Raw genomic sequence first — 109,787 nt, forward strand, 5'->3', positions numbered from 1 at the left:
CAACGACAGTACGAGGTAAAACAAAACGTAGATGGCGGCGGCGGCGACGGTCCGTTCCAATGGGCAGCAGCGTCAGAGGCTATGTTGTAAATCATCCACTCACTCCCTCTCCACTACATCATGTAGACGATGTAGTGAACAACGGGAGGAGAATTCAGACACTAGACGGTAATTTTCTGGACGTGGTTGTGTCAGCTGATGCTACAGCTGTTAGCGTGTTAGCGTGTTAGCCTACTGCTGCTAACATAGCAGACGCACCGAGAATCATGTAAACAAACCATGGACGTATGAAACAAACCGGACACATAAAAATAAAATAATAAAAACCGGACACTTGCAGGAACATTAGAGGATGTGATTCTGTGTGGTTGTGTTTCTCTACAATAAACTGTTGAAATATCAGAAGTTTGGTTTGGTCGACTACTGTTGCTCTGTGGCTATTAGCCCCTTGTCACACCGACGGCCCGCCGGCGGGCCCCCGGGGGGGTTTTAATCAGGGAGGTGTCATAGAGGATGTCACCAGTCACTTGAAATAGTCATGCCACATATCGTTGGAAAGCTAAAACTCTTGTGATTAAAGATATGCCGACCATTCCTAAATATAATCATCACAGCAACACTCGAATCAGACTATAAACATGCTAACAAAGTTCGTAAAAAGCCGATATAACTCACGATTTGTGTCAGGGCAGGCTCAGGATCACAGGGTTTCCCCACAAACTTGGTGTCGTTACATTCAGAAAAGTCCAGTAAATCCAATCCAGTAAAGTATTTAGTCCAAAACACACGGTTGTACCGGTAGATAACCTCATCCCGCTGCTGCATTTTATGAAATTACGCATTGTATATCCAGTAAATCCGTTAATTTCTCCTCATAAGTCCGGCGTTTACATGAAAACAATGTTTATTTCACTTTACAAAATGGCGCTGCCCTCTGACCTTTCGATTGACAGCTCACTCGACCAATCACAAGCTCCCTGTCCCCGGCTGCCGCCTGCAATAGCGAATGAGTGGCTGTGTCTCATGAGGAACATCCCCTCCGACAGCGCTGAATGGCTTCAGCCAATAGGAACCGATCCCGATGGAAACTGTAGCATTGAATAGCCAATGAGATTACGAAACGAACGATGTGCTGCATTCACGGTCCCTGGGAAAAGGCAGCACTGCCATCTTCATGCGTAACTTTGCAAAAGCTGCACTTTGGCGCATGTATTGTTTCTCAATGGCAACTTTAGGAAAACGCCTAGATATACACTTAGAAAAACATGTGTAAAATACTCATTTTTAGCAGGATTGTAATCAAATTTGAACTGGGGCCAGGTAAGGCTTCATGCTGTAGTCCCATTGTGTTTTCCAGCTAAAATTCTCAGCCACACTCATCTTCAGGCATCTGATTGCAACAAAAAAATTCAGGCGAGAATAAAAACATTCTAATTCAGTGTGCTCCCACTTAGATATCTCTATGATAGTAGCACTTATAGTGATTATTTCAGTTTGGGGAAAAACTTCAGAGTGATACCTTTCAAAAGAGACCAAGCCCATCCATATTCTCCAAACAGTTCAAGAACAGCATTCAATTTACTTTGGGTACGCCTTGGATAGGCGAATATTACAGAATTTATAGGAGTGGTAAGAGGTTAGCTTAGCTCGTTAGCTGTGGCTATTAGCTTAGCTCGTTAGCTGGTATTTCCTCCATATTCTACTACAGTTTCTTTATCAGATTGATTTAATGCTGCCTGTTGTTGTTGGGATGCTGCTGCCCAACTCCTGCTGCTCAGGCAAACGGAGCGAAGAGTTTACTGCTAAATAACCTAAAGAAATCCTAGCTAACATGCTAATTAGCTTGCTGCTCGTCTTCTCTGGCAAAACACGACCGCATTGCATTGTGGGATACGGGAGTAGAAAGTAGTGTACATCGCCTGTTCACTCAGTTTTGCGGTGCGGTGCATTGTGGGTGTTTTGTCGTCCACTACATAGTGTATGAAATTAATGGCGGAGAATTCAAACAACACTACAACATGTTGAACACACTGTAGAGTTAGTTAGGGGGAGATTTACTACACGGCCTGTGTGTAGATGTAACAACTCACCACGGTGGCTTTCAGCTTCTCAAAGCGGTTGCTATGGGAACCAGACCACTGGATGAGTTCCTGTAGGAGAAGAGAGAGACAGGTTCAGATCCTGTCTCACCTCTCTCCACCCGTCTCACCTCTCTCCACCCTGTCTCACCTCTCTCCACCTGTCTCACCTCTCTCCACCCTGTCTCACCTCTCTCCACCCGTCTCACCTCCCTGTCTCACCTCTCTCCACCCTGTCTCACCTCTCTCCACCCGTCTCACCTCCCTGTCTCACCTCTCTCCACCCTGTCTCACCTCTCTCCACCCGTCTCACCTCCCTGTCTCACCTCTCTCCACCCGTCTCACCTCTCTCCACCCTGTCTCACCTCTCTCCACCTGTCTCACCTCTCACCTCCCTGTCTCACCTCTCTCCACCCGTCTCACCTCCCTGTCTCACCTCTCTCCACCCGTCTCACCTCCCTGTCTCACCTCTCTCCACCCTGTCTCACCTCTCTCCACCCGTCTCACCTCCCTGTCTCACCTCTCTCCACCCGTCTCACTTCTCTCCACCTGTCTCACCTCTCTCCACCCGTCTCACCTCTCTCCACCCGTCTCACCTCTCTCCACCCGTCTCACCCCTCTCCACCCGTCTCACCCCTCTCCACCTGTCTCACCTCTCTCCACCCGTCTCACCCCTCTCCACCTGTCTCACCCCCCTCCACCCGTCTCACCCCTCTCCACCCGTCTCACCTCTCCCAGGTCCAGGATGAAGCTGTCGCCGTGGTTGAAACTCTCCCAGGCGACGGGAACCTCCGTTGCCCTGACGACGCGGCGACCTTTGACCTGCAGCAGCCTCTGAACATCCACGTCATTGGTCACCACGTGGTTGAACCCCGAGGCCACGCCCCCTTTCTGAGGACAAACAGGAAGTGATGTCACCATCAGTGCCGAACATAGATATATATACTGACTGGATGCTGCTTCTGCTTCTCAGCGGACGTCAACACGGCGGCCATCTTGATACGGGGCTGTTTTTATGTTTCATGTTTGTTTTGTTGATGTTGTCCAAGTGTGTACTTGATGTGGATGTTCTGTGCTGCTCCGTTGCAAAAGAGATTCTGAATCTCAGTGGGATTATTCCTGGTTAAATAAAGGTTAAATAAAAAAATAAAAAACCATAGACATATAAACGTGTGACCAGCAGTCAGACCAGTCAGACCCTGTACAACACATTTCACTGTATTTATGCATGTGGGTGTGTGTCTGAGTATGGAAGTGTATGTTTAATACATTAAAAAAACAGTTATAAAAATTTTTCAAAAAATGTTTTTTTGTTGTATCATAAATATATGCCTGACATTTATAATAAACCAAACAGCTTGAGAACTGGTTTAATATTCAGTGAGTTGTGGTGATGTTAATGGTTGATAGACCTCTGATGCAGGAAGTAGACACGGCTTCCCCCTCACCAAGATGGCCGCCGCGTTGACGTATTCCACTCAGTAGAGCTGCAGCATCTAGTCAGTAAAGTGTCAAAGACAGCTCCTGTGTGGTTGCTATGGGAACCAGACCAGTGGGACAGTGGTAGTACCATGTACTTGAGGCCGGTCTTGAAGTATCCGGTGAAGGTACTGGACTCGTGGCCCTGGACCTCGCGGTACTGGACCGGCGCCCCCTGCAGGAACTCGTCCATCTGGACCGCAAAGATGGCCGCCGCTCCGCGCTCGTCCTGAGAGCAGTCGGAACCTAGAGACACACGGGCCAATCAGAGAGCAGAACCAGAGAGCAACGGGCCAATCAGAGAGCAGCGAATCAGAGCAACGAGCCAATCAGAGAGCAGAACCAGAGCAACGAGCCAATCAGAGAGCAGAACCAGAGCAACGAGCCAATCAGAGAGCAGAACCAGAGCAACGAGCCAATCAGAGAGCAGAACCAGAGCAACGAGCCAATCAGAGAGCAGAACCAGAGCAACGGGCCAATCAGAGAGCAGAACCAGAGCTGAGTCTAGTCAGTATAGTCAGTGTAGTAGTAGTAGTACATGCAGTAGCCTACTACCCTTACAGAAAAATGAACTTCACATGTGATTTTTCACACGGCAACTTGAGGTGGTTACCACGGCGATAGGGGCCCCCCAGGCTGAGACAGACAGAAACGTGGAGAAAAAGAGCCATTTTCTGCCTCTGCACCGGTCTCACATTTAGGCTTAGCATGACAAAACGGTAACTCCTATCAGAACAAAACACAGATCAATGTTGCTCTAAGGACTTACTGAAAAATGTGGTACGATTTGGTGTTTCTACAGTAAATATTTTGGCAACGCTGGCAGTTTTAAAACATCAGGCCGTTCTGCTTCTCTCAGAAAATATTTGTATTGGACTCAATAGCCATGTTTCCATCCAAAGTGATTCGAATTACTGGGAAATGCGCATTAAAAGAAATTCGAATCGTGTGTGTTTCCATCTATGGACTTTGCACCCCCGCCCCCGGCCGGACGGACGGACTGACGGTCTGATTTGAACACATAGCGCGATTTAGCTCATGTTTATTACCGTCATAACGCGACCCGTGTGTGTGTGTGTGGGAGAGAGAGAGAGAGAGAGTTGCGCCGCCCCAGACTTTATTAATGAACGCTGGACGCGCTGATTGATAAGTTTGGTTTTTACTGAGGAGGAACTATGAAGAACTGTGCAGTAATCACATATGAAGGTGTGTGGGGGCTTTTTTTTGCAGTGGCGATGCGCCACAATTAATTAATTGTTGTGTGACAGCGGAAACCCTGATGTTGTCTTGTGAGTGAACTGTAACACGGGAGCAGATGGGGTGAAAGTGCGCTACGTCACACTTGATTCGCATACAGCTGTTTCCATCCCATTCGAATCAACCAAAACCCGGCCATAGCGAGCGTATTTCAGTTTGTGCGAATCAGGGGATTTTAATGCGAATCACGGCGTTTCCATCATCATTTTCCGATGCGATACATCTCGATGCATCTAAACAGCTGATGGAAACGCACCTAATGAGGAGCAGAGACAGACGTGGCCGCACTTAGAGGCTCAGAGTTCAAATTCTGTAAGTCTCTCTGATATTTTGAGCAGATGATGAGAAACAGAACAAGTTTGTCTACAAATTTTAGAAAAAATTATGTGTGTAGAGTGTAAATTGTGGCCGTTTGGAGTTTGGAAAGAGAAAAAATCTGTAGTTTTTCTGGCATCTCTCCCACTCTAACCGATGATGTCACGCACTCTGACACGAACATTCCGTGCAATACACACCCATTATATTCTCATAATTTCTCCAAAAATGATCATGGTCATTGATCAGGGATTGATCAAAAACTATATGACCTATCAAAACGTGGAGTAATACGACAATACACAAGACTTGTGTCTACTGTTTAAAGTTTAAATGGAGTCTCTAGGTGAAAGTATGCCTGAGCAGTAGACGTTTGTTAAACTCCAATGATTGGTCTTTTTCGCTCTTTTTTTTCCGCCCGTCCCATTGACTTCAATCCAAAATTTTGCGCACAATTCGTAAACTGTTGAGAAAAGAAATAGCACACCGATCCCGATCGAACCGCACGTTTTGATATAGCCTATAATTCGACTAGTAGCGGGACGAAATTGTGTGCAGGGACGCAATTTCGTCCCTACAGCAGTGTCCGGTGCGATGGCCCGTGGCCCTAACTAGTAGTAGTAGTAGTAGTAGTAGGCCTATATTACCTATCCAGTAGTGCAGGTCGTACTGCAGTCTTCCTCCTCTGGTCTCGGTGCTGTGTAGGACCAGGTAGGCGTCGCCGCTGTAAAACCCTCCGTACTGACTGACAGGAACAGGAACCAGTTCCATGCTCTCCACCCGCCACACCTGAAGCCCCGCCCCCTGGCCGGCCGCCGCAAACTCCGGGTGGAACACCATGATGTCACCTGGAGGGGAAAAAAGGAAAAAAAAGTCTAAATTCTCTGATTCCAGCTTCTTAAAGGGATAGTATCATTTTTTTAAAGTAGGGTTGTATGATCTCCAAATAGCCCCTAAGTACTTTAATTGCAGTAGAAGACTCTCTGCACTCCTCTCGTTAGCAACGCCAGCCCATAATAGCCCTGCCCAGAAATTTACAACATACAGTGTTGTGAACAGACGCAAAGAAACGGCCTATTTTCACGGCCAAAAAGAGGTTTTACATGAAAAAAAATACACAGTTCCATTGTTCACTATAATATAATTTTTTCCAGCCCTTCAAAGTGCAGGAAAAACACAGTTTTTATTTGGACCTAACCAACTCACGTATCCCTCCGCCCAGGGTTAGCGCCTAACACTGTATGTTGTAAATCTCTGGGCAGGGCTATTATGGGCTGGCGTTGCTATTGCTATTTGGAGATCATACAACCACACTTGATAAAAATGATACTATCCCTTTAAATGTGAATATTTCTGGTTTCTTTGTTCCTTTACGATGATAAACTGAGTCTCTCTTTGGTTTGTGGACAAAACGAGACATTTGAGGACGATGTCGTCTGGTGGTTTGAGAAACATTTAACATTTTAAACTAATCGTTTACATACAGTAATCGATTCGACAGTCACACGATCAGCTGACAGGTTTGTGTCTCTTCCTGTCTGAACAACACTCACACACCTAACAACGGTGATGTCATTCTGCCTGACAGCTGATTGGTCAGGAGGCGGAGCTTGGAACATAAGCTGCTCCTGACCAGGTGAGACGTTCAGCATCTGTTACCATGGAGACGTGTCCAGGTAAGAAGTGAGTTCACCTGAAGACTCTTAGAGACCGGATCAGACCAGATCTATCCAGACCAGGTCTGAGACTCAGAGAGGAACAGGAAGTAGCTCCTGCCCCTCCCTCACAGACAGACAGGTAGAGACAGACAGTTGTGGTGCAAGTATTGTGTAAAATGCTTTGGCAAAAACAAATCTCTGTTCATGCCAATAAAGCTATATTGAATTGAATGGGCTTTATGCAGCTCCACTACTTCCTGAATTAAACCAGCTCCTTTATTTCCTGTTTTACATAATTGGACCAACTGATGAATCCAGGTGAGTCTGACCTCACAACAACAGACACACTCAGACTCACCTGGAGTCATCAGTTGGTCCAATTATGTAAAACAGGAAATAAAGGAGCTGGTTTAATTCAGGAAGTAGTGGAGCTGCATAAAGCCCATTGCATTGAGACAGACAGGTAGAGACAGAGAGACAGGTATAGACAGACAGGTAGAGACAAGTAGAGACAGACAGGTAGAGACAGACAGGTAGAGACAGGGTGAGACAGGGTGAGACAGGGTGAGACAGGGTGAGGCTGGTTCAGGATTAAACCGTTTTAAGTCGAACCAGCAGCAGCGTCATCGACGGTGAAAAAGCCCACGTTCAGTAAACGTCTCATCAGAAACAGAGAGAAACTGAGGACGAACACAGACCCCAACACCCCTGACCCAGTCTGGACTGGACCAGGTCCTGAACTAAACCTGGACCTGACCTGGACTAGACCAGGTCCTGGTCCTGGTCCTGGTCCAGGACCTGGTCCAGGACCAGGTCCTGGACTAGACCAGGTCCTGAACTAAACCTGGACCTGACCTGGACTAGACCAGGTCCTGGTCCTGGTCCTGGTCCTGGACCTGGTGAAACCCAGACTGAGGATGAACAGATGAAACTCACCGTGAGCGTTGGTTTAGAAGCTGAAGAAGCTGAAGCTGCTGGAACAGAAGAGGACTGAGACTGAGACTGAGACTCTGAGACTCTGAGACTCTGGTCTGAGCTTCAGCTGAGAGTCTGGAGCTGCAGCTGTGTGTGTGTTGGTGTGTTGGTGTGTGTGTTGGTGTGGGGGAGGGGAGAGGAGGGGCTGCTGCAGGTAACTCTACCTGTCCTCCCCCTTCACTTCCTGCTGCTGAGGCCACACCCGACCTCAGCAGCTGCACTATGTGTCTGTGTGTGTGTGTGTGTTACGCCCAAGCTGCTGTTTCATCACAGTCTCATTATTTATTTATTTATTTATATAATATCATGTGACGTGTCTGGTCACGTGCTGCTGCTCCAGCTGCTCCAGCTCCTTTCTTCCTGCAGCAGTCACATGTTTTAACCACAAATAGCTGTTGTCTGTTGTTGTTGTTGTTTTTATCCTTGCCTATATTAATATGAATTTAAATGACTTGCTCTGAGCAGCCGTATTGTGACGGTTTCAGTAGGAGTTTTAGTGGGGGGGGGGGGGGGGGGGGGGGGGGGTTTGGGGAGTTTGGGGGGGTTTGGGGTGCCAACCATCTCTCCTGGTACGTAAGATATGTTTTTTTTTAGTCAGTTTTTGTTTTGTCGTTTTACCCACTGTTAATATCATACACAAAAAACCACACAAAGGAAATATATTTATATAAATATATAAATGTATATAAATATATATTCCCTAAACCCAGAAAAACCAGTAAATCAATAACAACAAGCACTCAATGCAACACAAAATGTAACCCAAAACAGCTGTATTCACACAACATAAACCACAGTAGCAGACAGCAATAAGCTAAAGTTCAGTTCAACTCTGCACTTTATTTTGAAGGTGAAAAAAAACTCTTCGTGAGAGGGAAAAAAACCCACCGTTTCCGGGGAAACAAAAAACACAGTAGGAACGAAAAAAACCTTGTTACGGAGGAGGGAAAAAAACCACAACTCGGTACCTGGGAGCGACAGTCAGTCAGTCAGTCAGTCGTCTGTGGATCTCCTGGAGGAGATCGAGCCAGGAGGGAAATCCAGGGGACAGCGTGGACACGGAAGGAGAGGAGAGGAGAGGAGAGGAGAGGAGAGGAGAGGAGTGCGTTCAGGGTCCGGTTCACAGAGGAGCGAGAGGCTGCGTGAAACGAGCAGGACCAGTGGTGTGCACAGGGGGGGGGACCGGGGGGGGGGGGCCCAATTGTTGAAAAACGCGTGCTAAAGTGTCCTCATGGGAGCCAAAAATGCACGCTTAATGGTGCCTTCATGTGCTATGGTAATTATGGTAAATACCAAAAGACGACTTGAAAAGTGCACATGAACACCCTCTCATGTGGTATTTATTTCGACTGGGCAACTCGTAGAATTTTTTGATGCCCGAGCTGCCGAGATGAGAATAACCTTTGACCTTTTCAACATGGCGGCGAGCATCGCAAGATTGGTTAATGGTAAGCAAGGCAAGCCTTTAGAAAACAGTTAGCAGCTGTTCACTTTATGTATGCGTGCATGTAGAGTAAAAACAACGCTTTTAAAAAGCTAGCCAAATAGCCAGTGCTAAATCTCCATGAATATTAATATTTACCGTTTGAGTTTTGATGATTCATCTTCTTGCTGTAAGAGATGAACTAGAGAATCCAAGATTGTTTTACCCCATAGATATAGCTACTATATACACGTAGATGCCGCACGTGTCATATATCTATGGTTTTACCCAAGTAACAAGTCTGAATCTGTGTGTCCACCATCTTTATTTTCTCTGTACAACAACAAAAGCACATGAACACAACGCACTGGTAAATACCAGGTCACAAGTGGAAAATACCATCTGTACCAGAGGACCTGAAGGCAGCATAAGTGTCCTCTAGGAGCCAAAACATGTGTTAAAACAGGCCAAATCGGCGTCTTAAGGTATTGATATTATAAAACAGGCCAAATCGACGTTAAAAAAGACCCACTTTTTTTCGCCGCCAACCTGTGGTCGCGGGCCAAACACACCATGTCACTACAGTCTCACTTTTGTCATTTTCTGAAACTTGGCAGCCCTGAAAGTGCCCTCTAGGAGCCAAAACGCGTGCTAATGTGCCCTCTTCAGTGGCGAGGACGCGCTATTATGTGCCCTTTTTTTTCCTTTTCGCCCCTGCCCTTCAAAAGGTCTGTGCACGCCACTGAGCAGGACGCTTTAGCTACGGACGAGGACGATGCGGCTCACTGTAGCAATTAGCACGAGCATGAGCATGAGAGCTCCGACGCTGCTGCGACACACTCTGGGGACCCGAACGCCAGGTGAGGCGGATACATTTGTTTTGGGCACCATGACACCGAGGCGCAGCGGCAAATCAGCGCCGGACAGCGCGCAGCGAGGGGCGGCTACGAGGGCGTGGACAGGCTGGCTGTCACAGTATGAAGTATCCAATCATGTTGATACGTTTTGTGCAATGGTATGGAAATACATGTATTGTTTGTTTACTGGATGTTTGTGTTTTTATAGTGTGGCAAAGCAGTTTCCCCTTGGGGATCAATAAAGTTTTCTAATCTAATCTGCTCCAGCTGCTTGGGTCTTTTAAAAAAAAACTTTCTTAACAATTATATACATAACAAAACTGTTGAGCCAGGGGAAGAAAAAAATATAAAAGTACGGTATAAATATACAAAGAGTATAGAAGTATCATGTATAAAAAAATGCATCCATGTAAAAAAAATCTAAATAAAGTTTGTTTTTAAAGCCTTTGGCGTTTGATGTCTGTGTTGTATTGATAAAGTTCCTTCAAAAAAAGTGTAAAATTTGGTTTTCTGTGTCGGTCCATTTCTTTTTGTGGATATGAAATTTACCTAAAGATAAAACTAGTTGTATGAAAAAAAATGTAATCATTTTCCATTTGGTTGTTTTCAAAATAAGTATAAATGTCCTTTTCATGCAGTTGTAGGCTACTGAATGTCCAGTTTTCTTTTCAATAAAGTTTTGTGCATTCAACCAAAACATTTAACAATATAAACAGTGAAAAAATAAAATGCTACTCAGCTCCCTGTTTGTTAGATAGAAACTCTTATTTTGACTTCAAAGAAAAGAAACTATGTACTATAGTAAACCTTTATATTTTATTGGGGAAGTTTCATATCCATATGCAAATTTCAGAATTCTTCACCATCATTTAAGTTGTTTTTGATTTAAGTTGATTATTATTTTAAGTCTCTTAATAGGCTACGAGGTCTGTCACCAAATCTATTTTCCTTTATTGCTAACTTGATTGTTTTCTTCTCTTTTATTTAACTTTTGTCATAAAATTGTGACTTTTACTTACTGTTGTAACGAAATGTGAGCTGGAAAGACTGAAATGTTGTTGTTGCTACAACTTTAAATAAAGTTGGAAAAAAAATAGAAACTCTTATTTTAAAAAAGAAAAGAAAAAAGAAACTCTTATTTTGAAAACCCCCTCCCTCCCTCCCTCCCCCCGGGCTGTGTTTTACTCTGAAAAGCCGCTCCCCGGAAGTGTGTGTCTGTTGACAGTGGGTCAGCTGAGAGTGAACTAGTTGTCAACATGTCCCAGTGAACCGATCAGCTGATCACTGATCACTGTTCGATTCCTCTGCGGGTCTGAGCCGGTGGCGCGAGGCCGGTGGCGCGAGGCCGGATGGAGACGTTCAACAAGCTCACGAGCCTGCTGCTGCACGCGCTGGAGACGGTGGGTTAGCATGTAGCATGTAGCATGGTAGCTTCTGTTAGCATGTTAGCTCCGTGAGTAGCAGCATAGAGATAGAAAAAGTTGTTTAGGAACAAGTCGCTCCGGTCTCCGTGTGACGTGGCTCTCTCCTGACTCCGCCCCTTCCGGTGACCAGCAGCTGCAGCGTCATTAAAGGACAGTTCCACTCAAATCCAACCTTATTTCAGCTTTAAAGCAGAAGTAAGGTGAATATTTGTGTTAATCTAAGTCTTAAATAGTTCTATCTTCCGACAGCAATCACTTACATAGAGTGTTTGGTCTGAAACACGGGTCTGTCAGTCACTCTGCTCTGCTCTGAGCCCAGGAGAAAACTTTCCTTGTATCCTACAACCTTTATCCAATGAGGAGAGAGAACGGCATAAAGGGGCGGTCCTCTCTGTGTGTGCAGCCAAGGGATGCGCGTGAATGTGGTGACGTAGGGAATGAATGAAAGTTAAGATTGTCTTGTTAGTCTGTCCTGCAGTAGTTAGGGCCACGGGGCCATTGCACCGAGCACTGCTAGCCCTACAGCTGTGAAATAGCTTATTGTGTGGGTTTTTTCCTACTTATTATTATGTTTCTTCATCTTCCGGACTATTTTCGATTCGCTACTTCAAATTATAGTATATCAAAACAGGATCGGTGTGCTATTACTTTTCTCAACAGAATACAATTTTTTGCGATTTACGTTGTGAAAAACTGCTAAAAACTTTGCGAACAATCATTGGACAAAAACCAAACAAAAAGACCAATCATTGGAGTTTTACAAACGTCTACTGCTCAGGCATACTTTCACCTAGAGACTCCATTTAAACTTTAAACAGTAGACACAAGTCTTGTGTATTGGCGTGTTACTCCACGTTTTGATAGGTCATATAGTTTTTGATCAATCCCTGTTCAATGACCATGATCATTTTTGGAGAAATTATGAGATTATAATGGTTGTGTATTGCACGGAATGTTCGTGTCAGAGCACGTGAGATCATCGGTTAGAGTGGGAGAAGTTGTCTGAAATCGTCAGAAACTTTTCTCGTTCCACGCTCCTCCCGGACACAATTTACACTCTACACACATGATTTTTTCCAAATTTGTAGACAAACTTGTTCTGTTTCCCATCATGTGCTCAAAATATCAGAGAGACTTACAGAATTTACAGAATCAGCCTCTGAGTGCGGCCACGTCTGTCTCTGCTCCTCATTGACTCCAATACAAATATTTTCTGAGAGAAGCAGAACGGACTGATGTTTTAAACTTGCAAGTGTTTCCAAAATGTTTACTGTAGAAACACCAAAATCACACCAAATCGTTCAGCAAGTCCTTGTGACGCTCACGGTCTGTGTTTTGTTCTGATAGGAGTTACCGTTCTGTCAGAATAAGCCTAAATGCGAGACCAGTGCAGAGGCAGAAAATCGCTCTTTTTCTCCATGTTTCTGTCTGCCTCAGCCTGGGGGGGGCCCTATCGCCGTGGTAACCACCTCAAGTTGCCATGGTAACCTCTGATTCTCAGGCCAGAGCTCGTTAACTTCATAAACAATCCACCTGGAGCCACACACATAACGCCATGACGTTACTGACTGACCGATGTGTCCTTATTTGTCTGTCTCTACCTGTCTGTCTCTACCTGTCTGTCTCTACCTGTCTGTCTCTACCTGTCTGTCTCTACCTGTCTGTCTCTACCTGTCTGTCTCTACCTGTCTGTCTCTACCTGTCTGTCTCTACCTGTCTGTCTTCACCTGTGTGTCTCTACCTGTCTGTCTCTACCTGTCTGTCTCTCAGAGGGAGCCCACCGTCCAGCTGTTGGATTCCTTCATTGATCACTGGAAATCGATCACAAACTACTACATTGAGACGACAGGTGAGGAGGAGGGAGAGGGACAGGGGGGGGGGGGGGTGATGTCAGAGAGTGTCCTTCTCATGTGTGTGTGTGTGTGTGTGTGTGTGTGTGTGTGTGTGTGTGTGTGTGTGTGTGTGTAGATGACAGCCGTCCAGTCAAACAGACAGAGATCCCCTGGCGTCTCAGACAGATGTTGGACATCCTGGTGTACGAGGAGAAACAACAGGTAACAGCTGCTCGATGTGTATAAAGAGCTGAAGCGGAAGCAAGAAAGTAACGGTCGCCATGGGAACTCAGTTCAGAAAAAGTCTCCATGTGAGTGAACGGGAGTCAAAGTTTTATTTCTGATGTGAGTGAATAGTGTGATGATAAAACTCTCTGAGCTCTACCTGTTTAAAACACCACGGTTCATGAAGAGAAACCAGCAGTTTGTTGTAAAACTATTGTAGAATAAAACTCTCTGTAGTCCGTAGAGCGTCTTCACACTAAATACATTCTTCTGTTGCCGTGACAACAAACTGCTGGTTTCTCTTCATGAACCGTGGTGTTTTAAACAGGTAGAGCTCAGAGAGTTTTATCATCACACTGTTCAACCAGATTAGAAATAAAACTTTGACTCCCGTTCATTTGCATGGAGACTTTTTCAGAGTTGAGTTCCCATGGCGACGTTACTTCCTGCTTCCGCTTCGGCTCTCTATTGATCCAGGCTGTGTGTATTGATCAGTGATGAGTTGATTGGTGTGTATTGATCCAGGCTGTGTGTATTGATCAGTGATGTATTGATACTGTGTATTGATCCAGGCAGTGTGTATTGATCAGTGATGTATTGATACTGTGTATTGATCCAGGCTGTGTGTATTGATCAGTGATGTGTTGATTGATGTGTATTGATCCAGGTGGAGGACACAGGAGTGTGTATGGAGTATCTGCTGCAGCACAAACTGCTGGAGACTCTGGTCACGCTGGGAAAAGCTCAGGTAACTTCACCTGGACCTGAGGTCAAAGGTCAGACAGGTTAGAGGAGGAGGAGGATGATGTCGTCACTAACTACCCCCCCCCCCCCCCCCCCCCCCCCCCCCCCCCCCCCCCCCCCCCCTTCCCCCTTCCCTCCAGTACCCCCCGGGGATGTCTCAGCAGGTGCTGCTGTTCTTCTCCAAGCTGCTGTCTCAGGTGCAGAAACCGGTGCTGCACCTGGTCAACGTCTACAGACCTGTACAGGTAAACACCAGCTCACACACACACACACACACACACACACACACACACATACACACACACACACACACACACACACACACACACACACACACACACACACACACACACACACGCTCACACACTCACTGGTTGTGTGCTAAATCCCTCCCTCATTCCCTCCTCCCTACTCACTATATAATGAATTCAATATAGTGACTCATTGGTCAAATAAAAAAACACTTTTGGACACTACTCCGCCGCACAGTTAATGACGTATTACGTTGCGTAATTAAAACGTTCCGACTGCGATCGTAACGGCCGGTGTAGTTACCATGGATACAACCATGGTAACGGCAGGTGTAGCATAGCCCTACAGTGTATAGGTACCAACATAAAAAGAGGAGTAAAGCAATATATTAAGCGGTGATATATATATATTTAAGCATCAAATATGTTCAATCAAACCCACATAGTTTGAAACAACGTTCAAAACACACACAGCCAGTGTCACAACTAAGCATAAAGTCTGCTAGCTTAATGCTAACATTAATGTAAAACACCATAGATGGGCTAAAAGAAATTAGCCTCGCTATCCAGAGTCTGTGGTCAGTTTATAACACTTGTTAGGAAATTTGCTCTGATGTTTGTTGTGGGAGTCTGTGGAAGCCGCGACCGGACAACTCTGGCAGCTGGACACATTTATTGAGGCTGCTGCACTACTGCATTTATTTGGTAGCTACACCGGTCACTACTTCATTTATTTGGTAGCTACACCAGTCACTACTTCATTTATTTGGTAGCTACACCGGTCGCTACTGCATTTATTTGGTAGCTACACCGGTCACTACTGCATTTATTTGGTAGCTACACCGGTCACTACTGCATTTATTTGGTAGCTACACCGGTCACTACTGCATTTATTTGGTAGCTACACCGGTCACTACTGCATTTATTTGGTAGCTACACCGGTCACTACTGCATTTATTTGGTAGCTACACCGGTCACTACTGCATTTATTTGGTAGCTACACCGGTCACTACTTCATTTATTTGGTAGCTACGCCGGTCACTACTTCATTTATTTGGTAGCTACACCGGTCACTACTTCATTTATTTGGCAGCTACACCGGTCACTACTTCATTTATTTGGTAGCTACGCCGGTCACTACTTCATTTATTTGGTAGCTACACCGGTCACTACTTCATTTATTTGGTAGCTACACCGGTCACTACTTCATTTATTTGGTAGCTACACCGGTCACTACTGCATTTATTTGGTAGCTACACCGGTCACTACTACATTTATTTGGTAGCTACACTGGTCACTACTGCATTTATTTGGTAGCTACTATATAGTGAGTAGGGGGGATTTCGGACACAGCCACTACTGACTCTCATTTTCACTTGAACTGACACATGAATGATGATGTCACTGTGACATCACCTCTGCTCCGCCCCTCTCAGAAGCTGATTCGTCTCTGTGCACTTCCTGGATCCCAGACAGAGAAGGAAGAAGCTCAGTTCCTATTGGTCGTCTGCTCCAGAGTCAAACAGGACCCACAAGTGCTCAGATGTGTCTTAGAGGTAACCGACAGTTAACCAGCAGTTAACTAGCAGATAACCAGCTGTTATACAGCAGTTAACCAGCAATTAACCAGCAGTTAACCAGCAGTTATACAGCAGTTAACCAACAGTCAACCAGCAGTTAACCAGCAGTTAACCAGCAGTTAACCAACAGTTAACCAGCAGTTAACCAACAGTTAACCAGCAGTTAACCAGCTGTTATACAGCAGTTAACCAGCAGTTAACCAGCTGTTATACAGCAGTTAACCAGCAGTTAACCAACAGTTAACCAACAGTTAACCAGCAGTTAACCAGCTGTTATACAGCAGTTAACCAGCTGTTATACAGCAGTTAACCAGCAGTTAACCAACAGTTAACCAGCTGTTAACCAGCAGTTAACCAACAGTTAACCAGCTGTTAACCAGCAGTTAACCAGCTGTTAACCAGCAGTTAACCAGCAGTTAACCAGCTGTTAACCAGCAGTTAACCAACAGTTATACAGCAGTTAACCAGCAGTTAACCAACAGTTAACCAGCTGTTAACCAGCAGTTAACCAGCTGTTAACCAGCAGTCAACCAGCAGTTAACCAGCTGTTATACAGCAGTTAACCAGCAGTTAACCAGTAGTTAACCTACAATTAACCAACAGTTAACCAGCAGTTAACCAGTAGTTAACCAGAAGTTAACTAACATTTAACCAACAGTTAACCAGCAGTTAACCAGTAGTTAACCAACAGTTAACTGGTAGTTAACCAACAGTTAACCAGCAGTAAACCAGTAGTTAACCAACAGTTAACTAGTAGTTAACCAACAGTTAACCAACAGTAAAACAGTAGTTAACCAACAGTTAACTAGTAGTTAAAGGTAAAGAATGTATTTTTGATTTCAAGACTGTTACAGTTTCTAAAGTTGAGTTATTATTAATGAATTGTAAGAATAAGTCACCTGGGGTTGATTTTCTTGATGGAAGGTTATTGAAACCTATTGTTGGTATTGTGGCCCCAGTGGTAACACATATAATTAATTTATGTTTGACTAAAAATATATGGCTACAAGGATGGAAAATTGCAAAAATAATACCAATTCCCAAAAACAAAAAGTTGCAGTTTTCTGAGTCAAATAGTCGACCTATCAGTTTATTGCCAATTTTGAGTAAAATCATGGAAAAAATTGTGTATGAGCAAATTCAGTCATATTTTTCTAATAATTATTTATTTACAGATTTTCAGCATGCTTACAGGGAAAAATATTCTACAACAACAGCTATGACACAAATGTTAGATGACTGGTGCAATGAAATCTCGCAGAAGAAAATGATAGGAGCTGTCTTCCTGGACTTTTCGGCAGCGTTTGATATTCTAGATCATGAATTATTATTGGCAAAACTGAAACATTATGGGTTTTCATCATCAGCTTTGTTAATTATTAAAAGTTATTTGAGTGAGAGATGGCAAATGGTTTATTTTAATGGAAGTGAGTCAGATTTAAAACAAGTAAAACAGGGAGTACCCCAAGGAAGTTGCCTTGGACCTCTTTTGTACTCAATCTTCACCAATGATTTTCCCTTGGCATTAAAAACAGCTCGCATGACAATGTATGCCGATGATACGACAATTTACATAGCTGAAAGAACTATTGATGGATTAAATAGACATTTAAATGAAGAAATGAAGTTGGTTTCTGAGTGGGTTAACTGTAATGGATTAATTTTGAATGTGTCAAAAACAACTAGTATGGTTATTGGATCAAACTATTCACTGCGTTCAAACCCAGAGCTTAATGTGAGGATCAATAACAAATTAATTAAACATGTGAAAGAGGTAAAATTATTAGGAATCATCATAGATCGTACATTATCATGGGACATGCATATAAAGAGGATAATAACCAAAATTGGAAACATTCTTTCAATGATTAGGAGATGCTCTAAATATTTAACAACACAAATTACTAAACAAGTCATTCAAGCACTGGTTTTGTCGCATATGGATTATTGTACAGTTGTTTGGTCCAATACCTCACTAGCCAACATCAGAAAACTGCAACTTATACAAAATAAAGCAGCACGTGTTGCACTTATGTGTGGAATAAGGTCGAATATTTGTCAAATGCATGCCAGTCTTGGTTGGCTGGATGTTAAGCACAGATTGTCATATTTGTTGATGGTTTTTCTTAAAAATATAATAACAACTAAAATGCCATACATTTTGTATAGAAAATTGTCTTTTAGTTCAAACACACATAATTATTCAACTCGACATGCTGCTGGAGGTTATTTTATTTTACCCAGGGCACTCTCTCAAGGCACAGTATTATATCGAGCTATGAAGGAGTGGAATGCCCTTCCGAATTATGTTATACAACAAAGAAACATGGTTAGTTTTAAAATGAAATTAAGAGATTATTATTTTGATCGCAATTTTGACCATTAGTAGCCTATTTGTAAAACTGGGTCCTGGTATCCTTGTTGTGTAGTGATTCAATGTAGGAGCGGGTAACATATGTTAAGTGTTTGTCTTGGATGTTTTTTTTTTTGTTTGTTTGTTTGTTTTCTTGTATTGAGTATGTGTTTTCTGTATGTATTTTTTTTTTTTTTTTTTTTTATGTATTAATGTATTTTATGTGTTAATGGTTTGTATTTGTCATTTATTATGATGAAAAGACCCCAGGAAGAATAGCTGCTGCGTGGCAAAAGCTAATGGGGATCTAAATAAACTAAACTAAACTAAACCAACAGTTAACCAACAGTTAACCAGCAGTTAACCAGCAGTTAACCAGTAGTTAACCAGCAGTTAACCAGCAGTTAACCAGTAGTTAACCAGCAGTTAACCAACAGTTAGCCAACAGTTAACCAACAGTTAACCAGCAGTTAACCAACAGTTAACCAGCAGTTAACCAGCAGTTAACCAACAGTTAACCAGAAGTTAACCAGCAGTTAACCAGCAGTTAACCAACAGTTAACCAACATTTAACCAGTAGTTAACCAGCAGTTAACCAACAGTTAACCAGTAGTTAACCAACAGTTAACCAGTAGTTGACCAGCAGTTAACCAACATTTAACCAGTAGTTAACCAGCAGTTAACCAACATTTAACCAGTAGTTAACCAGCAGTTAACCAACATTTAACCAGTAGTTAACCAGCAGTTAACCAACATTTAACCAGTAGTTAACCAGCAGTTAACCAACATTTAACCAGTAGTTAACCAGCAGTTAACCAACAGTTAACCAGTAGTTAACCAGCAGTTAACCAACAGTTAACCAACATTTAACCAGTAGTTAACCAACATTTAACCAGTAGTTAACCAACATTTAACCAGTAGTTAACCAACATTTAACCAGTAGTTAACCAACATTTAACCAGTAGTTAACCAGCAGTTAACCAACATTTAACCAGTAGTTAACCAGCAGTTAACCAACATTTAACCAGTAGTTAACCAACAGTTAACCAGCAGTTAACCAGCAGCTACCATGTGATATGATCAAACAGTTGTTGTGTCATCAGGTTGTAGACCAACCAGCAGCCAGGACTCCAGCCTCCAGCCAATCACAGCCCAGCTCCTCCAACCACACTGCAGAGACTCCTCCCTCTGACCAATCACAGCCCTGCTCCTCCAGCCAATCACAGCCCTGCTCCTCCAACCAATCACAGCCCTGCTCCTCCAACCACACTGCAGAGACCCCTCCCTCCTCCAGCCAATCACAGCCCTGCTCCTCCAGCCAATCACAGCCCTGCTCCTCCAGCCAATCACAGCCCTGCTCCTCCAACCACACAGCAGAGACTCCTCCCTCCTCCAGCCAATCAGCTTCCTCTGACCGCGGTGCTGTCCAATCAGAGAGCAGCAGCCTGCTGACGGCTCTGCTGCAGCTCACCAAGAGTCAGGTCAGTTCACCAGCCACTGCTTATTGATTATTGATTATCAGTGGATGTGTCAGTGGTTATTGATTATCAGTGATCATCTCTCCCCATAGAGATCCTCCGTCAGCCTGAAGGCCTATGAGAGCCTCCTGCTGCTCTCGGGGCTGCAGTCGGAGCTCCAGTCTGAGCTCCAGTCTGGACCAGGGGAGCTGCTCTCCCTTCAGGCCCAGCTGGGGCAGCTGCTGGCTGGGCGGCTGACGGAGCTCTACTCCCTGCTGCCTCTGGAGAGTCTGGATGCTGGAGAGACTCAGAGCTGGCCACACACACCATGGAGGTACACACACACACACACACACACACACACACACACACACACACACACACACACACTGGACAGCAGTTAGTCAGTGTAACCGTGGTAACTGCCTCAGTTTGATGTCAGAGCCTCTGAGTTGTGTGTCTGCCACCAGGGGGCAGAGTGCTGCTGCCTGTGGCCCTCGAGTATTGCTGTAGTCTTACTGCAGTATTAGTAGTATTACTGTAGTATTACTGCAGTATTAGTAGTATTACAGCAGTATTAGTAGTATTACTGCAGTATCTGTCTCTCTCTGTGCAGCTCTCAGTTCTCTCGCTGCAGCTCTGAGTCTCCGGCTGCTGATCACATGACCAACTTCTTCTCCTGGTTCGACTTCCTGGATCACCTGATGAGAGAGTCTCCACAGGTAAACACGCCGTGATGTCACACTGTGATGTCACACTCTGCTCACTGTGGCCAGGTACGGCCCATGGTTACCATAGTAACCCCTGTGTGTGTGTGTTTGAGAGAACAGGTGGTGTCGGTGCAGTTGGCTCAGTGTGTTCACCAGGTGTGGTTGGTCGAGGTTCTTCAGCCTCAGCTGCTGAACATGTAAGTCTATCCTTATCTTCATCTTCATCTTCTTCATCATCATCATCATCATCATCGTATCCAGGTGTGATTCAGGTGTGATCCAGGTGTGATACAGGTATCCTCTCTGGTGTCCAGGTGTGAGCAGCTGGTCCTGACCTCCACCTCCGTGCTGTGTGCCGTGGTCAGACTGGTGCAGTCGTCCTCTCTGCTGGACCGGCTGGTCCACTTCCTGTTGAGGACACGCTCCCTGACTCACCTGCTGCTGCAGCGCTGTGACCACATCTCCGACCAGGTGAGTCCACCTGAGCTTCCTGTGGCGTGACCGTGCTCGTCTGTCCTTGTAGCGTGGTGCAGAGTGAATAGAATAGAATAGAATAGAATAGAATAGAATAGGATAAACTTTAATGTCCCACAGGGGAAATTTGTTGTGAAGCTGCCCTCCACTACACATTTAATTTGAAAGTCTTTTATTTTGTTCTGCAAAGAGCAAAAATATGTGCTTTTATCATCACAGTTCGCCACACACATAGAAACTTCAGACTCAAGTGTGTGTTCTCATTCTCTGAACGTATTCGATATTCTAACACAGAAAAATCATAACATCTGTACCAACATTAAAACAATAGATCATGTGACTGTTGTATCACTATTCCTGGCCAGTTTCATCATGTACATTCAATATATCAACTTATTTAGCAAACACACAGTATTAATCATGTCTCTGGAGCGGCCTGGCCAAATAATTTCCTTCGGGATGAATAAAGTTTTTATCTAATCTAATCTAACATTGTCAAATTAATCAAATCAATCATGTATATCTATTTTAACCTATTTATTTATTTATCTATGAACTACACCAGAAGTCCGGGCTCTTTAGACCGGCTCATAGTTTTCCTGTTGCTCGCGGTAACTAGGCAACCAGTGCTAACTACTAGCTAGCCGTTTTCAGTACGTGACATTTGCTGACTAAGTAACGCTCATAACAATCCCACATAAAACAGAACCGGGCTCATAAACTACGACATAACATATTCACCCTTTCATTACACGATTCTAACTCTCCCCTCTTACCTGCAAAGAGCAAAAATATGTATTTTATCATCACAGTTCGCCACACACATACGGAAACTTCACACTCAAGTGTGTGTTCTCATTCTCTGAACGTATTCACGCGAGACTTCCTTTGTTCCTGAACACACACCGTGTAGCGAACGCGCCCTCTGCTGGTCGGAGTTAGACACTGCATACTGCTAGATAACTACATTTTTCAAACAATAAGTCACCCTTTTTCACCATAAAACACAGACTATAATAATATATATATATATATATATATATATATATATATATATATATATATATATATATAATAATGTACTACTGATGGCTCTGTATGCCACATCCTCAGATCAGCATGGCGTCTCTGTCTCTGGTGGAGGAGCTGCTACAGAAGCCTCACAGGGACATTCTGGACGTGCTGGTGCTGCGTCACCTGCGGGGGCGGAGTTACCTGTCTCCACCCGCTGCAGGCGCGGACGACAGACACACCGAGGCCAACGACGACAGCGAGTGAGTCGACTGCACCTGTGTTCACCTGGTTGAGTCTCTGCTGCTTCCTGTCGGTTCTCTCTGATGCTCGTGATTCATTTACGGTTATTTCTCTCATTTAAGTCCCCCGTTATTGACAACTAACCTTTGACCCGCTCTGAAAGGTCAGAGGGATCTGAAATTTTGCACGGCAGACGGCCTCGGCCCCCCGATGAAAATATCGAAGTTTCAGCCTCCCACCTCAAAGCGTGTGGGAGTTATTAGACCAAAGGCTTCTAAATCCAGGCTTCGAAGGCCGAGAAAGGAGCCTGGACTGTCAGCTGCAAACCTTCCGACGGTCCGAGAGGTCTGAAACTTTGCACAGTGATCGCGACCCTCTTCCTGATGCTCATACTCGAATTTCAGCCCCCTTGCTTAAAGCCTTGATGTTTTTCCCCAGGAAATGAGGCCTAAAAACCTCAGATTTAACACTGACCAGTGACCTCTGACCCTTCTGAAGGTGCCACAGCTCTGAAACGTTGCGCAGTTGATGGCCCTAGCCCCCCGAGTACCATAGTAAAATTTCAGCCCCGTAGCTAAAGGCTTCCACGAGTTATCCACCTTAATTGAAAGGAATGTCACCAGAGCCCATCCCCCCACTCGCTGGCTGTGGCTGCAGCTCAGATTTGGGGGAAAATGGACCAGTGGTCATGATTCATTTACAGTTACTTATCTCTTTGGAAAAGTTTCCCAAGGATCCCGACTGACCTTTGGCAAGTTGAGAGGTGTAGACTTGGGTTACTTTTCCCGAGGAAGAAGTCACCCAATCAACATCTACCGGGGTCGAGGTATTGCATAGTTTTTGGGAACACCTTCGGCATGATATGATAAACCCCGCCCACCTCCGCGAGGGAAAAGGACCAGGAACTTCGCTGGGCATTCCCAGGAACTTCGCTGGGCATTCCCTTTGCCTCTCTCCCCGTCTGGGGACCCCAGAGAGCGGGCTAGGTGCGTGCCTATGACCGCCAATATGGAAGCGATGCCTTGGCCGAACGCGGTGCCCATACCCGTGGATCGTTAAGCGGGGAAAGGGGTACTATGAACTGTTGAAAAGTCCCCCAACTTGAAAAAACTCTGCCCAGAGAAGGATGAGTTGGAAGTGGGTGTCTTTAGTTTACGAGCGACAGCGACAAAAATAAAAGGTCCGGTGTGAACGCAGCTTAAGGTTTTACGACATTCCCTGAGGTTCCCTCAGCAAATGTCATAAAACTTCTGAGAATTTGGCCGAGTGTCGGAGAAGCTCAGACAGTTGACCCTTGTCCATGTTTCCTCATGTTGGACACTTCCTGTTTCTGTGTTCCCGTTCAGGGACCTGGAGGAAGATCCGTTCTTCTCCGACAGTTTGTTGTTCTCCGACGCTCAGCTCCTCCCTCCCCCTCGGCCCCCGGCCCCTCCCCCCTCTGGACTGGGATCAGCTGCTGATGTCATCAACAGGTGACCACGCCCACCACACACACGTGAGGTAGAGCACTGTAAAAGAGAGTAAGGACAGCATTGGTCCAATGGCAGCGCCTCCTGGTGGAGGAATATGGGTTTTACAAAAGAACTGACATCTCTGCATTGTTGGTGAATGAGCAGTGTGGTGTTTTCAATCATTTAAGGACATTTATAGATCACCCACGTTAATAGCATCATTGAGGATCCTTTACAGATAAACATTAACACATAGGAGAGTAAAAAAAAACAGTTTTCTACATTAATGTTTCAATCTACATTTTGTAATAAACAAATTATAAGTATAATCTGATATGACCAAGACACATAAAAACAAAAACACGGCCGTTTTCATCAATTTACCAGCAAGTGGGCAACACACATACATTGGAGTGAATGGGTTTTCTGGGCGCTGTTGCAATACCCACATCCTGCCACTAGGGGGCAAAACCCTTAAACCCTTAAACCCTTAAACCCTTAAACCCTTAAACCCTTAAACCCTTAAACCCTTAAACCCTTACCACGGGAGTCAATGGTGGTGTCCTTACTCTCTTTTACAGCGCTCTAGAGTGAGGTAGTGACATCATCATCATCGTCCTTACCTGAGCCTGTAACAACATTGTGTGTGTGTGTGTGTGTGTGTGTGTGTGTGTGTGTGTGTGTGTGTGTGTGTGTGTGTGTGTGTGTGTGTGTGTGTGTGTGTGTGTGTGTGTGTGTGTGTCTGTAGTTTCTTGTGTCTGGTTCCTGTTCAGGTGCGATCAGCTCAGCTGCTGCAGGAGGGAGGATACGAGTCGTATGTTCACGACGCTCACACCCTGGTCAGCACACACACACACACACACACACACACCATTTATTTAGGGGGAAGTGGTCTGGCTATCAGGACCTTCAAACTGAGATTTTTCAGAGGCACACTTCAAGCCGAGGGCTATGACAAGTTTCCCAGAATGCATCTCGCGGCAAACGGCAGCTGTTTTATTTCTGGCTGTAGCGCTGTTATTACGTCACTTTGTTAAGTTTTAATATTTTTTCATGTGAGAAAGTAGCTGTTTAGATCCCAATGTGCGGTCGGTTTATCTCTCATTGATGAAATCTAACAGCTGTATCAGTAGCATTAGTTAGTGTGAATGTAAAGTGAAGGTTCATATGTGTATTGGACAGAGGAGCAGCGCTGCCTCGGGGCTCTGGAGCCTACGGACAGAAATCACCACAATTACATTAAAGGGATATTCCGGCGTAAGTTTAACCCATGGTCCAACGCACCGTAACACCGAGTTAGACCCCCCCTCGAGAGATGAAGTCTGCTAACCGCTAGCTTCTCTAGTTGTAGCAACTTTAGCAATGACTGCACCATAACAAACAGCGCAGTATACGGATCCACGCGCAACCGATCAAAAACCAATTTATAGCCACAAATAATGCTCAGAACAGCACCAAACGTCATCAACAGTACAAACAGGGTCCCATCCCATAATACGAGGCATCAAACATCTGTTAGCTTAGCCTGGTTTCTATTGAAAAGAGACGAAAACAACTCACCCACTCTGCTCCAGTTGTACGCTATGCAGCAACTTTCCGTGTCCAGCACAGAGTCCAGGCACTGACAACACACACCGAGGCCGACTGGCAGCACAAACATCTGGTTTCAGCACAAACATCTGGTTTCAGCACAAACATCTGGTTTCTGCACAAACATCTGGTTTCAGCACAGACATCTGGTTTCTGCACAAACATCTGGTTTCAGCACAAACATCTGGTTTCAGCACAAACATCTGGTTTCAGCACAAACATCTGGTTTCTGCACAAACATCTGGTTTCAGCACAGACATCTGGTTTCTGCACAGACATCTGGTTTCAGCACAAACATCTGGTTTCACCGCAGCTCCCCCTCTTTCACTTTTCTCCTCCATTTCCTTCAGCTCGTCTTCAGTAAACTCGGTCTCAAACTGATAGTGGCGCCCATCGAAATGAAACCCTGAACCCTGTTTGTACTGTTGATGACGTTTGGTGCTGTTCTGAGCATCATTTGTGGCTGTAAGTGGCTTTTTGATCGGTGGATAGTGGATCAATAGACTGCGCTGTTTGTTATGGTGCGGTCATTGCTGAAGTTGCTACAACTAGAGAAGCTAGCGGTTAGCAGACTTCATCTCTCCAGGGGGGGTCTAACTCGGTGTTACGGTGCGTTGGACCATGGCTTAAACTTACGCTGGAATATCCCTTTAAGTTAACATGGTTTTAAATACAGGATTTGTAGCAAAAGCTTGGTTGACTTTCAACCTCTACGAATCGTAGCTCCGTTTCAAGGGGCTAGGGCTAGGAGTAGGGAGGGAAACTAGAATTGGAACTGGGCCTTAGAAAGTAAACTTCCTTAGACCCGTCGTCGTCTGAACATCAGTTGTCAGTGACTGTGATCCAGGTGTCTAACAGGCTCCGCCCCCGTCTCCTAGGTGACCGACTGTCAGTCTCTGTCTCAGTCGTGGGATTGGCCGCTCACTCTCCCTCCCCCCTCCCCCTCCCCCTCCTCAGGTGAGGGGGCGGAGTTCTTTGAAGGTCACCTGTTCAAAGTCCTGTTTGACCGACTGGGAAGAATCCTGGAGCAGGTAGACAGCTGTCTGTCTGTCTGTCTGTCTGTCTGTCTGACTGTCTGTCTGTCTGTCTGTCTGTCTGTCTGTCTGTCTGTGTGTGTCTGTGTGTCTGTCTGTCTGACTCACCTGTCTGTCTCTCTACCTGTCTGTCTGTCTGTCTGTCTGTCTGTCTGTCTGTCTGTCTGTCTGTCTGTCTGTCTGTCTGTCTGTCTGTCTGTCTGTCTGTCTCTCTACCTGTCTGTCTGTCTGTCTGTCTCTCTACCTGTCTGTCTGTCTGTCTGTCTGTCTGTCTGTCTGTCTGTCTGTCTGTCTGACTGACTCTACCTGTCTCTCTCTCTACCTGTCTGTCTCTCTCTCTACCTGTCTGTCTCTCTACCTGTCTGTCTCTCCAGCCCTATGAGGTCAACCTGCAGCTGACCTCGGTGCTGTCCAGACTCTCGTCCTTCAGTCATCCTCTGCTGCACGAGTACCTGCTGAACCCCTACATCCACCTGTCTGTCTGCTGCAGGTCGCTCTTCTCCGTCCTCATCAGGGTAAGACACCTGTCGGCCTGTCTGTCTGTCTCACCTGTCTGTCTCACCTGTCTGTCTCACCTGTCTCACCTGTCTGTCTCTCAGGTGATGGGCGACCTGATGCAGAGGATCCAGCAGATTCCTGCTCTGACTGAACGACTGTTGAACACCAGGAGAACTCTGCTGGGCCTGAGCCCCGCCCACGGGTAACTACCTGTCTGTCTCTCTACCTGTCTGTCTGTCTGTCTCTCCACCTGTCTGTCTCTAACCTGTCTCTACCTGTCTGTCTACCTGTCTGTCTCTAACCTGTCTGTCTGTCTACCTGTCTGTCTGTCTCTCCAACTGTCTGTCTGTCTACCTGTCTGTCTCTAACCTGTCTGTCTGTCTACCTGTCTGTCTCTAACCTGTCTGTCTGTCTACCTGTCTGTCTGTCTCTCCAACTGTCTGTCTGTCTACCTGTCTGTCTCTCTACCTGTCTATCTCACTACCTGTCTGTCTCTAACCTGTCTGTCTCTCTAACCTGTCTGTCTCTAACCTGTCTGTCTCTCTAACCTGTCTGTCTCTCTAACCTGTCTGTCTCTCTACCTGTCTGTCTCTAACCTGTCTGTCTCTCTAACCTGTCTGTCTCTCTACCTGTCTGTCTCTAACCTGTCTGTCTCTCTAACCTGTCTGTCTCTCTAACCTGTCTGTCTCTCTAACCTGTCTGTCTCTCTACCTGTCTGTCTCTAACCTGTCTGTCTCTCTAACCTGTCTGTCTCTAACCTGTCTGTCTCTCTAACCTGTCTGTCTCTAACCTGTCTGTCTCTAACCTGTCTGTCTCTCTAACCTGTCTGTCTCTCTACCTGTCTGTCTCTAACCTGTCTGTCTCTCTAACCTGTCTGTCTCTCTACCTGTCTGTCTCTAACCTGTCTGTCTCTCTAACCTGTCTGTCTCTCTACCTGTCTGTCTCTAACCTGTCTGTCTCTCTAACCTGTCTGTCTCTCTAACCTGTCTGTCTCTCTAACCTGTCTGTCTCTCTAACCTGTCTGTCTCTCTAACCTGTCTGTCTCTCTACCTGTCTGTCTCTAACCTGTCTGTCTCTCTAACCTGTCTGTCTCTCTACCTGTCTGTCTCTCTAACCTGTCTGTCTCTCTAACCTGTCTGTCTCTAACCTGTCTGTCTCTCTAACCTGTCTGTCTCTCTAACCTGTCTGTCTCTCTACCTGTCTGTCTCTAACCTGTCTGTCTCTCTAACCTGTCTGTCTCTCTACCTGTCTGTCTCTCTAACCTGTCTGTCTCTCTAACCTGTCTGTCTCTAACCTGTCTGTCTCTCTAACCTGTCTGTCTCTCTACCTGTCTGTCTCTAACCTGTCTGTCTGTCTCTCTACTCTGTACCTGTCTGTCTCTAACCTGTCTGTCTGTCCTCAGTCAGGAACACCTGACCCTGTTGAGAGGCGTCATCGTTCTGGAGGAGTTCTGTAAAGAACTCGCCGCCATCGCCTTCGTCAAGCTGCCGAACCAGACGGGTCCACCTGGACCAGAACCACCTGGACTAGATCCACCTGGACCAGATCCACCTGGACCAGAACCACCTGGACCAGAACCACCTGGACCAGAACCACCTGGACTAGATCCACCTGGACCAGAACCACCTGGACCAGAACCACCTGGACCAGGAATGATCCACCTGGACCAGAACCACCTGGACCAGAACCACCTGGACCAGGAATGATCCACCTGGACCAGAACCACCTGGACCAGAACCACCTGGACCAGGAATGATCCACCTGGACCAGAACCACCTGGACCAGAACCACCTGGACCAGGAATGATCCACCTGGACCAGGAATGACCCACCTGGACCAGAACCACCTGGACCAGAACCACCTGGACCAGGAATGATCCACCTGGACCAGAACCACCTGGACCAGATCCACCTGGACCAGGAATGATCCACCTGGACCGGAACCACCTGGACCAGAACCACCTGGACCAGGAATGATCCACCTGGACCAGGAATGACCCACCTGGACCAGAACCACCTGGACCAGAACCACCTGGACCAGAACCACCTGGACCAGGAATGATCCACCTGGACCAGAACCACCTGGACCAGGAATGATCCACCTGGACCAGGAATGACCCACCTGGACCAGAACCACCTGGACCAGGAATGATCCACCTGGACCAGGAATGACCCACCTGGACCGGAACCACCTGGACCAGAACCACCTGGACCAGATCCACCTGGACCAGCACCAACAGGTCTCTCTGCGTAACCAGGAACTTGAACACACCTGGACCAGGTGGACCAGGTGGTTCAAGGTGAATGAACAAAGTTAATTTGTGATGTGATGTCACTGTGATGTCACTGTGATGTCACCTGGTCCTGGTCCTGGTCCTGGTCCTGGTCCTGGTCCTGGTCCTGGTCCTGGTCCCAGGTCCCAGGTCCTGGTCCTGGTCCTGGTCCTGGTCCTGGTCCCAGGTCCTGGTCCTGGTCCTGGTCCTGGTCCTGGTCCCAGGTCCTGGTCCTGGTCCTGGTCCTGGTCCAGGTCCTGGTCCAGTCTGGACCCTGATCCGTCCTGGACTGAGTGTGATGCTACTGACAAACAGACAAACAAACAGATTCTCAGGTTGTTGTGGTAACCTTGGTTGTCGTGGTAACCAGGTCCTGTCAGGAGGATGTTAAACGGCGTGATGCTGAGTCAGTCGCTATGGCAACAATCAAACCTGTCTTTCATGAATCCGTATTTGACTGAAGGTGAATCACAGCTGCTACAAATGAAAGCCACTGTCACCACTGTGTAGTGTGAGGAAGGACGGAGGCACTGGTGTTGCATTCAGGTGCAGTCAGGCAGACGGCCGTCGGCAAACCAACCGGATGTCATTTTACTCCACCAGAGAAATTTATTTTATTTATTTATTTATTTAAAAAGGATAATGTACATTAATAACATCACTTCTTTTCTCTTTTTAAGGAAGAGAAAAGAGGAAGCCCAATAACGTAAATGTACCGGGATTAGCAAGTAGCTAATTTTCACCCGCAGTCCTCTGGCAGTTTACATAGAGAAGAATGCATTGCAGTTAGTCAGTTTTCATTCGTTTTTATATGTTTCTTCTTGACATTTTAAGTTTAAAATGGTCAAACGGTGTTCATGGGGTACATGCAACTCTGACACTAGGTATCCTGAGAGGCCACGGGGGGGATTTATTTACCTTTTCCCAAACCACATCTCAACCGAGAGAAGTGTCTGCTCTGGATAAAGTTATGCAGTAGACCACAACACCAACTAAACCTGGATAAACTTAACAAGGATGTCTACATCTGTTCTAAGTTAAGTCAACAACGTATTTGAGGCAACATGTTGTCAGAGATGTTTAGATGTTAGCCAGTATCACAACTAAGCATAAAGTCCGCTAGCTTAATGCTAACGTATAATGTAAAACTCCATAGACAGGCTAACAGAAGTTAGCCCGTCGCTATCGACAGCCATAGCAGTAAAGCTAAGTGAAGTTTTGGTGACTTCAAGATGATATTTAATCTTTCTGTCTCTACTGTGACAGCTGTTGCCATAGCAACTGTCACCCAATGTTGACTGTTTGTCCCAGTGAGTGGAGGGGGCGGGGCTTAGCCAGAGGTCAATTAGACAGACACATGTATAACAGGACAGACACAGAACCAGACACAATACTGACAGGTGAAATAAGACAGGCAGAACAATAAGAACTCGACAGAGCAAAACACCGGGATCAGAGGTACAAAGAAGTTCTAACAAACATTCAAGACAGGCAACAAGAACAAGAACCTGACATACAAGACAAAGCACAGACACAGAGAGGTGGAATAAAGTGCTATAGTGGCCAGGCTTTACACTGTAAAGTACATTAAGTGCGGTAGAACAATTAAAATTAGAAGTGAATGCAATTTTGATTTGCTTTTCAGCCAGTTTTTTAAATGTGGTGTATGCAGCGTCTGTTGTCTGTCTGACGTCTGCCCCATTTCACCTGAATGCAACATCAAGAATACGTTCAGATATGCAACCGCACCGCTAGATGGGGGGAATTCCTACGTACTGTACCTTTAAACTTCAAGTCTGAGTTGTTTAAATGACAGAAAACTGTTTTGATGAATGTAAATAAGCCTTAACTTAGGATTGACTTCATCTATTATAATTAAACAAGATTTTATAGCCGATACATAAAAAAAAGAAGAAAAAACAGGGTTTTTTTCACTATAAAGTTTAAAATGAGACAGATAAACCAGTGCAAAACTATAAAATAACCACTGCATTCAAAACTAAAACCCATAGACGCTTGTTTATCCTGTTACATGCAGCGTCTGTTGTCTGCCTGACGTCTGCCCCATTTCACCTGAATGCAACATCAAGAATACGTTCAGATATGCAACCGCACCGCTAGATGGGGGGAATTCATACGTACTATACCTTTAATTTAATTGTAAAGTGAATATTAAATTCTAAACGATGGTCAAAAGGACGTTAGGCTACTTTACGACCACAGAACAGTTTTAAAATGAGTCTGGAGCTCGTTAATGAACACGACGCTGCAGTGGAAATGCCCCTTTAATCAACAGCTGTCCAGATGCTGGCGTGTGATTGGACGCTTGGCCACATCGAGGTACGAAGAGAAGTAGAAGTGTGTGATATAAAACATCTTTTATATATTTATATTTATATATTTATGTTTATTATGGGCTATATTTGTGTCAGTCTGGATCAGCGTTACCACGACGACGCTGGCCATCGCCTCGGTAACTGACGTAGTGTGAATCTAACGGGTCTGAGCATCATCATCCGTTGCCGTGACGACGCTACGATGTGTTTACACACCGCCGCCGCTCTGTCCGGAGCTTCGCTAGCTGCTTTTATTCCCGTCTCCTTGGTAACAGTAACCAACGGTAGCTACTGGGATGTCAAAATAAGAGCACACGTTAAAACACTACGGCCGTAACCACGGTAACGCTCCAGGTTACCGGGGGCGGAGCCTTTTACTGGAGTCAGAGATCAGTCCCGAACGAACGCTACCGTTAGCCGCTCAGAGCTAGTTACCATGGTAACTGACCTCAGAGCTGGTTACCATGGTAACTCACCTCAGAGCTGGTTACCATGGTAACTGAGCTCGGTAAGTCAGAGTTTAACCCTGAAGTTACCTCAAATGTGAAAAAAAAAAATATTTAAAATGTGAAAAAGTGCAATTCAACTGTTTTATTCCAAAGATGGAGATGGACAACGTGTTTGTTGGTAAACATGTGTGTTAGTAAACAACGTGTTTGTTGGTAAACAGGAAGCTGGTTGTTGGTAAACATGTTTGTTGGTAAACAGTAAATCTATTTTCTTAAATCCATTGGTGCCAATAAGAGACTGATGATCTGGAGCTGATCAATGCTCCACTACTGATGATGATGATGATGATGATGATGATGATGATGATGATGATGATGATGTCGTGATGTCGTCATGGAGACCTGCTATACAAACTGTGCTGTTTCACCGTTTCACCCTAAAGCCTTTGTTCTTGTTTGAATGTTTTAAATAAAGTTCTGACAGTTTGGACAAAGTCTTTGTTTCTGATTGGCCGATTGAACAGAAGTAGAACGACTCGACTCATCGACCTGAACCACAGGTAACCCTAACCCATGAAGACGTATATGTAGCCTATATATTATACAGTATATTATACATAACATACATTCATTCATTCATTGATTTTCTTTACACTTTACTTTATTTCTCACAACCATGTAAGTGGTATGGAGCACAAACAATAAAACAGTACAAATAATCCGACATAGCAAGAGGCAGTGGGGCTGTACATACTTTGTACATACATCTCTGACCAGGACAGAGCAAAAACTATCACTTAAACAGAGGAAGAACACATTTCAGAAAGGCACCTAGCTTATAAATAACTTTTGTTTTATCAGACTGTAATAACAAAAGGAGTTTAAACATAGATGAACAACAGAAACATCCAGGAATTATATCATTATATAAAGGTTATAAATTAATTTACATTTGATCAAGTGAAATGAGGGCAAAAATCAGTAGGGGGTCAAATACTTATTCTCCCCTCGGCATACAGACAGAAAACCATTCACACCTATAGGCAGCGTAGAGTCACCAGTTAACCTAACCTCATGTCTCTGGTCTGTGGGAGGAAGCTGGAGAAGAGAACATGCAAACTCCACAGAAGGGCCCCACCATGCCGCCATATTTATATACACTGCAAAAACTCAAAATCTTTCTAAGAATATTTGTCTTATTTCTTGTCAAAATGTCTCATTTCTAGTCAAAACTAATCTCTTTCCACTTAAAATAAGACTCATCACCTAAAAATTAACTTGTTTTGAGATCATTTTCACTTGTTTCAAACTAATTTTCACTTGAAATAAGTAGAAAAATCTGCCAGTGAAAGCAAGTTTTTTGTGTTTGTAATAAGAAAGAAAAACTTGCTCCACTATCAGATTTTTCTACTTATTTCAAGTGAAAATCTGCTTGAAAGAAGTAAAAAGTGTCTAAAAACAAGCTGCTTTTTAATGTGATGAGTCTGATTTTAAAGCAGAAGTGAGTGATATATTTGTGTTAATATAAGTCTTAAATAGTTGTATCCTCCGACAGCAATCACTTCTATAGAGTGTTTGGTCTGAAACACGGGTCTGTCAGTCACTCTGCTCTGCTCTGAGCCCAGGAGAAAACTTTCCTTGTATCCTACAACCTTTATCCAATGAGGAGAGAGAACGGCATAAAGGGGCGGTCCTCTCTGTGTGTGCAGCCAAGGGATGCGCCTGAATGTGGTGACGTAGGGACGAGGACTGTTATGGTGCGTTCAAGGCAACTCGTAACTGGTGTTTTTCCGACCTGTGAAGTCGTACCAGTTCGATCTGGTACGAGTTCACGGGTCAGAAGTTACGAGTGGCCGTTATAGTGACTTTCACAGGTAAAACAGGTCGGAGAAACACGAGTGGGTTGCCTGGAACGCTACAAAGTCGTAAGTCGTGACTTGAAGCTGTAATTTACGGTTTCAAAAGCCTGCCTGGAACGCAGCATTAGCCAAAACCACCGGATCGCCTACTTCTGCTTTAAGTAGAATGAGATTGTTTTGACTAGAAATAAGACAAATATTCAGTATTTCAGTATTTTTATTTCGCACAACACACATGACATTAGTCGACAGAGCAGAAAAGAACAGAAGCAGATGTGTGAAGCGCCAGGTCTCCCAAGAAGCTATTTAAAGCTCATGGCGGGAGCCTCAAACGTAATACTAATGTATTACATATTCATACATATGTCAAATGTCAAATGATAGAAAACAAGACAAAACATACATCAAGTAGACAATGAGACAATACATATTACCAAACAAAACATCACATACAATCACAAGACAGATCAATAACTCAAAATAGACAAAGAGATCAAACAGACATACCCAGATTACCATGATACATATGAGTTAAGAAGTTGCACCTTTAACCTTTAACCTTTTCTTGAAGACTGAGATGGAATTGGCTGATTTCAGACTCTCATCCAGCCCATTCCAGACCAGCGGCCCCCTGCTGGTGATACTAGTTCTTGGTAAGACTATGAGTTTTTTCAGTGTAGCTCTCAGTGCTAAGAGCTTCTTAACGGATGTGGGAAACGCAGTTGAACACCTGGGCGTGTCAGACAGGTATAGACTCCTCCCAGCTCCAGAGTCACATTAATCCACTTATGTAACAATATCATTGTTATTAAATGAAACTCTTCCAGCTTCTTTTTCTTTCTTTCAATGAACTTTATTGAGGATGGTACAAACAAACAGCTGTAGCCTACATGGAGCAGCAGACAGGTGCTCCGATATTACATATCAGCAAAATATAAATCACAATTTACTATTCAAAAGGATGTAATTGGTATTAACAATATAATAATAATGAACAAAGTAGGTAGGTAAATCAATAAAAAGGAAACAGAATAAAGATTATTCCTCTTTGAAAAACCTCATATATCTGTAAATTCATGTAGGAAACTTCTGAAGTTGGTAAAATTTTGAGTTTTTGTATTTGTGTGGAATTTGCTGAATAGAATGATTAGATTTGTAATGTAGCCTAAGTGTCATGTTTCTATGGACAAAATACATTATAACACTTTTACAGTCAATTAAGATGTTAATGTTAATTTGACACTGACACACTCTAGCCTATATTGTTGAGTCCAGAAGTTGATAGATTGGGCACAGTGGTAGCGTCGGCTTTTATTGTGAAGGTCTGCAGCGGCTTTTATTGTGATGGTCTGCAGCGGCTTTTATTGTGAAGGTCTGCGGCGGAAGCTGGTGTGTGTTGCGGTGCTGGTCCCTCGCTGCAGCGGAGCGGAGGAAGAGGAGGAAGAGGAAGAGGAGGAGAAGCAGCTGAAGGTCACAGCTGGAGGATTCACATCCCTGATCCTGGTCCTCATCCCGGTCCTGATCATCTGCATCGATTTATTAACTGATCTGGTCCGCTGCTGCAGCTGCACCGAGACAGAGCTGCTGCTGCTGCTGCTGCTGCTGCATCCCGGCCTGTCCCCCCCTCCCCCCGCTGCCCCCCCAGCCCCCAGCAGCCTCCTCTATCTACAGCCCTCCAGACCATCAGACCCTCTCCGTCACCATGGGTAACCGCGGCATGGAGGACCTGATCCCGCTGGTGAACCGGCTTCAAGACGCCTTCTCGTCCATCGGCCTGAACTCCAGCCTCGACCTGCCGCAGATCGCCGTGGTGGGGGGGCAGAGCGCCGGGAAGAGCTCCGTGCTGGAGAACTTCGTGGGCAAGTGAGTCTGGACACCTGTCTACCTGAATCCACCTGTCTGTCTGTCTGTCTCTACCTGTCTGTCTGTCATTCACCTGTCTACCTGTCTACCTGTCTGTCTGTCTGTCTGTCTGTCTGTCTGTCTGTCTGTCTGTCTCATCACCTCTTCTTATTAGCCTATTATTTATTTAATTAATTACATGTGGCCTATTCATATAAACCAGTAGCTACACACCTGACAGGAGAACAACAGAAACAGACACAACTTAAAGGGATAGTTCACCCAAAATTGAATTGAAAATTTCAATTCTCATGATCTCCTCCTCCTCCCCCTCATGTGGACTAAGGGCTGGGAGAAGTTTCAGAGTCCTCCGTGGCTTCTCTGAGTTACAGGGGGTCTCGGCGTAGCAGTGCATGTCCATATAACGGTTGCAAATGGATACCAACTGTCTTCGTAACAAAGACACACCAAAAAACATCCAGATACCTCCATGCTGCTCGTATGTAATGTCCGTCTTGTATTGAAGCCCCGACATGAGGAATTGTCCCGAAAAAAATTAAATAAGTCTATATTTCAAGCTTGTTTTGTAGCGGAAGCTTCTCAAAGCTCCTCTTCCCGGTTCATCCAAATTTGACAATTAAAGGTACAGTATGTAATAAATCTAAAGCAACTGGCCGTAAAATCCTCCTAATATGTGACAGAGACTCAGGAATAATGTTCATATAACATGATGAACTCACCAACAACAATAGTACAGCCAGAGTATTCGCATTAAAAATCTTTTTTTGCAGACTGCAAATCATGTTTATGTTTTGAATTTACGTGTTAGCATGTTGCGCCACCTAGCGCTCTCTCCCAGTCACGGTCTGCTTCCACTGAGCTGCCGCTACGACTGGGAGAAAAAACCAGATCGCTGTGTTTTGAATGTGACTGCAGTAACCGTTTTTGGCCACATTCTTACATATTGTACCTTTAAAGGTAACGAACCTACTGCTATGACTATAGGGATTATGGCAATGGGCCAATTTGCCAAAATGTTGAACTATCCCTTTAAATAGACGTTCTTTAGTCTCCGTGTTGCAGGAGGAAGCTGGGGGTTTGAACCAGGACAGGGTCCGTAGCCTATCTGGACCGATCAGACCAGTTTCTACTCTAGTGGCTTCATTTCCTAGTGGATCAGCTGCCACATGGATCAATCTGGGACAATCCCAAACAATGGGATTGTGTTTACATTTCCTCCTCCAGCGTAGATTCCTATTGGAAGGTTTCTAGATTGAAGTATCTAATTTTTAATGTCCAGTTAAACACTGAACTCTGAGTGATTCTACACTTCTTCCCATTCTTCATCTTCAATAACAACATTCATTTCTAGTTCCCACTTTTCCTTTATATCTAAAGAACTTCCTGAGAAAAGTCTTTGTATATAATAGATAGATCCCATCTTCCTCTTTCTATTCTCTTCCTGACTAAAGAGTTTCTCCATCAAACATCTGGTTGTTGGTTATTAACCCTTCACTGCCCAGGTCTGATCAGTCTTAGAGCAGCTGTTTCTTTTCCTCTCCAGAGACCAAACCCTAAAACAATCCGTTCATTTTCACTTTTTAGATTTCTCCATTTATTTTATTCCATAAGTGTCATCGTCATAGTGGACAGACATGGTTCTCCAGTCCAGTCCAGTTTGTTTCCTGGTCTTTACAACCCATTCCACCATAGCTACTATACTGAGCAGTATCAGAGTAGACGCCTTCATCCTTTGGGCTTAATAGTAACTTCTGTTTAAATCTATGTTTTCACTTTTGACAGATAAAAGCAGACAGAGACTGAGAGGAGGAGGTAAATCCTGTCCAGTCTGGTTTTATTTGTCTGATTAATCTGACGTTACCTTCATTAAATGTTTTTGTTGTAATCATTATGAATATATGACTTGTCATTATTATTTCTTAGTTATTTTCCACATCAGATTATGTTATACACGTTATTACACACTGTTACATTAAAGGGATACGCCAACATTTTTTTTTTCATGTCTTGCCTCACTCCCAAGTCCATGACCAGCAGATAGACACCATCCTTTCCACTGTGCGTGTAGTAACAAGGGAGATAGAGCCGTATCGCCGTAATTAGCTTAGCTCAAACACTGGAAGTGTATGGGTAGTGTTAGCCTGCCTCCACCTAAAGTCGCTAATTAGCTTAGCTCAAACACTGGAAGTGTATGGGTAGTGTTAGCCTGCCTCCACCTAAAGTCGCTAATTAGCTTAGCTCAAACGCTGGAAGTGTATGGGTAGTGTTAGCCTGCCTCCACCTAAAGTCGCTAATTAGCGACTTTAGGTGGAGGCAGGCTAACACTACCTATACACTTCCAGTGTTTGAGCTAAGCTAATTAGCGACTTTAGGTAGGAGGCAGGCTAACACTACCTATACACTTCCAGTGTTTGAGCTAAGCTAATTACGGCGATACGGCTCTATCTCCCTTGTTACTACACGTACAGTGGAAAGGATGGTGTCTATCTGCTGGTCATGGACTCGGGAGTGAGACAAGACATGAAAAAAAAAATGTTGGTGTATCCCTTTAAGTTACATTACCATTCATTAAACGACTGTATGTTATTACATATTACACACTGGTAAAATGAATCATTGATTGATGTTGATATTATTGATCAATCATTATATTGATTTCATTGGTTCTGGTGCTATGATCAAGAGCGTTGTCATGGTAACAACACTAAATGGATAAGCAGCATTAAAATGATGATTGGCTCCTCACAGGTCAGTTTGTCTGAGCTGACGTGTGATTGGCCGAATATTTATATCTTCTTCCTGCTCGACCCCGAGGAGAAGGATGCTCTCTCTCTCTCTCTCTGTCTCTCCCTCGTCACCCATTGGTCGGTGTCGGTCACGTGACTCAGCAGGTTTCTGTTGAAGCAGCATCGCCTGACAATAACAGTGTGATGTGTGTGTGTGTGTGTGTGTGTGTGTGTGTGTGTGTGTGTGTGTGTGTGTGTGTGTGTGTGTGTGTGTGTGTGTGTAGGCGGAGAGCTGCAGTCTCTGAATCCCCTGCAGTCAGCACACACACACACACACACACACACACACACACACACACACACACACACACACACACACACACACACACACACACACACACACACACACACACACACATCACACACACACGCACACACACTGAGGATGTCGTGACGACGAGCTGCAGATTCACATGTCAGAGTAGTGAAGACGTTTGTGTTAAAGCTCCTTCAGAATAAAGGTAGATGTTTGTGTTAAAGCTCCTTCAGAATAAAGGTAGATGTTTGTGTTAAAGCTCCTTCAGAATAAAGGTAGACGTTTGTGTTAAAGCTCCTTCAGAATAAAGGTAGACGTTTGTGTTAAAGCTCCTTCACAATAAAGGTAGATGTTTGTGTTAAAGCTCCTTCAAAATAAAGGTAGACGTTTGTGTTAAAGCTCCTTCAAAATAAAGGTAGACGTTTGTGTTAAAGCTCCTTCACAATAAAGGTACGATCACCCTTTCCTCGTAGCCTAGACCGGGGAACGGTCAGGAGCAGTTGGTTCGAGGATCTAAGAGTCCTTGGGTTGGAAAGAGGGGAGAGTAGGTCACAAATGTATTGGGGGGCCAGGCCATGTAGTGCTTGAAAAACAAATAAAAGAACTTTAAAATAAAGGTAGATGTTTGTGTTAAAGCTCCTTCAGAATAAAGGTAGATGTTTGTATTAAAGCTCCTTCAGAATAAAGGTAGATGTTAAAAATAAACATAGACGGTTGCGTTAAATTCCTTCAGAATAAAGGTAGACGACTGTATTAAAGCTCCTTCAAAATAAAGGTAGATGTTTGCGTTAAATTCCTTCAGAATAAAGGTAGATGTTTGTGTTAAAGCTCCTTCAAAATAAAGGTAGACGTTTGTATTAAAGCTCCTTCAAAATAAAGGTAGATGTTTGCGTTAAATTCCTTCAGAATAAAGGTAGATAGACAGAAGGGTAGACACAGTTGAGACACACACAGACGAGTTTTCACACCTAAACTAACGAAGTGGACTGTCCCAGGAATCGAACCTGGTCCGTTGAGCAGCTCTGGTGTTGTTCTCAGCTCCACCTGACCGTTCTCCCCCCCCCTCCTCCTCCCCCCACAGAGACTTCCTCCCCCGGGGTTCAGGAATCGTGACCCGACGCCCCCTGGTGCTGCAGCTCATCACCTCCAACACAGGTGAGACACCTCACATCCACAATATTATACATTACATATGATTAGTTACTGTCATTTGAAAGTAATTAGTTACATTACAATATTACCGTCCCAGAATTGTAATGCGTTACACTACTTTTGCATTAATTTTAGTTTAGTTTTTTCTAGTTTAATAGGTTAGGTATGTTTTTCTGTCACTGTACTGTTTTTATGTTTTGGGACTCCGGATGGAAATTAGCATTGCTGCTATTATCCGGCACATTTACATGTTTTTATATGTTCATTGATTTGCACTGTCCCACCCAAATAAACTAATAAAGTAAAGTAAAGGTTTATTTGTATCAGGGACAATGTACAGAATAACATTAGTCTGGAGATGAGAGAAGATGCCTTGTACTGGATTTATCTTACTAGCTACTTTCTATCCGTCGTCCCTTGGTCGGTGAGTAAGAACAATAGAAAGATACAAATTATCAGTTTACATATATCAAACATCCATGTGCATACACCTGCTCACACATCACAAACACTCAAAACATATTTCATATCAGAAGGAAATAGGAACATACAGTTATTAAGATTAATGCTGACATGACTGGTTTCTTAGCATCCAGTTTTTGACTTCCTGGGAAAATATGTTGAAGTCTGTACTTTTGAGTTACTTTTACCAAAATAACTGCAGAAATATGACTCTAAAGTGTAGTTTAGCCGATAATACATCCAGTCAGTGGAGGGTGATAATGTGTCGGCCTCTGAAGCTGCTAAAGCTACGTGTTGCGGCTAAAGCTACGTGTTGCTGCTAAAGCTACGTGTTGCGTCTAAAGCTACGTGTTGCGGGTAAAGCTACGTGTTGCGGGTAAAGCTACGTGTTGCGGCTAAAGCTACGTGTTGCTGCTAAAGCTACGTGTTGCGGCTAAAGCTACGTGTTGCGGGTAAAGCTACGTGTTGCGGGTAAAGCTACGTGTTGCGGGTAAAGCTACGTGTAGCGGCTAAAGCTACGTGTTGCGGCTAAAGCTACGTGTTGCGGCTAAAGCTACGTGTTGCGGGTAAAGCTACGTGTTGCGGCTAAAGCTACGTGTTGCGGGTAAAGCTACGTGTTGCGGGTAAAGCTACGTGTTGCGGCTAAAGCTACGTGTTGCGGGTAAAGCTACGTGTTGCGGCTAAAGCTACGTGTAGCGGGTAAAGGTACGTGTTGCGGGTAAAGCTACGTGTTGCTGCTAAAGCTACGTGTTGCGGTAAGCTACGTGTTGCAGGTAAGCTATAGAGTAGCTGCCTAAATAACAGCACATTGAAACCACAGGGTTGAAATGACAGTTTCACGCATTGTAATCGTGTCCAACAACTAACTCACTGGTGTGAGTGGCTCCAAGTCGACCTGTCTGGATATGAGCTATGTTTTCCTTTAGTTTTATGTGTGAGAAACTTCCTATCATGTCCTCTGCTTCTCCACCTCCTTTCAAACGTATTAATTCAGACGCAGTCACCGTCCTTGTTTTCACATGTTTTATGAAAATGCATTATAATGTGCGTTACGGGTAAAATATTACCAAAATTTCATTTGTAATGCGTTATATTACCACGTTACAGCAAATAGTAATAGATTACTGTGATTGTATGTGTGTGTGTGTGTGTGTGTGTGTGTGTGTGTGTGTGTGTGTGTGTGTGTGTGTGTGTGTGTGTGTGTGTGTGCAGAGTTTGCGGAGTTCCTGCACTGTAAAGGGAAGAAGTTCACAGACTTCGATGAAGTCCGTCAGGAGATCGAGGCCGAGACGGATCGAGTGACGGGACAGAACAAGGGGATCAGTCCAGTCCCCATCAACCTGAGGGTGTACTCCCCCAACGGTGACACACACACACACACACACACACACACACACACACACACACACACACACACACACACACACACACACACACACACACACACACACACACACACACCTGAACAAATGACTGTTAATCCAGAAAAGATCTCTGGGTCCAGTTGACTAGAACCATCTGAACTGAATGTCTTTCACCCATGTTGGTTTGTGCATTAGTTTATCAACGCTAAACTAAATCTTCTTGACACTTTTAAACATTTTTTTTTAACTTTTTCATCTGACCTTCATTCATATTCAACCAGGCATAGTGGCAACCTTCATTTACCCTTCTGTCCAACATCTGGGCATCGATTTAAAGCCCCTGTACGGAGCTTTTAACTGGATACGCAAAAGTCTGTGGTTTCTGCTGATGTGTCTCTGTTACCTACAACAGCACATGAGCCCATGTGAAGATACGCTATTTCTAAGTCGTCTAATTCTAGACCTCTGGAAGGCATTTTAGGTTTAGGTATTTTTAGGATGCCCATTGTCATCTGGCCAGGGACTACAGGAGGATATTAGCCATGCTGGCTAAAGCTGCCCTTTTTACTGTATTTAATGCAGTTGATTAATTGGGACTGTCCACGCACAGTAAAACAATAAAGTAAGTAAAGTAAGGCATGGTCGGGTCGGACCACTGACCAAACCAAACCAATAGATACATTACGCTGCTAAAAAAGTCCCGTCTTCTTTCTGACGTTTCCAAAACAAGTCTACACACGTCGGCCAGACAAACGTCTTCATGACGGAGGGAAATGCAGTCTTCATTCCGCCGCTTTCGTCCACAGGGGGTTGCCAAAATCAAGACTAAATGAAACGTCTGTACAGAGGCTTTAATATCACATTCAGAGGTCCAAAACTCTGGATGGTTTAGATGTGTCTCTGAGGTCAACAACATCTTACACATCCTTTAGAAAGTTACTGAAAAAACACCTTATGTCATAACCTTAAGTGTTATTTTCCTGTTAATGTTAATATTGCATCCATCTTTTCTATGTTGCACTGTACATTTTATGGTTTATCTTGAATTTTTCTATGTTGTAATTTCTTATTGTTTATCTTGAGTTTCATGTAATTCTTAGATGATGGGAGTGGAACTTTGTACAAGACCTCCAGGCTTCGTTCCCTCCTTGCACTGTGTTTCATAACTTGTGCTAAATAAATAAATCAAATGAAATGAAACCAAATGAAAGCAGCGTAGTGGAGCAGCAGGATGCTCAGTCAGACTGTTTTACTGTTTTACTAAACTTAACCAGTCGGGAGTTCTCGACGAGATTTGGTGAGATTCTACGTCACTTCCTGCAGCTCATGTAGCTACGGCATCGAGCCACGACCGGATCGTGGGAACAACGCGGCCGGATCGCTAGTCGGCATCTTTTATGGTCGGAACTACGACAGTATCTGATCATCTTCCAACCTCCGACTTTCATTCTGGATCAATGAAAACATTCTTGGCAAATGTTTTGTCCAAGAATTTCACTGTGCGCGCTGAGGCTCATGGGAAATGTAGTGAAACACTTTGCTTTCTGAAACTCCTGGTTGTCCCTTTAAACAACTACTGTTATTATTATTGTTTCAGTTATTTTTATTCATTTATTGCTTTATTTATTGTTTTAAATATCCATTTTGTGTGTGTGTGTGTGTGTGTGTGTGTCAGTGCTGAACCTGACCCTGGTGGACCTCCCGGGGATGACCAAGGTCCCGGTCGGGGACCAGCCGGCCGACATCGAGCACCAGATCAGAGAGATGCTGATGCAGTTCGTTACCAAGGACAACTGCCTCCTATTGGCCGTCTCTCCCGCCAACTCCGACCTCGCCAACTCCGACGCTCTGAAGATCGCCAAGGAGGTCGACCCACAAGGTCAGAGAGCTCCAAATACGCCAGGGGATGACAGCAAGACAGAAAAAACATAAACTTAAATCAATATTTTGTAAAGTTTACAAAGATCAGACGTTTTAACAGCTTTTTAATTCTCACAATCACAGAGGGAGGAGATATATTGACCAACATATGCAGACAGTTCCAAGAAGTTTGGCTTCTTACCAGAACATTTAGACTCATGTATATAAAATTTGGATAAAATAATTAACAAATGAATCATATAAAACTGATAATTTAGTTGTTTTTTTTATCATATTCAGTGAAGCCAAACAAAACATTTTTCCAGCATAAATGAAACTGGGGATAAATATGATCAGTGATAAAGCTGCAGAGTGTCTGGTGTGTGGGCCAGACCAGAATAAACAGAGTCACAGTGGGTCCAGTTCACATCAATGTCCTTCTTAACCTTTAACAGTATATAAGGATTAGTTGGGTAAAATCTATGAAGCATTTTAAATGAACTCTCTTTGACCTTGTTGGTTAAAAAAAACGTATTAGGTAGTAGCCACAGACCGTTTCCCAATTAATATTTCCAACAAATGTAGAGCAGTAGGATAAAGCAGAAGGGGCTCTGGTGATGTCATGGTTGTGATGTCATGGTTGTGATGTCATGGCTGTGATGTCATGGTTGTGATGTCATGGTTGTGATGTCATGCAGGTCTGAGGACCATCGGCGTCATCACCAAACTGGACCTGATGGACGAAGGGACCGACGCCAGGGACATCCTGGAGAACAAGCTGCTGCCGCTACGTAGAGGTAGAGACACACACACACACACACACACACACACACACACACACACACATACACACGCTGACGCCACACACACTCGGGGGGGGGGGGGGGTGTCACTACCTGATTTGTGACAACACTGGTCTGCGCATGCATGAACCGGCCGCCATCTTTGACCGCTGTCTACTCCACGTGGACAAACTTCATTAAGCGGAAGTCTGATTAAAGTTCTGTACATTTAAAGCAGTACTAAAGAACTTTCAGTTTTGGTTGAGTTTGGCGGCGCCTGTGGACCAAAGCGGTAGTGTTTTGCCTGAAGGAAGACTCCATTTCCCATGAACACTAGCGTGAAGCCCTGTAAATATCCTGCATTAAAATTAACAGAAGACATCAAAACTAAGTTTCTGTTTCCAGTGGATCATTTCAAAGTGAAAACACAAACATAATCCATTGCTAAAGTGCCGTTTTGCCTGTTCCCTCCTTGTTGTGACTCGCAAAAGTGAAAGTGAAAGTAAAGTGAGAGCAGGGTTCCTACCATGCTCCTCAAAGCTGCTTAGTGCCAGAGAAAGAGATACAGACCATAATGATACAGACCCCCTCAGACCATGACAGAGGTGTCATTCAACTTGTTGTAAGTCGATGTATCATCACAAAAGTTATGAAAATATTTTATGAAGGTTGAAAAGTTCCTTAGTGTTGGTTTAAAATACGGTTCTGTGAAATCGATTTTTTTTAAAAAGCTCTGGTTGCTCTGTTTTTATGACTGTAAAGATGGGATATGTTTGGGTGTTTGGGTGTTACATTTAGTGCATATAAAGTTAATATATTAATAGTTTATTCAGTGAGTGTTGTGGTAGTTGTGATTGTTTGTGGTTGTCATGGTGATGAGGCCGGCGAGAAAAGAGGAGAGTAAACACTAAAAGTCACCTCTGTTCCTGTTTTCTGAGCATCAAGATCCAAACCACCACAACCAACCCTCAATTACATTACTAATAAAGTTACATTACTAATAAAGTTACATTACTAATAAAATAAAAAGATAAACAGTCTGTGGCGTCGCACACAGGGCAGTGATCCTAACTGTGCGTTCACACCAAAAGCTTCCAAAGCGTCAAAAACGCTCGAGGGTCGGCGTCTGAGCTTCCAAAACAGAAACGGCAAATATTATCAGCCGCTTTGGCCGCTCGTCACGTGACTGGCGTCAAACTTCAATCGCGCTGGTCATTGGGGAGCCGAAATACAAAAAAAGGAAAAAAAACGGCAGCCGACGGACATCTCTATTCTGACAGGTTGTCGCCGGTTGCCGCTTAGCCGCGTCATAGCTAATTACCATAAAGTTGACCAGGGCTCAACTTCTAGTCTGTTGACGCTTTGGACGCTCTGGAAGCTTTGGACGCTTTGGAAGCGCGGCAACGCCTGTTGACGCTTTGGAAGCTCAGTGTCGCCGGGCTCTCATTGAAAATGAATTGACTTCCGGCGTCTTAGACGCTTTGGAAGCTTTTGGTGTGAACGTACAGTAAGTCACTTCAACTAAGTTTGTCCAAGTGGAGTTGCCGTACGGAGCTGTCACAAATCGGGTAGTGACGGGGGGGGGGGGGGGGGGGGCATGCACCTGCGACAGGTAACAACTACAAAAACCTTTGACCTTTGACCTGTGACCTCTGACCTGTGTCAGGCTACATCGGCGTGGTGAACCGCAGCCAGAAGGACATCGACGGGAGGAAAGACATCAACGCTGCTCTGCAGGCGGAGAGGAAGTTCTTCCTGTCGCATCCGTCATACCGACACCTGGCCGACCGCATGGGGACGGCCTTCCTGCAGAAAGCTCTCAACCAGGTAACACACACCTACACACACCATAGGAAGACCAGACCAGCTTAATGGGAGGACTGGATGGCAGACTGGTTCATAGGAAGAGAGGGCAGACCAGCTTAATGGGAGGACTGGATGGCAGACTGGTTCATAGGAAGGGAGGGCAGACCAGCTTAATGGGAGGACTGGATGGCAGACTGGTTCATAGGAAGAGAGGACAGACCAGCTTAATGGGAGGACTGGATGGCAGACTGGTTCATAGGAAGAGAGGACAGACCAGCTTAATGGGAGGACTGGATGGCAGACTGGTTCATAGGAAGGGAGGGCAGACCAGCTTAATGGGAGGACTGGATGGCAGACTGGTTCATAGGAAGGGAGGGCAGACCAGCTTAATGGGAGGACTGGATGGCAGACTGGTTCATGGGAAGGGAGGACAGACCAGCTTAATGGGAGGACTGGATGGCAGACTGGTTCATAGGAAGAGAGGGCAGACCAGCTTAATGGGAGGACTGGATGGCAGACTGGTTCATGGGAAGGGAGGACAGACCAGCTTAATGGGAGGACTGGATGGCAGACTGGTTCATAGGAAGAGAGGACAGACCAGCTTAATGGGAGGACTGGATGGCAGACTGGTTCATAGGAAGAGAGGACAGACCAGCTTAATGGGAGGACTGGATGGCAGACTGGTTCATAGGAAGAGAGGACAGACCAGCTTAATGGGAGGACTGGATGGCAGACTGGTTCATAGGAAGGGAGGGCAGACCAGCTTAATGGGAGGACTGGATGGCAGACTGGTTCATAGGAAGAGAGGACAGACCAGCTTAATGGGAGGACTGGATGGCAGACTGGTTCATGGGAAGGGAGGACAGACCAGCTTAATGGGAGGACTGGATGGCAGACTGGTTCATAGGAAGGGAGGACAGACCAGCTTAATGGAGGACTGGATGGCAGACTGGTTCATAGGAAGAGAGGACAGACCAGCTTAATGGGAGGACTGGATGGCAGACTGGTTCATAGAGGACAGACCAGCTTAATGGGAGGACTGGATGGCAGACTGGTTCATGGGAAGAGAGGGCAGACCAGCTTAATGGGAGGACTGGATGGCAGACTGGTTCATAGGAAGAGAGGGCAGACCAGCTTAATGGGAGGACTGGATGGCAGACTGGTTCATGGGAAGGGAGGACAGACCAGCTTAATGGGAGGACTGGATGGCAGACTGGTTCATAGGAAGAGAGGACAGACCAGCTTAATGGGAGGACTGGATGGCAGACTGGTTCATAGGAAGAGAGGACAGACCAGCTTAATGGGAGGACTGGATGGCAGACTGGTTCATAGGAAGAGAGGACAGACCAGCTTAATGGGAGGACTGGATGGCAGACTGGTTCATAGGAAGGGAGGGCAGACCAGCTTAATGGGAGGACTGGATGGCAGACTGGTTCATGGGAAGGGAGGACAGACCAGCTTAATGGGAGGACTGGATGGCAGACTGGTTCATAGGAAGAGAGGACAGACCAGCTTAATGGGAGGACTGGATGGCAGACTGGTTCATGGGAAGGGAGGGCAGACCAGCAGGCGGCGGCTGGTGCAGAGAGATGGAGCTCCGGTGGATCTGTGGCCAGGTCTTCCGTTGCCCTGGTAACCAGAGCATTTGTGTCTCTCACCTCCAGCAACTGACCAATCACATCCGGGACACGTTGCCAGGGTTACGCAGCAAACTGCAGAGTCAGCTGTTGTCCATCGAGAAGGAGGTGGAGGAGTACAAGAACTTCAGACCGGACGACCCGAGTCGCAAGACCAAGGCCCTGCTGCAGTAATACACACACACACACACACACACACACACACACACACACACACACACACACACACACACACACACACACACACACACACACACACACACATGCACTTAAATTTTCTGATGACACTGCACTGCTGTCCCTCCTCTATGGTTCAGGTTCAGAATCAGAGCATGGGAGCTCCGTAACCGATTTTATCTCCTGGTGCAACTGTAACTTTTTGGATTTAAATGTGTCCAAAACCAAAGAATTGATTATTGATTTTAGACGCAAGAAGGAAATTCCCACTGAGTGCATCACACATATGTGGAAATATGTGTAAAAATATGTGTAAAACAAATCGCTTCTCTAAATCATTCGTCCCCTCTGCACTCAGACTCTTAAGTTCCTCATCGTAGGGTTTCTCTATTTTTTATTTTATTTTTAATACTACACCCATTTCAAGCTCTGTGTTGTTGTCTGATGTGTGTTGTACTGATTATCTATTTGTTGTCTACTTATCGTGGGCCATGTAGACCATACAAACCACGACAACCTGCTGCTCAAAATGAATTGCCCCTTTTGGGATTAATAAAGTTGTTTTGAATTTGAATTGAATTGAATTGATGCATGTACACACACATGTACACACACTAGGGTTGCAAAGGGGTGGAAAATTTCCAGTAAATTTCTGGAAAATTTCCAGAAACTTTCCATGGGAAGTTAAGCTGGGGAATTTTGGAAATATTCCAAATTGGAAACTTTCCATGGGAATTATGGGAATTTATGGGAATTAACTGGAAATTGGGGGTAATTAATTTAGACAAACTGGATCATATCCAAACATAAATGTAAATATTTAGTTTTGTCATAAGTAGACATCCATGCAAAATAATACAATTAAAAAACATGACATTTCAACAGAATTTTATCAAGTTTTAATTCTTGTATGAACAATCAATTCTTTTACTGAACAACAAAAACATGAATGTTGAGTAAAATTTTACTCACCCTCACCAATCAATTTTGTAAATTTCGGATTTATTCCCGTTTATTCCCATATATTCCCATTAATTCCCATATGTGTATGGTGTGTGTGTGTGTGTAGGATGGTGCAGCAGTTTGCCGTAGACTTTGAGAAGAGGATCGAGGGCTCTGGAGACCAGGTGGACACCTACGAGCTGTCAGGAGGAGCCAAGATCAACAGGATCTTCCACGAACGCTTCCCCTTCGACCTGGTCAAGGTAACACACACACACACACACACACACACACACACACACACACACACACACACACACACACACACACACACACACACACACACACACACACACACACACACAACTTAACACAACGTATACTCCCAATCATAGATTACTGTGGTGTTATATATCAAAGTGCTCATAAATCAGACCTTGCTTCACTTAAAGGGACAACGAGGAGTTTTGGAAAAGCAAAGTGTTATCACACTACATTTATGAGCCTCTGCACCGTGAAATTCTTGCATTTCCACCACCACTAATAATAACAAAATAACCATAGAGACAAAACGATATATTTATCTAAAATGGACCATTAACAAGTGGTAACGGAGATTCATCCACATTAATATCAGACTTTTTTATAACCACATAGAAACTCCTCGTTGTCCCTTTAACATAGCCTACAATAGACTCTGTAGATTCGTCCTTGGATGCCACTGCACAATGTCCACTAGACTCAACTGGCCAACATTGATGAGAAGACACATGCACTGGTTCCAGCTGATATACAAATGCATTTACTTTACCCATCCTATCTACAGCGGTATCTTACACCATATACATTAAGTTATCACGTCAGACGTTCATCGCAGCCCTTTTTTTCTGTTCCCAATGTCATTAAATCATTTAGTAGAAGATGAAGATGCATTTCTGATTGGTTGAACTGACACTAATCAGTATATGGTTGTTTTGTTTTGTCCCAATGTAGATACATTAACTGTGGTTTGTGCTTTGTCTGTTCAACACACACACACACACTTACACTGTGCTGGTTGTGTGTGTCTGCAGCTTGAGGGAGATGAGAAGACCCTTCGTAAGGAGATCAGCTACGCCATCAAGAACATCCATGGAATCAGGTGAGTGATGCTGCGTTCAAAACAAGGTTTGGGAATTCCCAACTCCGAAATTTCCGACTTTCCGACATCATTGCGTTCACGCTGCAGGAACTCTGCAGGAAGAGAAAAACCATGGATACCTGAAGGAAGTTTGTCGTATTGTGGCTCATCGCTGAATAGTAAAAATCAATGCAGCAGTAAATGATGTTTGTTCTGGAGGCAAATGAAATTGTGTTTCCTCGTATGTGAGGGAAATAACGTTTAAACGTTATTTCCGTCACATACGAGGAACACAATTTCACACCATACAACAATCACAGCTTAATATAAACGTATTTCATATAGGCTACTGCAATAATACACAAAAATATGCATTAAAACCTCAACAAATAACTTCAAATGTCTAAATTCTAACTGTTTAAGACGAGGGCATGACGCCATGTTTTCATGTTGTCGTGAGGTCAAGTTAGAAAGTCGGAGCTCTGATATGAGTTTCCCACCTGTAATTTCCAAGTTCAACGCCGTTCAATTCGTTTTGTGTGTGTGTGTGTGTGTGTGTGTGTGTGTGTGTGTGTGTGTGTGTGTGTGTGTGTGTGTGTGTGTGTGTGTGTGTGTGTGTGTGTGTGTGTGTGTGTGTGCAGGACGGGGCTCTTCACCCCTGACATGGCGTTTGAGACGATCGTGAAGCGTCAGATCTCTCAGATCAAGGAGCCGTGTCAGAAGTGTGTGGACATGGTGATCAGCGAGCTGGTCAACACCGTGCGCCAGTGCACCCAGAAGGTACCGTTGCTATGACGATGCTGTTACACCAAAGATCCTCTATGCACCCAGAAGGTACCGACTCTACCCACACTTCAGTTCAGTTTCACTTTCAGTTTAATTTATCTGACAAGGGGACAATGTACATTACATTAATAAAACATTGTAAAAAACTAATGTAAATGCACCTGAGTTACGTAGCTAAAAAAGCTAGTTTTCATCACCAGTCCCTCTGCCTGATGATAAAAGGCAACCTTAAAAAAAAAAGCAACAATGAGGTAAAATACCAAAGACACATTAATAAATATACATTTGTAAGACAATACACACATTTGCGATGGCACCAAAATACCAAAGACACATTCAGTTCACATTAATAAATATACATTTGTAAGGCCATAACACACGTTTGCGATGACACAAGGTCGTTAGTGCTCATAATATAATCAGTTCTTAGTGCTGCCGTCATAGGGCTTCAGCAATACATAGTGTTAAGGAACAGGATTCATTAAACCAATCACTATAACTATCTGGTTACTACATATAGGAAGATACATGACAGAATACTCAATGCCTGTACTCCATGGGCCAGATCTACTAAAGGTTTGCGTGTATTAAAACGTGTGCAAACGTGATTGTACGCGCAAACACACGTGGAACCGAGGATTGCGTCTCTCAAATGGGCAAAATAGCACGTGCAATCCATTTAGCGCGTTTGCCTTGATAAATATGTAAATATGGGCGTTTCTGCCAGAACGCGCAAAATACTGGGAGGAGTAGATGCAAATAGATTTATTTAGCGCACGCAATGTGATTTACCAAACCAGGAAAAGATTGCAGTGGCTGTTTTTGCGTCTTTATGCTGCTAACCAATAACGCAATATTTTAGCGGGTGCAAACAATTTAGCGCCTGCTATCTGGGATCTTAGTAGATCCGGCCCCATATGCAGTAACTATCTGGTTACTACACATAGGAAAATACACTGATACCACTGTTACACTACGACCTGTTGGTTTGACCTCTGACCTCTGACCTCTGACCTCTGACCTCTAACCTCTGACCTCTGACCTCCAGCTGGCCCAGTACCCGATGCTCAGAGAGGAGATGGAGAGAATCGTGACTCAGCACATCAGAGACCGAGAGAGTCGCGCCAAAGACCAGGTGACCAGAGCTCATCTTCATCTGCACCATCATCTTCATCTTCATCTTAGGGGCGTTTCTCCGGGGTAATTTCATTTCACGTCTCCACTGCAGGAACCTCTGAAGAAACCGTCTTCAGCAACTTTTATTTATTTTTTTTAAGTATATTTTTTGGCGTTTTTGCCTTTATTAGACAGCACAGTGAGATAGACAGGAAAGGGGGAGGCAGAGAGAGGGGGAATGACATGCAGGAAAGGTCTGCCCGACGCGGGACTCGAACCGGGGACGCCTGCGCCTGCGTACGCCCTACTGTCTTTGTTGTTGTTGTTGGACTGTTTTTGAATCTGTGTATTTTTCAGGGAGGTGTTTTTATTCTAAGCTGATATACCGTAGTGGTTTTAACTTCTCTCACACTGACTGTTCTTGTTTCATTTCTGTTTTTGTAATTGTCACTGGTTTTTATGGTGCAGATAAATAAATAAAACACCATCATGTGCCCCCCCCCCCACAGGTGCTGCTGCTGATCGACATCGAGCTGGCCTACATGAACACCAACCATGAAGACTTCATCGGCTTCGCTAAGTAAGAAAAACTCTTCTGCTTCTAATTAAAACTATTAACTATTGATAGGATGAAACCTGACCCCCCCCCTGATCGCTATGGTTACAGAGAGTAGAGCATGTCTACATGATGGGATGTATCACTGCACAGGTACAGCTAGTTATAAGACTCCTATACCTCAACATTTATATTTTATTTAACCTTCGTCTTGTGTCATCGTTCTGCTCCATCTATGGTCTTAGATCAGCTGTAAAACACTACAACAGTTATTTATCATCCCATGTGTTTCTCATCTCTTGGTTACGTTGTTAGACTTTTAACCATGAAAAACTTGGTTCTGCACTTATGATTTCAGTTTGAAATCTCATTAATATAACTGGGTCAAAATCGACCCGAACACCACAGATGTCATCATTTTAACCAGAGCATTTTAGAATTTAAAAAAAAAAAGTTTTTTGTTTTATTTTGTTTAAATTGAGTTTCCTGACAAAGTTAAAAAGCCTTGATGCTATAAACACATTTATGTGGTACTACGTCAGTGGAGACCTGAACACCAGAGGAAGGTTAAAGGGACAACCAGGAGTTTTTTTATTGGTTCTAAAAGAGTCTCATATTAATGTGGATGAATCTACGTTGTTAATGGGTCCGTTTAGATCAATATATCGTTTTGTCTTTGTAGTTATTCTTTTTTTTTTGGAATTCAGGTTTTTATTGAACTTTTTAAGGCTCGGTACATGGCAAACATAGAGTATTTCTCCATACAAAACAAGTAGTTGTTATTAAATTATAAAATTATAACCGTGACAGACATATTTTGTCTCTCAAAGGGTACACAACAATATCAACTAGACATGTAACATATCTATACACACCCGTACATCATAAATCATAAAGACTTGTTTCTGGCGTATACAGTATTGTCAAATACCCCTAGGGAAGTACGACAAAACAAAACAAGAAAAGCAAAATATTAAATCCTAGTGGGGGTCATCATTTATCTTTATGTAATTCCAGAACCTGTCCCAAGGGGTCACCCCCTCCCCCCTATCATCACTTAATCTGCTGAGCATACATTCATATGATGCAGTTGCAGTCATTGTACTGACCCATTCTTTCAACTGCGGAATATCTGGTGCCTTCCAATGCCTTAAAATGACTCGGCAAGCTGTTGCTGTGCCTACTGAAATTACAGAAAAGTCACATTTACTAATACTGGGTAACTGAGATTTATCTCCCAATAAACAAAGCTCTGGGCTCAAGGAGATTTCTGCTCCGAGCCAGTTGCTCAGTATATTTAGAATCTGAGTCCAAAAGGGTCTGATTAACACACATTCCCACATACAGTGTATAAGGGTTCCAGTTACCTGTTTACATTTCCAGCACAAATCATTATCCAGTATCTTCATCCTATACAGTCTAGATGGTGTGTAGTAGTATCTCTGTAGTACATTATATTGTGTGAGTTTACCCCTTGCCTCTCTCACATATTTACCACATTCAGCCACAATTCTTTCCCATCTATCATCTCTAAACTCTACACCCAGATCTCTCTGCCAAGTCAACCTTAACTGGTTAGAGTCGTTACCAAGAGAAGAGTTAGCAATTTTGTAAAATTGTGAGGCTTTTCGTTTTCCAAGTGGGAGTTTCATATAATCTATCACCACATTATCAGTAATATTGTATGGTTTTGATGAGATACAACTTCTTATTTGCAAGAATTTCCAAAAGTTATCTTTTCCCGTCAACTTAAATTTCTGCAACAGTTTATCATATGACGAAAACACCCCATCTACAAACAAATCATTAATGGTACTTAAACCTTTAGAGTGCCATTGTTTCCAAAACACAGGTTTCTTCCCAATACAGACATCAGGATTATGCCACAATGATGAATACCTTTGAAGAGTGTGTTTAAGTCTAAACATTTTATGTACCTTGCTCCAAACATCCTTTGAATGTAGAAGTACTGGGTTTGTAATGTTAGACCTTTTCTGTGATAACACCTCTATTGGTTGGAAAGGCAAGCATATCTCCTTTTCTACCTCCATCCAGGCTGCTTTATCCTCTGCGGCTGGCCAATACCTTGCTATTTTGGCCATCTCAAAAGCTAAATGATACAATCTGAGATCTGGGAGGCCCAGCCCCCCCTTCTCTTTATGTGTACATAACTTTCTCAGTTTAAGTCGTGATCTTTTCCCTCCCCACAGAAAATGTTTTATTACATCATCCAGTTGTCTGAAAGTGGTGGATGGTATGTTTAATGGTAACATCATTGCCACATAACTAAACTGTGGGGCAGTAATCATTTTTATAACATTAATTTTTCCCCACAATGTCAGTTTTAGTTTTCCCCACTTATCAAGGTTTGTTTTTATCTTTTGAAGTAAAGGGTTTAAGTTAAGTGCCACTATTTTGTCTATATCCTCAGAAAGTTTGATGCCAAGATACTTCATTCCCTGTCGTACCCACCTAAAATTAAACTTCTCTACCATAGATGAAGTGCATGTCTTGGAGAGAGGCATTGCCTCAGATTTGCTCCAGTTGATGGAGTATCCCGAAAATCTTGAAAAGGCTTTTATGGTGTTCATCAAATGTGGTAGGGAAGTTAAAGGCTCAGATACAACTGCTAAAATATCATCAGCGTATAATAACAATTTATGTTCATTGTCTCCTCCCCTTACTCCTCTTATTCCAGGGTGTGCTCTAACAGACACCGCCAGAACCTCTAAAAAGATGATAAACAATAGTGGGCTCAATGAACATCCCTGTCGAGTACCACGGGTTAGATTAAAGAAGGGGGAGGTTATTCCATTTGTCATCACTGCTGCTTTAGGTTCTTTATACAGCATCTTTATCCATTTAATAAAGTTAGTGTTGAAGCCAAAATGAGATAGGGTGGAGAACAGAAACTGCCACTCCACCCTATCAAAAGCCTTCTCTGCGTCCAAAGAAATAGCAGTTATCGGAGTGTTTTGAGATTGACTCAGCCACATCAAGTGTAGCAGGAGTCTGACATTATCAGTAGAAGTTCTATTTTTCATGAAACCAACCTGATTTGGGTGGATGATACTCGGTAAAACCAGTTGCAAACGTGTTGCTAAAATTTTTGTAAGAATCTTACAGTCAAGGTTGAGCAGACTTATAGGTCTAAAATTGGAGGGATCTGCTGCATCTCTGCCTGCTTTAGGGATTAATGAAATTACCGCTTCATTAAAAGTTGGAGCTACACGACCCTTATCAAACATCTCCTGATATACCCTCTGTAATACTGGCACAACAGTATCTACAAAAGCTTTATAATATTCTACTGGGAGTCCGTCATAACCCGGCGACTTCCCATTTTTCATTGAGGAAATTGCTGCTCTTATTTCGCCCTCAGTTATGGGTAATTCCAATCCGGCTGCCTCCTGAGGTGGGAGCTTGGGTATGTCTATATTAAGGAGAAACTGTTCTATGTCTTCTTGTGAAGCATTTGGAGATATGGAGGATGTGTACAACTTCTCATAATATTGTTGAAATATTCTATTTATATCTGTAGCAGCAAAAAATTGTACATCCCCCTGCTTTATAACTGGTATAGTATTAGCACAGAATTTTTCCTTTAACTGTCTTGCTAATAATTTCCCCATTTTTTCTCCACCTTCATAAAAGCTTGTTTTCAATCTATAAAGTGCATACTCTGCTTTTTTATTATAGATCTCATGTAAAGAGTATTTAAGCTTACAGAGTTCTTGAAATTTCCCATTAGAAAAGTGTTTCGACAGATCTAATTCCTTATCTTTTATCTCCTTTTCTAAATCCTTAGTTTTGGTGAGATTCTCTTTTTTCTTTTTAGCGGCTTGTGCTATGAATTTTCCCCTTACATAAGCCTTTGAGGCTTCCCACACAGTAGTTATTTCTTCAGTACTACCAATGTTGATTTCAAAAAAGGTTTTTAAGTCCTCTTCTATTGTCTTTCTAAAAGTTGAGTCCAACATTAAACCAGTATTTAGTCTCCATCTACCTCTCCTTTCAGTCTTTAGACTGGCCTTGATAAGCAGCTCAACAGGAGCATGATCTGTAAGAGTGATTGTCTTTATGTCACAGCCAGCCACATTGTCTGCCAGGGAAGTACTTATTAGAAAAAAATCTATTCTGGAATAAGTTTTATGGCAGTGGGAAAAGAAAGTAAAATCATTTGCATTTGGGTTTGTCAACCTCCATATATCTATTAGTCCCACGTCTCTTTTTAACATATGTAAGGCCTCTCTCTCCTTGGTCATGAGAGGAGGTCTGAATAAACTCCTATCCAGTACTGGATCCATAACTTCATTAAAATCCCCAGCTAGAACAATTTCACCTTCAGTATCTCCTAGTATTTTATTCACATTGTGGAAAAAATTGGGATCTCCCTTATTAGGTGCATATATGTTGCATAATACAAGGGGCACTCCCTCTACCATTGCTTCAACACAGATAATCCTTCCCTCTGCATCCTTAGTTTGTTTTCGCAAGATGAAACTTATGTTTTTGTGAACCAAAATCAAGACCCCATTACGTTTGCTTGAAAATGAGCTATGGAAAATATAACCCACCCATCCCACTTTAAATTTCTCTGCTTCTAAACCTTGCATGTGGGTTTCCTGTATTAGAACAATATCTGCTTGATTATTTTTCAAAAATGATAGTATCTTCCTCCTTTTAATAGGACTACTGCAACCATTTATGTTCCAAGAAATAAACTTAACTGGTCTGCTTGTCATGACATTGTTTCCTTACTAGATTAAAGAAAAATAATAATGATGATAATATCAATAGAAAATAAAAATAAAAAACAAAACAAAAAGGAGAAGGAGGATGGATAATTACTCTATGCCATAAATGTCTAACCACAACCATTTGTAGTGGAGAATGTTATCATTTTTGATTCCATATGGTCATTTATTGCTCTGTACCTGCCTGTTTTTGAACACATATGACTAAACAACCATGTAACAATGCAAACTGAACTTGCACATAAACATGAAACAAAAAGTGTCCGGCTGCTATAACGCAACCAGTGTCCGAGTGCTGACCGCTCCTCGCTGTTGAAAAAAGGAAGAGAGAAAAAAAAGAGTAACACGCATAAGGTCCGTGGGATTAACGCCGCTCCCATGGTAACCGTCCCGTGACAAGAGAAGGCCCTCTCTGACCTGCACATGTGTATAGTAATGAGTCCATTCAGTTCAGTACAAAACGCATCATCCAACATTAGGTGTAAACCGTAGCTCACCTCACTCCGTCCATCTCAATCCACGTCTCCTCCATCATTACTCATTAATGATCTTCTCCGCAGCTTCGACAGTGTTGCACTTCACGTTTTTTCCCCTCCATTTGAAGTACAGCGTTGCGGGGAAAGCCAGCGTGTATCTGATGTTGAGCTCATATAGTTTGCGCTTCACCGGTGTAAACGCTTTCCTCTTCTGCGCCAGCTCCCTGGACATATCTGGGAATACAGAAAGGCGACAGTTTTCCCAAACAAATCCTCGCTTTTCCTTGGCTACATTGATCACCTTGTCCCTCGCAGATTGCCTCAAAAAGCGGATCAACACTGGCCTCGGGGGCTGATCTGCATTTGGCATCGGTGCCAGTTGCCTGTGCGCCCTCTCGATCTCCATCTCTCCGTCAGTTTCAATCCCGAGCCCCTCCGCGAGAATCTTTTGAACACATTCAGGCAGCGTCCCATTCGTGCCGAAGGTCTCCTTAAGTCCCACCAACCTCACGTTATTTCGCCTGCTATGGTTTTCCAGGACTTGCACTCTATTCCACAGGTCCTCCATCTTTTTATCATTGCTCCCCTTGTCGTTCAGCAGCAGCTCCGAGGTTTCCTCCAGGTGTGCAATACGCACCTCGGCCTCGCCCAGCCTCTCCTGCATGGCCGTTACCGTGTTATTCAGCTCCGTCGTTGTTTGTTTAATTGCCAAAACGTCGGTTGCGACGGTCAGCAGTGTGTCATTCATCTTTGAAATTTGCGTAAGCAGCTTTCCAAAACTCCCGGTCATGGGGGGGTCAGCAGCGGCAGCGTGGTCGTCCTCATGCATCGGTGTTTGCCGGGTGGGCATGCGAGAAGAATTCTCGAAGTATTTCGATGTCGTCATATCTTCGAAGCCTTTTCTTTACCGACAGTATTTCGTTTCCGTCAATTAAAGAACGTGGAGTGAGTGTTTAATTACCTGAAAATGTGCGTTTTACACTATCAGCTCAAAGTATTAGCATGTGCAGGACGGGAGCTCCCCTAACGCGCGGCCATCTTGGATGCTGCACCCACGTGACTCTCTTTGTAGTTATTCTGATATTAGGCAAGGCAAGGCAAGGCAATTTTATTTGTATAGCCCGTTTTTACAAACAGTTTGTCTCAAAGGGCTTATTATTATTTAGTAGGGGTGGGAGAATAAGTCGATTCACATAAATATCGCGATATCTTTTTTGATGATTTTTAAAGCGATTTCTTTTTTCAAAAATCGATTTTTTTTTTTTTTTTTTTAAATATTGTACAATGTGCATTTGTTCACCTTTTTTACATACAGAGAGTCCAGGTTTTGAAAAGGGTTTAAGTTCACTTTATAATGGAGTATGTTCATTTATAGGCTCCTACAGTATTTGTGTGCCGATAAATGTTAAAAATTCAGACTAAAAATCAAGAGAATCTGCAATATCGTAGAATCTAATATTTTCACGGCCTAAAAGAGGTTTTACGTGAAAAAAAAATACACAGTTCCATTGTTCACTATAATATAATTTTTTCCAGCCCTTCAAAGTGCAGGAAAAACACAGTTTTTATTTGGACCTAACCAACTGCTGATCGGCGGGCGCTAACCCTGGGCGGAGGGATACGTGAGTTGGTTAGGTCCAAATAAAAACTGTGTTTTTCCTGCACTTTGAAGGGCTGGAAAAAATTATATTATAGTGAACAATGGAACTGTGTATTATTTTTCAGGTAAAACCTCTTTTAGGCCGTGAAAATAGGCCGTTTCTTTGGGTCTGTTCACAACACTGTATGTTGTAAATCTCTGGGCAGGGCTATTATGGGCTGGCGTTGCTAACGGGAGGAGTGCAGAGAGTCTTCTACTGCAATTAAAGTACTTAGGGGCTATTTGGAGATCATACAACCCCACTTTAAAAAAAAATGATACTATCCCTTTAAATAACTACTGTTATTATTATCGTTTGAGTTATTTTTATTCATTTATTGCTTTATTTATTGTTTTAAATCTCCCTGTGTGTGTGTGTGTGCGTGTGTGTGTGTGTGTGTGTGTGTGTGTGTGTGTGTGTGTGTGTGTCAGTGCTCAGCAGAAGAGCAGTCAGATGAGTAAGAAGAAAGCAGCAGGAAACCAGGTGAGTCTCTACAGGTGAACGGGGTCGGGGGAGGGGGTTGATTCATGTTTCTCTTCTCTCACTCTTCTCTCTTCCTCCTCTTTCCCGTCTCTGTTGCCGCGGCAACCAGGATGAGATCATGGTGAGTGGTCACCGTAATAACAGACGAATCCACTTCCTGTTGCTTCTCTCAGCGTTGAAGGAAGTTTAATTTAATTGATCAGTGTGATGACATCACGGTGTGTGTGTGTGTGTGTGAGTGTGTGTGTGTGTGTGTGTGTGTGTGTGTGTGTGTGTGTGTGTGTGTGTGTGTGTGTGTGTAGGTGATCCGTAAAGGCTGGCTCACCATCAACAACATCAGCATCATGAAGGGCGGAGCCAAAGAATACTGGTTCGTCCTGACGGCCGAGACGCTGTCGTGGTACAAGGACGACGAGGTGACACACACACACACACACACACACACACACACACACACACACACACACACACACACACACACACACACACACTACTATCTAACTAAAGTAAATGTCAATGGTTCTCAAAGTGGGAGGGTTGACAGGGTTCAAGGAGGTCCACTACTTTTTCTGTGAAATTTTACCAGATTTTTCTAAATTTTTAAAAACTTTTTGGTTTATTTTTTCGATTTTAATTATTTTTTCTTTTCTTTTTTTTTGTTTAAGTTTTACCACATTTTTCTATAATTTTTAGAAAAATTTAACCACTTTTCTAGAATTTTTTTGAGAAAATATACTAGTTTCTTCTCTATTTTTCTGTTCTACTTTTTACTATTTTTTTAAAAAGAAATTTTACCCCTTTTTGTATTATTGTTTGCCCCCCCCCTTTTTTTGAGAAATTTTACCACATTTTTCTATAATTAAAGGTTGACTATGTAGAAATACAAGAAAAACAACAGAAAAAGAATTCCAGCAGTCGATTGCCAGACCGTTGCTAGGTAAAACGGGCCGTTGCTAGGGACTCCGCTCTGAACAGAGGACAGCAGAGGAGGAGAGCTAAGCAGGATATTTACCTTATGTTTCATTTTTACCGTCATTAACAGCATAATAAATGACTTGTAGCTTGTTACAGGGAGAGTGGAGGCTCTCTGCCTTCCACACCGCTGCTGCTCAGATCCTCCGCTGTCACTGCTCTCCTCAAGTTGGAAAAAAAAAAAAAAGGAGCTCCGTGGCACCGAAAGTCCGCGACGATAAACGTGTTTATGACAGATAAGACTACACAAATACACCCATCCTAACAAGTATATGATAATCCATTGATCCACCTATTGATTATTAAAAAGGCTTGGTTGGAAACAAACGCATCCGACCGGGAGGAGGCAGGAAAACAGCGGAGAACTGAGCCACATGTCGGCTACAGGCAGGTACGAATGTAAACAGAACGTTGACAGATAGTCAGTTGTCGAGCCCGTCAAAAAAATTAAAAATAATAATTCAGACTAAAAAAATTTTTTTTGTGGAAAAGCAATACTTTCATTCTGTACCCCTCTAAACGCCCCATGGATGTATTATTTTTGAAAAAATATAGCTTTTAATAAATATTCTACATATTCAACCTTTAAAGAAATAATTTTTTTATCACTCTTTCTAGAATTCTTGAGTAATTTGACCAGTTTCTTCTCAATTTTAATATTTCTCAATCTCAAAAAACTTTTTACAATTTACTATAGGCTACTATTTTTACCACTTTTTTTTTTATTATTGTTTGACTTTTTTTTTTTTTTTTTTTTTTAATTTTACCACTTTTTCTGAGAAATTTTTTTTTACCACTTTTTTTTTTACCACTTTTCTAAAAATGTTTAAACTTTTTTGTTTATTTTTTTGTGAGAATTTTTACCACTTTTTTCTAGAAATGTTTCAACTTTTTTGGAGAAATTGTACCACTTTTTTCCCCCAGGAATGTCTCTATAATCTTTCATAAATGTAGCTAGGCCTAATTTAAACATACATTGATAGTTTGTGTATTTCTGGTGTGTTGTCCAATGGGTCCGTGGTCTAGTTTGTGTCAGTTTTGGGTCCTTGATATAAAACAGTTAGAGAAGCAGCGTCTATGTGATACAAGTATGAACAGTTTACCACCTAGAAAGCAGTTTACCCACTACAACACATTAGACTACACCACTGTTACACACACACACACACACCTGGTTGCCTAGCAACAGACTGACCTCCCCCCCCCCTCCCCCCTCTGCAGGAGAAGGAGAAGAAGTACATGCTGCCGGTCGACAACCTGAAGCTGAAGGACATCGAGAAGAGCTTCATGTCCAGCAAACACATCTTCGCCCTGTTCAACACCGAGCAAAGGTTGGCCACGCCCCCATCCATCCATCCAGCGCTCTGATTGGTTGGCCACGCCCCCTTCCATCCATCCATCCATCCAGCGCTCTGATTGGTTGGCCACGCCCCCATCCAGCCATCCAGCGCTCTGATTGGTCGGCCACGCCCCCATCGAGCGCTGTGATTGGTTTTATTTGTTTCATTGGTTTTATTTGTTAGGATCCCCATCAGCTGCGCTCTAGAACGCCGCTAGTCTTCCTGGGGTCCACAGTTAAAACCAGTACATTTAAACATAAATCTGCAATCACAACATGAAAAAGACAAGTCAACAAAATCTTACATTAAATCTGCACAATCAGATTATCATCTACATCAAAGAACATGTGTAAGATAACTCCGATGTAGTCTACAGCAGTTATAAAATGAAAAGACATGCTACGTTGTGAGGACCGGAACGAGTTTTTAACCAACAGACTGAGGACATTTTTTAGAAGTGAAGACATTTTGGCCGGTCCTCACTTTTTCCAAGGGCTGTTTGAGGGTTAAGACGTTAGGTTATAATTAGGTTTAAATTAGGTTTAGAGTAATGGTTAAGTTTAGGTTATAATTAGGTTTAAATTAGGTTTAGAGTAACGGTTAAGTTTAGGTTATAATTAGGTTTAAATTAGGTTTAGAGTACTGGTTAAGTTTAGGTTATAATTAGGTTTAAATTAGGTTTAGAGTAATGGTTAAGTTTAGGTTATAATTAGGTTTAAATTAGGTTTAGAGTAATGGTTAAGTTTAGGTTATAATTAGGTTTAAATGAGGTTTAGAGTAATGGTTAAGTTTAGGTTATAATTAGGTTTAAATGAGGTTTAGAGTAATGGTTAAGTTTAGGTTATAATTAGGTTTAAATTAGGTCTAGAGTAATGGTTAAGTTTAGGTTATAATTAGGTTTAAATTAGGTCTAGAGTAATGGTTAAGTTTAGGTTATAATTAGGTTTAAATTAGGTTTAGAGTAATGGTTAAGTTTAGGCATTTGTTTTGGATGGTTAAGTTTAGGGTTCGGGGCTAGTGAATACATTATGTCAATGACATGTCCTCACAAAGATGTGATGTGTGTGTGTGTGTGTGTGTGTGTGTGTGTGTGTGTGTGTGTGTGTGTGTGTGTGTGTGTGTGTGTGTGTGTGTGTGTGTGTGTTGTAGGAATGTGTATAAGGACTACCGTCAGCTGGAGTTGGCCAGTGAGTCTCAGGAGGAGGTGGACAGCTGGAAGGCTTCTTTCCTACGGGCCGGAGTGTACCCTGAACGCACCGTGGTACGACTCACTACTGCAACAATACTGCAATAGTACTGCAACAATACTGCATTACTACATGTATTCACTCTATGATTGTGTGTGTGTGTGTGTGTGTGTGTGTGTGTGTGTGTGTGTGTGTGTGTGTGTGTGTGTGTGTGTGTGTGTGTGTGTGTGTGTGTGTGTGTGTCCCACAGGACAAAGACAAGGTGAGTCCCTGAACTTTATTTTTCACGTTTTTTTGCACAAAACATAGGTAGCATCGGTGTAATGGACAAAAGTAAGTAAGTATGGGAACAATATGATCATGTGGCTAAATAATACAAATGCTTTCCATGTTGAGCCATTATAGACACAAAAGAAACATCAAAAAAGAAAAAGAAAAAACAAAAGCACATGCACATAAATGTCTGTGCACGTGATATCTCGAGTACACGAGTTCGCTTACACCCATATGACTAAATAATCATCTACATATTCATATACAAATGCACACATACATGAAGACTCGTGAACACAACGTGGGGGAGCCGTGGGGTTGCGAGTAGGTCATATGTCACGGCCTATTTTCACGGCCTAAAAGAGGTTTTACCTGAAAAAAATACACAGTTCCATTGTTCGCTATAATATAATTTTTTCAGGAAAAACACAGTTTTTATTTGGACCTAACCAACTGCTGATCGGCGGGCGCTAACCCTGGCGGAGGGATACGTGAGTTGGTTCGGTCCAAATAAAAACTGTGTTTTTCCTGCACTTTGAAGGGCTGGAAAAAATTATATTCAGGGCTTAAAGTAAAAAAAAATCCTGAGCCTGAACTTTTTTCCAAGGAGCGGGGTGTAGTGGATCCGACGCATAGCCTACACATAGGCAATTTAGAAAACAACTTTTTGGCATTGTGCTTGGTAATGTACACAGGGTTCATACACATTTTAACCAACAAATTTCCATGACTTTCCCATGACTTGGCAACAAGTTTCCATGACATTACAAGACCTGTATGCCTATGAAATGTATGAAAACTATGTAAAAAAAAAAAAAAAAAAAAAGTGGAAATGTCAAAAAATAGATCTAATGACAATGGGCTTTATCCTTTTTCCACTACTTCCTGAGCTCAAGCCAGCTTCATTATTGACAAACTGATAAATCCAGGTGTGTCTGACCTCACAACAATGGTCATTCCTCCCCAGAAAAAAAATGAAATGTGATTTTAACACATTGAAGCATTCTGGTGTACTCTGAGAAGAACATGAAGGGAAAATTTGTTTCAGATTTTTTTTTAAAAAGCACATTGAGTATTGACTGAGGGTCCTTATAGCTTTGTTGCCTCCTACAATTGTAAGGCAACAAGGCATGGCTGGAGTGTATGAAACTGAACTCAACTGGTCTAGTGGGGAGCAAAAACAAATCTCATATTTTAAATCTAGGGGTCTGGACCAGCCATTCAAGGGCCCGTTTCCTCTGTTATGGGGCGTGGGGGGGGGGCATGTCCGTGCAGCGTTGCGCTGCGGACATGCACGAAAAAAAAAAAAAAACGAAATCGAATGCGCGACGTTACGTCCGCTCGGACCACCAGGTTCGTTTGTGCCGACGTCAACAGCGGCAAGAGACCCGACGCTACCTGGCGTGTCACTGCCTCCAGCGAGTGACTGACTCACGTCACCAGGCTCATACAGTACGCGCAGGCAGGCCAGGGTTGTCTTGCATACGACACATTTAGCTTTGTCTTTGTCCTCCGTCTTCTCCAGCCATGAACTTCTCTGTGTGCAGCCAAATATTGTGTGTGTGTGTTTTTTTTTTTTCTGAAATTTTCAAACGCCGGAGATCCGGCACGGGGCCGGAATACTTTAAGCCCTGTATATTATAGTGAACAATGGAACTGTGTATTTTTTTTCAGGTAAAACCTCTTTTAGGCCGTGAAAATAGGCCGTTTCTTTGGGTCTGTTCACAACACTGTATGTTGTAAATCTCTGGGCAGGGCTATTATGGGCTGGCGTTGCTAACGGGAGGAGTGCAGAGAGTCTTCTACTGCAATTAAAGTACTTAGGGGCTATTTGGAGATCATACAACCCCACTTTAAAAAAGATGATGCTATCCCTTTAAGAAGAAAGTTGGGAAATAGGGGGGTTAGGTGAAGTGGGCGTGTCTAACAGGGGTAAGTGGGTGTGTCTAACAGGGCGTGTCTAACCGGGATAAGTGGGCGTGTCTAACAGGGCTAAGTGGGCGTGTCTAACAGGGCGTGTCTAACCGGGGTAAGTGGGCGTGGCTAACATGGGGGTAAGTGGGCGTGTCTAACAGCAGCGTGTGTGTGTGTGTGTGTGTGTGTGTGTGTAGGTGGAGGCGGAGGAGGCGAGCGGCGACGGGCAGATACACAGTCTTGATCCTCAGCTGGAGCGACAGGTGGAGATCGTCAGGAACCTGGTGGACTCGTACCTGTCCATCATCCACCGCACCGTCAGGGACCTCATCCCCAAGACCATCATGCACCTGATGGTCAACAACGTACGACACACACACACAGACACACACAGAGATATGGTTAAAAAAGGCGTGTCCTCTCTGACTGCATCGACCATATATGGTTAAAAAGGGCGTGTCCTCTCTGACTGCATCGACCATGGAGAGGAAAGTTAGGCAGATATCTCAATTTGGTCAAAAAATGACTTAGGCAATTATGCTATGAGGCTAACGATGTGTAGCCCTAGCCATTTTGTAAACAGAAATAAGAGAAAAACACTGTCAACGGGAGCTATATGCTTAAGAAATACAACTTAAACCACCTCTTAGTATTGATATTAAAGTAATAAATATGAAACAATAGCGGAGCTCGTAGCTCGTGCACCTACCAGGGAAATAGACCCTAATCCACAGGGGCGATGCATTTAATTACCATAGGACAAACACGTTTTTGTGTTGTGTGGTGAGTTTTTTTTATGGCAAGTGGAATCAAATTACCTTTTAACTCCGTTACACATGCACACACGCACACACACACACACACACACACACACACACACACACACACACACACACACACACACACACAGTCAGCTGATGTGACTCGTCTTCGTGTTTTCTCCTCAGACGAAGGAGTTCATCCACGCCGACCTCCTGGCTCAGCTCTACTCCTGTGGAGACCAGAACTCTCTGATGGAGGAGTCTCAGGACCAGGTGAGACAGACAGGTGGAGAGACAGACAGACAGACAGACAGACAGACAGGTGGACAAGTGTGTCAGGTTTCCATAGAAACCCAAACACACCGTAAACAGGCCATAATAGGTGCGTTTCCACTGCAGGAACTTGGGGGTAACTTTACGGGGCCGGCCCCGTTGGTGCGTGTTTCCACTGCAGGAACCTCCCCCACAGGGCCATTTACAGGAACTTTTACGGGGGCCAACGGAGTACCTACTCCAGGGTAGGTACTCCGTTGGGCCTGAAAAGCTCCTGGGTGGGGCTCGAGGTTAACCCAGCGCTGATTGGCTAAAGCTAGAGCAGCTAGGCCCTGACGCTACCAGAAAGCACCAAAACAACCGGCATTTTTAAAAGGGGGAGCAGAAGGGGAGCATTAGCCTAGCAGACACCGCTGTAAACAACAAGAAAACAGCAGAAAGATGTACACAAATGGACCGACGGTGAGGTGCAGACATTGATTGCAGTCTACAGCACCGAGGAGATTCAGAGGGGGTTTGAGTCATCGCGGCCAAATGAAAATATCAGCGCACCTCGACAAAAACAATGCCGTGAAAAGTTAAAAAAAAAAAAAAAAAAAAAAAAAACTCAAGCAGGATTACAATCAACCGCCATGCGCACAAACACACAAACCAGAAACGCGCCTACCGCCTCAGCTCCTTCCATCCTTCTTCGTTGTTGTTATGATTTTGACGTCACGGTCGAAACTGTCGCACAACGATTAAGCGGCGAGCGAAACTAATGACGTCGCCGCGGGGTCCAACTCTGCAGTGGAAACACGGCCACTGAGAGGACGGTTCCTGTAGAAGTTCCTACCCCCTTTACCAGGAACTCCTGCAGTGGAAACACGGCTCATATGTAGCTGGTAAACCAGCCATAGAAACTCTGGTTGGATCAGGATTCAGAGTTGGTCATTTCTGATTTAGCAACAAAGATAATGTTGTGATAAAGTTTGAAGTGGAGATAACGGTTTGTTGTGAACCCCCGCCCTCAGGCTCAGCACCGTGATGAGATGCTGAGGATGTACCACGCTCTGCGCGAAGGCCTCAACATCATCGGTGACATCAGCACCTCCACCATCACCACGACGATGCCTCCGCCCGTCGACGACTCCTGGCTGCAGGTGACGGGGATGCCCTCGGGACGCAGGTAACCTAGCAACAGGCAGGACGCCACAGGTCGGGGCCACGGGGGCGAGCGCCACTGATACCGCTTTTCCACCAAACTGGTTTGGTGTTTAACTGGTTCAACTCTGGTTCCTCCAAAGAACCACTTTGCTTTTCCACTGATCAGGAACCAAGTCAGAGCCACATCCCCATCAGGAGCTGCTCTGTCTCTGCTGCTGCTACAGTAAACAGACATGTTAGCCGCTAACAGCCTAGCTAACAGCGGCTAACGCTGCTGCTACAGTTATAAACAGACATGTTAGCCGCTAACAGCCTAGCTAACAGCGGCTAACGCTGCTGCTACAGTTATAAACAGACATGTTAGCCGCTAACAGCCTAGCTAACAGCGGCTAACGCTGCTGCTACAGTTATAAACAGACATGTTAGCCGCTAACAGCCTAGCTAACAGCGGCTAACGCTGCTGCTACAGTTAGAAACAGACATGTTAGCCGCTAACAGCCTAGCTAACAGCGGCTAACGCTGCTGCTACAGTTATAAAACCCAGTCTGACCTGCAGGTGTTGAACACTGGACCCGACGTGGAAGCAGACTAGGCTTTTTATTAACAATAACTCTAAATCCTGCTGAAAAAAAAGAAGGAAAAAGCAGCCGTCTTCGCCGTGACAGGCAACTACGTTTGACGGCGATATGTTTTGATATGAGCGTTAGCTGCTGTTAGCCACCGCCTGTAGCTCAGCTAGTTAGCTTCAACTGTGTTTACATTGATAAACAAACTTAAAGCAGAAGTAAGTGATATTTTTGTGTTAATCTAAGTCTTAAATAGTTGTATCTTCCGACAGCAATCACTTCTATAGAGTGTTTGGTCTGAAACACGGGTCTGTCAGTCCCTCTGCTCTGCTCTGAGCCCAGGAGAAAACTTTCCTTGTATCCTACAACCTTTATCCAATGAGGAGAGAGAACGGCATAAAGGGGCAGTCCTCTCTGTGTGTGCAGCCAAGGGATGCGCCTGAATGTGGTGACGTAGGGACGAGGACTGTTATGGTGCGTTCAAGGCAACCCGTAACTTGCGTTTTTCCAACCTGTGAAGTGGTACCAGTTCGATCTGGTACGAGTTCACGGGTCAGAAGTTACGAGTGGCCGTTATAGTGACTTTCACAGGTAAAACAGGTCGGAGAAACACGAGTGGGTTGCCTGGAACGCTACAAAGTCGTAAGTCGTGACTTGAAGCTGTAATTTACGGTTTCAAAAGCCTGCCTGGAACGCAGCATTAGCCAAAACGACCGGATCGCTTACTTCTGCTTTAATACGTAGCGATAACGTGTCTGTATATTTAGCGCTGGTCTTGTTGCTAAGGTAACCCTGCTGCCAGCCCCTGGAAGAACCGGTTCTTAGTTCTGGCCCAGCAAGAAGTTGGTGCTGGTCTGGAACCAGTTCTAAGAACCAAGATCCGGTGCTAAGCAGGAACTAGCTCCGAACCAGCACTGGAACCAGCTCGGTGGAAAAGGGGTAAGAGTCATGTGCTCTCTCTCTCTCTCTCTCTCTCTCTCTCTCTCTCTCTCTAGGTCGCCCATGTCCAGTCCGACCCCCCAGCGCCGGGCCCCTCCCGGACCCCCCCGTCCCGGCGGCCGCGCGGCCCCCACTCGCCCCGCCGTGTCCCCTGACCCCGGGCCCCCACCCAACGTCCCCTCACGGCCCAACAGAGCCCCTCCCCCCCCCAGGTAACCACAGTAACCATAGTAACACCCCCCCCCCACCAGGTAACCACAGTAACCACAGTAACCACACCCCCCCACCAGGGAAAAGCTGAGGAAACACTGCTTTCCTGCGCTGTGGTGTGACCTGAAGGCAGCACGACGTGTTGTTGTAGTGGTGTCCGAATGTTTAGTGATTATTAAAGGGATAGTTCACCCAAAATTGAAATGTGGACTAGGGGCTGGGAGAAGTTTCAGAGTCCTCTGTGGCTTCTCTGAGTTACAGCGGGGCTCCGTGTAGCAGTGCATGTCCATATGACGGTTGAGAACGGAGCTCACTTTTCTTCGTCCAAAAAGACACACCAAAAAACATACAAATACCTCCATAGTGCTCGTCTGTAATGTCCCTCTTGTATTGAAGCCCCAACATGAGAAATTGTTCCGAAAAAAATTAAATAAGTCTATATTTTAAGGTTGTTTGTAGCGGAAGCTCCCAGTGTTGCTCTGCCGGAATCTCACGCGTTTTGCGGAGCCGTGAACTGGGCTTCAATACAAATCGCCCTTAGTCCACATGAGGGGGAGGAGATAATGAGGGAAATTTCAATTTTGCGTGAACTATCCCTTTAAAGAAGCAGCTGATACAAAATCAATGTGTGAGAAGCTGTGTCCCAGTTCAGGGGCCAGCAGGTCGATAGGCTCCTCCTCCCCTGGTGGCCATGGCAACCGTTGCTACATGTGACAGTCGAGCTGCTGGAGCATTTCCTGATTGTGACCGAACATCAAACGTTAGAAAATGGCGTCTTTTTTAAACTTCTACGTGCGCCTCAGCTCCTCAGCTCAGCGGGCGACCACGCCTCCAAGCGGGGTTACCATGGTCATCTATGGTCAAAACCAGAAGAAGCCAGTTTTGCCGGTTTGGTGGAATTGTACGTTTACGTTTCCATGGTTTTCAGTCGTTGTCATAGTTGCGGTAAACGCATGGATCTATTAACGCTGGCTTTGAACACGGATGTCAGTCTGTGTGATATCCACTGTTAAAAGCTGCTGTGATGATCCATGCGTTTTACAGGTTTTCATTGGGGGAAAAAAAAGATGCATTTACCGCGACTACCGAAACCATGGAAACGTAAACATAAAATTCCACCAGAAGAGCAAAACCAGCAAAACAGGCTACGTTTTTGACGTTCGGAAAAAGGTGGATAAGAGTGCGCTAAAGCTGCGTTCACACCGGACCTTTTGTTTTTCGAACGAGCGACGAGTTTACATGTTAAGTGAATGCAAACGAGCGATTGAGCGTTTAATCGCCCAGGCGAAAAAACACTGGGGCTCGGAGCAACACAGTGTTTTTTCGCTCTGTCCCTCGAGATGAGAAATCCCAACTCTCCGGCCGTCAGTCGCTCGTCGCTCAGCGCTGATTGGCTGCCGTGATCCCGGTGGTGCTGGTGTAAACAGAGGCACATGGCAGTTGGCATGACATCATGTGAGTCTGTGGCTCTGTGACAAACTGACGAGCGACTGCAGTGACGGAGCGTTTTTTTTGGAGCGATACAAGCGACAGCGACAAAAATAAAAGGTCCGGTGTGAACGCAGCTTAAGAATCTTGGGATACGTGAGGTCGTGAAGGACAGGTGAGAGGAGGCGGCCCCTGAGCTGGAACACAGCGAGATGTCTGTGATGTCACAGTGTGATGTCACAGTGTGACCTCATCAAACTGGACCCTGAGAAAACAGAGTCTTTTATTCTGAAAGAAGCATGTTGTTGATGAAGAGGAGAAGAAGAGTTGGGTGAATAGACAGAACAGCAGCGATCCACAAACAACCTGAGAACACGGACAAGAAAGAACGACTCTTTCTTTCTTTCTTTCCTCCTCTTTCCTTTCTGCTCATTCTTCATCTTCACCTTCATCTCACAGTCTCTCCATCCAGGGAACAGTGTTAGCTTAGCTTAGTTTAGCTTAGCTTAGCTCAGCACAAAGACTGGGAACAGGGGGAAGCTGTTAGCATCTAGCTACAGGCAACACTCACTGTCCTACAACAGAAGATGCCAACAAATACACAACTTAACCTAAACAACTAAACATGAACGACTAAGCTCGTAAACAATTAAGAGAAACAGCCAAACATAAAAACTAAACATGTAAACAACTGAACAACAAAACATGTACAACAACAGAATTCATCCAGAACAGTGACAGAGGGTTGTAGCTAACAGAGAAGAGGAGCGTACCTGTGTTTCCCGGGGAACATAGGACCCTCTTTTTGAAAAAGAGTCCTTCTTCATCAGAGAACATAACTCCTTGGTCGCACTGGGAGCTACTTCTCCTCCTCTCTCCGCCCGTCAGACATCGACTGCAGTGGCTCGTATTCACTCGGTTTTCCACACACACATGTCATTTTAAACATACGTGTGTGTGTGTCTCGTGTGCAGACGCAACCGACAAATATTTAGGCTATAGACGGACAAGCAACAACTTAATTATTCATCATTTTATTTATTTTATTTTGAAAATTGACTGGATTCTCTCGCCTTTTCTGTGCCCGACTTCCTTTCTGGTACGATCTGGTCTATCCAGCTTGACAGACGGCGCTCTCAGTGCTCTCTGCGCTCGCGGCTCGCGGCGCTCTCGGCGCTCTCAGTGCTCTCGCCGCTCTCTGCGCTCTCACTGCTCTCGGCGCTCTCACTGCTCTCAGTGCTCTCTGCGCTCGCGGCTCGTGGCACTCTCAATGCTCTCGTCGCTCTCTGCGCTCTCAGTGCTCTCTGCGCTCACAGCGCTCGCGGCGCTCTCGGCGCTCTCTGTGCTCGTGGCGCTCTCACTGCTCTCGGCGCTCTATGTGCGCGCGGCACTCTCAGTGCTCGCGGCTCGCGGCACTCTCAGTGCTCTCAGCGCTCTCTGCGCTTGCGGCGCTCTCTGCGCTCGCAGCACTCTCACTGCTCTCGGCGCTCTCAGTGCTCTCAGTGCTCTCTGCGCTCGCGGCTCGCCGCGCTCAATGCTCTGTAAATCATTTCACTTTCACTTTCAGTTCCACCTGTCTGTCTCTCTACCTGTCTGTCTCTCCACCTGTCTGTCTGTCTGTCTCTCTCTCCACCTGTCTGTCTCTCCACCTGTCTGTCTGTCTGTCTCTCTCTCCACCTGTCTGTCTCTCCACCTGTCTGTCTGTCTGTCTGTCTCTCTACCTGTCTCTCTCTCCACCTGTCTGTCTCTCACCTGTCTGTCTGTCTGTCTCTCCACCTGTCTGTCCTCACCTGTCTGTCTCTCCACCTGTCTGTCCTCACCTGTCTGTCTCTCCACCTGTCTGTCTGTCTGTCTCTCTCTCCACCTGTCTGTCTCTCACCTGTCTGTCCTCACCTGTCTGTCTGTCTGTCTGTCTCTCTACCTGTCTCTCTCTCCACCTGTCTGTCTCTCACCTGTCTGTCTGTCTGTCTCTCCACCTGTCTGTCTGTCTGTCTCTCTCTCCACCTGTCTGTCTCTCACCTGTCTGTCTGTCTGTCTCTCCACCTGTCTGTCCTCACCTGTCTGTCTGTCTGTCTGTCTCTCTACCTGTCTCTCTCTCCACCTGTCTGTCTCTCACCTGTCTGTCTGTCTGTCTCTCTACCTGTCTGTCTCTCACCTGTCTGTCCTCACCTGTCTGTCTGTCTGTTTGTGTGATCCTGTTCTAGTAGAACCTTATGAATGTAAACAGGAAGTACTCAGGTGTGTTAGTGTCAGGACAGGTAGCTCCTCCCACCTACACACACACACACACACACACACACACACACACACACACACACACACACACACACACACACACACACACACACACACACACACACACACACACACACACACACTCATATTGACCATATATGGTTATTTTTTCAGAATCTCTATCAGTGACCAGTGAGGAGTTCATTCACCAATGGTACGTCAGCTGTGTGTGATGTCACTGTGTCACATCATCTCATCGTCCAATCAGATTACAGCATCATAATGAGCCATGTGTTTGGTGTGTAACTGTCTCTCTCTCTACCTGTCTGTCTCTCTCTGCCTGTCTGTCTGCAGTCAGAGGACACCTGGTTCTCCATCACCCCCGTCCCACTGACACACACACACACACGCACGCACGCACACACACACACACACACACACACACACACACACACACACACACACACACACACACACACACACACCTGTCCTCCAGGCTCCGCCCCCTCAGTGTCACTCGTCTACACTTCAGTTAACCTGATGATGTCACCACTGATCCTCCCAACACTGTTGCCCCCGGAAACAAGCAACAAGCAATGACCTTCTTGTATGACGTCACAGAAGCGGCCAATCAGACGTCAGCAGGCGCCGGTGGTGTTGCCGGGCGGAGTTTGAACCGGTTCCTACTGGTTTATGTCGACATTTCTCTTGCTTCTTGACTGGTTTGAACCGGTTTCAGCCGGTCCCAGTAGTGTGTTTACTGTCGACTGACCGCTGATTCGCTGTCATTCTCCTCTGACCTTTAACCCTCTGACCTTAAAGGGGAATTGCCTTTTTTTTTTTTACAACCTGGACCTTATTTCTAGCATAAACTACGATTATTTCCTCCCCCAGATAACTTTGTACTAACTTGTATTAACTTTTTACTAACCCGGATGACATACTACAAAAACTCTAACTCTTACCAAGAATATTTGTCTTATTTCTAGTCAGAACTAATCTCATTCTACTCAAAATAAGACTCATCACATTAAAAGCAGCTTGTTTTTAGACACTTTTTACTTTTTTCAAGCAGATTTTCACTTGAAATAAGTAGAAAAATCTGATAGTGGAGCAAGTTTTTCTTTCTTATTACAAAACTTGCTTTCACTGGCAGATTTTTCTACTTATTTCAAGTGAAAATCTGTTTGAAACGAGTGAAAATGATCTAAAAACAAGTTCATTTTTAGGTGATGAGTCTTATTTTGAATAGAAATGAGACAATTTGACAAGAAAAAGGACAAATATTCTTGGAAAGATTTTGAGTTTTTGCAGTGTGTCATCTCTGAGCGCCGCGCGGCTTATTCTGATAATAATCATTCCACTTCGGCATTCGGCTCCATTTTTATCTCAACTAGCCGGAGCTTTAGTGAGATGAGATGACATCATCCAGGTCAGAGGTCAGTAGGTCAACCTACAGACCCCGGATGTTGATAACAGCTAACCCCGGACTCAGAGGGGAATAGCACTAGCCTATCAGAACTAAATATTGGTGAAATGAAGGAGTTTCTCTGCAGATAATGTGTTATTTAGAGGCTGCATTCTGCTGCCCTGTAGACTCCATTATACGGATATACGCGCCTCTCGGCTGGAGCTCATTTCATCACAACCACTTGGAATGACACCAAAGTTATCTGGGGGAGGAAATGATCGGATTTTAGGATAGAAATAAGGTCCAGATTGTAAAAACGGTAATTCCCCTTTAACCCTCTGACCCTTAACCCTCTGACCTTAACCCTTTCTTGTCTCTCTGTTTGTGGTGGTGGTGTTTCCCAGTCGTCCCAGTAAAGGTAGCCCCGCCCACGGAGAGAGCCCCCAGTCCTCCATTGATGGTTAACCTGCTCCAGTCTGTCTGTCTCTACTGATGATGCTGTGTTACTGTGAACCTTAAGAGTAATAACAATAACCATACTGATTATCGACACATTATATATATATATTTCTATATATATATATATATATAAACAAACACTACCAGTCAGGAGTTTGGACACAGTGGTTGTTATTTATTTCTATCACTTTCTATGTTGTAGATTCAAAGTTCCTTCATAGTTCTGACGTCTCAGTTTGATGATGTAGAAAGTGATAAAAATAAGGAAAAACCAGTGAATGAGAAGGTGTACGTGTCCAAACCTTTGGTAGTGTATGTAGGCTATACATATATATATATACATACACATATACTATATACATACATATATATGTATTTATGTATATATATATTGAATGATCAGCGATGTTCTACTGCAATATGAGTGTGTTTTGAGTCCCGCTATGTGAGACAGGTCATGTGACCATCAGCTGACATCAGGTTTATAACGTACTGTAGAGGACGTCCCGGGGTTTAGCCCGTCACTAACCTAATGCTAAGCTAACGCTAAGATGATGCTAACCTCCAGAGGTCCAGACCTGCACACACAGCTAGCTTGTTAGCCTGTTAGCTAGCCTGTTAGCTAGCCCGTTAGCTAGCTGTATCATCGTCTGGAATTGTGTTTTTATGCTGATTTATTTTCTTTACAGTGTAAAGTTTGTATATTGTTTGAACTTGTATTTAAACTTGTATTTATTGATCTATTTATTGATTAATTTATCACCTGTGTAGTTTTTATCGATGTTTAAAATGTTGAATCTGGCTCTACTGTGTTCTGCTGTCAAGTATTAGGTCTAGTGTCGTCTGTCGGCCTTTGGTCTCACTGAACTAACTGGTTCTTACTGGTTTTTATTGGTTCAAACTGGTTTTTATTGGTTTGAACTGGTTTTTACTGGTTCTTACTGGTTTTTACTGGTTCGAACTGGTTCTTACTGGTTCTAACTGGTTTTTACTGGTTCAAACTGGTTTTTACTGGTTCTTATTGGTTCGAACTGGTTTTTACTGGTTCTTACTGGTTTTTACTGGTTTTTACTGGTTCTTATTGGTTCAAACTGGTTCTTACTGGTTTTTACTGGTTGAAACTGGTTCTAACTGGTTTTTACTGGTTCTTACTTGTTCTAACTGGTTTTTACTGGTTCTGACTGGTTTTTACTGGTTTTAACTGGTTCTAACTGGTTCGTACTGGTTCTAACTGGCTGTGAAGTCAGTGGACAGAATTTGCATCAACAAACTTTCACCAGCTTCACTTCATTTTCTGTCGTTTGCTCAGATTCTTTGTTTCCTAAAAACAGAATTAAGCTGTAAAATATAAAATACGTGAGATGAAGTGTTATTATCTGGTTTTAATGAAGTCGACAAACAGGAAGAAGCGGTGATTTCCAGCTCCAGACAAAATGTGAACGTTAATGAAGATCAATATTCTTTTATAATCTGGTCCAATGAAAACATTTGTAGCAATATAGGTGTGGTTGTCTGTTAGTGTTAGTCCATGTTGTGACTCTGTCTGTAGAGTTAGTGCAGCTCGGAGCTGCGTTCAACACGCCGCGCGCCAGAGTGTGTCTGTAGCTGTGGCGTGTCCTCGTGTCCATGGTAACGTCAGCATGGTTGTTGTGTGTGGTGTTGAAGCTTCTGGCGCTGCAGCCGTTGAACGCCGCTCGGCTGCGGTGGTTCGATAGTTCTCTGTGTTAGTCGTGATGTTTATATATATATGAAGACCATGATGTACCGTATATATGTGTGTGTGTGAGGAGAATATAAATATATATATATAGATCTATAAGACTGAAATATGCAGCGGCCCACACTGTAGTGTATGTGTGTGTGTGTGTGTATGTGTGTGTGTGTGTGTGTGTGTTTGTGTGTGTGTGTGTGTGTGTGTGATTGTGTGTGTATCTTAGTGTCATGTGATCAGGGCCAACAGACGTGTTCATGTGAATAAAGTCTGTGTGAATGAAGACGACGACGTCCTGTCTTTACTTGGTGAACTTGTTACCCAACACTAAACAACACAACACAAGGAGAATAGGCTACTAGGTAAAACACGACATATATTGAATCAAAAAACGCTATACAGTATATACTATACAACACGCTCATATTACCATATCTGTCATACTGTGTAGAGATTTGGGGAAACTAACTTCCAACCTATTTACATCATGCAAAAAAGGGCCATAAGGATAGTAAACCACCACACCAATAATCTGTTTATCAAATGGAGAGTATTAAAGTTTGCTGACTTTTAATTAAAACTGCACAGATAATATACAAAGCCAAGAAAAATGTACTCCTACTCCTACTTCCTACTAATAATATTCAAAATTTCACAGAAAGAGAGGAGAGATATGAGCTAAGAGGGAAACTTAACTTACAGTAAAACAACCTAAATACTAGCTACATTAAAAAGCGTGTATTTCTGTGGCGGAAGTAAAACTGTGGAATATCTTAGAGGATCTCAAACAATGCAACAACATAACACAATTTAGAAATAGATTAAAACATAGTATAATAGAAAGCTATAAACAGGATTGAATAATTGGGTGTTGATTCCAACTGTAATGCTGTTTAATTATCTATTTGTGTTATTTTTGGCTACATTTGTTAATTATGGGATACTTGTTTCTTTCTATGACTCTGAAACCATGAATAGCTCTAATAGATGTAATGGAATATTGCATTAAAGGGTAGTAGGCAGCATCTATAAGCTAGATAGCTTCAGCCTGCAGCTTTTCCATCTATTTATGAACGAGTTAAACTAATGATGGTATTATGGAAGGTTGATGGACTGTGATTGATGCTCAACTGTAAATAATTTTGTGTTAAAGATCGAATAAACTACTACTACTACTACTAAAACACAGACAGACACACACCAGATCTGGGGCCTCATTTATCAAAGAGGGTGTAAAACTGCTACTAAATATTTGTGTACGGCGAAAAGACGAAAATGGCGTAGCCTACACCCTAAATATTTAGACCTTTTTCAGATCAATCAAACTGTGCGTACGCACAACTCTCCGCAATAAATCACACCGGACCCAAGAATGGTGCACACGTGAACACACCTCTTACTCCGCCCCCGGAACGCCTATATACAACTATATATGGTCAGCACGTGCATATTTAATTAGCCATGTGCTCTCTGTGGTGCAGCAACAAGTGACAACAAAGTGACAACGGAGACAACGGGCGGAGGACGGGGGAAAGAAGCGGAACTTCTCCGCTTCTCCGAAAGCAGATACACGGGCAATAAATCAGTCAGAAAAATGATCTTGCATTTTAATAAGCTACAATAAAAACAAAAACCTCCCAAATCTCAACAAAAGGGAGCAGAAAGAAGAATAATCTTATGTAATCTGCCCGTTTATCCCAGAATTTTTTTTTTTTTTTTTTTTTTTTTTACCTAGATGTTAAAACAATGTAGGAAGCAGGACGATAGTTACCATTACTTTGAACGCCTTTCCACTACACAGTTACAGCTCTACTGGACTTGGTTTAGGTCATTTTCCATTACAGCTGAGTCCTTCACAGTTCCTCCTCAGGGCCGCGTTGTCTCCCTCTTTATTCTCTCCTCTCGTCAGCTCCAAACACACGTGCACCTCGTTAACTCAGGTGACAGAATAATAACAGTCTCAGTAGCTGCAGATCAGTGTGCGCTGCTGCCGATGTGTTTTTAAACTTGGATGGTTTGATCCTTGTCGGACGTCACACAGCCTAATCAAAAAAGCAAAATCCACAATCCGCTCTGTTTATCAATGAACATAGAGCCTAGTGTTATTATAGAGCGGGTTGGATTGCCAGCATCAACGGTCCACCACTACCACAATTACTTCATAAAATCCTCTGTGCTCTTCTAAACGTACTCCGCTCCTCTCTCCCTCTCACACTGCAGTTCTCTGACTCAGCAACGGTGTCGCCAATTCCTCCTGTTCCTCAAAAAAGGCGTACACCTGGGTCAAAATGGGTGTAAATGTCCGCACTTTTCCCCGTCAGGTTTTGGCTTGATAGATCCCAAATTTGGCGGAGAAAAGTGCGTACGCACAAAACGAGGGGAAAATGGCGTAAAAAAAGGTGTATCCACAATGATAAATGAGGCCCCAGGTTGGTTTGGAGCAGCTGTTCTGAAACAGGCAGCGTTTCACCCCAGATATGCATATCGACTCCCTTGCTCAAATGTGAACTATTTAGAAGACTTATGAACTAGTCTGGATAATGCAACTAATGATAATAAGGAAGAGTTTTTTATGGGTGGTCTGAATATAAACTGGTGTGATAACAAGAATAGCAACAAAACTAAATGAATGAGATTTACAGAAGGGTGTAATATGAAACAGATGGTGAGGAAGGCAACAAGATGTTCTATAAGGAATGGCATACGCACTGAGACATGCATTCATCTGATTCTTACCAGTGCACCACAACAGTGTTCGAGTGCATGTGTTTCCTGTTGGTTGGTCCGACCACAATATTGTATCCATAACAGAGACCACCTAGAATAATAGTAAAGAGGAGTTTTGAAAGATTTAATTGTGAGGAATTTAAGAGGGACTTGGCTGCATGTCCCTGGGAATTCATATTTGTAGAGGACAATTTATATAATGATGCCTCTGGATGTTTTACTGAACTCTTAACTGAGGTGATGAATCAGCACGCTCCAATTAGGAAACTAATGCTCCATGGATAGATGATGAACTTAACAACATTTTTATGGAAAGAAATTAGGCAAAAACTACATTTTTAAAATCAATCAACAGATCTATAGAAAATTAAGCAATTATGTACTGAAATTAAATTGACGTAAAAAGGCCTGTTTTTATATAGGCTGTATAAAAAAAGCATTCACAGAGTGTGGGAATGACTAAAAAAATATATGGAAGACAGTCAGAGGATTGTTGGGAACAAATGTTGCACAGTATCCATCATTTGTTGAGGAGAATAGAAGAAAAATGACAGATTTTACCAGTTCTGGAGATTCTCTCCCTGATCTGATTGACAACAACATCATGCTAAAATAAAAAGGCAAGGCAATTTTATTTGTATAGCCCGTTTTTACCACCAGTTTTTCTCAAAGGGCTTTACATCCCATAATAACAACATCCTCTGTCCTTAGACCCTCACATCCACTGAGGAGAAACTCCATGGAAAACCAATGATTTCCTCTCTGCCAATCAACATGCATATCGTAAAGGACCATTCCACTGCAACTGCTCTCATTGAGATGACAGAGCAATGGTTAGAACAAATTGATTTGGGAAAATATGTTGGTGTAGGCTACTATTTTTAGATTTTAGTGCAGCATTTGATTTGGTCGATGATAGTATGTTGTTGAACAAGCTCCTTCATTATGAGTTCCAACAAACCGCTCTTGACTGGATTCATATCAGTGGCCATTGGCCTTCTGAACAGCTGATAGCACTGTGGTCACTTTAACTCCTTGTTAAATCCACTGTTGCACCGTTAATTGATGATTGTTAAAGGGGTAGTTCAACATTTAGTCAAATTGGCCCATCACCATAACCCCTATAGTCATAGCAGTAGGTTCGTTACCTTTAATTGTCGGTGCAAGCTGTTTTTAGAATGGCGGAGCAGAGCCGTGAGCTGCTCAGAGCTACGCTACGGAGGCTCATTATGGGATTTCTTGGTTTCCCTCATTAAACTCATCAAATACACAATCCAACAACTCCACAACGCTCTGGTGGACAAGTTGTGAGCTGCACATTCACCACGCTATGAGATAATAACACAACGTTACCACACAGAGTTGTTTTAGAGGGAAATACATGCAAAACCACTGATGCACGTTGCCTTCAGGGACAGTTTTTCATCAACAGTCTCTGTATTTCCCTCTAAAACAACTCTGTCTGGTAACGTTGTGTTATTATCTCATAGCGTGGTGAATGTGCAGCTCACAACTTGTCCACCAGAGCGTTGTGGAGTTGTTGGATTGTGTATTTGATGAGTTTGATGAGGGAAACCAAGAAATCCCAGGCTTGAATCAGAGAAACACAGGGCCGGTGTGAGGGACAGGGGACATGAAGCTGCTGCACCGTGTGTCTGCAGCCAGAAGGTGGAGCTGCTGCACCACAGCCTGAGCATCATCACTATCACCACCATCATCATCATCATCACCGTCCTCAGTGAGAGGACTTCACTGAGACAGAAACAGGAAGAGAGAAAGAGAACGAGGGAAAGAGAGAGAGAGAGAGAGCTGCTGGACGAAAGGCAAAGATAGAAAATATTTAAAAAGAAAAGAAGAAGAACAAGAAGAGAGAAGAGAGAAGAACGACACGGACACACAGAACAAGACAGAGAGGATTTAAAACATGAGAACTGACGATTAAACTGATCTGTGACCAGATCGGCCCGTCTTTCTCTGTCTGTGTTTCTGTCTGTCTGTTTCTCTGTCTGTCTGTCTGTCTGTCTGTCCTCCACCTGCAGACATGTCCTCCCGGCCTGACAGTAAGACAGGTAAGCGTCTCGTCCTTCTGTCTCTAACGTCAACACCCGAAAAACTCACTTCCTCTTAGTTTGCTGCTCAAACCGAGAGGCTTTTATTTTGTAGTTTCTGATGATGATGATGATGATGATGATGATGATGATGATGATGATGATGATGATGATGATGATGATGATGATGATGAAGGTGTTGACCCTCCTCCTCCACCTCCTCAGCCTCTCAGTTTGCGAATCTCACCTTGAGACTGAAGGATAAGCTCCACTCACACAGGATCAAACACACCCTGTTACCGAGGAAACCATCTGATCCCAACCCGCAGCCACACACACCGCGGCCCAAGGTACACACACACAGACACACACATGGACAAAGCTAATAGTCCAGGTAATCTAGCTCAGTTTGGACCCAAAATAGAACTAATTGTAGGCTAAGAGAATTTCTATGAGGTGTCCAGAACAACAAACTAAAAGTCCTAAGAAATCCTAGCTGGGTAAATATGTTTAATTCTCATCAATCCAACATTGATTTACTGTATAAAGTCTATGGTGCCAATACAATACACACCAATGGGGCTGTACCATAAGTCAATTAGTGTTGAGCTCATTTGCATATTTAACATTCATTTTCCAAGAAACTTAAATACAGAAATGGTAATTTTCATGTATACTTTCATTGTGTGAAGTTTCATTGTGGTAGGAGTAAAGGGAAAAAAAAGCCTACTCGGGTGTATTTTGGGCATCAGCGTATTGCTCATTTGCATATTCAAATTAATAAAAAAAAAAAACTTGTAATACAAAAAATATTATTTTTAAATGGATACTTTTATTGTGTGAAGTTTCATTGTGGTAGCAGTAAAGGAAAAAAACAAGCCTATTCAGGTGTATTTTGGGCATATTTGATTAGTGTATGGCTCATTTGCATATTCAAATTAATCTAAAAAAAACTTGTAATACAAAACATATTACCTTTTCATGTCTCCTTTCATTGTGTAAAGTTTCATTGTGGTAGCAGTAAAGGAAAAAAATAAGCCTATTCGGGTGTATTTATATTTTATAAGTGTATGGCTCATTTGCATATTCAAATTAATTTTCAAAAAACTTGTAATACAAAAAATGTTACATTTCATAGATACTTTCATCGTGTAAAGTTTCATTGTGATAGCAGTAAGGGAAAAAAATAAGCCCTATTGGGGTGTATTGTTGTTTTGCCTTATTGGCACCATAGACTTTATACAGTAAATCAATGTTGGATTGATGAGAATTAAACATATTTCCCCAACTAGGATTCATTAGGACTTTTAGTATGTTGTTCTGGACACCTCATAGAAATGATGGATGGTGAAAAACATTCTGTTACAATTAGTCTGTCGGAAAACGCAATTTTTCTTGGACTATAAATAGTCTATGTTGCCAATACAATACACCTCAATGGGGCTGTTTTTTCCTTTACTCCTATCACAATGAAACTTTACAAAATGAAAGTATCCATGAAAAGTAACACTTTTTGTATCACAAGTTTTTTTGGGATTAATCTGAATATGCAAATGAGCAATACACTAATGGAATATGCCCAAAATACACCCGAATAGGCTTTTTTTTTTTTTTTTCCTTTACTGCTACCACAATGAAACTTTACACAATGAAAGTATACATGAAAAGTAACATTTTCTGTATTCAAGTTTCTTGGAAAATGAATTTTAAATACGCAAATAAGCTCAACACTAATTGACTTATGGTCCAAAATAGCCCCATTGGGGTGTATTGTATTGGCACCATAGACTTTATACAGTAAATCAATGTTGGATTGATGAGAATTAAACATATTTCCCCAACTAGGATTTCTTAGGACTTTTAGTTTGTTGTTCTGGACACCTCATAGAAATGATGGATGGTGAAAAACATTCTGTTACAATTAGTCTGTCAGAAAGTCTGAGGGGGCGTTGGCCGAACAGGAGCGAGCCGTCATCAGTTCTCTGCAGTACTTCAAAGCCCTGGTGGACAAGCTGGGGCTGGACAGACCCGGAGTGGACAAGCTGGTCCTGGACCAGTCGGCGGTGGGGGGACTGCTGGGCGGAGCCTCCAGCGGCGTCCTCGAGTCGGTCCAGAACCTGCTGCAGCTGGAGACACGCAGAGACAACAGGTAGAGGACAGTAATTTTAAGCCAAAAAAGGGGTCAACGTTGAACAAATTGCAACAGAAGCAAACTCAACTGGTTTTGTATCCTCAACATGTCCTGAGAAAAAGACCCAAATATAGCCCATTCATACGCCTATTCATTATTGTTCTCACGTGAATAGGGTAAAAATTTTAACCTTTAGAAATCTCCATGAAAATTACTGAGTTGATTACTTACATTAAGACAAACAAAAAATGTATCACAAGTTTTTTGACATTCTTTGTTAACATGAGCAGATTTGCATAAATTTGCACAAATTCCACCGTTTTGACAGCACATGTATGAAGGTGCTGTGGTGGTACCAGCTTGAAAATTGGAATGAGTTGACTCCATCGGTCAACCGACAAGAAACCACTTTAAATTTCAAGACGACTGCAATTTTTCAAGAATCCGTCGCTGCAGGAAGCACTGGTTTTACATGGTAGCCTAAGCTAACCCTAGCTCATTAAAGCTACAGTTGTTTTACATGGTAGCCTATAAGCTAACCCTAGCTCATTAAAGCTACAGTTGTTTTACATGGTAGCCTAGCGCCCTAGCTCATTAAAGCTACAGTTGGTAAGCTGACGAAAGTGAAAGTAAACTCTGTGACTTGGTCTGAAATTTCAAGACAATACACAGGTCCCTTTATGAACCTCTGGAGTCAGCTCCTTCCAATTTTCATGCTCGTACAGAGGACACACAGACAGACACAACAGGTAGAGGACAGACAGACACAACAGTAGAGGACAGTATGATCAGACATGAAGACAGCTGTCCTCACCCCGGTGGGACGGCGCCGGACAGCGTCTGATACCAGATGAGGAAACGGTCCTCAGATATAAATACACAAGAGTTAATAATGATCTACACATCTATAAATACACACACACACACACGTCTTGAGCACATGTCAGCTGTTCAGCTGCAGCAGAGGAAACTCCGCTGTTCTTGCTTCCCCGCAATGAGCGCTTTTAAAAATTTTTTTTTTTTTTATGAAGTTCCAGTAGCGACCGGCTAAAATACGGGAGTTTACTGTAAACCAGTGCGGATGTGTTTAGCCTGGTCTCCGTGCTGAGGCACCAGGTCGGTTTGAGCTGCGTTCAGGCTGCAGTAAAACTTTATTGATCCATGGGCAGTGATCAGTGTCGGTGGCTTGTTAGATGATTGTGCTCCAGTATAATCGATACGCCTGAAACTCATCCAGTGAGAAACGTTCCACCGTGCAAAAATAAGTGCGATTAAAATGCGTAATTTTTTTTTAACGCGTTAATTTTTGTGTAATTAATCTTAATTAACACGTTAAAGTCCCTGCCCTAATTAATAGTCTGTCTCTAACCTGTCTGACTGTCTCTCTACCTGTCTGTCTGTCTCTAACCTGTCTGTCTCTCCACAGCCAGAGCGTCTCCGCCTGTCTCACTCGTCTCTACCTGTCTCTGGCTCAGCTGATCCGATGGGTCGATCAGGTGATGCTGCAGGGCGTCGCCCACGACAACAAAGAGTCCACGGCCAGGGTTACCACGGTGATCAGGGCCGTGCTGGACGGGGTCAAGGTGAGTCCGTCTTCTCCGTGTCTCGTCTCTTCGATGCTCACACAGTTTTTCAATTCAATTTCAATTTCTAAAAGCTTTATTGGCATGACTGTGATATACAATATTGCCAAAGCATTGGGGCAGCAATACAAATACAACAACAAATAGATGGTTAATTAATTAGTAATAATATAGAATAAATAGGCTAAGTAAAAAAATAAAAACATAAATGAAAATAAAAAATATATATATACTGTATATATTTATAAAAAGTGAGGTGCGTGTGTGTACAGACAGAGGTAATCAAACAATTAGTATAGTATCATTTAGCAGGAATAATCAGGTGAAGAGCAGCTGCTCATATCCACCACTTTCTGGAGAATGCCGCTGGGTGTCGCCATGACGATCCATTCCACCGTGACTGTATTGTTGATAGCATAGACTGGTTGATAGACATCGGCCGTGACGACTTTATTTATAATCATCACCTCATTTTAATGAGAACAATACGGACGAGGTTTTAACTTTATGTCACATTTTCACGTCACTATATCACCGTGGTGACTACTCTGATGTTTATGAAGTCTATAAAACTAATTGTTGAACAAACATTGATTAGCTGGGCTAACCGTTAGCTGTTAGCTGCTAGCAGTGTCAGTAAACAATAACTCAATAAACGGCCCATGAAACAATATTTTCTCCAGCGGATATCCTAGTTCCAACATGACTGAGCTAACTGGAGTAGTTTCATGTCGTGTCCCACAACGGGAGGGTTTTAACAGCTGACGTCCTGATGTTAGCTTAGCTACCGCCGTTAGCTGTCAGCAGCAGCTAAGCTAACAACTACAATAACCATGACTAATTACAAAAACGTGCACACAGAAATAGTAATGTTTGTTCAATAATTAGTTTTCTAGACTTAACAAACATCAGATTTAGTCAAAACGGTTTTGGCAGCCCGGAGCCCCCACATTTGGTACCTACACCGGTGGCTAACGCTACCAGTTAGCCGCTAACGCTACCAGTTAGCCACTCGCTAGTTAGCCGCTCGCTAGAATGCTACTAAAACCCACTTCTGTTGTGGTGTGACCAAGGGGGCAGTTGTGGGTCTGAGAAGTGAAGCTCACTTCCGCGTTCAAAAAGCTGCAATCCCCTCGGCTGTCGCTGGGGGCTGGCTCCAGAAGGGAGCAACTCCAATTGAGCCCCATGTTAAAATAGCCGATTTTACAGCTTTAAAAAACATATTTACAGCCTGGTACATTTCATTTTTTTGGTCTCAACCGATAGTTTCTACCCCCGCACACACTCTGAGGGGGGTGAATTTTTTTTAAACTCTACCGTTTTACTGTTATTAGGTTTAAAGTTCTGGCCAATTAGGGCACAGAACCGTTGAGTGACAGGTCCGGTGACCACTGCTACGAGGCCAGTGGGCGGGCCCTCGGCCGGCCAACGGCCGCACCGCTCCAAATATGGCAAGTAGAATCCAACATGGCGCGGCTCAAACCCCCGTAGTAGAGACACAAAACAGACTCCCCCAAACCAATGGGTGACGTCACGGTGCTACGTCCATTCTTTTTACAGTCTATGGGTGTGACGCAATGGATCATGGGAAAATAAAGTGGTGGATAGAGGAGCTCATGTTATTGTTGAGCAGCTCTTCTCTCTTTTTGTGACAGGCACAAACAGCTGCTTCGTGACTTTCTGTGTCTGAGAGTGTTGAAGTTTGGTGTTGTTAGTGTGATGTTAGTGTGTTGTTAGTGTGATGTTAGTGTGTTGTTAGTGTGATGTTAGTGTATGTCTGTGTGTATGAGTCTGTATTTTCTCCGTCGCTCCTCAGGACCTGGTCCGATTGGCTGAGGAGAAAGGCTCCGCCCCCTCGTCTCCTGTCCAATCACAGCCCAGTGGAGCAGAAGAGACAGACAGGACGTCCGCCTGCAGCAGCAGTCCTGCAGCGGAGGGGGAGGGGGAGGGGGAGGGGGAGGCTGCTCCTCCTAAACCAGTCATGCCCCCCCTGTCTGTCCCCCAGCCGCCCCCCCCACAGGGACTCAGGTACTGAACTGACACGTTGCTATGACAGTTTGTTATCAAGTCCTAACGAGTTAAAGGGATAGTATCATTTTTTTTAAAGTGTGGTTGTATGATCTACAAATAGCCCCTAAGTACTTTAATTGCAGTAGAAGACTCTCTGCACTCCTCCCGTTAGCAACGCCAGCCCATAATAGCCCTGCCCAGAGATTTACAACATACAGTGTTGTGAACAGACCCAAAGAAACGGCCTATTTTCACGGCCTAAAAGAGGTTTTACCTGAAAAAAATACACAGTTCCATTGTTCACTATGATATAATATTTTCCAGCCCTTCAAAGTGCAGGAAAAACACAGTTTTTATTTGGACCTAAGTACAAAAAAAGGTTGTGACAGCACTCACTTTCAGTTAAACACTTTTCAATTGGCTGATTGCCGAAACACGTCCGTTTCTTGCTGCCGAGCAGTTTTAATGAATTAAAAAGTGTTTCACTGAAAGCGAGTGCTGTCACAACCTTTTTTTGTACTTTGATTTTTTTCGGACTGGCACCCGATTTACTTTTTCATATGTGGAGTTGAGCACGCCAAGTCTGCTGATTATTTATTTGGACCTAACCAACTGCTGATCGGGGGGCGCTAACCCTGGGCGGAGGGATACGTGAGTTGGTAAATAAAAACTGTGTTTTTCCAACAACTCCACAACGCTCTGGTGGACAAGTTGTGAGCTGCACATTCACCACGCTATGAGATAATAACACAACGTTACCACACAGAGTTGTTTTAGAGGGAAATACAGAGACTGTTGATGGAAAACTGTCCCTGAAGGCAACGTGCATCAGTAGTTTAGCATGAATTTAGCTCAACCCAGGTTGAGTTTGAGTGGAACTGCCCTTTAAGTGGAGCTAGTTTGGTGATTGATTGATTATTGATCAGTATCTGAACTGAGTCACCGTGGCGACTGGAACAGACGAGCGACTGAAACAGGAAGTAAAAAAAGAGTGAAGACATCACATGTCGCCCACACACACTTCCTGTCTCACTGCTGATTGACAGCACACACACACACACACACACACACACACACACACACACACACACACACACACACACACACACACACACACACACACACACACACACACACACACACACACACACACACACACACACACACACACTAACCCCTCCCCCCCCTCTCTCTCTCAGTCCTCCAGCTCTTCCTCCTAAGAAGCGCTCGTCGCTACCGAGCCCCGCCCCCTGCCGCGTTGCCATAGTAGCACCAATGAGACGAGAGCCTGAGCCCGACACACAGGTGCAACAGGTACGCACAGGTTGCCACGGTAACAGTCGATGCATTATTATTATTATCTCCGAGTTGTGTGTTTTTTTTAGTGTGAAACTGAGACTGTGTGTGTGTGTGTGTGTGTGTGTGTGTGTGTGTGTGTGTGTGTGTGTGTGTGTGTGTGTGTGTGTGTGTGTGTGTGTGTTACAGGACTGTGCGGACGACGACTGCTTGAAGCGATGCTCTTCTTCTTCTGCTGACAACACACACTGTGGTAACACACACACACACTAACACACACACATTTCCAGGCAGCGGGTGTGTGAGTGACTCTACTTCCTGTCAGTTGACAGAAATAGGAAGCAGAGTGTCTGTGTGTGTTTGTTCTTCCTGTTTGTAGAGATGTGTTGAGCTGCTGCCTCCTGCTGGACACACACACACACACACACACACACACACACACACACACACACACACACACACACACACACACACACACACACACACACTGAAAAGTCTTAAAGGTGTACAGAAAAGAAAATTGAATTTGAGCCCACTCTGGGTCATAAAATTAATGTGATAACTCATCTTTCAGACGTTGTAGGCCAAACTTTGTGCAAAATTCTATTTTTGAGTAAATCCGGGATGAAAGTGTGTATTTTTTTTTCTCATTGGATAATGCAGGCGCACGGATTATACGTCAGCCTGTACACGATTCACCAGCCACTGATATTGGATCTGTCATCCGTCATTCAAACGTCTGAGACACACACACACACGGAGCTCGGGCTCGCCCCAAGCTTTGAATATCCCGCCCGCTCGATAACGACCAATCAAATTCGTTTTCCTCACTCGGGTAAATTCGTGTTGCAGCTCGTGACAACTCGGCGCGACAAACAGGACAAACGGCCATTTCTGTAACTACACCTTTAATGTGAATGAGCCGTCACTCTGGTGAAGTCTGGTCTCGTGACATCCCATAATAATTCTTTTAACTTCTGGTCCTGTGAGACTTCACTTTGAGGAAGATGGACGTTAGCGTCCTGTGTTTCCATGGTGATGGGACGGTGATCTCAGCTGCTGCTGGTCTTGTTTTAACAGAAGACGAAGGCAGAACATTTATATTATATATTACATATATCCGAGTATCCGAGTAGTGAAATGGCACTGGGGGGGGGGGGGTCACTGCCATTACTTTAAAAAATCCCAGAGGAAACACTGCACATAATATTGTTTGCACTTGAAAAAAAGAAAGGAATATTTAATTTTATTTATTTTATTTTAAAGGTGTACAGAAACGGCCGTTTGTCCTGTTTGTCGCGCCGAGTTGTCACGAGCTGCAACACGAGTTTACCCGAGTGAGGAAAACGAATTTGATTGGTCGTTATCGAGCGGGAGGGATATTCAAAGCTCGGGGCGAGACCGAGCTCCGTGTGTGTGTGTGTGTCTCAGACGTTTGAATGACGGATTACTGATCCAATATCAGTGGCTGATGAATCGTGTACAGGCTGACGTATAATCCGTGCGCCTGCATTATCCAATGAGAAAAAAAAATACACACTTTCATCCCGGATTTACTCAAAAATAGAATTTTGCACAAAGTTTGGCCTACAACGTCTGAAAGATGAGTTATCACATTAATTTTATGACCCAAAGTGGGCTCAAATTCAATTTTCTTTTCTGTACACCTTTAACTTTTATAAATTTTAGTTTTAGTTTCAATTTGTGGAAGAAGAAGTTTATTAAAAGCTCATGCTTACATCATGCATGTAAAGAGTTATAATAAAACATTTCAAAATGCAGGTGCAACTCGGTTAAATAAAAGTCTGTTGGTCCAGTCAGAGATTTTGTCAATGTAGTTTTATTGAAATCTCGTCTCGTCTCGTTCTCGTGAACCCAATCTCTGTGTGTATCTGTGGTAGTCATGGAAACGGCTTGTGTCTCCTCAGAGGACCCAGACTACGACTTCCTCCACACGGACCTGTCCTCCTCCGAGTCGCTCCCTCCTCTTCCTCTTCCTGCTCTTCCTCCTCTTCCTCTCCCCGGCACCCTGCCTCCCCCCGCCCTGCCGGAGAAGAGACGACGCAGCGCTGCAGGTGAGGACACATCTGTCTGTCTCTACCTGTCTGTCTGTCTACCTGTCTGTCTGTCAATTTCAATTTCAACAGCTTTATTGGCATGACAAGACAGTGCTTATATTGCCAAAGCATATAAAAATATATAACTCTCTGTCTCTCTACCTGTCTGTCTCACTTGTCCTGCGTGTTGTCTCCACAGGAACGAATAACTCAGAAGCTCCGCCTTCTTTTGAGTTTGACTCCGCCCCCCAGGCTCTGATTGGTCCAGAGGAGTGTCTGTCCTCCCCCCTGTCCCCCAGCAAGACGCCCCCTCCCCTCCCTGAGAAGAAACACCACAGTGAGTAACTCAGCAGCCCAGTGAGGGAGAGGCTGCTGCACTACTGCTTTTATCTGGTAGCTACACCGGTCACTACTGCATTTATTTGGTAGCTACACCGGTCACTACTTCATTTATTTGGTAGCTACACCGGTCACTACTGCATTTATTTGGTAGCTACACCGGTCACTACTGCATTTATTTGGTAGCTACACCGGTCACTACTTCATTTATTTGGTAGCTATACCGGTCACTACTTGCATTTATTTGGTAGCTACACCGGTCACTACTGCATTTATTTGGTAGCTACACCGGTCACTACTGCATTTATTTGGTAGCTACACCGGTCACTACTTGCATTTATTTGGTAGCTACACCGGTCACTACTGCATTTATTTGGTAGCTACACCGGTCACTACTGCATTTATTTGGTAGCTACTACACCGGTCACTACTTCATTTATTTGGTAGCTACACCGGTCACTACTGCATTTATTTGGTAGCTACACCGGTCACTACTGCATTTATTTGGTAGCTACACCGGTCGCTACTTCATTTATTTGGTAGCTACACCGGTCACTACTTCATTTATTTGGTAGCTACACCGGTCACTACTGCATTTATTTGGTAGCTACACCGGTCGCTACTTGCATTTATTTGGTAGCTACACCGGTCACTACTGCATTTATTTGGTAGCTACACCGGTCACTACTGCATTTATTTGGTAGCTACACCGGTCACTAGGTGTAGCATACCCTCCGAAAGATTTAGGACTCGACTGGTGGTTTTCAACATTTATTTCCACAAACCATTCCGTAACCAACTCGTTGAATACCAACGTGAGAACTGATGGGACACAAAGATACAACAGTTACATTTATGTTTTCATTATGAGCAAAACAGTTAGCATAGCTTTAGTTTTCTGATACAAATCATCAACACAAGTACCGTAAACACTACAAATTGCTAACCTTGTGCCTCCTCGGGGGGTTGCTATTTGTCTTCCAGCCCTTTATTGTTCATTTACCGCAACTCTTTCATTGCCTCTTTTTCCTTTGTTTACGTTAACCTTTTACTTTTGCCGTTAACTCGTTCCGTATCACCTTGTTTTTACCGGAAGACAAAACATAGCTAGCAAGTGGTCAGCGGTCCCTTCAAAACAAAAGCCCATTCAACCGTTCTAACAGTACCAGACTGCCCTCCTGTGGACAAAATGATCAACAGCAACACACAAAACCAAAAAGTGGTCTGCTACACTAGGCTACTTCATTTATTTGGTAGCTACACCGGTCACTACTTCATTTATTTGGTAGCTACACCGGTCACTACTGCATTTATTTGGTAGCTACACCGGTCACTACTGCATTTATTTGGTAGCTACACCGGTCACTACTGCATTTATTTGGTAGCTACACCGGTCACTACTGCATTTATTTGGTAGCTACACCGGTCACTACTTCATTTATTTGGTAGCTACACCGGTCACTACTTGCATTTATTTGGTAGCTACACCGGTCACTACTTCATTTATTTGGTAGCTACACCGGTCACTACTGCATTTATTTGGTAGCTACACCGGTCACTACTTCATTTATTTGGTAGCTACACCGGTCACTACTTCATTTATTTGGTAGCTACACCGGTCACTACTGCATTTATTTGGTAGCTACACCGGTCACTACTTCATTTATTTGGTAGCTACATCGGTCACTACTGCATTTATTTGGTAGCTACACCGGTCGCTCTGGGTCGCTGTGGTAACGGCGTTCCGTGACCGCAATGCATGATGGGATATCTTGCTCCGGTTAGTGACCATCGGATGTTCACTACATTTGGCGGTGAATTGTGGGATAGATTCAGTCACTAGATAGTGAACATTAATAATCACTAAACATTCAGACACCACTACAACAACTGGTCACTAGATAGAGAGGAGGGGGTTAGGACACAACACTTGGACCAAAGGAGCTCGTCTCACTGAGCTCACAACTGACCTGTCTGTCTCTCTCTCTACCTGTCTGTCTCTCTCCACCAGTCCACCAGTACCTCGTGTTCTGTTCGTCCTACAGCGCTGAGCCACCGTCCATCTTCTACCAGACTCCGCCCACCTTCAAACAGACCAGTCAGAAAGAGCGTGGCTCCGCCCCCTCACCTGCTGACTCCGCCCCCTCACCGGCGCTGCTTCCTGCTCCCGCTCTGCCTCCAAAGAAGAAGCAGCAGGTAAGATCAAGAATATCCTTAGAATTTCCTTAGGCCTATCATTGTAACACAGCTCAATTAGATACTAGAAAAAGCATTTCCAAGAATGGAAATGGTGTGAATGCTGAAAGCAGCTGAACGCTGTTGCAGAATTAGCAAATAGTGCAAGCAGTGATCACCATACAAATGGTGAATGTGCTTTCAGCATTCACACTAATTACTCCCAGGACCGTCTAAGCACTTTGATGATTGTTAAGCACTTTATCTCATGACACGGTTGCACTTTTGTACTACTGTCGTACTATGGCACCGAATCTGTATTATTATTATTATCTACTGTACTGTAAACTGAATGCTGCTATTTTATAACATGCTTTTGTTTTTATTTATTGTATTTTGTACCAGGGAACATCTATGTATTGGGACAACGGATGGAAATTACAATCCGGCTTGTTTACGATTTTATGTTTCGTTCATGAACTTGCACTGTCCCACCTCAAATAAATTGAATTGAATTAAGAGGGTAGCCTTTTTTTATTTATTTATTTATTTATTTAAGGAGGACAGTGCAGATTAATGGACATAATAAAATGTGCCAGTGTTAGCCAACGGCTAGTTTCAGACTGTAGTCCTCCTGGCAAGGTGTTAAAAGCCATTAAAATAAACACAAGGACATGACAACAGAATTCATAAAACAGGAAAAACACACGTTTCCAACAGAAACCAACAGACAAAACAACTACAAAGAGAGACAATTAAAGGGACAACCAGGAGTTTTGTTAAAGCGATGTGTTTTCTCACTACATTTATGAGCCTCCTCACCGTGAAATTCTTTGACCGGTGCAAGACAGACTCATGTTTTCATTCATCAAGAATTAAAGTCAGAGGTTGGAAGACGATCACATACCGTCGTAGTTCCCACCATAAACGGAGATTCGGCGGCGTTATTCTCATGACTCGCCACGAAACCGAAAGTAAAGAAACGCTGGTCGGCTCGCCCAGCATTTCCACCACCACTAATAATAACAAAATAACCATAGAGACAAAACCATAGATTTATCTAAAATGGACCATTAACAAGTGGTAACGTAGATTCATCCACATTAACGTAAGACTTTTTTATAACCAAATAGAAACTCCTCGTTGTCCCTTTAAGGAGGACAATGCACATTAATGGACATAATAAAATGTAAAGGTGCCAGTGTTAGCCAACGGCTTGTCTCAGACTGTAGTCCTCCTAGCAAGGTGTTAAAAGCCATTAAAATAAACACAAGGACATAACAACAGAATTAATAAAACAGGAAAAAACACACATGTATCCAACAGAAACCAACAGACAAAAAACTACAAAGACAGACAATTAACATGACGCTACTATGACAAATGAAAAAACAAAAAAAAAGACTGTTTATGGATGGATGAGATGGATGAAGATGCAACAATGCAAAGACCAGGACAGGGTTTCTTGATGGAGTGGTGCTAGGATGGAATGGGAACACAACGAAACCAAAATATAATACAGTGTGATAAAGTGCTACAGTGCTCAATAAAGAACTGTCAGGGATGTGGTGGTGAAGATGAAGTGAGCTGGTCGTATTCATATCAGCCGTTATTGATCTTCATGTGCATGTGATTGTTGATCAGGATTCAGCTGAAGACACCCAGCAGACGACAGAGAGGCCGGACGGAGAGCAGGAGGGGGCGGAGCCTAGCGGCGAGGAGCAGGAGGAGGAGCTACTGACCGACCGGCAGGAAATCCTCCACAGGATCACCATGAAGTCTGAGGTACTGACCTCTGACCTCATGCCACCTGTTTAACCTCTGACCTCTGTCACTGCCCGATTTGTGACAGCTACGTATGGCAGCTCCACTTGGACAAACTTAGTTGAATTGACTTAGGATCACTGCCCTGTGTGCATCGCCAGAGACAGTGTGTCTTTTTATTTATTTTTAAATACTTTCTTAGTAAGGCAAGGCAAGGCAAGGCATCTTTATTTATACAGCGCATTTCATACCAAGGCAACTCAATGTGCTTTACATAAAGACAACACATAAAAAAAAGAAGCATAAGACAGAATAAAAACAAGCAAAACACTAAAAACAGAGTTAAAACCAAGAGCAAATAAAAGTTAAATCAAAGAAAATAGATAAAGTTTTAAGTTCTCAGCTATAAGCACGTGAAAAGATAAATGTTTTTAACCTGGATTTAAAAGTGCTGACAGTTGGGGCTGATCTCAGTTCTGCTGGTAGTTTGTTCCACTTGTGTGCAGCAAACAGCTAAATGCTGCTTCGTCTGGTAGTAATGTAAACTGAGGGTTGGTTGTGGTGGTTTGGATCTTGGGCGCATGGCGTCTGTCCGACTACCCATTTCTCCGACCATACATTTCTTTATTTTTGCGTCCATTAGTCCGACCTCCCACTTCTCCGACTTAAGTAGCCCTAACCCTTAACCTTACCCTAAACCTAACCTCAACACTGTAGAATGAGTAGTCGGAGAAATGAGCCGTCGGACTTTTGGGCAGTCGGACTGACGTATGCTCCCCTTGGATCTTGATGCTCAGAAAACAGGAACAGAGGCAGAGACTTTTAGTGTTTACTCTGGTCTGTTCTCACCGGCCTCATCACCATGACAACCACAAACAATCACAATCACTACCACAACACGGCTGTCTTATGACGGACGTCCGCGGTAGCTAGGCTACAACATGTCAGTTAAACAGAAAAAAAAAGACATTTTCACAGCACCGTATTTTAAATGTACAGAACTTTAAGCAGACTTCCGCTTGTACGCAGATCAGGCAGCGCCCTGATGAAGTTTGTCCAAGTGGAGTTGCCGTAGACAGCGGTCAAAGATGGCGGCCGGTCTGCGCATGCACAGACCAGTACTGTCACAAATTGGGCAGCGATGCAAATCGGGTAGTGACAACCTCTGCTTCATGTCACCTGTCTAACCTCTGACCTCTGACTGTCTCAGGAGGAGGAGGGGCCAGACGTGAAGGCAGCCTCTCCTGAAATCCTATTGGTCCACGCCGCCGAGAATTACGTCAGCAAAGGTGAGTCCAGACCGTAGAGCTGGTTAGTTAGTTAGTTAGTTAGTTAGTTAGTTACAGTGTTAGTGAACCGGTGAAATATAGTGTAACCAGGGTTCAAACTTAACTTTTTTGCTCACTGGCCAACTGGCTAGTGAGCTTTAAAAATCTACTGGCCAGACAGATTTTTTACTGGCCAAAAATTATGTATAGCTGTTTAGTATATTTTTCATTGTGTTTAACTGTTATAACACTCGTAAGCATTTTTAACACATATCATAGCTATTAGCATATTTTTGTGTGGAATAAAGGAGTCAAGTTTGCCTTTTTTTCCTAAAAGGTTTATTTTAGTGATGCACATGGTTAACCGTTTAACCATTAACCTATAACAAGAACTTGACCGAATAATACTATCAGTTATTTATATATATTTATTTATTAGCTCCTTATGTCGTCAACTCATGGGGGCGTGTCGACACGTGCAGACTTCCACTGCCTTCAGTCATATTTAGTAGCTAAAGGTTTCACAGGAAGACTGACACTGTGCACTGCAGTCCCCATGAAGGAAGATCAGACAATAAATGTAGCTACACGGACATAGATGTGCATCACCTGTAATAACGGCGCTGCAATAAAAAAAATAAAATAAAAAAAAGACGTGGCAGCTCTCCTGCAGCTCCACAGAGGAGCTGTCAGAGGAGCTGCTGCTCCTCTCTCTTCAGTCTGGTGTTTGGCTGCACTTTCAATAAGAGAAGTTCCATATGAGCGCGATCAGCTGAGACAGAGCACAATGGATGTGGCATTGATCAGATATCGCAGCGCACATGTGTATTTACAGTAATGGCAAAAAAAACATAGCTCCAATTTTTTTTTTTTTTTTTTTGCCGTTAAATAAACATGTGCGCTGCGATATCTGATCAATGCCACATCCATCGTGCTCTGTCTCAGCTGATCGCGCTCATATGGACATGTTCTTATTGAAAGTGCAGCCAAACACCAGACTGAAGAGAGAGGAACACACACGTGCGCCGCAAGCGTTGTAATCGGTCACAAATCATTGCTATAGGCCTACGGCAGTGTTGTGAGCTTTAAGATCTGCACGACACCGGCTCACAACCCAAGCGTCACAGCCGGGTCGGGAGGAACAGTAATAACAACGAAGTAGTTGGATTTTTTTCAGTCGCCAGAGTGGCCAGTCAGCCGGCTTCCTTTACTCGCCAAAGTATCAAAGTTAGTCGTTAGTAGTGTAACACTGTGTGTGTGTGTGTGTGTGTGTGTGTGTGTGTGTGTAGACCAGGACCTGTTCTGCGAGGCCTTCCTCTCCACCTACAGGACCTTCATCAGACCTGATGATGTCATCAGCAAACTGCAACGCAGATATCCTTTCTGGTGAAACGTGATTGGTCGTACGGTGCAGACTGTCCTCTGTCTGGCCCCGCCCCCAGGACAGGTGAGACAGGTGAGACAGACAGCTGAGTGAGGACATTTTTTTTCCTTAGCGACCAACAGGTAGGGTGGAGTGAGTATAGTTACAGTTACAGAGACGTGTGTACAGGTGAAACAGCCTTAATATCTGGGCCGCGCTGCAAGGCTGAGCCGCCATCTTTACTCAGCTACACATATCAGCTTCCTCTCTGGTTGTGGTACATTTGAAGAGTTTTAGTATCTCCAGTCCAAAGACATCAGCAAAAGTCTTTCTACTAGGGTCAGAATTTCACTTTACCATCATGTCCCTTCCACAACGAACAGCTTATTATCCTTTTGTGACCATCAAACACAACTTACATCATTGCAAACGTTATTTTGTGCCCTAAAAACTCACATATTTCATGTAGCATGTTAGGTCACTGCACAATCTAGAGAAATACACAAAGTGGTCAGCGGGCTGCGGGGTACAGTACCCTGATGGAGTTCTATTCCATCACATCGATGTTACTAAAACAACTAATAAATTATATTCATCAATAATAACTTAGTATACAAACTAATTAAACAGCGTATGAAAAAACACTTATTTTCAGTCTATAGTTTTTTTTTTGCAATATCTGTTCAAAAATGGAAAATCAAAAAGTGTCTCAAACGTACTCGGTCGACGCTACAGACACCTGAGTGAGTAGTCTGTTTCCTTAGCGACCACCACGTACAGACAGCTGAGCGACGGCGGCGAGGCGGAGCGTCGGAGCGCCGCCAGCACGTTCCGGCTGCTGCTGCGGGTGGTGGAGGAGCTGAGCGCCGTGGAGCTGGACTCTGATTTGCTGCTGCTGCTCACGGAGCTGGTGTTCAGCCTCCTGATTGGTGGAGAGCTGGCCAACGCCTACCAGCTGCGCTTCAACATCCTGGCCAAGATGGAGCAGAAGTGGCAGCTCATTGGCTCTCCACTGTCGCTCCGCCCCCTCGCCGCCAGGGGCGTGGCAGCCAGGTAGGTCACACAAACACACACACACACACACACACACACACACACACACACACACACACACACACACACACACACACACACACACACACACCTGGTGGAGGCTAGAGCGCTGTAAAAGAGAGTAGTGACAGCATTGGTCCAATGGCAGCGCCTCCTGGTGGAGGAATATGGGTTTTGCAAAAGAACTGACATCTCGATGTGACAGTGGTGGTCCTGTCACTATGCCTCCAATTGATCATGTGCCCTGGCTACTTGGCCAAGGGAATGTCCCTTTGGGTGACTGGCAAGCGCGCATGACTCTTACCCGGGAGGTGTGGGTTCAATCCCCGCCCGGGCCCTCTTCACCTTGCCACATCTGCATTGTTGGTGAATGAGCAGTGTGGTGTTTTCAATCATTTAAGGACATTTATAGATCACCCACGTTAATAGCATCATTGAGGATCCTTTACAGATAAACATTAACACATAGGAGAGTAAAAAAACCAATAAAAAACAGTTGCCTACATGAATGTTTCAATCTACATTTTATAATAAACTAATTATAAGTATAATCTGATATGACCAAGACACATAAAAACAAAAACACGGCTGTTTTCATCAATTTACAACCAAGTGGGCAACACACATACATTGGAGTGAATGGGTTTTCTGGGCGCTTTTGCAATACCCATATCCTGCCACTAGGGGCGCACGATGCTTACCACTGAGCTGTGATTGGTTGGTGCTGAGCTGTGATTGGTCAGTGGTGACCTCACCTGTCTCTGCTCTCGTCTCAGACCAGGAACTCTGCTGGACTTCAGGAGCCAGGACCTGGCGGAACAACTGACGCTGCTGGACTCAGAGCTCTTCTACAAGATCGAGGTCCACACACTCACCTGTCTGTCTGTCTCACCTGTCTGTTTCTGTCTCACCTGTCTGTTTCTGTCTCACCTGTCCGGTGTAGGTTTTAGGACATCCTCAGGTGTCAGGCTTCAGCCTCAGACTTTAGATGAAAAGGCATAAGCTCTCAGGAAAACCTCCGTCAGGTGGCCACTAAACAGCCTCCGAAAAAAGGCGTCAGACCAAAAGGCGTCATCTCTCTTGCACTCTGTTTAGGTATATAAACACAAATAGACCACAAACGCAAACACAGGGCTATTGTATTTGTCAATCGCAGTATTTTATTTTGAAAATTGCTTTAATTTTGAAAATTAACTGGATTCTCTCGTGTTTCTGTGGGTAACTTCCTGCCCAGATTGAAGCGATCGTTCGCGACTCACACACAAAATGGACCAAAACAAACAGGGCCGCTGCGCAGGTGCGTGCCGCAGTGCGTCTGGTGTGAACAACACAATCGGTTAAAACAGGCTCCATTCGCGGCTATTCGGGTCTGACGCCTTTTATCTGACGTCTTTTTTTTTACGCCTTTTATCTGACACCTTTTGGTGTAACGCCTTTTGGTCTGACGCCTTTTGGTCTGACGTCTTTTTTCGGAGGCTGTTTAGTGGCCACCTGACGGAGGTTTTCCTGAGACCTTATGCCTTTTCATCTAAAGTCTGAGGCTGAAGCCTGACACCTGAGGATGTCCTAAAATGTACACCGTACACCTGTCTCTGTCTCACCTGTCTGTCTCACCTGTCTCATCTATCTCTGTCTCACCTTTATCTGTCTGTCTCACCTGTCTGTCTCTACCTGTCTCACCTGTCTGTCTGTCTCAGCTGCCAGAGGTGTTGATGTGGTCTAAGGAGCAGAACGAGGAGAAGAGTCCCAACCTGACTGAGTTCACTCAGCACTTCAACAACGTGTCCTTCTGGTAAGACATTGACCTACACCGATGACATCATCAATGACATCATCAATCGTTGTGATGTTACATGTGTGTGTGTGTGTGTGTGTGTGTGTGTGTGTGTGTGTGTGTGTGTGTGTGTGTGTGTGTGTGTGTGTGTGTGTGTGTTCAGGGTCCGGTCCGTCATCATCCTGCAAGACAAACCTCAGGACCGAGAGAAACTGCTGCTCAAGTTCCTGAAAGTCATGAAGGTGAATACAGGAAGAACAGGTGTTAGTGCAGGCAACTGGATCAGAGGACTGACACAAGATGGCCGCCTGTCATTACCTCTACTTTACTTTACTTTACTCTAATTGTTTATTTGGGTGGGGCAGTGCACATTATTGAACATATAAAAAGATGTAAATACATGTAGCTGTTTTATCTACTGCTGATTTTAACGTGTCTGTTTTTTCTCTTAGTCTTTTGTTTATTTTGTTTCTGGTTTCTGTAGCACTTTGAGATTAGTTTATGAAAAGTGCTTTACAAATAAAATGTGTGTGTGTGTGTGCGTGTGCAGCACCTGCGGAAGCTGAACAACTTCAACTCGTACCTGTCCATCCTGTCGGCTCTAGACTCGGCCCCCCTGCGGCGTCTGGACTGGCAGCGCAGCACGGCCGAGGCTCTGGAGGAGTTCAGCTCTCTGATCGACAGCTCCTCGTCCTTCAGAGTCTACAGGACGGCTCTGTCTGAAGTGGAGCCTCCCTGCATCCCTTACCTGTACGTTCACCTGTATACCTTACCTGTATGTTATCACCTGTATCCACCACTTTATTTTCCCATGATCCATTGTGTCACACCACAACGGAAGTGGGTTTTAGTAGCATTCTAGCGAGCGGCTAACTGGTAGCGTTAGCCACCGGTTCTAGCGAGCGGCTAACTGGTAGCGTTAGGCACCGGCTCTAGCGAGCGGCTAACTGGTAGCGTTAGCCACCGGTGTAGGCACCAAATGTGGGGGCTCCGGGCTGCCAAAACCGTTGTGACTAAATCTGATGTTTGTTAAGTCTATAAAACGAATTATTGAACAAACATTACTATTTCTGTGTGCACGTTTTTGTAATTAGTCATGGTTATCGTAGTTGTTAGCTGTGCTGCTGCTGACAGCTAAGCTAACAGCCGTAGCTAAGCTAACAGCAGCAGCTAAGCTAACGGTAGCTAAGCTAACAGCGGTAGCTAAGCTAACAGCAGGACGTCAGCTGTTAAAACCCTCCCGTTGTGGGACACCACATGAAACTACTCCAGTTAGCTCAGTCATGTTGGAACTCAGATATCCGCTGGAGAAAATATTTTTTCATGGAGCGTTTATTGAGTCAATGAGCTATTAAAGTTAAACAGGTAGCTAACCGTTAGCCCAGCTAATCTATGATAACCATGACTAATTACAAAAATGTGCACACAGAAATAGTAATGTTTGTCCAATCATTGGTTTTATAAACTTTACAAACATCAGATTAGTCTAAACGGTGGTATAGTGACATGAAAAAGTAGATAAATATAGTGAAACTCTCGTCCGTCACTATTGTTCTCATGCTGGTTTTCTACCAGGAAGTAGTTGTAGACAACAAGGAGATTCGTCCTATAGAACGGGGCATCTACGTTTCTATATCTATGGTTACATCTCTGTACACCTGTCTCTCTCTCACCTACCTGTCTGTCTGTCTGTCTCACCTGTCTGTCTGTCTCTCACCTACCTGTCTGTCTGTCCAGGGGTTTGATCCTTCAGGACTTGACCTTCGTCCACCTGGGGAATCCAGACAGCTTGATGACATCACAGGGGTCAAAGGTCAACTTCTCTAAGCGCTGGCAGCAGTTCAACATCCTCTACACGCTGAGGAGCTACCAGAAAGTGTGAGTTACAGCCGCTCTGAACCGCTACTTCGTTACCAGGGCGATGCCGACACGCAGAAAATACATCGGTACTGTTTTCCAAAACTAGATCTAATTCAAAGTCTGGCGGAGTCGAGACCCAAGTTGACGCTCGGTGTGTTCAGGTGCAGTGGGAAGCTCCCGTTTGTGTCATAAACACAGGAATATCAACTCTGGACTTGCTTCAAGTAAATAAACTTCTGGCTGCATGTTTGAGTCTCCATCTGACGCTGTCTGTGGGAGAAAATGTGCACTCCAAGCAAGTCCAGAGTTGATATTCCTGTGTTTATGACACAAGCGGGAGCTTCCCACTGCACCTGAACACACCGAGCGTCAACTTGGGTCTCGACTCCGCCAGACTTTGAATTAGATCTAGTTTTACAAACATGTCGGCTTGTTGAAGTAAATAAACTTCTGGCTTGTTGTCTGGCATGTTTGAGTCTCCATCTGACGCTGTCTGTGGCTTTGAGGGATGGAAACAGCCTAAGCAGCAGAACTTCAATCTGCTCCCATTCATCGCTGCCGTGGCGACGCGGGGACAGACGCAACTACCGCAAATTCAGTATTCAGTATTTATTTCACACAACACACATGAAGCAGGAGACATTAAACTGAAAACCTTCAGATTCCTTCTGTTAGACCAGGGGTGCTCATTACGTCGATCGCGATCGTCCGCCGAAGCATCATTCCGGGTGTTGTCTTTGTTGTTACTTTGTTGCCTCTCCACAGAGCACATGGCTACTTAATTATGCACGTGCTGACCATATATGGTTGTGCTGAGACATTCCGGTGTGATTTATCAATGGAATATTGCGGAGAGTTGTGCGTACGCACAGCTTGATCAGTGTTTCCCACTAACAGAAAAAAAAAAAAAAAAGTGTCCAAAAATTATTTTATTTTTTTCTCCTCACGTGTGTCTACGTGCGGTGCGCCCGCACGCGAGAGAGGCTGACTGGCGGAGATGAGAGATGGTGAAACGCTAGCATGATTATTAAAAAAACACCATCTTTCATCTCTGCCCGCACATAGACAGACACAGGTTCACATACAGAGAGGGGCGCATGCATAGTGCGAAATACGGGGGGGTTTGGGGGGATCGGACCCCCCCGATTAACCCCTTGAGACCCCCTGAAAGACTCAAAAGCAAAATCTGAGGGGGGTCTAAAACTTGTCAAAAAAATAGGCTAAATAATATAATATAATATAATAATTTTATTGTGGTCAATTAAATGCGTTTAAGATCACCATACAGTATTCATAATTCAAAACATTTAGGCCTATTCGTTTAACATTAATCTGAACCATGTCGCCTGTGCATTATGCAAATTAGCCATGTGCGCCAGCCCAGCGCAAGAGACGTCGACAGGCTGGTTGAGAAGTCACAATAACAATGGCTAGCAAGCGAAAGTTAAATCAGAGTGTAACTTATCACTCGCACACTTTGGATTCACATCCAAAAGGGTGGCACTCAGAGATGAAGAGATACAGATGTTACTGGTTCAAAATTGCGGGGTTTTTCCTGCACTGCAGGATCGCGTGATCGCGTGACTTTTCACCACAACTGTTTTCCTCTAGGTGGCAGCACCGTACTAAATACTGCTCAGACGTTTTGGGGACAATGCTGACAGCCTGATAGCCGCGATTAGGAGTGGCGCTGTTCATGATACAGAATACAAGAGGATGAAAGGAGAACTAGCTGCAGACAGTAAATAATATAGTAGCCTCGTTTTTCAATGACAAAATGTAACGACGGCAGCTACAGTAGACTATAGCCCACGTCTCACTCTCTTTTTTCGGTCATCTGTCTCGTCATCTCCAAAATGTGTTTTTAAAATGAGCCAACTACAGTACTGTGCAGTAGTGCCGCAGATTTCTCACTCCGCACCTTGTTTGAGAGTGCAGCTGGATGATTTCTTGTGAATGAACGGGTCTGTGTCACTTTGGGGCTGGGCGATAAAACATAGGATAAATAACTTTCCCTCGATAGAAGACGCGGCCGATACAAAGTCTATCATTCATCCATTTTTTGACAGACAACACAAACAGCCAGTGATAATGAGAGTGGTGACACCGTCAGCCATGCAGCCGGCCTGGACTTTTTATTTTTAATTATGAAGGATCATCTGCGCAAGGCAAAGATGATAGCATCAACAAAACACGGCGTAACACACGCGGCTGTATGGGACAGGCTTTTATTTAATTCAGAACAAACCGCTTAGCAAAAATGGAAAATATAGTCTATAATAATTAATTGATCTGTTGTTTGGCCACTGTTTGAAAATAACCCGAATTATGAGCAAATAATCTGATCCAGAGCAGCAGTCATAATCAGACTTCTTCTAAATAAACCTAAACATTCATTCTTTTTTCTCTTCTTCTTCACAGGAGAAAATGAGGTGCGCTGCGCTCACGGACGCGTTGATGTTTTGTGATTTATCTGCTGCCTTGACTCTGCCCTTTATACATGTGCGTTCAGATTAACAATAAGACAAGCCATGGTTGAGTTTATTGAGTTAATAATCAGCATCTTAGTACCTCTGATCCGGAGCGATAGTGTTATGAAAATCGCTACAGTTGAACTGGTCTGGTTTTTAGCTGCTCAATCTCATTGTTTCAAAGAAAAGGGATTGATTTTTATAACGAAATGAAACGAAAACAATATTATATTGATACATTGTTGTAAAAAAAATCCAAAAGAAACGAAAATGAACTAAAGAAAATAACTTTCACACACACATTAAAACAGTGCGATTGGTTGAAAGCTGATAATTAGCCATGTGCTTATAAGCTGATTGGCCGAAACCAAGAACAAAGCCGCGTGAATGGCCAATCGCCATGTGTTAACGGCCGACATGTAAATCAGCTGTTTCGATGGGCGTTATATGAATAGAGATGTTAATGTGGTACTTTGCACATAGGCTACTTTCTGTAACTGGAAGAAAAACAGCCAGCTGGAAGAATGTGTTGCCTAAATCTTTTACTGTGTGGGAGATCTCCACCAACGTAGCCGGGGAGAAAGCAAGTGGGACCGTTCTGCCCAGTCTCTGAGCAGCGCACGTTTCACAGATAAGCTTCATAACGGGAGTAGCCTAATGTCAGTAGTTTCTGTTTAAAACATGCTGTTTCAACCGCCCCTCCTCTGTGTCTCAAACGACCCGCATAGGTGGGACGTTTGAGACAAATAACAACATACGTTTAAAGTTATAAAACAGCGCGATCATCCAACATATGTGTTAAATTATAGCCTATGTAACTAAGAGAATAGACATGTGAGTTGTTGATCACATGATAAAAATGTTTGTTTACATAACGTCACCTGCCCTAATGTGCGTGTCCCTTCTTTTGTCTCTAGTATATTTCCCACAACTTTAGAACAAAGAACTGACTCATGCCAGATTTTTTTTCTCTAGCTTTATTTAAAATATACAGCAGCTTTATATTAGGCTACAGTCACCAGCAGGCACACAAACAGCATCCCCAGGACAGGATATCGATTACGGTCACATGCCAGTCGCTCCTCCCTTCAGTTCTATAACTTTCTCAATGACACTGTCCAGATGATCGATGTACTTATTACAGACGCTGATGGTCAGCTTCTCCATCCAAAATGTCTGGATCGCTGCTTCCAACTCCTCCCTGTTAGTTGGTTTCGCCTCAGAGCGGTTTAGGGTTATTTAGAAGAAGAGTAAGTTATTTAGAGCGGTTTATTTAGAAGAAGTCTGATTATGACTGCTGCTCTGGATCAGATTATTTGCTCATAATTCGGGTTATTTTCAAACAGTGGCCAAACAACAGATCAATTAATTATTATAGACTATATTTTCAATTTTTGCTAAGCGGTTTGTTCTGAATTAAATAAAAGCCTGTCCCATACAGCCGCGTGTGTTACGCCGTGTTTTGTTGATGCTATCATCTTTGCCTTGCGCAGATGATCCTTCATAATTAAAAATAAAAAGTCCAGGCCGGCTGCATGGCTGACGGTGTCACCACTCTCATTATCACTGGCTGTTTGTGTTGTCTGTCAAAAAATGGATGAATTAAACCTATAGACTTTGTATCGGCCGCGTCTTCTATCGAGGGAAAGTTATTTATCCTATGTTTTATCGCCCAGCCCCAAAGTGACACAGACCCGTTCATTCACAAGAAAGTACCACATTAACATCTCTATTCATATAACGCCCATCGAAACAGCTGATTTACATGTCGGCCGTATGGCGATTGGCCATTCACGCGGCTTTGTTCTTGGTTTCGGCCAATCAGCTTATAAGCACATGGCTAATTATCAGCTTTCAACCAATCGCACTGTTTTAATGTGTGTGTGAAAGTTATTTTCTTTAGTTCATTTTCGTTTCTTTTGGATTTTTTTTTACAACAATGTATCAATATAATATTGTTTTCGTTTCATTTCGTTATAAAAATCAATCCCTTTTCTTTGAAACAATGAGATTGAGCAGCTAAAAACCAGACCAGTTCAACTGTAGCGATTTTCATAACACTATCGCTCCGGATCAGAGGTAGGCCTACTAAGATGCTGATTATTAACTCAATAAACTCAACCATGGCTTGTCTTATTGTTAATCTGAACGCACATGTATAAAGGGCAGAGTCAAGGCAGCAGATAAATCACAAAACATCAACGCGTCCGTGAGCGCAGCGCACCTCATTTTCTCCTGTGAAGAAGAAGAGAAAAAAGAATGAATGTTTAGGTTTATTTAGAAGAAGTCTGATTATGACTGCTGCTCTGGATCAGATTATTTGCTCATAATTCGGGTTATTTTCAAACAGTGGCCAAACAACAGATCAATTAATTATTATAGACTATATTTTCTATTTTTGCTAAGCGGTTTGTTCTGAATTAAATAAAATCAGCAAACCTGGCGTGCTCAACTCAAGGTATGAACGGGTGAATCGGGTGCCAGTCCAAAAAAATTCAAAGTCAAAAAACGCTGAGGACGGCTGATTGCCGAAACGCGTCCGTTTCTCGCTGCCGAGCTTTTATTTAGTTTTTATGAATTAAAAAGTGTTTAACTTAAAGTGAGTGCTGAATTAAATAAAAGCCTGTCCCATACAGCCGCGTGTGTTACGACGTGTTTTGTTGATGCTATCATCTTTGCCTTGCGCAGATGATCCTTCATAATTTGTGATACATAATCATCAAGTCATAAAGCAAGACAGGCTTTATCATATTACAATAGTTTATGTGATTTAGGCAGGGTATACAGTAGTTAGTTCTAGTTTAATAGCCTAGAGTTTAAGCTGTGGATTACTGCACAGATCACTGAGTCATCCGCCTGTCGTCCTCCGTTCTCACAGATGCCACCTGGCGGTTGTTTTGGCACATTGAGGCTTTTCATTAAAACCTCTTGTCTCGCCAAAGAAAAAAAATGCCTGAGTCTTGTGCCGTCTCGCGTGAACCACGCGTGAAGTCCGCAATTTTGAACCAGTAACATCTGTAGACGATGTTGGTGTCGCTACCGTGAGCCCACTCGCTATCAGAACAGAGGATCCCGTTCCTCTCCCACCCTCTGCCGAAGAAAGTGAAGTTGAGGCCGAGTGCTCTGAAGACGTAGCCGCAGCCCCTGCTGCTAGCACTGGTGATTGGCCGCTGTTTTTTTTCTTTCTTTCTCTCTCTCTCTCTCTCTCTCTCTCTCCCTTTTTTTTTTTTTTTTTTTTTACACCTAAGCAGGTGGGGTAATGGTAAGAGGCTATAGCCTGCTTCAGCATACTCGAGGCCTGTTATACGAATGTGATTTGTGGATGTGTTCAATGAGTGTTTAAACGTATTTGCTAGATGGGTGGTTAGATAAGGTTACATGATCGGTCATAGTTGCAGGCTGAGGATCTCGTGCACATAATTGCACGTCAGTCTCTGATCTCCAGATTTATACAGTTGGTTGTTATTCGAGTGCACGAGTTTGGTGTCTTTCATTCATTTTAATTATTGTATTTTATTTATTGTCTATTCGTTTCTGCATTGCCCTGATCGCACGCCAGTCTCCTATACCTGGCATTCATTGTTCAAGTGCGCCAGTGTGGTGCCAATTATTGTCTTTTATTTATTTTACTTATCGTCTATTTATTGTCAATTACTTTCTGCATTGTAGTGCACAACTTTGCCTCTCCTTTTGGCTAATTTTCTTGGCTTATTGTAATGTTATAGTCCTACTGTATAAAAAGAAAAAAAATAACGGTATTGCGCAACAATCGCGAGTTAGGGACCCCCCCGAATATTGATGGGTATTTCGCACACTGGGCGCATGGTAAATGTGCGCTGCAGCGCTATTAACCCCCCGCATAGTCCGACAAACGGTAGATCATTTTGACGGGGAGCATACATCAGTCCGACTGCCCACAAGTCCGACGGCTCATTTCTCCGACTACCCATTCTACAGTGTTGAGGTTAGGTTTAGGGTAAGGTTAAGGGTTAGGGCTACTTAAGTCGGAGAAGTGGGAGGTCGGACTGATGACGCAAAAATAAAGAAATGTATGGTCGGAGTCGGAGAAATGGGTGGTCGGAGAAATGGGTAGTCGGACAGACGTCATGCGCCCCATTTTGACTTGGTCACTTTAAAAGTAGCTCTCAGGCTGAAAAAGTGTGAGCACCCCTGTGTTAGACCTAAAATGTTAGGAACATACAGCCTGAGGTGAATTTGCCCGGAATTGTCCTTTAAGTAGTGAGAATCGTGGAAGTGAACTGGTGTTGGTATGGTGACAGACCTCTCTCTCTCCCTCCAGGCCGTACTCCCTACAGCCCAACGATGACATCATCCTGTTCTTCAACGACTTCAGCGACCACCTGGCTGAGGAGGCGCTGTGGGAGCTGTCTCTGAGGCTCCGCCCCCGCAACGTCCCCCGAGCCAATCAGAGATGAGACCCAGTTAACCTGGGTTAATGTGATGTTAACCTGGTTACCTAGGTTACCATGGCGGTAGAAAGTGAGGAACCAACCAGAGATCAACTGGTGAACTGAGCTGAGTGATGCTAAGCTAATGCTAACATCTCACTGACCATACAGCTAACAGCAGGTTACCATGGTTACCGTGGTTAACGGCGCGCTAACTCATACTAACGCAGTAGTAGGCTAACAGACGGGGGGGGGCGTGGCCTCCTGAACCTGTAACCATGGAAACATGTCAGTAAAATGTCACTGTTCACTTGTCAACTCTCCTCTGCTCTGATTGGCCGAGGAGGAGAAACCTAATAAACTGATCACAGCTGAGCCCTGGTCCTTCATCAGAGAACTGACGTCATGTGATGAAGATGATGATGATGCACAGCAATAATAAATACTGAATTAAAGATCATATCAATGTAAATTAACTGAATTGAATAAACTTTATTGATCCCAAAGGAGATTCTAGACGCAGCAGCAGCAACACCTTTACATTCATTCAAACAAAACACCACCACAGACACACACACACACACACACACACACACAATAGACTCAGTCACTTCTCAGTATCAGAGAAAAGGAAGTTTGTTCACTTCACAAACTGCACAAGCGTTGACGTTGTTAACGGTTACTGTCGTCATGTTCAGATTGTTGCCCCGTTTTTTGTCTTCTAGGTTGCCTTTAACATCTGGCCAGGGACAACGGAGGAAAACTAGCCTTGTTGGCT

The 109,787-nt window shown here is 43.9% G+C and overlaps 3 protein-coding genes and 1 pseudogene across 7 annotated transcripts in view; 3 read left to right on the forward strand and 1 right to left on the reverse strand.

The window, feature by feature from the left end:
• Positions 1-8,859, reverse strand: part of LOC310991335 (gelsolin-like) — a 24,097-nt gene extending 15,238 nt beyond the window's left edge. Inside the window, exons 1-5 of one of the 2 annotated variants that reach the window (XM_083979004.1) lie at positions 8,731-8,859; positions 5,777-5,977; positions 3,649-3,803; positions 2,808-2,969; positions 2,091-2,150 (exon numbers count right to left, since the gene is read on the reverse strand). In XM_083979004.1, coding sequence (XP_083835130.1) covers positions 2,091-2,150; positions 2,808-2,969; positions 3,649-3,803; positions 5,777-5,969 — 570 coding nt within the window. In that variant the 5' untranslated portion in view covers positions 5,970-5,977; positions 8,731-8,859. Of the gene's footprint in view, positions 1-2,090; positions 2,151-2,807; positions 2,970-3,648; positions 3,804-5,776; positions 5,978-7,723; positions 7,777-8,730 lie in introns of those variants that run through there. The other variant, XM_083979005.1, reaches the window with a different exon arrangement.
• Positions 8,860-11,269: 2,410 nt separating this feature from the next.
• Positions 11,270-28,644, forward strand: LOC310991331 (FHF complex subunit HOOK-interacting protein 2B-like). Its single transcript, XM_083978995.1, has 19 exons — positions 11,270-11,442; positions 13,237-13,315; positions 13,435-13,520; positions 14,191-14,271; positions 14,408-14,512; positions 15,955-16,074; positions 19,555-19,586; positions 19,707-19,932; positions 20,022-20,242; positions 20,525-20,630; positions 20,739-20,815; positions 20,933-21,089; positions 22,206-22,366; positions 23,693-23,818; positions 24,546-24,636; positions 26,266-26,418; positions 26,796-26,936; positions 27,021-27,121; positions 28,322-28,644. The coding sequence occupies exons 1-19, from the start codon at positions 11,392-11,394 to the stop codon at positions 28,623-28,625; spliced, it is 2,418 nt and encodes an 805-aa protein (XP_083835121.1). The 5' UTR covers positions 11,270-11,391; the 3' UTR covers positions 28,626-28,644.
• A 6,893-nt stretch (positions 28,645-35,537) lies between these two features.
• On the forward strand, positions 35,538-74,976 carry LOC310991334 (dynamin-1; the record flags this gene model as incomplete). Of its 3 annotated transcripts, XM_083979002.1 has the most annotated exons (23): positions 35,538-35,698; positions 39,822-39,895; positions 41,567-41,716; positions 43,394-43,597; positions 44,277-44,375; positions 46,027-46,187; positions 47,831-47,973; positions 49,050-49,185; positions 49,996-50,063; positions 50,684-50,822; positions 51,877-51,963; positions 52,454-52,524; positions 59,805-59,856; positions 59,966-59,977; positions 60,159-60,272; positions 62,050-62,159; positions 63,318-63,429; positions 63,606-63,617; positions 65,740-65,907; positions 66,490-66,576; positions 67,590-67,744; positions 69,284-69,439; positions 74,916-74,976. In XM_083979002.1, the coding sequence occupies 23 exons, from the start codon at positions 35,538-35,540 to the stop codon at positions 74,974-74,976; spliced, it is 2,532 nt and encodes an 843-aa protein (XP_083835128.1). The 3 variants fall into 3 exon arrangements, with proteins under 3 accessions (XP_083835128.1, XP_083835127.1, XP_083835129.1); XM_083979001.1 differs by lacking the exon at positions 63,606-63,617; XM_083979003.1 differs by lacking the exons at positions 63,606-63,617; positions 69,284-69,439; positions 74,916-74,976 and having other exon boundaries at positions 63,318-63,426; positions 67,590-67,748.
• A 6,412-nt stretch (positions 74,977-81,388) lies between these two features.
• LOC310991390 (rap guanine nucleotide exchange factor 1-like) lies at positions 81,389-109,382 on the forward strand (annotated as a pseudogene). Its single transcript, XR_014596515.1, has 20 exons — positions 81,389-81,477; positions 81,682-81,806; positions 83,382-83,605; positions 85,014-85,170; positions 86,987-87,198; positions 88,380-88,494; positions 88,666-88,729; positions 90,405-90,551; positions 90,733-90,870; positions 92,884-93,068; positions 94,692-94,832; positions 96,022-96,100; positions 97,369-97,465; positions 98,223-98,495; positions 99,272-99,356; positions 100,193-100,287; positions 100,433-100,511; positions 100,820-101,019; positions 102,007-102,147; positions 108,901-109,382. The product of XR_014596515.1 is annotated as a rap guanine nucleotide exchange factor 1-like (transcript).
• The last annotated feature ends 405 nt before the right edge of the window (positions 109,383-109,787 follow it).

This window comes from Trachurus trachurus (genome assembly GCF_905171665.1).
Source record: "Trachurus trachurus genome assembly, chromosome: 9".
Taxonomy (NCBI): Eukaryota; Metazoa; Chordata; class Actinopteri; order Carangiformes; family Carangidae; genus Trachurus; species Trachurus trachurus.

Bases quoted from the DNA above. Each gene is read 5' to 3' on its own strand.
- LOC310991331 (XM_083978995.1), top strand. From the start codon at position 11,392: ATGGAGACGTTCAACAAGCTCACGAGCCTGCTGCTGCACGCGCTGGAG. The intron at 11,443-13,236 runs GTGGGTTAGCAT...TCTGTCTCTCAG, and splicing joins TGCTGCACGCGCTGGAGACG to AGGGAGCCCACCGTCCAGCT. The intron at 13,521-14,190 runs GTAACAGCTGCT...GTATTGATCCAG, and splicing joins TGTACGAGGAGAAACAACAG to GTGGAGGACACAGGAGTGTG.